We start from the raw sequence: 143336 nt of genomic DNA, 5'->3' as shown, positions 1-143336 counted from the left end.
TAAACTTACTTGTATGCTGATGATTTTTTAAACAGTTTTAAATAAAACTGATTATTATTTACATATTATTATTTTTTATTTTATTAACAGGTTTTATTTTCGGTATGCAATACCGAGGTGGAACCTTTTAGATCTGTGTCATCCGTCACGATTAGTGAAATACCGGGGTGGTTGAAACTTGATTTGATCCATCCGCCCCGTTAAACGATATACCGGGGTGGTTGACACTTGATGTGTTCCAACCACCCCGTTGAACGCTAAGACTATGACTACCGGGGACGTTGAAACACTTTTTCCCATCCACCCCGTTGACGGGGCAGATCCACCGGGGCCGTTGGGACTAACCCGAATAGAGGTAGATGGGTCATTAGCGTACACCTGAGTGAGATAGCAATATATGTACATACCATATCTATAGCTACAACAATAGACTTAGTATTGGCTACGTTAAAAATTACCCTGATTTTAGGGGTAAATAGGTAAGCTGCGGGTGAAACTGAGGCGCAAAATCTAGTAAGTATTACTATAAAGGTGAAGTGAAAGTTTGTGTGTATGTATGTTTACCTTTTTACGCTTAAACAACTGGATGGACTTGATTGATGGCGTGTGCGTGCAAGCTTTTTTCTATATTTAAGAGGTTAAACTGAGTTTTTGAGGATTTAAATAAAAAACCACTTTAATATAATACTTTAATCAGTATCACTGACCCTTAAACAAAATTAATTTGTTTTAAAAATTCCTGACGATATCAGACTTTTCTGAAAGCTTTTTAGCTGCATGATGTATTCGAACTTTCAGATACTTTAGCATCTGGATTCAAAATGTCTGGAACATATTCGAGAATGTTGACTTGGATGCCAATGTACTCGGCCCGTACACTCCGTCCATTTATTTCTTAAACTTGGTTCATTCGGGAATCTAAAAACAAAAATACATGAGGGAATATTGACTAGGCCTGCTGGTATCCCCAGCGGCTTATAACCCGACTAATGACAGATTACATGTATTATCATAATGAATCTTCTGGCACATGATGACTTTCACTCCAGTCGGTTAATACCCAATTTATAGGTTTAGAATAATCAAATTTTTAACATAATTACGAGAAAACTTACATTTCGGTAACATCAAACAATCGTTTTCTTAATGTTTATTACCTTCAGTTACCATATAATAGCGAAAAAATGCTACTTACCGATGAAAGGTTATGTTTGGTTCTTTTCGTTCACTACGGCTTTTACAACCAATTATACAACAATTCACCATTACTGCAAACGAAATCACACAAAATACTGTGTAGAACAATGTTCTGATTGTTTTATTTGACATGAAATCACTATAAATTGATGAAAAACATCAAAACACCACGCAATTGTCTGCCACCAAAGCAAATGGTGGCAAACATAAAAAACCGATACGCAAGCGGAGACAGAAAAAAATGTTTTGTCCTGCTCTCCCATATTTATCTGACATATAAGCTTTCTCACTCTAATTTTTTTTTTTAATTAGTAGCTTATCTATACTCTATCCTCTATCTACGGAACTGTCCCACCAAACTCAATGACAGGGGGGCGCTACCATCGTTCAACTATACAGGGTGTCCCGTAATGTAACGTCAAGCCGGAACTGGGTGTTGAGGCAAGTTGTGCTGGTTATCAGAAAAATATAAAAAAAAATCTATGTGGCATATTTTAAAAATAATAGGCATTTAAAAAAAATCAAAAAATTCTACTCCAGGTGACGGTCCTTTTACTCGTGTTGCCACAAATCTTCACTTTTTCCAAATTTTTTTTTTGTTATGTAACCCTGAATAATGCTTCTCTAAATTGTTATCAAAATTACAAAACCAGCTGCTCCAACTTGGATGAAAAAAATACATTATTCCCAAAAAAAATATCAAAATAAAAATTTTGCCTAGTTTAAACTGACTGTACTGAAAAAAAATTGTACTACGCGAGTGTGGCAAGTGACGTCATAATTTGGCGCATTTAGTAAGGATTCCAAAATGGTATAACACTTTGTAAAATCTTGCTGTAATTGTCGACAATTTTTGTTTATTGGAAATAATCCCGTTTTTAACTTTATCTACCTTGATTAAAAATATTATTCTAATGTGCCCAAAATTTAAGTTTCTGGCTTAAGTGAGGTGGAGAAGCCATTTTAAAAGGTATGAGCGGGACGGAGAGGGCCATCTTACCAAGCAGGGATGTTATGGATATCCGTAACCGTAACCGAAACTATCGGATATCCGAAATAAAAAAACGTCCATAACCGTAACCGAAACTGATTCAAAAGTTACGGATAGTTTCGGATAAAGGCCAAACTGCAAAATTCTATGAAATTTGCAGTATACACGCCGCAGCTGCAATGCCGCGCGCCGCAGCTGCAATGCAGGCAGGGCAGGTAGTAAAGGCGCGCGCGCACGGGTGACTTTTGTCACAGTATGTCAACTACTAATTACTGTCATGGTGACAAAAGTTTCTGTGACTGATTGTACGGTAGTCAGTCACAGAAACTTGAATTTTGGTTTCATTAGAATAATAATTTTTAACCAAGGTAGATAAAGTTAAAAATGGGATTATTTACAAAAAACCAAAAATTGTCGACAATTACAGTTTGTCTATAAAGTCGTGACATAAAATGAGGGCGCTTTTTTTCTTCATGTAGCAACCCTATACAATTTGACCAAATGAGTTTGATACTAGGGCTGATTATCTGCATAATATTTCGTATTAGAAGAGAGCAAATGAAACCATATTTTTCTTCGGTTGACGGAAAAGTGACGTTTTATTCTTTTCTTTTAAAATACTTTTTTCTGTCCTTGACATGCTGCCACCACAGGCATTATTAATATAGAACTACAAAACCTTATCCAGTAAAATCTAGGTCTCTGGTAATAATAAGTTTAATCAATTGAAATAAATTTAAGTTTGTTAATCCATGAAAAAAGGTACCAGACACCCAGGTTTCACACATACCTACTAATCCTAAGTGGGTAATTGAAACAAACAATAGGAAATTATTTAAACGAATACAAACCAAGTCCCACATAGGTACATAGTAACTATTGGTAAGTACACCCTTGACTCTAAATTAATACAAACAATATACATACATATTAACTTAAGATAATATTGAAACTTAGTAGGTAATAAACTTAAATAATTAATCTATTCCATTTATAGGTAGGGGACAAATGTTGTTGAACGCGCGTTTGATGACTCCCCCTGAAGTGTGGATCTCCGCAACCCTCGTGACTCCGTCCTTCCCCTTGCAGCAGTTAACGATGCGTCCTAGTTTCCATTGGTTCGGGGGCAGCCGGTCATCCTTCACGAGTACGATGGTGCCATCACGTAGACTGATGCCCTTTGAGCTCCTCCACTTGGTACGGGTCTGCAGAAGTCCAATATAGTCCCTCGACCAACGCTGCCAAAAGCTTTGGTACAGCTGTTGCAACTGCTGATAGTGTGTCAATCTGCTCATTGGCACGTCTGTATAATTATAGTCAGGTATCGAAATGGGTGTTCTGCCTATCAAGAAGTGGGCTGGCGTCAAACAAAATATTTCATCATTAGCTGAATTAGGCAACGGACACAAGGGCCGAGAATTAAGAATGGATTCTACTTGAGTGAGAACGGTTGCGAACTCCTCAAAAGTCAACAAAGAATTACCTAATACTCGTTTCAGATGGTATTTACAAGACTTTACAGCCCCCTCATGCAACCCCCCCATATGCGGGGTGTAACCAGGCAGATATTTCCAGATAATCCCCTCACTAGCGCATGAGGTTGTAAACTCATCCAAGCTATCTCTTAGAAAATTATACAATTCCTTAAGCTCATTGTTAGCTCCATGAAATGTTGTGCCATTATCACTCAACATTTCTTTTGGTTTTCCCCTACGGGATATGAATCGTTTAAAAGCCGCGAGAAAGTTATTGGTTTCCAAGCTAGATACCAGCTCTATGTGAACAGCCTTGGTTGTTAAGCACACAAATACAGCGACATAGCATTTACTTGCCTTGAATCCTCGTCCTCTCCTGTCCCTAATATGAAATGGGCCCGCGTAATCAACGCTTGTCAATACAAAGGGAAGTGCAGGGTTAACTCGCGATGGGGGTAGGTTACCCATAATCGGTGTAGTTACCTTAGGCTTAGCTCTGAAACACGTCACACATTTATGTACTATTTTATTTACTAGTTGCTTGCCGTGCACAGGCCAATATTGCTCACGTATGGATGACAATAATAATTGCGGGCCTGCATGCAACAATCGCTTATGAAAGTCAACAACTATCAACTCTGTAAGTGGGTGGCGACGTGGTAGTATTATGGGGTGTTTCTTATCGTAGTTGTAGTTAGACTGGCCTAAACGACCCCCCACACGCATAACCCCCTCGTCAATAAAGGGATTCAAGGACAGTAAGTTCGATGACCTCGGTAATTGTTTATTTTTACTAAGTAAATTATATTCGGTAGCATACGACTGAATCTGTGCAAATTGTATTAATTTGATTAAAGCATCGTTCAACTCTAGGGCTGACAATGAAGTAGTTAATTTGTTTTTTGGATCTCTACAATTGTGAATAAATCTTAACACAAATGCAAAGCAACGATTTAACTTCTTGAGGCTCGACCAACGTTCAAACAACCTGTTATCAATTGTATCACTAGAATTGGTAGAAACGTTACAATTGGTTGTGTTTAAAGTCTCATCATAAGAATAGGGTTGTAATAGAATGTTCTCTGGAATCGTAGGCTGGGACAACCATGCGGGGCCCTGCCACCAAAGGGAACACGATGGCAGTTTATCTGCCTCTACCCCCCTCGACAGCAGGTCCGCAGGGTTGTCACTCGAGCAAACCCAGTACCAATCCTTCGCATTGGTTAATTTATTTATTTCAGTTACTCTATGTTTGATGAAGGTTGATAATTTGTCCGATTTGGAATTTATCCAAGCCAACGCCACCCTGGAATCTGACCACAAGAATATGTTAGGTATTTCTTGTTTCAGGGCATCATTAACCTTGTTGTATAATATGGCTAACAATAAACAAGCACGTAATTCTAATTTCGGTATTGTTTCGTTTCGCGCAACCCGCGACTTCGCGCAAAGCAATCGTACAACCACGTTACCATGCCTATCAAGAGAACGTACATAGATAGCCGCGCCATAAGCTGTCAATGAACTGTCACAGAATCCGTGCAGCTCCGCCTTAATGTAATCACTGATAAGGACAAGTCGCGGAATAACTATTGAGTTTACATAATTTAATTTGTTATAAAATGATTCCCATTCATAACAAAACTCGTTAGGTAGATTTTCATCCCAGTTAATTTTAATTTTCCATAAACGTTGTATGAAACATTTCGCAATTATTATTAAGGGTCCTAACAGACCCAAAGGGTCGAAAATGGCAGAGGCTATAGATAAAACCTTTCTTTTGGTTAAGTCGGTTGGTACTGGTTCTACTTGTAACTTATACCGTATGCTATCGTCATCATTTGACCACGCGAGTCCTAATACTTTATGTGTACCTGACCCTAGCGAAGTTAATTCGTTATTATCGGTAGATGCATGAGTAGAGTTTCTAATATGGTCCACTACAGTTTCTGAGTTGGACTTCCATTTTCTTAGGTGAAAGTTTGCGCCTTTCAAAATGTTATCTATTTGAACGGCTGTTTTGGCTAACTCCAGGTCGTCGTCCTGACCATGAATCAAATCATCCATATAAAAGTCTGAAATTATAACAGAAGAAGCTATTGGAAATGACTTTTTGTTCTCGTCTGCGAGTTGTTTCAAACATCGAGTAGCCAAGTATGGCGCACATTTCAAGCCAAAACTAAGCGTAGTTAATTGGTATGTCAGAAGTGGCTTGTTTGGGTTATCACGCCAAAATACACATTGTAAGTGCTGTTGTGTTGGGTCAATAAATATGTTCCTATACATTTTTTTTATATCTGCACTAATAACATATTTGTGTTTTCGAAATCGTATCAAAATATTATCCAAACTATCTTGGTCCATTGTACCCTTGTGTTGTATGTCATTCAAAGACTTTCCACTACTGGTTTTACAGGATGCATCAATAACTACTCGCAAAGGTGTTGTTGTTTTTTGAGGGTTCAAGACTGCGTGGTGAGGTAGGTAATTACAAGGCTCAGAGGTTGTTTTCTCAATCATATGCCCTGCATTTATAAAATCGTCCATGAACTCTACATATTTATCTTTAAACTCTGGATTTTTCTCAAATTTAGATTCTAGTGATCGAAATCGTTTGTATGCAATTGGTAGAGATGACCCGAGACTTGTGACAGGCTCCTGAAGGGGCATTTTGACAGTGAAATTACCATCAGCTGTTCTTGTGTGTGTCGCAAAGACATTTTCACAATATGTGGTATCATCATTTGGAGATTTCAATATCTGGTCACAGTCTCTCAAAAAATTATTTGAATTAAGAGTGAAATTGCATCTTACTTGTAAGGGTTTGTTTACTACAGAGACGCAGCCTGAAACCACCCAACCTAATCGAGTTCTTTGTAAAATTGGTAAACCGTCTCCGAGACAGTGTTGGCCAATGCATAGTAGTTGGTAGAATAGTTCAGCACCGATGATGATATCGATTTCACCCCCTTTATAGAATGAGGCGTCTGCAAGATTAATTCGTTTAGGTATATTTAGACCCTGCGCACTTGGTAAGTACGAAGGCAAACTACAAATGTTAGGTACAATAAAGCAAGACAAATTGGTAGAGAATGTATTGTCCATTGAGTTTACTTTTAGGTTGCACAATTGGTTAATTTTGGTTACATTTTCATTAAACCCAATGACCTCCATATCTAATTTTTGTGCCTTTAAATTTAATTTATTAAATGCACTTTGGGTAATATAGTTTGACTGTGAACCTGAGTCCAACAAGGCTCGCATTGTATGTAATTGGTTATTGATATCTACAACAGTTATTTGCGCAGTAGAAAGCAAAATCGCTTTGTGTTGAATTGGTAAATTGTTATCAACCGTGCCTAAAGTGGTGTTGGTTATTTGTTGGTTTGTAAATAAGTTTACTGATTGAGATTCAGCATTGGTACGAATAGGTTCTGGGTTATACATAGTTGATAACTGTGGCTGTGGTAACGTACTCGGTTGTGGAGTGTCATTTTGAGTAATATGTAATAAAGTGTGGTGCTTTCGTTTACAGGTTCGACAGTTCGAAGATTTGCAATTTGGTAAGATATGGTTTGAACCTAAGCAGTTAAGACAAAGGCCTAATTTCTTAATCAATTGGATGCGTGACGGTACTTTCAGAGCCAAGAACTTTGAGCATTGGTTGATGTAGTGACTCTCTTTGCAATTAGGACATTGATTACGACTGGTATTGTTGTTAGGTGGTACCTTACTCTGAGAGCCAGGAGAGGACGTGGCCAGCATGACCTTCCGCGCCGAGGTGGAAGGCTGTTCACTGGAACCGGTACCTGCCTGGTCCAGTGTCTCTTGAAGGTCAGCTTGAGTACGCAAAAACGACTTAAATTCCTGTAACGTAGGTAAATCACGTGAAACACTTTTTTCCTCCCATTTACGTTGCATGTGCGCTTCAAGCTTAGCAGACAAGAGAAAAATTACTAATAGATCCCAACCATCAGTACAAATGTTGAGTGATTTCAGCGTTCGCATGTGCTTAGATATGTTGTCAGCTAAATCTCTTAAAGAATTGGAATTAGTGGGAACATTGCTAATGTTAATAAGAGCTCTTAGATGGTTATATACTAACACTTTTGGATTATTGTAGCGCTCACACAAAAGCTGCCAAGCTATAGCATAGCTCTCCTCGGAATACTCCAATGAGCTCACAACCTCCAGCGCACTACCCTTCAAGCAACCACGCAGGTATTTAAACTTCTGAATGGATTTCAAACTTGTCTTGTTAACAAGCGCATCAAAGGTGTCTCTGAATTCAATCCATTGCGTGATATTGCCTGAAAAGCTTGGCAAGGAAATATCAGGATATTTAATTGCATTTGAATCTGGAAAAATTTGAGAAGCATTATTGTCCTGGTTTGAATTGGATGAAGCATTATTGGGTTTATTTTGGTTTAGGTAATTCTTTGCCCTAGCCACTGACTCGTAGTAGGAGTTCTCAAAACATGAAGAAAGTTGAGAAATAATAATATTTTATGTTGGGATCATTGATTTTTATACTCTGTAAATTGTAAATGACAGCTAGAAGACTCGATGACATTTGTATGGATATTCTTTCTTCTCTATGGTAACCTGACCTGTGCAAGACGTAATAAAATAAGTTAACTAAATACTCTTTCATTTAAAATAATTATAACAGGTTATGGGCTGATATTAGATTATAAAAGTGATAAAGAGTGTAATTTGCTATTAAGCCAGATGGCACAGGCCGTAGGGAAGCGTTAGTTCTCACATTTTCCAGGAGCGTCTTTTCTTAGTTACTATCAAGTCGAACTTAAAGATGGCTACCGGCTCAACAAATTTATTAATGCCTCAACTGACCGATAAATTGAACTTTTCCCATTGGAAATTTCGTATAAAAACTCTACTCGAAGAGAGAGGTGTAGTCCAAGCAATTAATTTTGACATATTGAACGAAAAGGACGACAAAAAGATCACAGCGTTCCAGATTGAGGACGCCAAGGCGCGGTCAATAATTGTGCAATGCGTATCAGATAAATATATAGATATCATTAAAAAGGCGCAAACTGCATCCGAAATGTTACTAAAATTAGAAGAAATTTTCGAAAGAAAATCTGTATTTAATAAATTATATCTAAAGAAGAAATTATTATCACTAAAATGTACAGATAACCAAAATCTACAAGACCACTTTCTGGCATTTGACACTGTGATTAGTGACATGGAGGCTGCCGGACATAACATGGAGGAAACGGACAGGGTGGCCCATCTTTTATTAACTTTACCGGATGTGTATGAAACAGTAATAACAACGCTGGAAACCATGACTGTGGACAAAGAGTTAAACCTAGACTTTGTGAAATCAAGACTGCTGGATGCGGAATTAAAATTAAAAGGCAAAGAAACTATACATGAAATTAACTTTATGGCATGTTTTAAATGTGGAAAGAAAGGGCACAAAGCCGTTAATTGTTATACAAATTCGAATCAGAACTACAGAAATTCATTTGGAAACTATAGAGGAAGAGGCCGAACCATGACCAGGGGCCAAGGTCCAAGATACAGAGGCAGAACACCACAAAATAATAGACAAAAGTTAGCATTTCTAGCCATGTGTACTGTGGAGAAATTAAATAAATTCATTTTAGATTCAGGAGCCAGTAATCATATGGTAGCTATGGAGAATGAAAAATTTATGACAGACATACAAGAATTAAAACACCCAATTAAAATACAAATAGCAAATGGAGAAACTTTAACAGCGAAGAAAAAAGGCAAATTAAACACAAAATATCAAGACATAGAAATAGAATTGGAAGCATTACTAGTAGAGAACTTGTCCCATAATTTATTATCAATAAACAACATAACAAGAAAAGGATTTCAAGTAATCTTTGATCAAGAAAATGTAACATTAAGAAAAGGTGATATATACTTGAGTGGCACAAAAATGAGTAACATATACACTCTAGATTTGGAAATTGTAATAAATAGTGCTCACATTTCAAAAGAAAATGGAAATGATATTTGGCATAAAAGGTTGGGACACATTAATTATGATGATTTGAGAACATTGAATTTACCTGTACCTAACAAAAAGTGTACAACTTGTATAGAAGGAAAAAGTACTCGAAGAAGTTTTCATAATTCAAAGTCGAGACATAGTAAGCAAATAGGAGATCTTATTCATTCAGACGTCTGTGGTCCAGTAGAACCTACAACTTTACATGGTCATAATTACTTTCAAGTATTAATAGATGATTTTAGTCATTACACTGTGGTTAAACTGTTAAGAAGAAAAAGTGAAGCAGAAAGTAATTTAATAAATTTTATAAAATATATAAAAACACAGTTTGGGAAGAAAACAAAAAGGCTGAGACTAGACAATGGAGGAGAATTCAGTTCGAATATGCTCAAGAATTATTGTATGAATAAAGGAATAGAAATAGAGTATACAACTCCCTACACCCCCCAACAGAATGGTACCTCGGAGAGGATGAATAGAACATTATTAAACAAAGTGAGGACCAAATTAATTGAAACAAAATTACCAAAAGAACTATGGGGTGAAGCTTTATTCAGTTCAGCTTATGAATTAAACCGGAGTCCAACTACTGCACTAAATGGGAAGACACCATCTATGTTATGGTATGGTAAAAATAATTTAGAAAAATTGAGAGTTTTTGGGAGCAAAGCTTGGTGTGTAACTTTACCAAAACCAAAGAAATTGGAACCAAGAGCTAAACAGATGATTATGGTTGGATATTGTGGATCTGGGTATAAACTATGGGATTATGAAGAAAATAAAATAGTTGTTGCTACTGATGTTACATTTGATGAAACAGACATACACTACAGGAAGAATGAAAATGACAGTGAAAATATAAATGAACATAAAATAATAATTACCAGTAATGAAGATGAAAATGTTATGGAAGGAAAAACTGAAAAGAAAAACATGATTATAAATAAGAGTAATGAAGAAGAAAATGATATGAAAATTAATACTAATGAAGAAGTAAATGTTGAAGAAATGAATATGAAAGAACAGGAAGAAAATATTAATGAAGAAAACAATTGTGATGAAGAATCAGAGAGGCCAATAAGACCTAGAGTTACACCAAAACATCTTGACGACTATGAGTTGTATATGGCATATTGCTTAAGTAGTATAGAAAGTCCAAACACATATAAAGAAGCCATTAAAGACAAAGATTGGGAAAATGCAATTAATAAAGAATTTAAGTCTCTACAAGATCTACAAGTATGGACAGAAAGTGACTTACCTGAAGGAAAAAAGGCTATCGAAACCAAATGGGTTTTTCGCACAAAACAGGATGGAACTAAAAAGGCGAGGTTAGTCGCAAAAGGGTTTCAAGCTGATGCAAACACTTCGGAGTTATATTCTCCAGTTGCAAAGACAACAACTATAAGATTAATGCTGTCACAAGCTATGACAAACAATTGGGAAATACGACAGCTTGATATACCATCTGCATTCTTAAATGGAGAGTTGGAATCAACAGCAGAAGTATATATAAAAGTTCCTGAAGGGATGAATATTAAAAATGGAAAAGTACTAAAATTACAAAAAGCCTTATACGGACTTAAAGAAGCACCACGTTGTTGGAATGAAACAATAAACAAATTTTGTGAGTCCATAGAAATGAAGCGATCTAAATATGATGTGTGTTTATATACTGGAAATGGCATATGGCTTGTTATATTTGTAGATGATATTTTAATAATTGGAGACTCAAAGACAATAGAAACAACTGTACAGAAACTAAAATCCCAATTTAAAGCCAAAGACATGGGTTATGTAAAAAGTTTCCTAGCTATTGACATAGAGAGAAATGAAAACACATTAACATTATCACAAGAAAAGTTTATTGACAAATTGTTACAAAATTTTCATATGGCTGATTGTAATGCAGTTTCTACACCAATGACAAGTAACTTCCAACCTGAAACAGAAAACAAGATTATTAATACAGTACCTTATAGAGAATTAATTGGAGGACTTACTTACCTGTCAATGATGACACGGCCCGATATAATCTATGCCACAAGTTATCTCAGTAGATACTTGGATAAACACACTGAAGAACTGTGGAGAGCAGCAAAGAGAGTGCTCAAATACTTAAAAGGCACCAAGGATCTTAAACTGACTTATACCAGAAATGATGCCAATAATATTTCAGCTTTTTCAGATGCAGATTGGGCAGGAGACAAGTCCGATCGAAAGAGCACGAGTGGCATGGCAGTGTTCCATGGGAACAACCTCATCTCGTGGGCATCCAAGAAGCAACCTGCTGTCGCCTTGTCAACTGCCGAGGCGGAGTATGTCGCCGCAGCACTATGCGCTGCTGAGCTCCTGTACATCCGAGGACTCGCCAGTGAATTCAATGAATGCAGTGTTGTGTTGTTTGTGGACAATAGTAGTGCAATTAAAATGATATCGAACTATGAAAACACTAAACGATCGAAACACATTGACATTAAAGTGCATTTTATAAAAGACATCGTAAATAAGAAGTTATTACAAGTGAAATATGTGTCGACAGATGAAAATATCGCGGACATCATGACAAAACCCTTGTGTCGTGAAAAGTTTCAGAAGTTTAGGGAAAATTTGATCAAGTAAGAGGTTTTATTTTTTTAATTTAGGTTATTTTTTGTTTGACAGTTGACAATCACTGACATTTCAACACATGACATTTGACGTTTGTAGTATGACCAGTAATAAAAATGTGTCAATTTCAAGTCCGAATTGTAGATTGAATAAAAATTTGTACTTTAGTTTAAAACTTGCTTAAACGGAAACTTGAAATTGCAGGCGGGTATAAGATATAGTGTAAAATAGACTTAACTAAAATATCCTACATGTTGCTGATATATGTAAATTAATATTATTATCACTTTATACTTACACTTAAAAGAAAAATGTTAATGTTATTTAATTAAGTTGCCAAAGCTGACAAGTGTGAAACAAAACTTAATTATTATTTAACTTTTAATAAATTGTCATAAAAATTGATTTTTGATGTTACTAACTTCTAAGATTTGTAAAAGGATTTTTATCTTGATTTCTTTTTTAAATGTTTATGTTAAAAAACTAATAACATAACTAATGTTGTGTATTAAAGTGTAAAAGTTTTGTTTTTAAATGAGGATTCTAATACTTTATTTGATAAGTTGATTTGTATTATTTAGCGATTTAAACTTAACAATACTTGTATTTTATAAGGTCTAAATCGAGGGGTCGTGAAGAAAGTTGAGAAATAATAATATTTTATGTTGGGATCATTGATTTTTATACTCTGTAAATTGTAAATGACAGCTAGAAGACTCGATGACATTTGTATGGATATTCTTTCTTCTCTATGGTAACCTGACCTGTGCAAGACGTAATAAAATAAGTTATCTAAATACTCTTTCATTTAAAATAATTCTAACAAAACATTCCCTCTCCTCTAACTCTTTATCTATATCTGTACTGAGAGTCTCAATTCTGTCCTGGATTTTTTCGAATTTTGAAAATACTGTTCTAACCTTGTCAGTCCGTAGCTCGAGATCTATGATCTGTTCAGCTGAAATTGCCTGGGGGTTCAATTTGGCTAGGTACTTTTTAAACAACGTTAATTTGCCCTTTTCAGACCCCCTTTTCTTTATCAGATCTCTTAACAAATCATGCTCCATTACTGTGGAAGCGCTGTCAGAGTCTGACGCCATGATTTAATTGAAAACAATACTATGAACCAGGTAAAATTGTAATAAGTAGGTTACGATAACACACCCAAGTAAAAAAATAACACCAGCCACTTACTTGAAGACAATTACCACTCGAATACCTTTATGACTTTCCTTCTATTTGGTTTTCCAATACAGCAAACGTTGGTTTAGCAGAATGTTCGTAGAAGTTGTGAATTCAACAACCGTTGGTACGCCGCGCGTGTCCTCCGCCCTCCTTGATTGGTATTTTCCGAGAATCTTCGGATTTTCGAGCTGGACGCTGGACTACACGGCCAAATAAGACTCCATCATGAGAAAATGCGTCTTCTTAAGGGTCACCAAATGATTCTGCATAATATTTCGTATTAGAAGAGAGCAAATGAAACCATATTTTTCTTCGGTTGACGGAAAAGTGACGTTTTATTCTTTTCTTATAAAATACTTTTTTCTGTCCTTGACAAGGGCAATTTAGTTAAGAGTAGATTTTTCTATCCTTAGATATCTTTTGACTGATAAATAAACTTGTCATTTTGACATATTTTCCATACTAAAACTGTCAATGTGCCAATCTTATTCTTCAGTTAAAAGTTATCCGACGATTGAAAAATCAGCCCTTAACCAATTTAGACGACGATTTTTTTTTCTGTTTTAATACAATAGGTACCTATGCTTATGAAAGGTTTTACCAAGCATTTTTATTGCATCAGCATAATAAAAAACGCATCATACATATTTAATAAGGACATTTATTAATCACTTTCATCATCGGATTCCAAATATTCGATGTTAAGAAAAGTTTCGTTGCCACCTTCATAAGTAACGCTGACATCACTCACATCATCTTCACTGTTGCTATTATCGCCTAAGCAAATAACCAATTGTCTTGGTACAGGTCCATAACTATAATGGAAGGCTCATGAAGATTTGGTATTAGTTTTTCTTTAATCCACTTCGTAAAGTTATGCGCATTCATTTCTGAATGGTAGTCTTCCAAATTATTTCTGTCAGTGAATATGAGGAGGCAGTTTGAAACAAACCCCTTTTCGCTTCCAGCATGGACTATGATGTAACGCTTTCCTTTGAAAATGTCTTTTGTTTGATGTTTAGAGATTGCGAACATTTTGTGACCTGGTGGAAAAATAAATAGATTCTTGTTAGTGAAAATTTTATAAAATTATACATCCATACTAATATTATTAAGAAGAAAGATTTCATTGTTGGTTTGTTTGGATGGGGGTTTAAGGGGGTATAAGAGGGAGGGGGAGGGTGTAATTGGCTTTGAAACTACTGGACCGATTTGAAAAAATATTTCATCATTACAATCTAAAAAAAACTGCTTAACATAGGCTATATTAATATTATATAGGTTACCATATATGAAGAATGAATATAGCTCACATCAAACAAAAAACATGCAAAAGATGAAAAAATTTATTTACCTACCTCTTTTTGTACCGTGTAAAAAAAATTTATTTTTTGGCGCAGAGCACAAATATTAAAATTATCCATTTCTTTCTTTGGTTGGCCTTGCCTGTGTTTCCCAGGAATTCTAAATTTTCCATTATTCTGAAAACCTTCATTAACTATGCGCCTAACCGTACTCTCTGATTTTCCTGAAAAAAAAAGTTCAAATTTTAAAGGGATGGAAAGAATAACTACAAAACCTAACTAATATTATTTATTGTTAAATATTTACCAACAAGATATCATTTCACATGCACTCACATTATAATCTAGAGCTAAATCATAATCATAAAAAAATATTGCAACAAATTATTGTTTTTGTAGACAGACAACTTGATGTGAAAGTGATGTCATACAGTTATCAATGGCCAAAGCGAACGGGTAATATAGATATGAAGCAATTAATTCAAATTCAAAACTCGTAGAAAACTTGACTGAATTGATGTATCAAATGAAATGGTCGTACTACAATATATCCTACTTACAATGAAAATTTAACCTAAAAATGTCCTATGTAAACAATGCCTGTTTTGGTCACCAAATCGCAAAATGCAGTAAATTTGTTACTTTAGGTAGATTATAAACAAGCAGTAACACGATTACGTACCCGTCAAAGATGCTGTTCGCCCTTAAACATCATCCAAATCCCACAAAATTTGACCAGCTTGGTACTCCGCGGAACATTGCTGGAAAACTTTAAAAATCACTTTCCGCGTGGCACTCCAATTTACTTTACTCATTGTTTATACTTTTCTTCGTAGCTGAGTAATAATTTACTGGAGATTAGTCAAACAATAAAAACCACAAAATGAAAATCGTTCCACAACTTGTTCTCGATGACAGCTGATGTACATATGTTTGGTGAACTTTGGTGTTGCCAGACACATGAATAATGTTAGTTCCTCAAACATTCATGTCACGACTTTATAGACAGACTGTACAGCAAGAATTTACCAAGTGTTATACCATTTTGGAATCCTTACTAAATGCGCCAAATTATGACGTCACTTGCCATACTCGCGTAGTACAATTTTTTTTCAGTACAGTCAGTTTAAACTAGGCAAAATTTTTATTTTGAAATTTTTTTTGGGAATAATGTATTTTTTTCGTCCAAGCTGGAGCAGCTGGTTTTGTAATTTTGATAACAATTTAGAGAAGCATTATTCAGGGTTACATAACAAAAAAAAAATTTGGAAAAAGTGAAGATTTGTGGCAACACGAGCAAAAGGACCGTCACCTGGCGTAGAATTTTTAGATTTTTTTTAAATGCCTATTATTTTTAAAATATGCCACATAGAATTTTTTTTATATTTTTCTGATAACCAGCACAACTTGCCTCAACACCCAGTTCCGGCTTGACGTTACATTACGGGACACCCTGTATGGTTTCCAACATGGCAAAAATCGGAACCAGCGATCCGGTATTGACGGTGGCGCCCTACTGTCAATGTCATGCATAGGACAGTTCAGTATTTTGGAACTATATTAGTTCCGATTATGCAAAAATAAGACATTTTATGGGTCTATTCCACTTTGATCACCTGGCTTTGATGACCCAGGTGATCAAAGTCCACTTCCAGCGACAATTTAGTGTCCTTTGATCACCCAAGGCATCATATCCGTGGGTGATCAAAGGACACTAAATTGTGTGTGTAAAAGACACTAAAGTGGACTCCAGTTAAATTATTATTTTAGTGTCATTTGACTTTGATCACCTACATACAAATCACACCTCCTCTGAATAGACACGTGAGGGCTATCGTTTTAGCGCTCACCAGTTAGCGCCACTGTAGAGTAAGGTCCTGTCACTTGCTAGTAGCGAAGACAGTGGCATCAACTGGTGAGCGCTAAAGTGGTAGGAGGATTATCGCAATTGCACTCATCAAGATGGCGCCACTGTACAGTAAGGTCCTGTCAATCGCCAGGGGTGCCAACTGTTAAGTATAAAAACGATAGCCCTCGTTGTAAGTACAAACATTTTCTTAATTATAATTCTTTTTACAGCATGAAATATTTTAAAGCGTTACTTACCTAAACAATGTTTGTCCGTACATTAAGTATAAAAGAGGAGGTGTGATTTTTATGTAGGTGTTCAAAGGACACTAAAATAATAATTTAATTGGAGTCCACTTTGATCACCCAGGGCATCATATCCGTGGGTGATCAAAGGACACTAAATTGTCGCTGGAAGTGGACTTTGATCACCTGGGTCATCAAAGCCAGGTGATCAAAGTGGAATAGACCATTATTTGGTCTTAAGGGCGCTACTTTAAATAAGTAGGTACTGGTAGGCCAGTAGAATTAAACACAAAAATGAATCATATCGGAAATAGGTAATTCCTACAAAAGATTTTATTGCTTTAATGGCTTCATTGGTTGCCCATAAAACTCTCTTAGGTTTTCGACTTCGACAGAGTTGTGCTTATGTGGTGGGGGCCCCCGATAGGGGCGTTTTTTCGGATTTCCGGTTACACCGCGTAAAGGACTTACCCTATCGAAAAGTGGTCTTCATGACGGTAAAGATAAAGATCATGGTTTTCACAAGAATTTTATGTAAAACAAAAAGATTCCAGAAAATAGTATGGTTGCAGAAAGATATTGCAGATAATAGTAGGTTAGGTTAGAACACCGAGCGCTATATAGAATCACCTCTATTTTTAATGAATCATTTGGAAGTTTCGACAAAAAGAATGAAATATGAAAATTAATTTAGAACAAATTTTATATTAACTACTCACTAAACAAAATAATAACCACAAGCTAATTTATATTCCATTCTATTTCTATACACCAATCAAATTATTTTGTAAATTGTTTATCGTGAAATATTTTTGCCAAATGAAACATTTGGTAAAACATACTTTGCCAAACAATAATATGCCAAAAACGACATTAGCGAATTAAAAATTTGCAATAAGTTGTTTTGCCAAATGAAAATTTGCGAAACGTTGTTTGCGATGTGATAATTTGGGAAACGTTTTTTGGCCAAACATTAGTAATCCTTGAAGAGCACTTAATCCTACATTAAATAAGACCAAATTCATATGTTTTAGACAAACCGTTCTCGTGCCAATGTTCGGCAAAGTATAAAATATATGTATAATTAATGACCCTCTCCACGTCCAATGTCTCGTTACCCGCAGGCTTCCAAGTCTTGAAAAGGACCGCCTCAACCAGTGTAACCCTATCAAAGCTTACGAGCTGGATGCGCTGGTTCCTTAACTGCGGTTGCTGCACCTTTTCCTTGCACTCTCCTGAACGACTCTGTGTTAAGTAGGTACCTACTGTGGCTGCCCCTCTTCCTTACATCCTCCTGCACGACTGCGTAGCCTAGTCTTATACTTGGTCCAAAAATCAACAACAACAGATTCATATTAAAACGCTGAAGAGTTTGTTTGTTTGTTTGAACGCGCTAATCTCAGAAAGTACTGGTTTGATTTAAATAATTGTTTTTGTGTGGGATAGCTCGTAAATTGAAGAAGGCTCGATGGCTCCTACGTATACTGGCGTAAGTGAAAAAAGTAAATTTTACAGGAGAGCCATTTTAGTGGCCAGAACCATATTTTTGGGTCATATCTTCTGACCTACTAAAACGAATTTAATGAAATTTCACATTTAGCCTTAACATGTAATGCTTTTGCTACTGCTGTTATCAATTTTTATATTTTTCTTATATATTTTGAGATTTTACGCATTGCCCTTTTACGTCGGCATATTTCTATAATTTTATGTATATTGTTCAACGTAAAGAGACTTAAATGACAACGTAAATATAATATTTTAAGCGATTACTCTCTTTATTTATGCATGTAATTATTTTAATTGTTATCATGTGCTATATCAATAATAAATCAGTTAGAAAAAGTCGTTTAATGTACCGTTTTACGTTTTAACGCAAATACGCCCATATACTGTGCTCGAGATTTAGTTAGGTCTTTTAACATAATGTGTCATATTTTTTAAAAATATAAATAACTAAAATCGAATTGCCTAAGGCGGGAATTGAACCCACGATGCCTTAGGCAGTTCGATTTTTTCAAGTTATTTATAATTTTCAAATTAGTTTGAGATGCGACTCTTAACGCTAAAAATTAAATAACTATATAATGTGTCATAATTTATAAATAAAACAATTTGCTAAATATTTTCATGGCTTTATTTAAGATTTGGATTATAAAAAATATATGTTTATGTAAGCAACTACTCGTATAGATTGACGAATCGTATGATTGGGCTTTATACGTGGCGTAGTTTTGCACATACGCCTATTTGCCTAAAATTTTATTTTGTATCTAATGGAAAAAAAATTTTTTTTTCTTACTGATGTTATAGATTAGAGCAAAGTGAAATCATTGCTTAAATAATTGGAAAAAGGCTTAAGCGGCAGTTTCGCCCTTATACGTAGGAGCCATCGCTATAGGATACATACGATCAAGCTACGACTAATAGGGACGAAGAAGTAAATAAAAATGTTGCAAGCACGGGAAATAGTATTCAAACTATTTTCACGCGTACGAAGTTGATTTTGTGGCGTCGAACCTTGGACCAGGCGTACGGCTAGGTAACGCAGTCGTGCAGTAGGGTGCAAGGAAGAGGGGCAGCCATAGTACTTAGATAACACCGAGTCGTTCAGGAGAGTGCAGAGAACAGGTGCAGCAAACCTAGTTAAGGATCGGCTGGGAGGAACTAGGATAGGCAAATCCAACTCGTGAGGCTTGACAGGGATACGCTGGTTAAGGCGGCCCTTTTCAAGGTTTGGGACCCTGCGGGTGATGAGCCATTGGACGTAGAGAGGGTCATTAATTATACGTATATTTTACAATAAGCACGAGAACGATTTGTCCAAAACATATGAATTTGGTCTTATTCAATGCAGGATTGAATGCCCTTCAACCGTCATGAAGATCAGTTTTCGATACAGTAAGTCCTTTACGCGGTATAACGGTAAAACCGCAATAATGGCCCTTTCGGTGGGCCCCACCACCACTTAAGCACAACTCCGCCGAAGTCGTAAACCTATAGGATAGTATTAATGGGCAACAAATGAAGCCATTAAAACTATAAAATCTTTTGTAGGAATTTTTCTGATTTAAAATCTAATTCTACTGGCCTAATTAGTTCCGTCGTTATTTGAACAAAGTGGCCCCTTCCCAGCGCGGGTTTCATAGCGCGGCTAGTCATGTAGTCACAGAGCACGTAATAGTAGAATAGTAGTCGGATTAGGTTGTGGCGTTTTGTGGGCTTAGATTAATAAAGCGTTGTGGGATTCTTACAGGCAGTGCATTTTCGCTTTTTATGGAGCCGCTGGGAAGGGGTATCTTTGTTCAACAACTAACTAATAGACGTAGACTAATAAAACATTTATGTACTTTAGCGACCTGTGGGTCTAGATAGACAAAATGCACAATATAATCGCAAACCAGTCGAAAAATGGTTGAAAGGCCTTTTTTGTACCTATGGAGTTGTGATTATGACGGATTCGAATTTCGATTCGATGAAAAGTGCAACTTGTCTAGAGGGGCTGGTTTTTCTCGTATTTTAAAATAACTTAAAAAAGCATAACCCTCCTTCTGGCGCAGTCGGATAAGAAGTGAAAAAAGCATAGAAAAGGTGATGTTTTTTTATTTAAATCCATTCTTGCTTTTTTATTTATTTATTATTATTTAATTTTTTAAATGGAGGAAAAGACTTTGTGTCTGTTTTCTACTTCCACCGATAGATAAGTAATTTTATCATCTATCGCATGATATAATATCAAATATTTGCTTGTCGCGGTCGCTTGTTTTAGAAGGAAGAATGTAAAAGAATACTAAATTGGTCAAGCCCCAGTTTGAAATATTTTCATCGATAAAATTGTCCATAACATCTGAATTTTCAGTTAGGATTGTAATTAAAATAACGTTGTTAATTTCTTGGTATTCCACTTTGAGCACTCACCCAAATAGCACCTGCACGAATAGCACCTGGCCTATTCCACTTAGAGCACCTATCGATATAAAAATAATGGTATGGAATCTATTCGTGCAGATGCTATTTGGGCGGGTACTCAATGTGGAATACGTCAATTTCTTGTTAGTTATAGGTAGCATTCTCCTTTTTACAGTAACGCGTATATGGGGTAAAATGATTATAATCAACATCCAATTATTGTTTTTTATTGTCAATAAATTTGTTTTAACCTAAATTATACTTAATGAAACATCAAGTCTACCGTTCTACCTAACTGCAGTAAAAATTGTAAAGGCAGCATGTGGTTGCTATCAACATAATAACGTGTTCCAAACATCAAACTCAAATTATAGCGTTGTTAATTGAATGCTTATTGTTTTAAATGATGCACAGAACAAAAAATATATTAATGTTAAGAATATTTACTAATGTTGATGTCGACCTGCCTATCGATCATATTTGTAATTATTGTTAACATTACTGAGTATTATTTACATTTGTTTACAGTCTTTTAATTTAACTTAAAGAGATCACTTCTTAAAATTGAAACCCTCCCCCGTGGGATCTAGGATCCATGGGTAGTTGTTAGGGCACTCCATGCAGGTGAACAAACGTAGTGTCTCTCCTGGCAGCTCCCGGGTAGTCAATGGGCAGGCATTTGGCAAAGAACAGTAAGGTTGACCTTTCACGTCACATTTGTCTTGTTTCCATTCTTGGAAGTCACGTAGCGATGATAATTCAGTTGGATTTTGCATCCATTGAATAACTTGGAGCAGCGATACGAAATAAACATCGTTCTTTTCCAACATTTCTTCAATAAACTTGATGAGTTCATCCCTGAACTCCTTCTTTGACTTGAGCCACGATGCATGGAAATGCAGACCGAGAGGAGCGCGGTTTGTAGAGTAGTGGCGGTTGAAGTTGTGGCGCAGAAGGCGCGCGAACTGATCACCAGTTTGAATGTTGGAGCAAGAGTCAACCACATGACAACCTGGCAGTGATTCGTCGAAGGTAGGGTCATCTCTTCTGTCTAGCTCGTTCATAACCATTTCCCAAACAGGGTGGCTTCGAGACGGACAGTTGTGGGCATTACCGTTGCATTTGTGTGGCATTCTGAAGTACAGGGTGTAAGGCCAGATTGGTACACGACCTAGAGGAGCAGTGATCGATGCATCGTAGACAAAGTACTGGTCAGCCATCATTTCAAATTGTTTATTGCCACCTACTCTGAGATAAGGAGCACGGACACCAATGATCGAGGCATCTGTCAAATTGGCAAACCGTTCGAGAATGAGCCGAGCACCGGCCATTTCTGCTAACCAGTCATCGTAACTACCACTAGTCCAGTAAAGCGGATCGTCTTTGTGTGTAATTGAGAATACAGCAATTTCGTGTCCTTTACGGTGTAATTCTTGAACGGCAGCATAGTTTGTGTATTTGTGTGAAACGAAGAAGGTTCCTCGTACTTGGCATCCATTAGGATTGTGGCGATTTCCATTGAAAATCTGATCGTACAAATCAATATTGTCAACATTAACGGCACCGTTAAATGTGATGGTGATCATTTGAGGCACCTGGTTAGGTTCTATTCCACCAGGGATACGAGTACCATCAGCAGAACAGAAACAGTCAGGAAGTGCACACTGCTTAGGGTCACAGTCAGGGGCTCTGTTGGGATCTAAGTCAACAGCTGTAAAAGAAAAAAACAATATGTTATTTTTGTACTTCTCACAAAAAGAAACACTTATGAAGAAATTGTAAAAATATGAAAAGAATATGCTAATTAAAGTTAGAACGTAACTAACTAGTATTGAATTGATGTATGTATTTACTTACTGCATGCATTTTCATCGGACTCGTCCTTGCAGTCGGGTTTTCCGTTACAGAACAGCTCCTTTTCGATACAGTCCCCGCTTCCACAAGCTAATTTTCCCTCAGGGCAAATGGGCTCATCAGTTTTCAGGATGGGTAAGATTTTTCTTGGTTCTGAAAATAGTTATTTAGATATTAAGCTTCTTGAAAGCCAATGTTGTTGTGATTAGGTCTTTTTAGGTCGCAGGTGTCTAACTCGAAATTTAGCTTTCGGTGCCTCGTCTGTGTGACTTTTTCCGTATTTAATGTAATTGTGTTATGAGATCCATGAGAATCTGGCGAAGAAGACTCGGCAAAGCATGATAGGATGACAAAGTTAACAATTATGGTAAAAATAAAGAGAAAGGAAAGGTACGAAAAAATATAAGTCAGCAAGAAATTAATTAGATTGAATGTGATAAGTAAGAAATAAATAAATTAGGTATAGGTATGTATATTGATTAACAATGAAAAAGGTCCACGAACGGTAGATTGAATTTAAAATCATGGAATATGGAGTTTAATAGAAATCAGACTGCAATAAAACATGGTATTTCATTTGATATATTCACAAACTAAGCTTTAGTAAAATTAAGTGATGGTAAATAGGTACATGCTTATTTGTGAAAATATCAAACGTATAGGTAATAAAGAATTTACAGTCGAACCAAGTTCTGGTATGTTCTAACTTTATAGGATATCTAACTAAGGGGTAACAAAAGAACTAATTTAAATGCTCTATTGATATTTTTTGCTACTTGCATACCATAGAACTTAAAGCGACTGCAATTAGAAAGAAACAGAATCAAACATAAAGAAGCATTGGACAAAACATGGTACCACATTGAAAAGCATTATTGGTTGTGTTCGAAACAAAAAATTAGTGGCAAGTCAAATAAGTAGTTATTAAATAGGTTAGATAAGTGATTTCCAAGGTGTTAGTAGTATGAGTAAAACTTATTGTTGGGTTAGACAGTTTCAAGAATAAATTAAGCTCAAAAGCAGTTTAGGTTAGTTAGTAAGGTAACAGAAGAAGATAGAGGATTGTGTAGTGTATGGAGTGAGTTATTAGACTTGTGTATATTTACAAAAGTTACATTTACAATCCCTGGCTGTGCTTATTTAAATAGTGAACAGGCAAAGTGTTCCGATTAAATCCCTTGTAGCATTTCCTTGCTACACTAATTCGCTAGTTTAAAATACGTTGGGGGAAGATATTTTTTTGCATCAACATTACTTCAAAAAATTACTCTGTTCTTTAATAAGTATACTGATTAGAAATTTCAAAAATAATTTCTTCTTTACAATTAATTTGACTTCAAAGTAGGTTTAAACAAGTTATGCACTAAGTTATAACTTATTTTTGTTTATTATATCATTAATATTTTAGTTTTAGTTTATCGTTGAAGAATGTTAATGCGTAACCAACGGGTCGGTCCAGCACGGGCCGCTCCCCGATCCGGGGCCTCATGCAACGCCTAAACTACAGTGCGACGCGGCCCCTTCACCCAAGCCCGGTTGCTCGCTACACGCGAATAGCTTCTATTTCGGCACTTACTCTCCAGTTTGTCACAGTTGTTCACTTTACCCTTCCAGTCGCAGGTTTGTTTATCGAGATCGAAAGCCAGTCCAGACGGGCAAGTGATCTGTTTAAGACCTGACCTAGTGCACCTGCGTTGACAAGAAATGTAATTAAATTAAATGTTTTATAACAGGAAGTGAACATCCGGAAGGCTAGCTCGTAGCGACTTTGCTATATCTGGTTATTCCAGCGCTGTAATCGAGCCCTTCGCATGCCCACTTCCTGTGGTACACGGAACTTACTTTCTAATTTATCGCAATTCTTAACGTGTGTTTTCCAGTCACAGGTTTGGCGGTCGATATCGAAGGCGAGACCGCCGGGGCACCTCACTGAGGCGAGCCGGGTGACTCCGTCTTCGCCGCCTTTGTCGCACCTGTACACAGCGATTTTTTCAGCAAAAGCACAACTCACTCTCTCTCATCCAACTCGTGTACAGTTATAATAAAGCTGTGGACACATGAGTGGTTTACATAACTACTACTAAAGTTCCATCTTTGCATATTTTTCTCTCTTTGCATTAAAGAAACTAACTATAAACATATTTTACTTGAAATTACAATCAGAAGGAAAAAATATTAAATAAAAAATAAGCATACAAAAGCTAATATATTTTTTTATATTATATTGGAACTTTTCTTAATATTCTGAAACTTTAAATGAACCTACTGACTGGTAGTGATTTCCCAAGAGGGACTAAACACGTACTAGGTATACTTACTTGGACAAAAATAAAATACTAGGTATTCATGACACGCCGGTGACTGGCCCGTTCACGGACACGAGTGTCACCACCGCATACCAAGTGCTAAATTTAAATGAATAAATATCTCTATTCTAGTCTCTGTTTTAAGCAAAAAGGAGTTCACTTAGTCACAATTTCATGTGAGTAAACTATCACAATAACTTTTTCATCATATCCGATACTTTAATCTGCGATTAATGCTAGAAGAACATTTTTATATTGATTGATATACCCCCTCATCATGAAAGTGACACTCGAATTTTTGACTGATATAATATTTATGTAGAATGCAAATGTTATTTCAACTTTTTATAAGGCAGTAGCAAAGGTAATAGAGTCGGATCAAAGTTATCTTTTAATCGAAATTTTAACATCAATAATGAAAAAGTGTGAAGATGACTGTAGTGCAGTTAGTACCTACTCACTGGAAATGATTTGGAAATAATAAATTATGTAAGTTGTTTCTATTTACAAACAGAGCAAACTACTACTGTATTTGCGTTCTCGTTGCGTCAAAACTAGAATAGTGAGTTTCACTTTCAAGGGTCCAACTCGTGCAGAACATGCGATAGCTACGTCTAGGCGTAGCGCCTCGGTAAACTATTCATCTAGTCTTTCTTGTAGAGGTCTCGTTGCGGCGCCATGTAGGGCTTTACAATCAGCCATGGGGTAATCTGTTCCTAGATAGAGGTACTGACCTGACGACATCGCGGCAATCTCCCTCGGTGGTGAGGCGGAAGTATTCGTCGGCGGGCCGACCCTCGCACAGCTGCTCAGGGTTCACATCGTCGCTTCCAGCATCTTCATCTTGTCTCTTAACTCTCAGGTTCTCGCCGTGTACTGTGCAACAAATATCATGAATATAAAATATCATCCTACCTCAAATAGAAAGTACCTACATAATTTTTATATCAAAATGTATTCAGAGTGTAATAAAAGAGAGTTACTTTTTGTGAATGTACGATAGAGATCCTGTCTTAGAAATGCATGTAGTTAAATAAGATTGTTTAAAAACATTGTTTAATTTTTTTTAGTAATTTTATGCCTTATGTAACGAAAGAAAAAAATTAAAATTTCGCTACAAACAAGGCAACGTTAACATATTTATTAGGTAACGCAACTTAGCGTAAGCAACGATTACAACACCGCCGGTGAAGGAATGTAGTACCGTTTCATTGCGACGCCGAATGCCACGCGACTTGAGTATGCTTGCTTGGTTTTAATTATATCCCTTATTAAACCGAGGAAATTCACAAGGTTTACCCAATATACATTAGTATTTCCACATAGTTTTTAAAAAACTTTAGTAACTTACTAATATCATTAAAGTTAATTACCAACAGAGTTCATGCTAATAATGACATTTGTCACTAGTATAAAACCGGCTTAGCATAATAGATATTCAAGTTAGAACTACATTCTATAAGTAACTTGACTTCGGCATTGAAAGTTGAAATGTTGAGAAGAAATCGAGGTCAGCTCAGTCAGTAAACGAGCCACGTAGAACCGGCGTTCGCTTATTGTTGCCTTTAACCCGCGCCTGAGACACTACCTCAAGCCACTCACGGCATTTTAACATTTGAAAATATTTAAGATTATGACCATCGAGTAATATGCTAGCCATCGTATGAAACTATATTAAAGAAAAAAAAATGGGTTAAATAATTTCATATTGTCACTCCTGTATTTTATTTGCCTTAAAAGCAGAAGATCACCAGTTTATAAGTTAAGATAATAAAGACAAACACGATTATTCAAATATTTAATGATTTAGTTTCTTTGTGCCGGTAGTTTAAAAAAAATATGTAACACAAAATTTACACATAATTTGTGTACCTAAATAAAAGTGTCACCATTAAAACAATATTTTAAGTACATACTTGATATGAATAGGTAGCTTTAAATAGAATGAAAAGCTCTCAAAATAAGCTTAATTAAAAAAATAAAGTACCAATTTAAAAATAATTGTAAAAATCTATTGAGTTTTCCAGTTTTAAAGTTAAAATTAAAATAATGAAGGCCGTTATTGTTATGAAACTTTCGTTTGTAAAATAAAAAAAAATATGGTGGGTTACTCACTGTAACAGGCGAACAGCAACACACCAAGACACAAAAACGCGTGTCGAGCCATGGCGCTCGGCGTTGACTGGTCGTTGCGTCGCGCTCCGCCAAGAAAGTGCAAGAGGTCTCCGCTGCCCCTCTTCACCTATTTATATAAGCTGGCAGGGCGCGCCGAGTACCCAGCGCACTGACACCTTCCAGCCGTCCTATACCAACTGCGCCTCCCGTCGATGTAAACCACCTCACCACCAACCAGCTTATATTAAGCTCTGGATGACATTACTAGGACTCAACGAAATTTAACGATTATTACCTTTTTAGTTAATGACTGCTAGAAAAATAACGTCATGTCATTTATTAGCACCCCCTAATGTTATTACGTAATGATAAATGATAAACTTTCTAAAAATATTTTGCATAATCTACACCTATTTGTAGTTTTTTTAACGATCGTTGTTAAGGTTTTTTTTATTTACCCATTTACTAGTATGTGTTACTGAAACGTTACCTACAAAGAAAAACCATTTTCAAGGACATCTAATAAATTACTTCCTAATTTTACATTTAATAAATAAAAAAATACTTTGATAATTTTGTGTTACATTTTCATAACTCGCGCGCGGAAAAATTGTACGGAGATATAAGCAATTCATTTTTATACATGTTAACTGTATGCAAATACAATGTGCAACTACGAGTTATTTTATACATGTATATTGCTCTTTACTAACTTTTTGAAGTAAGTACCTTTAATATAGAAGTAAATGTTTCAGTTTTGAAACCTGACAAGTGGTAAGAACTTCAGTTCAGGTGTCGAATCTTTAATATTTAATTTTGATGACTACATTTGCTGCACATTTTTATTACCAATATGGAGTGATTTAAAAATCAGAGTTTCATGGGCTAACTCATGGTCTAAACTTAATAAATGAATTTCTTTTCATTAAGGTTTCAAGACGCTATATAACATCTAGAGTCATTCGGGGTAACAGCACGCGGTGGGTAAAAGTACGCGGTGGTCCGATCTCCGACAGGGGTGGGGGAGCCGAGGTCTGTGTTTGTAAAATAGAGTGGCGCTACTGTCGCCGTTTAGGAGCCACGCGCCGCGCCGACGCAATCTAAGTACTGGTCGCGACACGTCGCCGAATACTTGTAGCACGCTTATTTCGTTTAATTTTTATGCCACGGAAAAGTGTGCTGTAGTTAAATGGATAGCTCTGTGCCAGTATGTATACTATATTTCTATTGTTCATTTAATGTAGTTTTGATCTAAGTTTATCATATTCGTAAAAAGTATTTAACGTGTGTGTTGTGACTGATTATTTGGTATATTTACCGATTGGGGTAAGAGTACGAGATTAATAGTACGCACGCGTACGTTTACCCCCGTTGCGTACTTATACCCCAAATGAAATAAAAATATCAAAAATTGTTCAATCTTTCAGAATACCTACACCAAAATGCCGAGAAATTACATAAGGAAGGCCCCTCAGCGGACCCTCATCTCATCTCAGATGACCAAATAATGAAGGCCAATTATTTTGATCTCAAAGTGTGACTATTGCCAATATAAATAATTTAAGACAAGATTCACATTATAATAGATACAGGGTGGAATTTTGTAATGCCACCTGGAGGGAAAGTACTCTTAGTAATGTAGAGGAATCGAACCAACTAAAATTTGTTAAAAATTACACCCTGTATTTTTATTGCATCGATCGTTAGGGTTAAGTTTATGGATGAAATCTCTCTAACAAACTTGCTTAAATTAAATGAAAGGAAAACCATGAAATCTTAAATTATTTTAATTATTTACAAAAAATTGTATGGTATGATAGTGAATTTTCGTAAAATTTTCAAAAATCTTTGAATGGAGTTCTCTTTGTTTTCAAAAATTAAGGAAAGTTTTATTTGAGTAAAATTTTCTATCTACAATATTAAGAGTACTTTCCCTCCAGGTGGCATTACAAAATTCCACCCTGTATAATACAAAGAGTTCTTATTTTTTTTAATGTTAAAGTTCTTAAAATGTTATTTACAAGATTAAATAAATATTGATTATTGCCAATCTTAATTGTATTCTCTTAGAAATCTGAATGCGTACGTTTACCCCGCGTGCGTAACTTTACCCTAAGACTTGCGTAATTTTACCCACATATCGGGTCAAGAGTACGCATCGGAAAAGTTTTCAGTTAAGCCTATGTAGGGCTAAAACTAATTAATCTTGATGGAAATTTTTCTTAAATAGTGAAAATTTATTAAATATTCTACAGATTTAATATCATAACATGCCAATTATACAATTCTTTATAGGTCTGGGAGGCCATCAAAAAAAAAGTGCGTGCTCTTGACCCGAATGACTCTACCAACCACATTATTTGGTATTATACCTGGTCTACATGTATGGAATTTAAGTTATATATTGCATAGATATTTCCAAATCACGTTTATTAACATTTAAGGCTATTATGACACCCATATATTTCTAAAATGAGATATGAGAAAAGTATTTGAAAAAGGGCTCAGGGTTAAAGTGATAAATTATGAGTTCAGGAAATAATAGATTTTGCCTAATTGAATTCTGTGCATCATCTCTGCTCAGTAGGTAATACGTTTTATTGTTTTGTAAAACTTGTAGTTCTTAAGTATTACCTATCTTATTTTACTCGTGATTAAAATTAAATATGGGTCATATAAGCTATACCTACATCGTCCCTATAAGATTATAATTATGAAACTATTCATGACATATTCACTTTCAGGAGTTAATCAAAATTTTTGCCTTAACTAGACAGTTTCCGCATTCACGACGTGATATTGAAGGTTAACTTTTCGTCAAACTATTGAATTAAATTGGCAACCTTGTTAATTTTGACTAAAAGTTGTTTTTGAATCTTTATTTATGGATAGATTTTAAGGGAAATAATTTTATTTTATAGGTATGTTTTAATGTTTTATAGCATACTAGAATCTAATTGATCAATCAATTTACTTTCTCCTTGTGCAAGACAAGGTATTTCATTTCTTTTACCATGTCTACATGAAGCAATAGCCCAAACAGACTTCAATTCGTTAATTGCGATTTTCATCAAAAACATGTCTCGCCCGTGTTGTGTCAGAGTCATACGCATTTTCTCTACCCTCATTTTAAACCTTTTCATTACATAACGTGATTGTTAGAAAAATATTATCATATTAAATTAATCAAGATGAAATCCAGTTAAGGTTTAATATTTTAGATTATGATGGCCTTTTTGCCAATTCCATGAAATCGAGAATACTCTTTTACATACTGGTCCAATGGTAAATAGGTTAGCGTGAACCTGTTTTATTTAAATAATTATGTCAATGTGAAATCAAGGTCGATAGAAAGATTCTATTTTCGAGTATCTCAGACTGCTTCTAATGTCCTGTGGCTAATCAAGTAACATTTACAATTATTACATATAACTTTTAACGAAGTTATTAATGTTTGATAATAAAGTGCGGAAAGTACGAGTACCTACTTCTTAATTACAGTATAGTCCAGTCAATAAAGCATTATACATGGAAATCCGTGGAACACAAATTCTGACTTCGGGACTTTATTTAGACTAGTTAGGAGGTGAACATAGCAAAAGTCCCCGCCCTTAGCCCTTGAGCCGGCGGGGTGAGGGGGGTTTAAAGATATCACTTTTCGGTTTTTCGCTTAATCCTCGGAAACTATGCATCCTAGTGACATGACTACTATGAACCAAAAAAAGGTTATTTAATTTGCTACAGGTGAGACGGTCAAGTTTTTCTATATCTTTTATAGTTTTCACGGCATCTGCTCTAGAAGGTCTGTAATATTGTAAATTTTATTTTTGTCTTACATGTTCCCATCAGGAGAAAATCGACTAAACCAACATTAAGCAAACATTTTAGACATGCGGGAGCATGTTAAGCCTAGTTCCAGGGAGGGGACTGCACTGTGTGTATATTTAGACGACCCAATTGGAGCCACTTTTGACTCCTCATCACTCAAAAACTACTGTGCATTAACACTTCAAATTTGGCTCATGTGTTGAGACTTGCAAGATAAACGTCAGCTTTAAATTTCATAAATATACCTCAAACGGTTCTTTAGGTATTGTACGTCTAAATATCTACATATCTGACCTATAGACCAAATTCTAACAACTTCCAGATGACCTTGAAGGTTCAAATTTGGCATCCAGATAGGTAGATGTATAAATACAAAGGAACAAATAAAAAACCAGTAAATTTTAACATTTCACAGGTGATAGATAGATTTTAGAGCTCTAAATGTCGATTTTTGAACGTCAATACCTAAATAACCATTTGAGGTATATTTATGAAATTTGAAGCTGATGTTTACATTGCAAGTTTCAACACATAAGCCAAATTTGAAGTGTTAATGCACAGTAGTTTTTGAGTGATGAGGAGTCAAAAGTGGCTCCAATTGGGTCGTCTAAATATACGCACGGTGCAGTCCCCTCCCTGGAACTAGGTTTAACATGCTCCCGCATGTCTAAAATGTTGGCTTAATGTTGATTTAGTCAATTTTCTCCTGATGGGAACATGTAAGACAAAAATAAAATTTCCAATATTACAGACCTTCTAGAGCAGATGCCGTGAAAACTATAAAAGACATAGAAAAACTTGAATGTCTCACCTGTAGCAAATTGAATAAGCTTTTTTTGGTTCATAGTAGTCATGTCACTAGGACGCATAGTTTCCGAGGATTAAGCGAAAAACCGAAAAGTAGTACCTTTAAACCCCCCTCTCCCCGCCGGCTCAAGGGCTAAGGGCGGGGACTTTTGCTATGTTCACCTCCTAACTAGTCTAAATAAAGTCCCGAAGTCAGAAATTGTGTTCCACGGATTTCTCTCTACACCGTCGTTAAGGCATTCATTGACTGGACTAGTAGGCCGTATCTACATAAATAGGATGTGACATTGATCTACATGAACTTGAAGTTTCCGGAAAATAATGAGGCGTAGAAAAGTAGTAACTTACTCCGACCTTAATAATTATGTTAACTAGGTACTTCATAAATACCTCACTGAAAGGAGTTAAGTATTTTCATGGAATATGATACGATTTTCAACTACCACCAACAACTATTGTGACCTTCCGACAGCCATATTTATATATTTACTGTGTAGCAAAGATTATTTTATGGAGTACTTAATTGCTCTAAAAAATAAATTAGGATTAATCCTCGAACTGAATCAATGTAATATGCTTGATATTTTTCAAATAATGTCTTTTTTTACGAATTCCCGTTTTGTAACTACCTACTATAATATAAAACAAATAAAATCAATATTATGATTTTAAACAAATCAATGTAGTTAGGTAAGTTTAATTAACACAAATCTACATATTTTTTAACTCATATCAAATGTAGGACTGACAGCTGAATTAATAGAAAAAATATTTGTGTTTAATTAAATATTCGCAAAGTGATTTTGAGAAAATGTTAATAGATTCAGAGGTCACGTGCCTGTTATTTGCGCGAGAAGACCAGCTTAGATGGGGTACAAGTCAAGAAAGAGTCAAGGACGTCAAGGTCTGCTTCTTATTAGTTGAAAAGGTTTCAATCATTTACCATTCTAAAAACTACCTGATTTCGAATCTTGAACGTGCTTACGAACATCTTTACCCGTTGAATAAAAATAGCAATCAGGTTTATTCGCGACGTGACAGTGCAACATCGTAGCAATTGATCAAGCCGGTCCCTTCTCATGTTTGCGTTCCTTGATTTAACAGTTAAATATTGTTTCTGTTTATTTTAAATTAAATTAAAATAACATCCTTCCATATTTTAACACCACTTAGACTCAAACATAGGTCCTATTTATTCTGTATCCAAACTAAGAAACTTGTACAATGAGTAAGTAGTAACTATGTACCAGAAAAATTAACGGCGCTTAAGTCCATACACAAAACAAGGTTAATCCTTATAATCTGTAAGTATACAGAAATCACATAGAACAATACAATAAACTACATAGCCTGTACATACATGGGCACAAATTAATGTCTGTGAGCGGGGATTGAACCTGCGACATCTCGTAGTGCGTCACCCAAACTACCATGCGAGGCCGGCTTTAGCATAGTTATAATGAGCAAGAACAATGCTGCAACGTAGTGATAATTGTTTCCGAAGATGAAAGCATCTGGGAGACGAGTCGTATTGTAATGTCCGGGTGGATCAGGTTATGTAAGACCCGCGGGGTCTCGGCGCGGTGCCGGCGAGCGCGGGGCGGGCGGGTGCTGCGGCCCGCGACGTGCACGCGACGACGCCGACCTCTTGACCGCTGACTGAACCGACATCTTTAGCGATGTCTGCAAAACCAGAATTACAGACATATGGCCACTAAGACGATCTTGTTCGTATTGCAATAACTGTTTGATCGACAGGAACCGGTATAGACGATATACACATTATTACCGTTAATCTGGACTTACAATGCCTGTAAAGTTACATAAAAGTTTATAACATCTCACATGAACTCTTGAAAACATTTGGATTCACTTGTCATGTCCATTGATTACTTAGGTTCTTACATTTGCACTTTCACGAGATGCGTTATTTGTTGCGCAAGATACTGAAGATTTAACATTTAAACTATCGATTGCTTACACCTTGCGGTTGTTACGTGCATATTTGACCTGGATATAGAGTTTTTAGTATTCTTAGTATTATGAATTAACATAATGGTTGATTTTTAATAAGAATTCTGTTACGAGTATTTTTCCTAATGTATACCTACCTAAATCTGAAAACTTTTAACATTAACATTCCTAGACACCGTTTGAAAGATATATTATTAAAATACTTAATTTTTAATATGAGACCCACCAATTTTATTAAACTTAGCTCTTAATTGACTTTATGTTTTTTTTTATGTTAAGTTTTAATAAATTTAATAAATTAGTATATTATTAAATAGGTAAATACAATAATGATTGACTTTTTGCAAAGCGGAGCACGGGCGCAACATCATCTTGCTTTGTAGGTAATCATATTAATTTAAGGAAAAGATTGTAATTACAAGCTTTAAACATTTAATAAAACAGCTTACGAGGATCTTTATTACTTCGTGTATTAATAAAAATAACTTTCATGATGTATCAGTGGTACATCGTAGCCTACCGATGTCGTCGCAAGTAGGCGCGCGCGAGTCAAGGATCCTACCAGATATTTCCTTTCACTTGCGACAATGCATATACATACCTATCCGTATAGATAGTAGCTCTACCAATAGTCGGTATCTCTACGTCCAGCATACAAATACGTCATTGTTATGAAGGCTAATTAAATGCACAAAACAACTATGTACCTACATAGGTACTATAATATCGATGATCGCATGAGTCTCGTATTGTATCTAGGAAATCGTGAAGCTAGATTCCCAAGTAGCAATTGGTATTAATGGCAAAATCTTACTTGTCTTAACTCTATCTAAATTTACACTTAAGCTGAAACCAAATTAACTTAGAATAGATATTTTTTTCTTTAAGACTTTATATTCTTCATCGAGCGCTACTTAAGCAAATTAAGAATACCCAAAACCAAGTTAAGTATTCTTTAGATAATTTGGTCTTAAGTTATTCTAAGCTTAAGTAAAAAAAATCTTATTTTATTAAATTAAGATTTTTTGTATGCTCACTTAATACTAAATAGTATAGATAAAGTATTATTTAAGTGTTGCAAAGTAAAAAAAGTATTAGTAGATTAACTTAGGACTTTTTAAAGACCATTGTCTTAGAAATAGTTTTCTGAAGATTAAGTTAATTACTTTTTTACTAGAATTAGTACATTTTGAGAAAAAATACACTTAACGGGACGATTTCGATAAAACAGGATCACGCCTATTAATTCAAGGTAATGCACGAGCACCTGCGTGCGCAGCTTATTGTATTAATTTTTGATACAAAATGCGTGCGGTCTCCCGCAAACTAAATTATGCTATTATAAGTAAACTCAAAATATGATTTACTAAAATAGGTATTGTCTAAAATATTTTCGAAATTGTATGGTAAAGTTAGGTACAACATGATATTATACAATTTAACTAACTAGGACACAGAAGGCTTACCTTTAAAAAATCTTAACATAATAACTACCGAAAAATGTTTCTAATAATTGTAATCCACACTTATTTACGCTGCTCAATCTTCTCATTATTTAATAAATTAGAAACACTGTGTATTTAATAAATTACTAACAATTTGTGATTTTGTTAAATTTAATCAATTTAACAAAATCACAAATTGTTAAAAGTTCCATAAAAACAATTAAATAAAAACTTTTCACAATCAATACGGCAAAAATCATAATATCCGATATTCAATAAATTTAATTGCTTATCGCTGAGTGTTGCAATTACAGAGTTCAAAGAATACTTTACGAAATATGCGGGTGGTGCAATTTACCCGCCCTATATGTTATAACAAAACTAAAAACGTAAAAACCAATTAAAATCCTATTAGAACCATTTTCGACTTCCACACGGACAATCCGAGGGAGAAATCATGTAATTAATAAATTAGTTAGTAAATGAATTGTTCTTTAATGTATAGCAGCACCAATAATTTAGCAAGACTAAGACAGAATGAAAACTATCTAGTTTTAATTAAATAAAACTAAAGAGCTACTTGATACCATATGCACTTAAGTAATACTTCATCAAGTGAATTTTAAGTGTAAGTTAAATCTAATGTTTCTAAGCTAATACTATGTAAAGTATAACTTGTCTCAACTCTTTCTTAACTTAACTTACAAATTCAAAATCTTCTATACTCTTGCTACATTAAGACAAATTAGAATTACCGCCATTATGAGCTATGTGTAACAAAAAATAAATTAGAAATTAACCTATAATATTATAACAAGAGGACATTTAAATTGAAGTACGTCTTTGTTACACTTTTTCTAGTTGCATAAATGTCTAAGAACGTTTGCATAAAATAAAATATTATTTTATAACCTCAAAGTTTTGTTTATACAATACAATTTCGTAATATTTTATTTATCTTATTAGGTTTTTTTCAAGGCCCTCCTGTTTTATAACATTATCCATTGATTTTACACGAGAAACCACAATGCGTTTTATATTTCCTATGCAAAAATGACATTCACGGTCTATTCTAGACATAATATAAATTAGTTATTAAAATAATTTTTAATCGCCATTTTCATTAACCTTTATCTAAAGTTGATTTAGTGTTAAAGATCACAATGTTTACTAAATTAAAGTTCCTCTTTAATAAAAAGTGTCTTACATAGTTCTTCATGAAGTTAAATAAACCTTAGCTGTAAAAATAATTATTACTCTTAAATAAGTATTCAAGATATCTTCAACTCTATTTCCTTGTCTACAGTCATACTACAAGTTATATTATAGTACTTGTTTAGAAATTCTTAAAACTACACTCTTAATTAGGGTTTAAGTCTGCCTTAAGCGTTGTCTTAACTCTGTCTCAGTGATTTCCAAAGGATTGTGCCCTTTTTTGCTTACCATTGTCTTGGGGCATAACTTTAAGATTTCTTGAGTGCGACTATTGTCTTGGCCAAGACAACGGCCGGAATTAGGCTACTAGTCTTCAAGATATCTTCAATGCCTTATGAAGATAATCTGTTGCTACTTGGGTTTAGAATTAAGATAAGGTCAAATGAAAAAGCTTTGTAACCGCAAAATACCTATCGGCAAAGTTTGTAGACGTTGTTAAGACGTTGTACATTTGAATCGCAAGAGTAATCTGACAAGTTAATATTTGTTGTTTTCAGTATAAGAGCAAAGAGGGCCCTTCAGTTAATGTTAATTATTCGCTGTGGAACCAGTAACAACCAATGCGTAAACAATGACGTGTACATTTCGCAGAAATGGTTACATGTATACAGAACAGCAAATCGTTTACAATGGCATGTATCCTTGACTAAACGAGTTGTAACTTAAATCATACAGGAAAAACGCTTATATACTCTTTGGGGCAAAAAAAAAGTATTTTGTGAGCTCTCAGAACACTAATCGCGTTTGGGTCATGGTTTTAAACCCAAGACATTATATATTCTGGCTAAGCCTTGACATATTCAGCGCATACCATTTATTGAAAACAGACGAAGATACGGAATTACAGACGCGATAACAACTAAGATGGTGTTAACCGAGACTGCCGCAAATACAATTGAATAGTGCGACATAATACTTTCACTGCTTTCACTGTCGTAGACTGCATCGTTATTCTTTGCCACCTTAATATCAACAGAACGAACCTCAAACTCTCTATTTATTTAGATGCTGCTAACAATACATTTTGCTTTTCATTGTCCTTATTCTTTGCTATCATATAAGCGCGTTGCGACACGAAAAGGAAAGTTTGTTGTGGTGCTGGCGATAATATGCAGATATTGGGTGATGATGTGCAACAGCCGCCCACCAGCGCGTCGCATACGCAGGGATAATGGCGTGTTGGCTGCGCTCGCGCCCGCGCGCCCGCTAACCCGCGACCCGCCCATGAGCCATTGTTCGACGAGACAGCCGACGACTCATCAAAAGCCCGACGCTGCTGAATTTCTGAATGTTTTTATGCGTCAACGCATCTATTGCTTCCTTGACCTTATTACATATTATCAATAAACTCGTCTGTGTAACTCTGACTTTAGGTTGCATGCTGTAGACCTTTAACTCGTTTCAACAGGGTTGGCACGACTATATGGCATCATTTATAAAATAAAGGTAGATAATTAATTAGGATACATTTGGTATAGTGCAATAGTGGTTCGCGTGCCGGACTACTAAGACATAGTTCGCGGGTTCGATTCCCGTGCGGGAATCATGTATTGTGTACATGAACATGTCTGTTTGTATTGGTTTATATTTAGTAAGTATATCCGTTGTCTGGTACCCTTAGTACAAAGCTCTACTTAGTTTTGGTCTAGACGGCGCAGTCAGTACTTAGTTTCTGTATTACATCATAATATTTCAGTTATATTCGTACAATATTAAAGGCATAATCTTTCATGCGATTTTTTTTTATTTATGCTCTCTCGGCGAATTATTCATTACTTTTGTTATTAAGTAGGTAATAGCTACTGTTTAATCATAGATGTAGGTAGGTATCATTGAAATCTCTCATACACTGTCGTACGTATCTAAACGAACTCCATACATCATAATAAGTACACACTTAGCTCTGAGTGCTCAAATTAAACACCAAATGTACGAGTATATACAATATGTAACGGAAACACCGTCCGATCCATTAAGGTGTTAATAGGTATCGAGTTAAGATTCCATTTGTGTAATAATTTTCATAAAATATTATAAAAAAAATACCCCATGAAAAATAAATACAAAATTTACAAAAATAAAATAGCTTACATGGCAATCCGAACTGCAGTGTAGAGGGTACGCGGGAGGGGTAGAGATGCGCCGGCACGCGTAGCGACGTCATAAGGTCATGACCCCCAGCGTCTTAAAAAAAGCCGCGCGCCGACAGAGTGTTAACGCTTTTTGAAAATTTCCCCGTTGTAGGGTAAATCATTGCTAAACTTATTGACTTTAAAAATCGATAAAAAAATTGTTTTTATTAATTACGTAATTTTGATACTTGTTTTGGTAATGTTGTTAAAGCTACTTTATGACCCTTTCGGATCGGACGGTGTTTTTGTTACATATTGTATAGACATTACTGTCGTTTGAACATAAATCATTTGGTCAATACCCCTGGATCCTCCTTCAAGAATTTTATTTGTCCATTTTAAACGACGACACATACCTTCGTCTTGGAAGATATAAGCGCGACATGTTGGCATAAGCTTTTAGTATATGTAATGAAGCTTTTGAAAGGCTAATGACTTCGTACAAGCAAACAACTTACAAAAAAGCTTGATGATAGATTTTGTTGTCGTTATATTTTCATTTCAAAACAAGGACTGCCTTGTTTTTTTTTTAACTTATTTATAGGAACACTGGTTCCAATAAATTATACTTTAAGAGTGATTTTTTTATGACTTTTAAAATGTTGTATCGTAAAAATTATTTGACCATTGCATGCTTTAAAATAACAATAGATAAGTCTATTACGAGTACAAAAAATCAATAAATTGGTAAATAATTTGATTGGTGCTTAAATCGTTTTGTTTTTTAGTCATATCATATGAGTATACTTATCTAGCGGAAATAAATTCCACTTAGTTCTTAGCTGCGAAAGTTATATTTCCTGTGACACAACAACACACAACGATGGCCACAGTATGTAATCATTTCAAATATTGTGTTTAGTAGTTCAAGGGCGGGTAGTTCAGTACCTTATTTATTAGACTGTAATGTGCATTTCTAATAAGTAGTAACTTTTGATGCAATCTTCTCCAAGCATCTCATACTACTATCATATCAGACTCGATTCTGAAATATTTTTTTAGCAAAATGTTTGTTGATCTTCTCTACTTTTAGTTTTGTGTTATAAAATATATCAACGAATATTATAGATGTGGTCTACTTATTTATTGAGCGGCTTAAAAGCTTGTTATTATTTAATAACTTGATGATAGATTTTTAGTCTTGTAATGTAACCGTATAAAGATCTTAATTAACTACGTCTTGTGTTAACTCTGACTTATATTTACGTATATTGGAGTCTGAACGTGACCAGAATTGGTAGCTCAAGATTTGACGCTTGCAAGTTGTAGGTATAAAATTCATCAGGTAAATGAATTTACAAGTCATGCGGATTTAGCGTCTCCATGCTGTATCTAAATTGTTATATGAGTGACTAAAGACTTTTTTCTGTCTGTGCACTAAGAGTGATATTTGATTGCCAAATGATTGAAAAACATATCAGTGAAGTATAGTCTCTCAGGCTCGTATGTTCCTACTGGTCATAACTATAAGGTAACACAATTGATGCAATAGGTAATTACTGGGTAATCGGGACAAGGATAAGGTTCAACTACACAATATAAACAACGGTGATATTTTGTGTTTTGTATTTTTAAATTTTTCAAACAGACTTACATTAGAAAATCACATAAAGTATTAAACAGACCTATTAAATATTTATGCGAGTCTATATTACATACAGGTAGGTACTTAGACTACGGACGGGATTATGACCCGGTACACATGAAATTACAGGGAAACACATTCAGACTTATTACGTAATTGTCCAATGTTTTAACGAATACCTCTATATCTTGTAGCGAAAACAAACCCCAAATATGTCACCCATGCAACCTCTCAACCGCAATTTTTATATCAACTAAGTTTAGAGCGCTAAGGCCCGAGATCGTGGCGCTTTAATAGTGGCCGTCGCCCGTGGGGTCGTTGAGCCAGGGGTAGTTGACCGGGCACCTCAGGCACGTCTGCAGGTTGATGGTCTCTCCGGGAACCTCCTTGGAAGTCAGCTTGCACGAGTGTGGTACCCAGCAAGAGGGAATGCCTTCCACAGCGCACTTTTCCCTCCAGGGCTCGAAGTTCTTGGCCTCTGAGACTGTGCGTGGGTTCTGGATCCATTGGATCACTTGGGTCATAGTGACGAAATAAACGTCATTGTGGTTGGACAGAATTTCATCGATCCAGTACAAGAAAGCTTCCAAAAATTCGGGATTGTTCTTCAACCAAGCAGCGTGGAAGTACAAACCAAGAGGTGCACGATTTTGTTCGTAGTGACGGTCAAAGTTGTGATTTAGGAAATTGTAAAATTGATCTCCAGTCAAAATGTTAGAGCAAGAGTCTACCATAGCGCATCCAGGAAGGTATTCGTCGTTGGTAGGGTCTTCACGACGATCGAGCTCATTCATTACCATTTCCCATACAGCGTGGCTTCTAGTAGGACAGCTTTGCAAGTTTCCGTGGCACCGGTGAGGCATTCTGAAGTACATGGTGTATGGCCATAGAGGTGGGTTGGACAATGGTGCCGTGATGGTACTGTCGTATAAGAAAGCCTGTTCTTCCATCATGGTGAATTGGTTGTTTCCACCCACACGCAGGTAAGGAGCACGTACACCTACTACGCTGTTGTCAGTAATGTTGGAGAACTTCTCAATGATGACCCTCATGCCAGCCATTTCCTTACCCCAGTCGTCAACAGTTGCGTTGCTCCAGAAGCGTTCATCATCGTTGTGCCTGTTGAACAAAAATTCATAATTAAGTATTTGAATGACAATAATTAGAAATATAACAACACATTTTATTAAAGAGAAGTAAGTAGCTTACGTGATTGAGTGAACCGCAATTTCGTGTCCCTTACGATGAGTTTCATGAACAGCTGAGTAGTTGGTGTATTTGTGCGAAACGAAGTATGTAGCCTTGATGTCGCAACCGTTGGGATTTTTGCGTTTTCCATTGAAGATCTCTTTGTACAGTTCAATGTTGTTGTTGTTGATGGCGTCGTCGAAGGTGATGGTGATCATTTGGGGGACATCTCTTGCGGGAAGGTCACCAGGAATGACGGTGCCGTCCTCTGAGCAGAAACAGTCAGGCAGCACGCACTGCGAGGGGTCACAAGGCGGAGCCCTGTTCGGGTCGTTGTCGATATCTAAAACAAATATTATTCATTTTAATTTTGAATTACACTGTAACACATTACTACCTATATTATGTGTGTAATTTTAAGAATAATTTCAAAATTATGTAATTTATCGATTAGTTGTTTTAAATCATTTTATATGCAAGCTTAATCCATGATATAATTAATGGGTGGCTGTTAAGTGGTCGAGTGCTGAGACGTGCTACAATCGGGTGGGGCGAGAGTCGGAACCAGTATGGGTACTTTCGCCCGGTCAAACCGTTTGGCACAGCTGACACTCGCTGGATTTCACTTTTGATTCGGTACGATGCTGTAAAAGTTGATATATTTGCAAGTATGTATGTATGCACGTGTTCGATCATTGGTGGGAACGGCGCGTTGCAAGACTAAGCAAGTTGCGTAATGTGAAAGACAAGTCAATGCCTACAGTGAATTGAGGACTTGTGAGAATAAAATTAAATATGTATACTGATATCGATTATTTACATATAAATTATTAAATATACATTTAAATTTAGCTCTTGGCCCAAAGGTTGAGGCAAAAAGAACGTTCCCATAAAGATCTTTTTTCCTCGTTATTGCTGACAAAGATAAAGCATAAGTGGGTTAGGTATAAATATAGAATTTATTTATTACTCATAGCCTAAATGTAGTTTTCAATATGATATGCGCAGCCATTTTCGAAAGACGGTTCGATGGGAGTGAATGTACAAGTTTATGCTTTAGTATGGCCATCATGTACGCAATTAGAATTCAACTAAGGTTTCACTTTAATTTCAAGTCAGTGCGACGAAGAAAAGCGTATTGTGTCGACTGGAGACGTGTTGTTGACCGTGATGTATATAGAATAACTACTAAAGTGCTCACACATCCATGTGGTGGGCAATCATGGCCTATTTTACCGTTAAATTCAAGTAACAAAGGTTTTAAAATATTTAACCCACGCCCACAGCAGAATATCCCTTGCTGTTGAGGTCTTGGTAGTTTGCAGGATTATTGCGTTACTCTGGTCCTATTAACATATTCAATCAAATGTAAATAATATAAGCACCCTATTTGCTTAAGGTGGGTTGCAACATAGCATTGAGATGTTTTTTAGGCCAAGTGATTGGCATTTCAGGCAGGTCGTTCGTCACGCCTCACGAGCCAGTTCTTACTCGTGAAGTTTGTTCAAGTTCAGTTGCGTACATAATTCAATTTTGATTAGGTTTATACATGTGACTACTATGTACTCGTATAGAAGCTTTTACTTACTAACCAGCTTTTTGATTTTCGCAAATAAAAAAAAGCCGCAACCGTAATATTTTGAAATTATTAACGTAAAATTGTATCATTGAAACACTATATTCATTGAGAACACTATGTATCGGCAAACATCTAGAGTAGACATCAATGTTGTTGCACAATATATACCATAAGAATTAATAATTACTAACACAATCGGCCAACTATGTGTAATTTTCCATAAACATGTTCAATCAGATATTCTTAAAATGTGAGTGATTAATGTTTTCTCGTAACTAGAGCCTTATAAGCTTCCTGATAATTATTCTAATAAGTTCCTGCTTCTCGTATATGATACTAATTGACATGAAATGTGAACTTACCACAAGAATTTTCATCAGAGCCGTCAGCACAGTCTTTCTCGCCGTTACAGAACAGTCCACGCTCTATGCAGGTGGAGTCTCCGCAGGCCAGGAAGCCGTCTTGACAGAGGGGCTCCTCGGTGTACAGGAGAGGCTTGACTTTGCGCTCTTTGTTCTTCAGCTTGCAGTTCTTTACGGCGTCCTTCCAGTCACAAGTCTGCTTCTCAATGTCGAAGTACAAACCGGCTGGGCAACGAATAGCTTGAATGCCCTATACAAGGAAAGGATAAAATGTAAGACATAAGTTACTCATCGTATAAAAATCCAATTTAAATACTTGATTTTAAATCAACTGCATAAAGGTTCTTTTTCAAACATATTTTTTATCCAAGTGCAAATGTAAGTCGTCGTCTTATTACGTTTTTTAATCTAAAATTAGACTTTGCAGAGGGATAAATATATTAAGTATTCTCTAAGCACCAAAGATATATTGTATTTTATTAGTATTTAAATTAAATTGTACAGTCTGTGGAAAAACCAGAAACGTAGGTACTAAAAAAAGATGTGAATGGATAAGCAACCGCAAGGACAAGGACAAAGCTTGAGTAGATCTCAGTGCTTCTCTTATGAAAAATATAATCAAATAAGTATTTGTATTGAAATTAGGATACAATCCTTCCGTTAAACATAGTTTCCACAAGGCATGAGTGGAATAGTCAAAAGCCATTCCATAAGAAAAACAATGACTTGCACGGTGGTCTATACCGTACCTCACGGTACTTTATTCGTATACCTTACAAACAGAACCGTTTATATTCTGTGAGTGTCAATCTATGAGTAGTGAGGGTTAACATTGTGCTTTTAATAATAAGATTTATATTGACACGTTAAAGCTAAATGAAATATATGAGTAAGAATGAGGCGGATATAGTAAGATATAGTAAAATACTACATCTATGAACACGCTTTCAATAAGTAATTTGAGTAAGGTCATCATAGGTAGTGCGGATGGGAGTGTAATGCGCATGGCGGCTGTAGTTACCGAGGCGGTGCACTGGATGACGTCGCGACAGTTGTCGCCCTCGCCGGCCACCAGCCGGAACCACTCTCCGGCGTCCTTGTCCTTGCATAGCTCTTGTTCCAGGCTGTCGTCTTTCTTCGGCGACTCGTCCGCTTGCCGCCGCCATCTGTGCCCCTCGGCAACCGCTGCACACAAACATCAAAATTATTCACAATTCAATCTTACTCGACCGTTACGCTGATGCTGGCAATCAAAAACGATAAATCATAATCTCCGGAACTACATTTCGGCTGCAAATTACATGTTTCCTTAAATATAAATCCTCTGATTAATATTCAACTAATGAGATTAAATTACACTTCCTACTATTCAAAGATTTTTCTCATCATCCGAACTAAAATGTCACTTGAAAATACATCTAAATGTCAAAGGTGGGGTGAGCGCGCGTGACATTTGACTCGAGTCGAAATGTCAGCGCTTGGGCAAGCGACAAGGACGACTCTTTCTAAGTTCTTCTGTCTATACTAACTACTAAATCGTACATTATGCATGCCATTTGATGCTTTTGTGTGCAGGTGAGCTGTCGAAATTATTATAATTCAAAAAGGTTATGGAATAGTTGATTTCCTTGAATAACGATTCAGGAAAATTTACGGTATGCCTATTAACAAATCAAATTACAGTTAAACTAGTTTTAAAATATACAATTTCTATGATCCTAGTTTGTAAGTTGCTATATGAATACCATTAATAGATTATGTAAGCATTTACGTGTATTTTCAATGAAGACATATTGTCTGTCAAATAAATATATCATGTCCCAAATTCATGGTCTGTCATATAATTACGTGATGAGATAATATTTGCTAATAGATAATAAGAAATAGAGGCAGGCGGTGTGTATGAGCGTCGCGGCGCGAGTACGTAACACGAGGAAGCCGAGATTTTGCAACATTATCTAACGGCTGCAGCGCCCGCGTGCAGCATGCACCGCGCCGCCGCCTCGACGCTGTGGACTCATGTTCAGACGGCGGCATGTCAACGTTAACACTGTGGCGTCTTAATCACTTGTAATAGGTACGATTTTACAACAAAAATGTATATCCTGATGTGCGGTTGACTGTACGTCACACTTGGCATACGATCCACGCTCGTTTGCTTAAAAGCAAACGATTTGTTAAATCGCGTCTGTTTTTATCTTCTAACCATAAATCTTAATTCGCAAGCGTATGACAGCAGAAATTTATTTATCGCGAACGTAACTAAATAAAAATTTAAATGCAAATTTTGAAATTAGTATCAAACATTGGTTGCATGAGTAATAAAATTCACTAATTTCAAAATTACGACGAACGTGACCGCTTGCTGCAACATCAAGCTCAAATAACTAGAAAAACAGCCGAAGTGGGTTAGACGCAGCAATCGGTCGCGCCCGATTAGCACACGCCACGCTCACATGTAAACACTATCTCATTGTTCTTCTACATATTCGGCTTGCGAAATATTTCACTCATTACAATCAATCATTCACATGGTTGATTTTGTGCAACAGATTCCTTAAAACTAAATTATTTTCCCGAAATTTATTTTTAAATTGGTATTAAAATTAATAAAATGATTTAGAAAAAGAACAACTTAAAAAAATAATGATGTTATTTAGTGTGATTACTATCCTGTTTAGAAATGATAACCGTTTTATATACGATTTTAGATACACGTTAATAAAGAACTTGAAATTAGATAATACATATTCACAACGAAAAATATAATAAACAATTACAAACTATAGGTGGTAACAACAAAGGCATTGTTCAAAATGTAGTCCAATCTTCAACATTGCCTACTGCCTATGCCAAAAAATATGATAGTCCTATCACCAGCCGGAATCGTAAACAAGAACTGGTTCTCTTTGACCCGGATCTACCACGTGTGGTTAGATGAATATGTTACGATTTGATTTCTTATATTAACCTTTCAACTTAAGTGAAGGTAATACGATAGTTTTATTAGTACTCAGTCGGTTCGGAATCGGATGCCTACGAGAATATTTCGTAGTCGGCGTATTTTCGTAGCACGAGCGCGTTGATGTCTTTTCAATAAAAGCTATCTGACCTACAATTTCGTAACTTCAGGTATACTTAAAAAGAGGGCTTACGTAAGAAATAAAATCTATTAAGTATGCGACATGTAAGCCAGTTAATTATACAATGATCGAGCCGACATCACAATGGGAACGGGCGGAGTTCGCACGCCGCGCGCGAGTTTTTTGCGGAGCGGCCGAGACGCGCCGCGTTACCATTACCGTGTGTGCGTGCGCTCCATCATGTTCACACAATCTAAATTATCACTTTTTTTTATCGAATTAATGGATTGTTGTATGTTTTTCATATTCGATAATATCTTTAAACGCATTGAGATTGCCAGCTGATATTAAATCTTATTAGCTCAATCACAAATAATAAACGAACGAGTAAAATATCAGTTATGAATGATAATTACAACAAGGATGTACAATATTGTCTAGAAAAACTATAAAGTTTTAAATGAAATTTATTTATAGTACATCAAATAACACATATTGGAGTCGCAACTATTAAAATAAATCTAACATTTCTTCAACACGTGTCAGGAAAACGAGAAGCGTTCTAAAATAACCGGCTGTGGCGGCTGTTTGATGTGTTTTTGATGGTGTTTATCGACATTGAAAGTGAGTTTTCACGATCGTTAGGTGATATCTCATATGCAAATGAATGGCGAGGCGCGGCAGAGCATAGGTATGCCGCGCGGGGCTTTGGGCCGCCACCGCGCATTCCATCCGCGGACGACCTTATGAATATTTAGCGCCACCTCTCGACTTTCCTTCTTTAGCAGCACTCCCTTCAACTACTAGCCGTTTATCGGTAGGTAACGGAAAACTTCCGCATGCGGAAATTGAAACCTGCTCTTGGTGAATGCGTACTGTAATCCAAAATCAACAAGTTTCAAGGGTAAAAATAATTGCATTCCACAATTGGTGGTGAACTGAAATGATTCGATACTGTCAAAACAAACAGGTAGGTACCTAGTTACAATTAAAGTAGCAAATACGTATATTTCCCTGAAGTTAAACTGTCTTTATGGTAAGAAATTTTTGTTATGTATCTGACCATATATTCAGCGATTTGATGAAAATGTCAATTTTAGTAAATTCTTTTAAATGCAGATATAGTACTATAAAAATTTCATCTTTAGCATCTGCCTATCACTTAAAACTCCCAAAGCATACTAGGCATTTGAGTCGAATATTCAGGAACATAACGAATCAGCAAACAATAAGTAGTTATCTGCGATTGCTGCTAACCGCAATCACTGCAATCCACACCGCCTGGCTGCAGCTACATGAATGCAAATGTTATAAGCAATACTTAAGAGCATAACCTAATTTGCGGTTACGTTTGTTGTACTTTTAAGAATCTTTGTAATTATATTAACTTGTAACAACTTTAAACACTAACTCGATATTGTAATAAGTCAAATCTAAAACTGTACGACCGAATATGGGATTAGTTAATTGATTTTAAACAACTTCAGTCTTTTTTTAATTTCACACACTATATTAAAAATTAATGGAAAAGACTAGGTGGTTAATATGGACATACATTAAAATGTGCCCAATTCTATTTAATAAGCAGCTATGTTAATTTGCAATTAAATGCTGTTGCTCAATAAATTATCGGGGTCAAGGTTACTAAAGGTCGGGTTTGCAAATATATAAAAAAATTAACAAGTTCTTTATGTTGATTATGCATTTATGTCTTCTTCACTAAAATAAATACCGTTTATATATTTAATATTAGATACCTACGTTTTATATTTTTACATATGTACTTATAGAGTTTTTTATGTGATAGGAGGCAAACAAGCAGACGGATCTCTTGATTAAGTTTGTATTAAATACTTATGACACACGAATCTTATCATTTATGAGGAAGTTGCAACAACTGTTGACAGAATTACTAATTTCATAACGCTGATAGACTTCACCGAAACATTCAAGTTATTCATGAAAAATATAAGGAAAAATAAAAGTTAGTAATCGTAACGAAAATTGTAAACGTTAATCATGATGCGATTTCCATATGATGCTTATTTACTTAGTTAGTTTGAGTATCATACTAAGTTACCATTTACATTGAAAGCACGTGAGCTTTTAATGTCTCAATTGGTTCATACCGAAACATTAATTGGTTTGTCGGCTTACACGGGTAATCAGACACTAAAATCAGTTGAAAAGTTCCCTAGTACCCAATTTAGGAGATAATAGTGTACTGCGCGAGATATTTATTGATAAGTGTCTCAATGAATGCGGAATGCGGTTTGCAAACTTTCCGTTACGTAAAGGGCGTAGGTTGATTCATAGAAAATATGTAAGGGTATATTCTAACAAGAGTGATTGTTGGTGTTAGTAACTCATTCTACTTGATTTTCTAGACTAAGATGTTTCATGCAATCGTGCAAAATGAAACATACAGGGTTACCGACTACCTAACAATCACGAAATGGCATGTAATGCATTATTATGTACGATCTCGTTACTGTAACGAAGTTCCGACCAACAAACTAGATTGAGAACTAATTACTTGAATTACCGATCACTTTGGTTGTTACTGGTATTATTTCACTAAATTTACACGCATTAATTTGATTTTAATAGCGTTTAAAATTCCACAGTTTCACAAAGTAAAAACGAACATTGTGAAATATCTAATTAAAAATTTGCCAATGGATTTACCACCCAAGGTTAATTCATAATCTAGGCACAAAGTGGATATAGTTTATACGATTACGTATTATGATTTATGAATGAAATATTGTTTTGTTAAATAGTTTTCATATAGATATAAATATTACGTATAATCGAAGCTAATCAATCAAGTCCATCATGTGAATCATGAACTGGATGATTGTCTGTAGTAGTCTTTGATTGTATGTGATAAACAATGTTATTATGAGTAACAAAATTATCATTTTGTTCATTATACAACTTTCTATGTTTGTTGATTTGAAACTCGGCTTTATTGTCTATTAAATCAGACAGACAATATTTAATTAGTTTTCAATTCATTGTTGCAAGTTCCTTATTTGTAGTGATCGCAGTTATGACTGTAATCGACGTTATGTAACCACCGAAATAAATAAAATTGGATATGTGGGACAGCAAGTTATCGGGTTATTTTGAGGGCAAAATGCCGGGCCAAGCCGTGCGGGGATCGCGCGGCCCTGCGCCGACGACGTGACGTCACCGCGCGCGCACGCTGCTGCAACGCGCAACGCAGAGCGAATGTGAAAGTTCTCTCCGAGACACTCAGCTCAGACACAACAAGTGCTACAAACTCCTAAACACTAGTTGTTCCACTTGATAAATACAAAACTTTTATATTAAATCCTGGATAGTGTTTTTCATCCTTCAGAAAATAGAAATCTATTTAAACTTAAATGGCGAAAACGGTACTGAACGTTTGTTATGAAATCTTTCTTTGCCAGACATCAACGCAACTTTAATTTCACTGCTATTGACAAACCGTGCCTTTAACAAATATGCTATGCTGTGTTGCAGAACATGTATAGTTACAGTATACCCTATTTCGTAACTTCTACTGATTTCCCTTACTGATCCAGTCAGACAAGAGGTTTCAAATATTTTCACTTCACAGGCACATCATATTTCGAGGCACGATTCCTCCCAGTGCGACGTCTGGTAGTATCCTTGAAGTGTTTGAGCCGCGACACGCAGATATCCTTAGGCCGTTCGATGCAAGGCAATCGTGCTTGGCTGCATTCATTTGTAAACTTTGCGGAGACTCGGTCTATCTCGCGACGGTCGAGCTTCGGGCAACTTCACTGTTCACTTTGAGCTACACTCGGCATTGACGCAATCACTAAATTTTTGCAGATGACTTGTGACGTCTCGTCGCCCGTGACGTCGCGAGATGGACGGCCTCTGGAGGCGTAAAATAAGGTTAGGACTCACCGCAGGCGAACAAGAGACACGCGGCCAAAGTAGCGACACGGGCGTAGCGCGCCATGACGGGATCACAACAGGTCGTTGCGCGGCCGTCGTGCGGTTAAATAGTGGCCTCAATATGCGCCCCGCCCGCCCCGCTCGCCCACAGCGCTTACACCTCTGCCGACACCCTTCGAACTCATCAGCTGTGAATCACCTGCATCACCCGAGCGGCCCGACTGCGCAGCGCACCCTGGGCGCGGGCCACTTCGCGGCTCGCGCACCCCCCACGCAGCGAGGCAAGCTAAGCCCCTACAGAATGCCAATCTTACTTTTCTGAAAGCTCTACTGAAAGCTCTGAAAAATATCTCATTTATCCTACTTCCTATCCTACTAATATTACAAACGCAAAAGTTTGTATGGATGTCTGGATGTTTGTTATTGTTTCACGCAAACACTACTGAACGGATTTTGATGAAACTTTACACTATTATTGTTTACCCAGAATAACATATAGGCTATAATTTATGACGATCTGTGACAAACTATATTTCACGGGGGTTGTGTACAGGTATAAATAGACATTGGCTTCTTGATTTTATAAAAATGTCGATTTTGAGAGATGTAGGTAGTATCTTACTACGAGCCCGCTACTCGTCTGACCGATACAGATGTGATAATGAAAGCAAAGATACCTTCTAGAAGTTAAATTATAGCATTAATATTGTACATTTTTCTTCAGTGCTCAGAATGCAGGATTTAATCTCGTATTTTATTTCTTTTGGCACTGCATTATTATTGATTTATTTAGTCTGCAATTACACTATTCAAACAAGTAACAAGGTTCAGGATAATATTTAAATACTCAAATAAATAAATCAATTCAATTGATTATTAAACTTAATAATTACTTATTTATTTAAATTATTATTATAAATAGCTGTATAATGATATATTTTTTTAATAATTAAACTTACATCAAAGTTTTTGTTTCACTCGGTGCTATGTTGTTTTATAACAAATCACAGGAACTCCCCTACTACTCGTAAAGCGCTTTTTAAAAGCTTATTTGCACAAAATATATTAATTTTGCAAAATTAGAATGTAAACTTCGTTTCACTGAAAAAAAAGCTTGTGAAACTGAAAATAACACAAGAATAAAACATCTGAATGCTTGCCATTAGTTGCTACAATACGAGCTTTTAAAATATATAAATTATAGTCATATTTAGACACCCCGCAGGCTACAGAATTTTATTCGGCCGATAGTTTTATCTGCATCCAATTTGTACCAGGAATAATAAATATGCGCACTTACATACATGTTTATAATGATTAACAACCCGACCAAACTATCGGCCGATATAAAGTTGTTTTTATTTTATTTTTGTGTCTTATAGATGAGAAAATGACTCTTCTGAATCCCTGTTACTTTTAAGAATTTCACAGTTTTTGGATAAATGGCACCATTTCTAAGAAAATATACTTTCCATAAATAAATAGACCTTTGTTACTAACACATTTTTATGGGCTATGCCTGAATTAACCTACCTTTTATTTTATTTATTTATTTTATAAATCAAGGTTCTATCGAACTCAAAGATAGTAAATATTTGTAGAAACTTAGAAATTTTTTTTTATCCACAATTTTTTTTACTGATTTCAATCGTAATTAAATAACCATTTCAAAATGTAAATTTTTTATGTAAATAATATTTAAAGCTTTATTGCTTTTTAAACATTGCCGAAAGTTTTACTAGCTTTTGCCCGCGGCTTCAACATCCATCCAGACATCCAAACTTTCGCATTTATAATATTAGTAGGAAGTAGGACTGTACGTACAATTTTATACGAATGTTGAATGTTTTAAAGGGTAAGCCAAGAAAAATGTATATTTTTGAAAGATACTTTTCTGCTATTATAGCATCTATGGTTAGGCTGAGTCCGCACTACGGTTTTTTCCTGCAAGCGGTAAACCGCCAAAGCACTAGACCGCCTGAAACGTATGTAAAAATCAGCCGCGGGAAAAAACCGCAATGCGGACGCTTGCATTAGTTTAACATCGTTATAAAATCACGCGGTTAAAAACCGCAGCGGTTTAGCCGTAGTGCGGAGTCGGCCTTATGCAAATTCGAGTCTTCTGGCACAAATCTTAGTTAGGTACTTTTACGAAATACGCTGGAGATCCTGAGCTGTCTGAGGACCTCTAGTCATGATCAGAGAGCCTTTAGATCAGTTCAGTCATACCACATTTTTGCCAAGGTTTATTTATGCATGAGCATTAAATAAAGTTATTCTCTTTAGAGAAGCTTACCTACTCCAATATTTTTGTTACGACTACCCGCGCTACTCAATTAAAACCGGTAAGTTTAATAAAGTATCATAAGAGTGTAACAAATAAAATTAAAGTAACATTTTGCCTTTAATTTGGTTCATAATCAAATCTATGGATATAAGCATGAGTATTATAATAAAGTGCTTGTCTTAAGAGAATCTTACTTCAATATATTTTTGTTACGACTACCCGCGTTACCAGCTAAAACCAATAAGTTTAACAAAGTATCATAAGAAAATAAGAAAACTCGAAACCTAGCAAGTTTAATATTTTGCCTTTAACTTGTTAATACAACCATCTCATTTTATTTGTTCAAAATGTAATTACACATTTTAATAATAGTTATTTCGAATTAAACACTCGTCAACATAATAACAACATTAAAAATACCAATTAAGCTAGTTTCGCAATTTTTTAACAAATATCATGGTCGAAGTAGGTGATTTTATAATAACACAATCAACAAATGTTATATCAATTAGTCTGGCTTTGTCGTCATACTATCCTATACTAATTTCTAAATGTCAAAGCTTGTTCCTTTTCCCTAACTTAATAATGTTATTTAATATCCTTGGATATTTAGCACTGCGCCAAATAATTCCAAAACTGAGAAAAGCTGTGTGCACTTGCTGCTGTGGTAACTTCTCGTACCTATAAAACATGTGCTTAAAAATAACTTTTTTGTTCATTCATATTGTATTAAATAACAATTTGCCAAGTGCGTGTCGTGGCACGCGCAGTGTAGGGTTCCGTAGTTGTCCGTTGTTACCACAATATATATTTTAGAAGCAAGCAATTACTTCATCTAAAGTCACTTTTAATATTTTCTTCTAAGGATTTTTTATTTTAGGTATGATTTTTTATAATACCTGAGATTTAACGACTATTTACTCTCAAACTAACTGATCTATCTTAACCGTTATAATAGTTTTCCTTGAAAGTTCATAAAAAGCACTATAATTGTGATTTTTTCCAGATTTTTCAAGCCAACAGTTTAGTTTTTACAACACTTTTGGCACTTTAAACTTTAATAATTTTCGAAGGAATTTCTAAATCGAAACATAAACTTAGAAACCCCTAAGCCATTTTAAGACACCTATCCAACGATCCCTCACGATGGGGTGGTAGAAGATGAAAAAGAAATTCATCCCCACTTTTCATCATCCTTTCAACTTACAACATCCTTGTCAGGACTACGAAACTCTAAACATTTTTCTAACGTGCAATATTTTAACTGTATGAAAATAAAACGAATTATACTTACTACCACAGATAATATAATACTACTACTACTTACTGGGATTCTGGGCAATGATTTACAGCTTGATGATTTTACTGTTAATGTTATGTTTCCTTTGAACCGCGTGTTACAATAACATACAATGTCAGATGCTAACTAACTACCTACGCAACCGCACAATTTATAAACGCAGTAAGTAACACGTGAACAGTTTCGAGAAAAACGCGATCAAAGTTGAAATTTTATTTTGGGGTGTCTACAATTAGTTACGCAAATATTTGTAAAAAAAAATATATGGGCTTATAGAGCTAAACTCAAAGTTTATTTTGATATGAGGTTTTTGTATTTTAATTAATATTTTGTATTTAAAATTATTAAAAAACTGTTTATGTTATGGATTAACTAAGTTTTCGTTCGATACTTACTACCCATGAATGCAGTATGATTGTTCCTTACTGCGTTTATCAGTAGTTTTCGTTACTTACGGTACATGTGTTAAATGATTGATTTACATTTTAGTTCTTACAACGTAATATATGCGCCGTATCTTTACAACTTACTGCATTTATGAGTGGGAGTGTGAATCAAAATAATTTATCAAAACTTTAAATGTGCAGTAACAATACAATTATACTGCGCTTATCATAAGCCAATAACGCTTTCATGTTGAACTTTCCCAAATGACCAAGGGGTAAACGAAACAAGTATTACAAAATAATTGCTGAGATCGCTTGTTATTCAATCAAAAATTAAGATATAGCACCCATTTTTAGATCTTAATATACCAATCTAATAAAATAAAGACTCGGTCGTTCGTTTCGTCCACTGCTGGACAATGGCCTCCCCCAAGGATTTCCACAAAGACCGGTCCTGTGCCGCTCGCATACAGGCACCTGCCGCGACCTTCACCAGATCATCGGTCCACCTAGTGGGAGGCTTGCCCACGCTGCGTCTTCCAGCTCGTGGTCGCCACTCAAGAACTTTCCTGCCCCGGCTATCAGACAACTTATAGTGTCTCCAATCTTCAGAGGAGTGGGTACAACACAGCATTTGACATGATTTTTGTCTTGTCCATTAAAGACCCATTTGTTGAGAGGCTCTATTGAGGCAATCGAGGATTGAGCTTAGATCCTCCACGGTCTCAGCCATGATTACGATATCGTCCGCGAATCAAAGATGGGTGATGTACTCGCCGATGATATTTATTCCCAATCCGCTCCAGTCCAGAAGCTTGAAAACATCTTCCAGGGTGGTAGTGAACAGTTTTAGAAATATAACATCTCCCTGTCTGACCCCTCGCTGCAACTGGAGTCCTGATCCCGGAGACGGACTGACATTGTGGCGTTTTCGTACAAGCCCTTCAACGATTATATCTATAGTAAATTTGGCACCGTTGGAGAGACTGTAGCTTGAAGAGAGAAGTCTTTCTCATAGACCACAAATGCCAGACAAAGTTGCTGATTATTCTCCTCAGTTTTCTGCCATAGATAAGTATGTGGTCTATCGTACTTAACTAAAGCCTTATCGGAAACCGGTTTGTTCGGGAGGCTAGATGTCGCGTGAAACCATTTGTGATGACTCTCAAAAACAGAATCAGAAGTGAGATGGGTAAAAAATAAATTCTCCAACAAGGTTTTCTTGCCTTTTTTGAAGAAGAGTATCACCACACTTCTGTGCCATGCCGTTGGCGTTTTTCCCTCAAGGATGACAGAATCGAATAGCTTCTAAAGAGCCTTTAGTACCGGCGTTCCGCCTGCTTTCAGAAGCTCAGCCGTGATTCCATCATCACCCGGTGCCTTGTTGTTTTTCAGCTGTTTGAGAGCCATTCTAATCTCGTACAGACACGTCCGGGATATCTTCGGTAGGATAGTGTCGGGTCAATCTAGCTCTTGGGTCTTCGGCTAGATTTGTGACAGGTTTTCAACTTCTTCCAATAACGTAAGAGTCAGTCACTGCGTTCATAACATGTTAACACTTAGGCAGCACTCTGACAATCCTTAGTATGTACGCAGTATAATTGTAATGTAGATTATGGCAAAACCCTCCACTATAGTGGAGGAGGCTCATAGTCCAGCAGTGGACTGTAAAGGGCTGTTGATGATGATGATGATGATAATTGTAATTACTGCATTAATATTAAGTACGAGTTATCTGTTTTTCCTATGGAAACATAATATCAGTGTGTGTTTAAGTGGAATTACTGCACATATACTATGTGCAAGGTGAACTTAACAATTGTAGAAACATAATAAGAATGATGTAATTGGCACATACTGCACTATTACTGTGTAGCAAATTAAGTAAGCGCGAGTATTCACGTAATATTAAGTTATTATGTGCTCTTACTGCTAACATAGTATGTGAAGAAACCTAAAATCTGCTCTTTACTGCGTTTATGATAACATGTATCTTCCGTTCTAAGATAGATAGAAAAAAACGGGTCTTTGATTCTTATAGATCGCGATGTCAGGATTCAGAATATTCAAAACAATCATAAATACAGTAAGTGGTACTTACTGCGTTTATAAATTGTGCGGCAGTACGAGTATGTTGTTTTTGGATAATGATTTAACAAGATAAATTGTGAAGTTGACATATAAAAACCAAAATTAAAAAAAACTCAAGTACCTATTATACTCTTAGCTATGGAAGGTGGATGCGAAGCAGCCGTTCACGCTCTCCGTACCTTCCTGTCACTTGACGCCGCGGAGGTGGTGCTGAAGGTGGATGTCAAGAACGCCTTCAACTCGGTAGATAGAGGTGCCTTGCTTTCAGCCATTCATCAAAAAGTTCCTCATATTTACAATTATCTTTGGCAATGCTATAGCAAACCCACAAAATTAATTTTCAAAAACAACCTATTATATTCATCTGTCGGCTGTCAGCAAGGCGATCCTCTCGGGCCCGCTATTTTTAGTTTGGCAATACAACCCATTATTGATTCACTAAATTCAAAATTTAATGTGTGGTACCTAGATGACGGAACTATCGCTGGCGATATTTCATCCGTTCTCTCAGACTTCCACACCATCATTGATAAATTCAAAAGTATCGGACTTGATCTCAATTATTCAAAATGCGAGCTATTTATCCCAGAATCAAAATTTTCACATGTTCAGTTACAAGACATTATTACAAAATTTTCGGCTTTAGCTCCCAATATCAAAATTCTCAATAATACGTCACTCCGTCTTCTAGGTTCCCTTATTTTTGACGAGGCTATTCCGATTTTTATTAATGAACAAATTTCCAAATTTCAGCAGTCCTCCGAAAAGATGCTAAAGATAAACCCTCACATGGCTTTGTATTTAATCCGTTTTTGCGCATACGCCCCAAAATTTATATATTTTTTACGTAGTACCCATTTTTGGCTTTTTCCAGGACTACTGTCAACCATTGATAGTTCGCTCAGGGAGACACTCTCCAAAATTCTAAATTGTGCATTTAGCGATAACGCCTGGAAACAGGCCTCTCTCCCTGTGCGTTTCGGAGGACTAGGCACACGTCAGATATCGCATATTGCCCTTCCAGCTTTTCTGTCTTCTGCGTATGGTACAGCCGAACTCTTTAATAAATTACTAGCCCCTTCTTTAGGGGTAGTGGAGTTGGCTCACCTCGCAGAGGCCAGAAACGCTTGGACTAGGGCATGCCCGGGAGCCGATCCACCTACCTCTCTGTCGTCTCAGAGGCAGTGGGACGAGCCGCTCTGTTTGCGTTTTCAGAGTGATCTATTGGCTTCCTCCGAAAATGCTGCAGAGCGTGCTCGCCTACTAGCGGTCTTTCAGGCAGAGTCCGGTTATTGGCTACATGCTCTTCCTTCGGCCAATATCGGGACTCTGCTTGACAGGAGTACACTGTCCCTTGCCATTTCCCTTAGACTTGGCGTCAAGACAAACCATCCCCATCGCTGTCGTTGCGGTACTCGCGTCGGTGAGTTAGGACACCATGGCCTCTCATGCCAAATGAGCGCTGGTCGAGTCTCCCGACACGCCTGCATCAATGACGTCATCCGCAGAGCTCTTGTCGCCGTCAATGTGCCAGCAGTTTTAGAGCCTAACGGCATATTCCGTGACGACGGCAAGAGACCTGACGGCATGACGCTCATTCCCTGGAAGCAGGGACGTCCTCTTGTGTGGGACGCAACATGCGCGGATACGCTTGCTCCGTCTCATACGGGAGGTACCTCCCTTGCCGCAGGCGCGGCGGCGGCCTCGGCTGAGTGCTCCAAGCGGCGCAAATATGCAGCTCTCAATGAGAGTTATATATTTGTGCCGTTTGGGGTTGAGACTATGGGACCATGGGGTCCAAGCGCTCGTTCCTTTTATAAGGAACTGGCAAAGAGGCTCACCGAGGTGACCGGTGATCAAAAGGCTGGCAGCTATTTTGGTCAGAGAATTAGCCTGGCCATTCAACGTGGCAATGCTGCCAGCCTTTTGGGCACCATTCCTGACTGCGGCGCTGGGGGTGAAGTATTTTTTATTTTGTAAATAGTTTTTATAATTAGTAATTTTTAAATTTTAGTTTTTAAGTCATTTTAAGTTAATGTATTATTATAAAATTTATTCTAAGCTATAAAATATTATGATGTTATTTTTTTGCATAATGCCTTATTATAATAAACACACAGAAGGAATAATTTATCCTAGAATATCAATTAATATAATAAAATATGGATTGAAACCAATTACAACACATTTCCTGGTATTTAAGCATGTTTATAAAAACAGATCTTATAACTTTTAAAAATTTAGTGAGATAGGTTACGTACCTATAGTGAAAATTTTAATCAAGTATATTAATTATGCTTATGTATTAATTTAATTTAATTTAAATGTATTTTTTAATAAAGCTTTTTGTGGTTTTCCTTACGTATGAGCGTTAACAGGATTATCAAACGTCTAAGTTGAGAGATAACCCTCCTTCTGGCGCAGTCGGGTAAAAAATAGAATGAAACATCCACATTTACAAGCTTTTACTGTAGTAGGTATTAAATTCGCAATGTACTCATACGAGTACGTTCAGGCACAGAATAATTAAGTACCTACCGTTTAAGTGTTCAGACCACATCTTGGAAGCTATGTATATCTATTTCTTGGCAACCGATTGAGCTGACATTTTGCATAGTACATATGTATAATTCGGATGACGATGTAATAATGCCATGGAGCTAGACTGATGATGGAGCCGGAAGGTATTATGACAAAACGATGAAACCCTATCGAGGGGCTCGTTTGATTCTTTAAAAGTACTTTTTAAAGTTTTGAGGTCTGTTTTTTAAATATTATTTTTTTTAAATATTAATTTATTTAAATTCTAATTTATTGCGAAATTAGCCGAAGGTGGGTAAGGTAGGATAAATCAGGGACTTTAATAAAATAAATGACTAGACTTAATAAAGATATTGCTTTTTATTAATAAAATTATAGCCGAGAGAGTTTCAACCTTCAGATTATTGAGCTAAACATGTACAAAATTATTTAATAGTCACAAATCACAGGAAGATATTTTTCTAAGATATTCTAAAATATTCACTAGAGAAAAAATAAAGTCATCTTTCTATATTAGACCTAAATCATGCTATAGATATAATATCACCACCGAAGATCTACATCATAACATTTAGTACGTACATATAGATACAGATAAAACTTGAAACTAAATGTATGGTAATTCTAAATAGAGTAGCAAAGTTTATACTATGCCCTAATCTAAGTATTTTTCTAATACAAAAGTACACATTCGTGATAATTTCTTAGGCTAAATATTAATACTAGGCGACGTTATGAAAGCACAGTTTCCAAATAATTTTATGAACCTACACTAATCATTAAAATGTATTAATCATCACCTAGTTAATTCAGACACAAAATATCAACTCACGCTACCTGGACTATGCGACATTGATGCTAACCAATCTATACACTAGTAATAAATATCACAATATAGCTACTTGTAGACATGAGACTGTAAAGGGCTACGTATCTCTGAATGCCGAAGTTAGGTCGCGTATTTGTAATATCGATGAGCGTTTTGCGTCTAAACAATCGAATGAATCGATGCTGTATACATATTTAAGGAGATCTTGCGATCTAGCACACTAACCAAAAGAGTTCTCTCTAATAAACCCCATGAAAAATCTTTTATATGGGACCACCAACTAACTGTTAAGATGAGATATTTATATGGAAAGAACAACGTATGTGAAAGTTTTTGCATGTGGATAGTGAAATTATAATGTCGGGTAGTTAAAAGCTTTAAGTTCCGTTTTCAATAGATAGTCCAGTCAATAAAGCATTATACATGGAAATCCGTGGAACACAAATTCTGACTTCGGGACTTTATTTAGACTAGTTAGGAGGTGAACATAGCAAAAGTCCCCGCCCTTAGCCCTTGAGCCGGCGGGGTGAGGGGGGTTTAAAGATATCACTTTTCGGTTTTTCGCTTAATCCTCGGAAACTATGCATCCTAGTGACATGACTACTATGAACCAAAAAAAGGTTATTTAATTTGCTACAGGTGAGACGGTCAAGTTTTTCTATATCTTTTATAGTTTTCACGGCATCTGCTCTAGAAGGTCTGTAATATTGTAAATTTTATTTTTGTCTTACATGTTCCCATCAGGAGAAAATCGACTAAACCAACATTAAGCAAACATTTTAGACATGCGGGAGCATGTTAAGCCTAGTTCCAGGGAGGGGACTGCACTGTGTGTATATTTAGACGACCCAATTGGAGCCACTTTTGACTCCTCATCACTCAAAAACTACTGTGCATTAACACTTCAAATTTGGCTCATGTGTTGAGACTTGCAAGATAAACGTCAGCTTTAAATTTCATAAATATACCTCAAACGGTTCTTTAGGTATTGTACGTCTAAATATCTACATATCTGACCTATAGACCAAATTCTAACAACTTCCAGATGACCTTGAAGGTTCAAATTTGGCATCCAGATAGGTAGATGTATAAATACAAAGGAACAAATAAAAAACCAGTAAATTTTAACATTTCACAGGTGATAGATAGATTTTAGAGCTCTAAATGTCGATTTTTGAACGTCAATACCTAAATAACCATTTGAGGTATATTTATGAAATTTGAAGCTGATGTTTACATTGCAAGTTTCAACACATAAGCCAAATTTGAAGTGTTAATGCACAGTAGTTTTTGAGTGATGAGGAGTCAAAAGTGGCTCCAATTGGGTCGTCTAAATATACGCACGGTGCAGTCCCCTCCCTGGAACTAGGTTTAACATGCTCCCGCATGTCTAAAATGTTGGCTTAATGTTGATTTAGTCAATTTTCTCCTGATGGGAACATGTAAGACAAAAATAAAATTTCCAATATTACAGACCTTCTAGAGCAGATGCCGTGAAAACTATAAAAGACATAGAAAAACTTGAATGTCTCACCTGTAGCAAATTGAATAAGCTTTTTTTGGTTCATAGTAGTCATGTCACTAGGACGCATAGTTTCCGAGGATTAAGCGAAAAACCGAAAAGTAGTACCTTTAAACCCCCCTCTCCCCGCCGGCTCAAGGGCTAAGGGCGGGGACTTTTGCTATGTTCACCTCCTAACTAGTCTAAATAAAGTCCCGAAGTCAGAAATTGTGTTCCACGGATTTCTCTCTACACCGTCGTTAAGGCATTCATTGACTGGACTAAGAGATTATTTGTTCCAGAACCCCCTTGTAGGTACTAACATAATTATAGCATGTATCTCTTAGGCTAGTGCGCAACATGTAGATGTGCAAGTATCTCTATATTTATTAATTAATTATTTTAGAACAACCAAACGACAGAAATATGCGTTACTAATTTCCGCACGTGCGCTAACATTAACTGGTAATTAATTATTGTCTAACAATTGAGAGAACAAATGGTGGTTTTTCTTTAAACATTTTGTCTCTGGTTTAAACTCAACAGGCTAATTATTTGTTTGTTTAATAACAATCACCCATCGTTAATATGCCGCTCGGTCAAAGGATCAAGAGCGTGCACATTTCGTCTGCCGACATTTAGAGACACAGCCGATGTAGAGATGAAGAAATACCGACTGCAGATGACTACCCGTAGATCCTACTTTTGTTAGATATTGTAGCAGTAATTTGTACGTGGTTTTTGATCTAATTACAGCGTTTGTATCACTATTCATATTAAATGCTATAAAACAACTTTAAATAGGTACACCATCTTTTTAAGGTCTACGAGGATAAATGATGGGTCTATCCTGGAACCAGGGATACCAAGTAATACCAACTCAGTAATCATGAAGTGTATGCATTTTAATCTAAAAAGCAAATCTTCTCCTCATCCTTGATATAAATCAATGGATTTAACAAAACAAGTTGAGTCACATTATTCGGTCTAACATTCTTATGATTAAACCTTTCTATTGTCTAACTATTCTGCTTGCGTCTTGCCGCTTCATTGATACACACGTGACGCGTGAGAAATAGCACCGAATGGAATAAACAGTTCGCTGATAAGTGGAAAATAATAAATAATAGATAGAGCGTCTGTTTTAGGAGGAAGAAAAAAGCTGTTTCCTCCTACTTTGCGCAGATATCGCAAGGGCCAATTTGATGGGCTGGCTTTATGGATTCTAGGATTCATAATGAGTGGCGGTAACGCGTTATCTGCTGACACGTTTTATATTGAGTGGAGTTACTTTTTTGGCCCTTTTTCCTCTAGTAATCTTAACGCAGCAGATGACCTCATGACACCTCATCACAGGCTTCAGCATAAGTCGGAATCTTACGTAATGACCATTAGGCAACATTCACTTTCTCATTATTATCCGCAAGTTAATTCAAGGCGGTAATTTTAATTACCACGATAGATACGTTCACACATTCTTATCGGAAACGAGATTTTTTAAAGTCTCCTTGTTTAAACAAAAACTCAAATTTTGTTACATAAATTCATGATTATGAGTTAAAATTTCAGTTTGATTAATATTTCTGTACCTATGTTAGGGTGTCCCTTATATGGCCGAAAAAAAAATTTTTTTAGATATTGAAATGCATACCCCCTATTTCTTTTCGTACTACTCAGACATACTTAAATATAAAATTTCATCTTCCTACGTCAACATTAACCCGTGCCGACCGAGCTCTGAAGATTTTGAAAAATGCTGGTTTTACCCCTTTTATTAAGTAGCTAAATCAATTAAAATATTTAATTTTTATAAAATATTTATAAAAAGAAGATAACATTACAGATCAGACAATATATTTTACTTTTGAGGGACCCTTTTTTACATTCTGGATACAGATTTCCATGCTCCTGAATATTGGCCTGATTTTTGCTACACTGTGCGAAGCAAAAAAAGCTTTTGCTCTTCCTTTGCAGTGATCAAACCATGAAAATCTTGCATAAGCTTTATAGCTCTTTCAGCTGTATCATTAACTACCCTTAAAGAAAGCACTTTTTTGCCTTTAAATAGGCAACATCTTTATCTCATATAGAAATGTGTCTTAGGGGGAAATTCTTATCAATTTTCAATCGAGAAAATTTTATACTCTTGACAGACACAAAACCACTCAATGGTTTTCCAGCAACAATAAATAAGGCAGTATTATTATCAATTCATTAAAAACAGGATAAAAAATTAGTACAAAGTCCTATTTACCATAGAAATAATCATACCTTCTTCAGATGGAATGTATCTCTTCCCAGAATCATACATACTCTCTCTTTGTACTTTTACTACAATATTGACGGTGTTTGTTCATTACCTTCATCATCAAAGAGTTATAAAACGGCAATTTCTTCTGATATGAAGTACCAAAGATGTTGACTAAACTTGCTCAGGGCTGCCTTGGAAATCAATTTGTCAACACTCTCATATACCTTTTGGAAAGTGGATGTCAAGAGTTCCTTAAGGCTTTCCTCAGAGCTGGTAAGCTGGTCGTGATGTCCTTGCGTTTGTATAGAATCTTGCGTAGTAAGAGATGACGATAAACCTCCGAAACATATTTGCTCTATTTTTTATTTATTTATTTATTTAATTTTCTTTGTCTTGCACTTTCTACTTTCTTAACTAACTTTTTGTCTACACCTTAACACTCTGGACGTCTTGGTTTTATTTGTTTTTGTTAAAATATTTTATTTGTTTTTAAATCCTCCTCACCGCGGCGCTTATAAATCTTGATTTTTTTAAATAATTTTTCTTGCAACTCCCTCCAAGCATGGTGAAGATACACAAGTTTTTTTACACAGTTAAGCTCTGGTAGGATTTATAGCTTTTTCCAAAATATAATACACTCCCGAATGATGAGATTAGAGCTTCCAATAACATTTAATTAACTTCGCCAAATATGTTAAAAAATACTGCAAAAACTTGACGATTAACGGTAACTTTGTGCTTATTATTTGATAAATTTACGTTCCCGACTAAGAAAATACTTTTTTTATTGCTTCTTAATTCCACAGCCATCTTCAAAATGTCAAACAATAGGAGTTATTCACGATATTACTTGAGAACAAATGACAAATACCGCGAATACGCACCGCTACTGCTCCGCAACATGTTTCGATGCAAGTCGGCACGGGTTATCGTACTCCAAAGAAGGTAAAAATTTATTTCCGAGTGTTTTAGAGGCAAACAAACAAAACTAAGACCTATGCGTTACAAAGGACAGTGCCAATCCATGTATGGAAGTTGGACCAAGTGCTGCCCAGAATGAAACTATAGTGCATTTTGTTCCTCAGGCCAATACTAATTTGTAAACCGGAGCGCACTGAAATCTATCCCTGGAGTTAAGAGAAAAAAAGAGTTTTGTTTGGAATTATTTACATACAAAATATCATCGATGTATACCTACTACGCATAAGATTTCGCGATTTTGGCATTAAATAACACTCGTTATGTTGAACTTAACCATACTACATCCGTACACCTTACTTAAGTACGACTTCTACATTATTTATAAGTGATCAAGGGCTGTTGCAGTAGTTTGGTTAGTTGACCGAAATTAATTATTTCCAAAATAGAGCAAGAAGTTTTAGCTTACAATAACTTCAATAATCGATTGTAATACACCAATAAATTGATTTTTCGCAAGGATAGAGAACTAAAACTTCTTGATTCATTTTGGAAATAATGATTTCTGTCAAGTAACCAAACTATTGCAACAGCGCTAGATCGCTTATAAAGAATGTCTAAGTCGCACTAAAGTAAGGTGTACGGATGCAGTATGGTTAAGTTCAACATAGCGAGTGTTATTTAATGCCAAAATCACGAAATCTTATGCGTAGTACGTATACATCGATGATATTTTGTATGAAAATATTTCAAAACAAAACTCTTTTTTTCTCTTAACTCCAGGGATAGATTGCAGTGCGCTTCGGTTCACACGTTAGTATTGGTCTGAGGAACAAAATGCACAATGGGTTGATTCTGGGCAGCACTTGGTCCAGACCCTGGCACTATCCTTTAAAACTTTGAAAAATAAGGGACACCCTAACCTATGTATATTGTCTGCTCTATCTAAACCAGCGCTTGGTCATCCCATGTAACTATATTTTAATTTTTGTTAATGGGTAGGTATCTATAGACCATCAGGATTGCATTTAGTGTCCGATTTTCATTCTTTTCATTATTCAAGGAATTTCAAAACTTGACAAAATCACATCTCTATGAGATATGCAAAACATAGTATGTAAAATTACACATCAATAAAGTAATTGTGTCTTACACTACATCTCTACAGCTAAATACTTTATTATTAGATATATTAGTGGTGTTTTATTAATACTCAAGCTTACTTGATAAATTAAGGCATAATAACAAATATCAAGTTTTTTTTGCAGTAAGCGTAATCCGTTTCAAATATTTTATTGGAATATCAGTATTTCACCTTTTTATGAATTTCGAAACGTACCGTTATTTTATACAGTCAGAGAAATAGTACTCATAGGAATGACCATTTTGTTCAACAAAGCCATCGTAAAATTACGTGACGCGGTCAAGGTCAATGGCTTCAAACAAAAGGTTAACGATCTTAGGATGAGAAAAGAGGCGTTTAAGATAATTTAAGATTTACGATTTTGAAATGAAAATAACCGATTTCTAAACATATTATTAGAATTTTCCGAAGATTCGTTTTTACTACGAGTACAATTTTGGTAACTGAAAACTTTTGTTTGTGAGACATCTACCAATTGTACTTTGAAAATCAAAATGATTATTGCCAAAGGAGAGCGAGTACGCTCTAAGCTCTCAATAACTATGCACTAATAGACTTTGGCGTTATGAAACTTTTCAGTGACTTGTAAAGATTGCGTTTTACGTGGTTGGTACGCTTTAGATCGCTCCTTTATAGAACTACTCGGTTGGTGGTGGTTGAGATTGTAAGAGGGGTTTGTCGTCTTCGGACGCTGCGTGGCGCGGTGAAGGGCGATTGGGCGCGGGCGTGCCGCCGTTGGCTAAGAGCGCGTCGCCTGCGCCGCCCTCGTCTAGGGCGGAAACGTCGTCCTGAAATTTTCACCATTCCATTTTTAGTGTTGAATTTTATAAAGTACCCAAACTATAAGTATTCACAATACATTCAAATTCACAGAAGTGTTGTAATATAATTATTAAGTGTAATATTTAACAAGTAAGCTAAGATAACATATACTCGTATGTCAAATGTTTATGATACAATATCAGATTATACGTGTAATAATAATAAATGGAATTAAATACATTTATTAAGCAGGTACAGTAAATTACTTTCGTTTCAAATCGTATAGACGTATGTGTTACATTTTTCTCAGTAGAGCTATTTGTACAATAAAATGAAGAATTGCGAATTTAGAAATAAATTGTAGCGACTTTATGGTTTTTTTTTCAAACAAGTTCTACTAGTATTTAGGCTCGCAATTTAGGTAAGTAGGAATACTTAATTATTGTATATTAGCTAAATGTTTAGGTGACAAGACAATTTTATAAAAGTTAATCCACACTGCAGCTACTTTTTGTGAAGCAATATTTTGCAACATTACAACATTAGTTAGATAATTCTAAAACATTTTGGAAATGCTTTATGAAAAGTAAATGTAGTGAGGATGCACAATGTTAATTAATACTTGTATTATAAAAACGCTATATTAAATCATGAACAATCGCTTTTCAGAACATAGAAAGAGAATACATACATAACTACGTAATTTAACGTAGAGATCAATCAGAAACTAGGTACTTCTGTTAAATCGAAGAAATCTAGATTAATTTAATACATCACAATGCTTAAAATGCGGATGCGGACAGAACAGGACAAGCCTTTGTGGAAATCCTTGTAGAAAACTTCAGCAGCACAGTCTTTTAGTTTAAACGAATGTTTAACATGAGTTACAGTCTTACATATGTATAATGCATGACATATTTAAGTGCTTACTATATTATACTTAGTATCGAAAAATAAACACATTCTGGTGTGAAATAAGAGTCACAATGTTATTATTTTCATTATGTAATTATTTTTGATATACCTAGTACATTATTAAAAGGAAATGAAGTTGTTCCATCCAACAGCTCCGTAGATCTTGTCAGAAGATCCTTCGCAACGGTGCATCGTCTGTGGCGCTGATTTGTGAACGCAATCCGCGCGGCCTGACCGTGCAGGGCGACTCTATGAGGTCGGCCTGTCCGGGTAGACTGTGCGGAGCACGCCACTATGCTTCGCAGGGCTTTCCAACTTCTCAGTCTTCATCATCATCATCATCATCATCATTTCAGCCACATGACGTCCACTGCTGAACATAGGCCTCCCCCAACGACTTCCTTTATCAGATCGTCGGTCCACCTTGTGGGTGGACGTCACACGTCTCAGTCTTGCTTTTCAGAAAAACAAATAACAAAAACTGGACAGTGTCACAACAAACAATATCAACTAACTTACATTACTCATACTAGTTACTATATCTTTCGTAACATAATATTCTAGTTAAAAAATATTAATAATACCTACCCATTAAGTTAATGACAAAAAAAAATATTTTGCATTTCAATTATTTACGCATTTAGTTATTATTAGTATTAACAACCTTACTATTGTTTGGCAACGAAGTCAATTAGTCATTAGTCAATGTACTAATTAAATTATTTGGTGAAAACTATGACCAGTTTTATAGACCTTCGAAACGAGTTTGTTATAAGCATTTTTGTTAGTGAAAGCGGTTCTAACGAAATAATTCAAAACACATTATTCGCTTCAAATGCTTTAAGCAGTACGACCAGTCTTGGAAAATAATGACAAAACAACCTTTACATTAACATTATTCAGATATGAGTTGATTAACAAACCTAAAGTTGCTCAATGTTTAAAAAATGCTCTACATGAGAGTGCAACGTCCCAAATCCATTCACCGTTTGCCACACTTTTAACTTCATCGTACAAAATATTGCTTGTTACAGATTATTAAAAAAATGATGATGCCATAAAATATGAGGATACATAGCATCCTCCCAATTTATGTCTTTAATCAGACTTCACCAGAATCGCTCTCATATCACCTTATTTATTTCAGCCTGATAGTCTACGAGTAAGGAAGGCGCTGAAAAACTCGTATACCTAAAGAATAAAATAAAAACTCTACGAACTCACGGGTTGTTTGATCGGTTGTGGTGTACCGCTGGCGTGCTTCCCCTGCAGATAGTAGGTCATGAGCTGGCCCTTCCCTTTGACTGCGACTAGGCCCCGTTGTTCGAAGTAATAACCAAAGTTTTCCAGAATGTGACAAGTCTCTTCCGTGACCTGTGGTATTAAACAAGAGTCGATAAGTTATTTTTATTTTATTATTTATACTATCCCGATACCTAATCAAAAATAACGTAGAAAAGGCAGGCTTTCCAGCAGAACAAATACCTAGTAAACTAGAGAGAAAATATAAACATTTTATTTAAGCTAACTACCTAGTTGTTTATGGTGACGTCCTTAAAGTGAAATTTAAAAATAAAAAGACCGAACACGAACCTGTATGCAGCCAGCTTTCCCCGTGCTCTCCATTCTCGAGGCGACGTTGACGGTATTTCCCCATATGTCGTAGTGGGGCTTCCTGGCGCCTATGACGCCGGCCGTGATGGGGCCGTGGTTGACGCCGAGTCTCAATACGAAGTGGTTAAACGACTGCTCGTTGATCCCAGTCAACACGTGCTGGAGCTCCAGCGCGAACTCTACCAGGCAGGCCAGATGCTTCCACCGGACTAATACGCCATCTGAAGGCTTTACACAAAATGCAGGCTGAATACTCCTTATTGTATCATACCAATACTATAGTCAGTAATATATTGTCGGAGGGCAGTGATATAAACTAGCAACATAGAAATTACTATAAATATCGACCCAGGTCTCCCCAACCCTTTTTGTCAGTGTGGGGATGCTTCTTCTACTAAATTAGAGAGGGATAAGTACGAGTGACCACTTCAGAAGCACTGAAGCACTCAAAATCAAAAAATATTTATTCAGTTTAGACCACAGGTGGCACTATAATGAAATGACCTGCAGTTGCTATGCATTGGCAGCTGACTGAGTGGCAATGTAGGTAAATCGGCTTTATTTATTTCTATCGTCGTGGAGTAGGTATACAATCATCACAAGTTATTTACTATGAAATATACAGAATAGAAAAATACGGAAAAGAGAATTATCCTTGAAAAAATGCGTGTACTGAGATTTATAACTAATATATGCATACGTATTATTTTTTATGTAAGAGATTTGAAAGAATGTTTATAAGTAAAATCTCAAGTTCTTGCGGACGATTATTAACGGTGATAAATTATCATGATGTGCTGTTTATGCTTAACGCTGACTTTGCTTAATAAAAAAATCCATACACAAACCATTAAATTCCACACAACATCAGGCAAAGGTTATATTGCATAATAATTTACAACGCTTATTATATGCCATCATATTAAAGACTTCACTGAATCATCCGATTTCACTGAAATCCTTGACAACTTTGTTTATGGTTTGTACGTAGGATTCAGAGAAATTATATTTTGTTGAGTTTTAGTTTTATTAATAAGCTTCAAACAAGCTAATTAATAACATTTGTGGTTGAATACATTCTTAATTTGCATATCTATTGAGAAATTAATATAAAATGTAGGTACGAGTAGGTACTTACCTGCATTTGTCGAGTTGGGTTTAGGCCTGATGCAGCCATATACGTAGAGCTGATAGTCTTGATTTTTATAATATCTTTGAATCTAGCATCTTCTAGGAGCTGAAAAGAGAAAACAGACTATCAAAAATGAAAAATATAAAATAACCCAATATAATATTAAAAAAAATATCTACTTATAAGAAAGCGAAACTGAAAATTACAAGCTTGACTATTTTGCATTTAGTAATACTTAAGCTTTACAATCTTGTATTCTTACTCTGAAGTACAATAAGCTGTAAAATAAACTTGTTATACTCGTAGTAATATAATGCGTCTACGCTTCATATGATAATTCAAGAATGTTCAAGGTTTGAGCTGTTCGTTTGTCATGCATGTTACGTAGAGCATTGTCTACGTATAAACAAAATTAATGAAAGTTTATATAAAATTACCAGATCGAAGTCCGATATAACCTCGTTGAGAAATCGCAAACATTCCAGGCCTTGGTTGTTAACCGTTTCTTCCGAGTAGAACTCTGTAACGGTTCATAAAATCCACGAATTAGAGGTATAGTAGGTAGCTAGGTGTAATAGTAAAGTCGTATTCAGCATGAAAGAAGTTCTTATTTATGTTTAAAACAAATAGTAGTAATTTAAATTCACACGTTAGTTATAACACACTTTTATTAACTATAAATTATACAAGCAAGATCTGTTGAAACATAACATTTGTTTTTATTCCTTTGCAAAAGGCGCCTTAAAATGGAACATGAACTATTTTAGGCGGAATTGTTGGGCCAGATGCTCACAGCAGTAAATTACTGCGTGCGCGCTCAATCTCAAAAGGCGTATCTAACATTGATTAAGTTTAATGTTTGAAAGAATAATTTACTTTAGTTTTAATCTATACTTATAATAAATCTGTAGAGAGGTCAATTCTGTACATGAAATATATTTTCAAAATGACTATCAGGGGGTGATTAGTTATCGATACTGATGCCAAAAATGCAATCAGTAAAATTTTTGTCTGTCTGTCTGTCTGTCTGTATGTTCCTTATAGAAACAAAAACTACTCGACGGATTTTAACGAAACTTGGTACAATTATTCTTCATACTCCTGGGCAGGTTATAGTATACTTAGGAATTCCCACGGGAACGGGAATTAGAGGGAAAATCCTTTTGTATGAAAAATCTAAACCGCTGAAGTTCGACGCTTGAGGCATGCAGGTATCTTAGTAAACTTAAAGCTTAGTTACAACAGGATATTGCAAAATTCCCACGGGAACGGGAGTTAGCGGGAAAAAACATTTGTATGGAAAAATCTAAACCGCGTAAGATAGATGAAGGGGGTAAAACGGGAACCACGCGTACGACGAAGTCGCGAGCGGCCGCTAGTTTCTTAATAAATGTTTAGCAAAAATAAGTATAACAAAAATAAAAACATAATTCTACTTATATTCACCATGGGAAAAAATCTTGCCTCAAATAAATAATACACTCGACATCAAATAAATCGCACCTCCCGCGACAAGCATTCTCAAACGTATGCATCCCCACTTCTCACCAATATTGGCACCATTTAAAAGCCGAGTTCTAACCTTCATTTCATTAAAGGAAAGGTTTTTACCCCAAAAATGTGTCTAGGGAAGGATCCAGAGTCACTTTTTCAAAAAATAGGTAGGGTAAACCAGAGAGTGATTGCCCACTGGTAGTGATTGCCCGCTTTAAGAATAATATTGTCAGGAGCTGACTTTGAATCACTCTAGTTAGATTTGAATTTAGTAAGTAGATGGCTCCGAGATCAATGTACAGTAGATTTAAAATTTACAATAGGAAACACTAAAAAAAACAGTTATGGCGGATTTTGTCAAGACGGGTGAAAATGTTACTCAAACAGGTAAAGACTTTAACAATTTTACTAAGGAATTACTTCCTTAGAGGTTAATTTTTTTTGCAAGTTATTTAATATTCAACTAATGGTGTATAGTCATGATGAAATTATAAGTGTTTTTTCCATTATCAATGAAAATAACTGATAAAATTTGATTTCTAACGGTCATTTTAACGGTGGGTAATCACTGCACGTAAATCTGTATATTTTTAGTTATTGCCCACCATCATTTCAGTTATTGCCATATGTTAATGTATAGTTATTGCCCAGGGCAATTATTATTAGAGTGTTGCCACCATGCAGTAGCAGTGTTTAAGTTGCTTATTGCTAGACTTGTTTTGCAATTTACTGGCATAAATATTGAAATGGCTTTTAACGTTTCATTTTCAGTATGCCAAAGACTCCAAAAGTTCAATATAGCATAAAAAATTTGCAAAAAGCGATCGAAGCTGTACAAGATGTATCCAACAATTTATCTACAAGATAAATTGCTGAAAAATATGGTTTGGCGTGAAAAAATTGATAAAAATTCAAACCAAATACAAAAAATGAAAATCCTACGTTAAATCTACTTGTGAAAATGTTAATTGTAAGGAAATAGATACAACTTTAGGGAAGAATAACCAACAGCTAATTGAACATTCTGAGCACCACTTGAACTGATATCAAAGAAGATAAAAAAAAATAAATACATATAAAATTTTACATATAAAATTCATATTTTTGCGTCATCTATGTTTTGAAGTAGATGATTCTGTCTCTACCGATTCTGACTCATCAACATCAGCTCAAGAAATATTTGATAATATTTATGTTAATAAGGCCAAACGCAATTTATTTTGAAATTTTGAAGACTGTACGTAATAATAATGTGTAAGAATTTAAGTTTAATGTTTTGTTTTGTTTATTTAAAGCCTATTTTGTCATTTTAAAATTGATTATTTTGTTTTAAGATACTGGGCAATTACTGTGCTTTGATGTGGGCAATTAGTGTAAGTAATGGGCAATGACTGTACTTTTTGGAGGATTTTAAATTTATTTCAATATTTTCTAAGTTACGTAAGTTTTAACTAAAAACTGTTATTATTCTGTTTTACAGTTTATTGAGTTATAAGAAAAAAGTCATAAATGGTCGATAATTAAAATACTTTCTTTAATTTTTCATCTCAATGTGTTTGAAATCTTTAAGTGGGCAATAGCTATACGGTTTACCCTAGTTACGCTAAAGCCAACTTTTATGGCTATAAAACTGTTAAGTTGGGATTAATCGCTATCCATCTGTTAAAGAGGACACGTGAGATCATTATTTGGTTTTATAACCATAAAAATTGGTCTAATTGATCCCATAGGTGGGCCCAAAGTGAGGTATTTTTTCAAGTCACATTTATGGTATATGTTAATCATTTATTTAGAAATGAAATGTATTTTTCTTTAAGGATATTTATTGGGCTTTCAAATAACACCAATATTGTTGGGGCACCACGATTGTGTCAGAAGAAAATCGTTAAAGTTCGCGTCGCGGAAGGTGCGGTTTATTTGATGTTGAGTATAGTTTCGTCAAGTAAAATTTCATCTGCACGCGTGGAAAATCTTACTCGTAATGACTTTTGACCTGAAAATAGGCATAGAGGCGAAGAGCATTCCAACCTCAGCGTAGCTCTTGCTGAATAAGTCATGGTGGTGGTAGCACTCACCTACATACGAGCATACCTAGTGCCAGGAGAGAACATAGCGGACCTACTCACTGTAGGTAAAGTAGATGTATCATTAACCTGAGAAATTGGGTCTCCAATCTCTATCCAATTCCAGCTTATACCTACCTCTGTTACCATTATGGATGCCAGCTAGTCGTATCTTTACCTGAGAAGTTGGGCATAGAGGCGAAGAGCACGCGGACCTCTGCATAGCTCTGGCTGTAGAGGTCGTGATGGTGGTGGCACTCGCTAATGCAACATTGTGGACCAGCTCTAGGAAAACATTAAGGTGGCATCTAGACGATTGATTTTAGCATGTTAGATACCAGCTAGTCGTATCTTTACCTGAGAAGTTGGGCATAGAGGCGAAGAGCACGCCGACCTCTGCATAGCTCTGACTGTAGAGGTCGCGGTGGTGGTGGCGCTTGCTCATAATAATAAGTATAATCTAGCTAGACCAATGATTTTAAAGTGGATATGCAGCTAGTCCTATATTTACCTGAGAAGTTGGGCATAGAGGCGAAGAGCACGCCGACTTCTGCGTAGCTCTGACTTTAGAGGTCGTGATGGTGGTGGCGCTTGCTCATAATAATAAGTATAATCTAGCTAGACCAATGATTTTAAAGTGGATATGCAGCTAGTCCTATATTTGCCTGAGAAGTTGGGCATAGAGGCGAAGAGCACGCCGACCTCTGCGTAGCTCTGACTTTAGAGGTCGTGATGGTGGTGGCGCTTGCTCATAATAATAAGTATAATCTAGCTTGACCAATGATTTTAAAGTGGATATGCAGCTAGTCCTATATTTACCTGAGAAGTTGGGCATAGAGGCGAAGAGCACGCCGACCTCTGCGTAGCTCTGGCTGTAGAGGTCGCGGTGGTGGCTCTCGCGCATAATACGAGTATAGTGCCGAGGCCAACATTGTGAACCAGCTCTTATAGTGGCATCTAGAAGAATGATTTTACCATTGTGGATAACAGCTAGTCGTTCAGGTAAGTTCTTACCTGAGAAGTTGGGCATAGAGGCGAAGAGCACGCCGACCTCTGCATAGCTCTGGCTGTAGAGGTCGTGATGGTGGTGGGGCGGTGGCGCTTGCTCATAACAATAAGTATAATCTAGACCAATTATTTTAAAGTGGATATGCAGCTAATCCTATATTTACCTGAGAAGTTGGGCATAGAGGCGAAGAGCACGCCGACCTCTGCGTAGCTCTGGCTGTAGAGGTCGTGATGGTGGTGGGGCGGTGGCGCTTGCTCATAACAATAAGTATAATCTAGATCAATTATTTTAAAGTAGATATGCAGCTAGTCGTATCTTTACCTGAGAAGTTGGGCATAGAGGCGAAGAGCACGCCGACCTCTGCATAGCTCTGGCTGTAGAGGTCGCGGTGGTGGTGGCGCGCGCCCATGAAGTGGCGCGCCACATGCGGCGGCAGCACGTTGTGCACGAGCGCCTGGTTGCGCTGGCGCAGGTCGGCGGCTTGCTCGGCCTGCGCGTAATGATAATAAGCCTAGGCGCAGACCACCAACTTTTAGTTGGCCGATAGTTGGGCCCGATTATAAGCCTAGGCGCAGACAACCTACTTTTAATGAGGGTTTTCGCGATTGAAAAATCCGCCAGATGGCAATACGTAGACGCGAGGTCCAAATGCTGCATGATTGGTTATTTTTGACATGACATTGACAGATATGTCAAAATCCACCAATCATGCAGCATTTGGACCTTGCGTCTACGTATTGCCATCTGGCGGATTTTTCAATCGCGAAAACCCTCATTGGCCGATAGTTGAGCCGGCTGTTATCAGCATGGACATGTATGATAGTGAGTACATTACACCGATTTGGTATAGGCCGATTCTTCATACAAATTAAAATCGGGCCCAACTTTCGGCCAACTAAAAGTTGGTGGTACATGCGCCTAGGCGGGCCCAACATGTATGAAGAATCAGCCGATACCAAATCGGTGTAATATGCGCACTTTTATACATACCCATACTGATAAACAGCCCGACACCCAACTATCGGCCAACTAAAAGTCACTGGTCTGCGCCTAGGCTTTTAAGCCAGTTATTCCATACTTCTACTTTACATTTCAAACGTTGTTATACTTTGTTAGTAAGTTTGCTTAAATTAAGTTAGTAGTATTAGTGATATTAGTATCTGTGATTGAAACATGGACTCCTGTAAGGATCTCCTCCATCTTATAAAGCTCTGTGTCTTTACCAGAGGTTATCCAATCGTCTCCTACTACATGAATAATATCATCAGCTCACGGTCTCAATGGTCTTCCAACATTTATTTTCTCTGATGGGCCTTTCTATCGTGTGGTTTCAGTGGTCCGTCTCTTGTATGCACTCACACTTAAATGCATGTGGGCCGGACACATCTCAAGATATTATACAGACAGCCTGCGCTTACCACAGACAAATAGGCCACCTTGACTCCACCAGTTAATTGAAATTCTGTTTAGCCCGAAGGTTAACTGGCAGAATGCATTGTGGCATTTAGTTCGGCTTCCTACAGACGACAGCACATCAAGCTTAACACTATGCAGTCTTTTATAAGTGTAATAGGAGCGATTTTGCAACAAAAATTTATAACTTTCATATATGTTGTCGTCTACGATGCCAGCTCGATGTGTCGTCGTCTGAACATTATTTTGAACATTTCACAGCATACAAACATTACTTAGAACTACATTTTACCGTAGACTGACTAGATAAAAGATCTAAATGTTATTATAACTGCAAAAAAACTACATTCGCATAGATAGGTATTACAAGATCATTATCTAATACATAGTATTAAAGAAGTGTGACATACCTGTACACGCATGCGTTCCCCTCGCGAATGCCGCGCGCGCTCCAGCGATTCGATCTGCGGAGTAAACAACGCCACTTATAAATAGCGCCATAAACTATCGCGAGATTATCGGCCTATTCCAAACAATGTTTTGATAGAGTAGGTAACAAAATTAACTTACATATCTATTGAATATGAGTACGATGATTGTTATGAAAAACAACATCACGATGTGTCTGGCTTTGTGGATTTGTGACCTGTAAACAATTAATAAAAACCATTCAAATTGAATATTGAGTTATTCCTTGGAGATACAAAATTCGGAATCGGAATCAAAAGAGGGTCTTTTGCTGGAAAGCGATTTCTTCTAGAAAACCCAGAGATAGAGAATAATTAAAATGCCATCATAAGCTTCTTTTAAATCTTCGATTGAAATATATAATTTAAATTATGTCCAAATCACAATACCTACTTACATAAATAAAAGGATGTCATACCCGGTTTTTTAAGTTTCAAAACATTAACTTTTATATAACCGGATAATGTAATATTCTGTTACTAATAATGTGACATCTTAGGAATGTTGACAAAGGTTAGGCGGTTATGCATCGCCTAGAGATCATTGTCGTAACGTAATCGAGGTTTCAGTGAATGTCACCAGTTTGTAATAAGCTCACGTAAAATAAAGCAGCACAAAACTATATTAGTAAGATTGTGAACAAGTTTGTTTAGATATTTACGACTTTATCGGCGTTGCTCTCAATCACCCTGACTTTGAGAGCAGTGGGAGAAATGGATAGATTTACATTATGTTGAAATCGTTTTGTAGAGCAAAGATGCAAGCAAGCGTCTCTGCTATTTTCCTATATGATAACACTGCTATACAAATCCATGGTTGATCTTTTTAAACTCCTTTAGAAGTCTATATGGCTAGAAATGTAGGTAACGAATTCGTTTATTATGCTACTTATGTGACATTTGATTACATGATAATATTTTATATGCAGTTTTACGATGCTGATGTCATATTATGATTCAAATTATAAAATAACGGAATATTACTAGTAGTAACTAATAGATACCAACATGAAGCAATATAAAATTTAAATTTGATATTCTGTAACCTTGTTAATATTTTAGTTGTTCCTGCTTTGAAATCTATTATTATTAATACAACTAACTACAATGCCTATATTAGATAGATGAAGTAACATTTTAGCAACCTACATAAAACTCACAGTATTTCTAATACGTTTTCGTCATAATCCATCGTTGCGTTGTAGCTTTCCCTGAAGGGGTCGCGGTCGAGGGTCGGCCGTGGCGCCAGTAGCGCGGGGTGTAGCGCGGAAGGTAGCGCGAACGCCGCCGCCAGTAGCGTCAGTAGCGCCGTCCGCGCGCAACCGCCCATCGGCGTTACCCAAAGCACGCCGCATAAAAGGCCCCCGCCCACCTGACAAATACAAATAAAATAGTTTATTCAGTACATAGGCCCTTTGCAGGGCACTCATACACGTCCCAAACATAACTTGCCCTACCACCACTTCGGGACAACCTTATGGGCTGGTGCTGAGAAGAGGTGGCGAAAGAAACTCAGTCACCTTTGTCATACAATACAATCATACAATAAATAATTCAATTGAATGTAGTCTCGAAAACACTTAAGTAGTCTCCTGCCAAAAAAGTGCTCCCTAAGCTCGGAGCATGTAAGTAGGTACTCATTTTTCAGAAGCTCTTTTCAGGAACTTTTCAGGGCAACTAAGGCAATTTTCCTGGTTCGATTTGAATAATGAAACTCTACTAGTGTATCCAGGATGTAAAGAGAACTTTATACTTGTAAAAAAATAAAATACAAACAAACGAGCTTTTAAGCTTTTTGTTTGAGGTATTGTTTGAGGTTCAATTAAATTAGCATTGAGTTTAATTTGCCTACCCGGTCGTTAGCTGGCTAATAGATCAAAGAAGCTGTTTGTTGAATAAATTACTTGGATAAATTATAAATTGTAGAGATCCTCGTAATATAATCAGACTAAATATCAATATAAATAGTTAACCATCAATCTGCCGCCCAACGAGTAAGTTTTCCAGAGGTAGCAGCACAGAATTATTGTATAAATTATAAAAGACTTTATTAAAAAGTGAAAAGTGTAGTTTTACATGGTCATAAATATTTGAATGTAACTAGAAATCGGAGTAAGGTCTTCCTAACAGTTGCATAATTTATCTAGAAATAGCTGTGAAAAATACGGTATACAAACTCGAGTCACATTCACACGTGTCCGTTAATTTTTGGTAAATAATAGATTGTCACTTGCGTCGCATTGTCTGCTCGGCCTACAGCGTACAATAGATTGTGAAAGTAGCGCCTTACGTGGTAGAAGTAGGAAGGATGTAGGCAGCGGCGGGCACCGCTGTGCGCGGGCGCATCAGCGCGCAGCCCATCCTGCAGAGCGGTCTCGAAGCCGCCGCAAATTATCTAAATAAATAAAATTATACTCAATACTGTATAATGATGTGTTCAAAATATATTTGTTACTATTTATTGAACACTTTACACACGTACCAAAGGAACGACATTGGCTGCTACGTACATCCCTATGTTGAACATACTGCAAGTCAATTTCCAGTATGGACTTACTGAAATTTTCTGTAAAGGGAAAGAAAATCAACGGCTTCAGTTTCAATCTATTTTAGAAATATACAAAAGTAAAGTTCAATTTGTAAGTTTTATTGCTCATAGCAATCATGAATGTAAAAAAGAGATAAGATTATGAAAATACTCTCGTAGCTAATAATCGCTTTTTCAGGGAAAATGCGAGTCTAATTTTCCTTTCTTACATTGAAGATTTTCCAAAATATTACCTTATATTGCGCATATCTACAGCCAGCGTAGTAAATGACATTGATCACGCCAGTCTCCAGGATGAGCGCGAGGTAGACCGCGCTTACAGGCCAGGTGGGCGGCACGGCGAATGTGGCCAGGATCAACGTAGCCGGTAGGAAGAACAACGGCGGTCCAGCCGCCGTCAAAGGGTAAGGGTCCCTCCTCTCCATAAAAGCCTTTTCTGTCTCCGCCGCCTTGAACGTGAGGCACAGAGTCGTGCCATCCGCGAGTTCCCTGAACGCGGAAACCACCAATACAACTGAAACTATTTCACTAAATATGCAGCCATCGCTGCGGCTCGGCAAGCGTAGTGTACAAAACAAAACAGTGTACGCATTAGGCCGCTATGCCTACTGAAATTTAAATAGGTAGATTCGTAACACAGTGTGCATTTTTGAGACGGGCAAGAAAGGCAAGTACTTTAGAAGTTTACGGAACGTTATACCCACCTACTTGTTTTGTTTTAAGGCTAAAACTACTAGAAAGTAAGAGATATATTGAAGTATGAATACAGATCAGAATGTTACTCTAAGTTTGCACCAGACTAGTTCTTGTTAAAATTTTGTAGTAGCAGCGGGCAAGTATGTGCTTTTAATGCCCAGTCTCAAAACTTTACTCTACAAAGTAGGTACCTGTTATCATAGGTACAATAAGACAAGAAGATTTCAACGAATTAAAACAGAGTTAATGCTTTGTTACGAACTAGGTACGCCAGAGTCCTATACTTAGTAAATACTAATAAATAATCGAGATATGGAACAGTAGGTATGTCCGCGACCATGCAATTTGATCGAAACGTTGTCGGCATAACGTAAATGCGCCTATTACCGCCAGTTTAAGCTGACTTCGGATAAACGTTACAAAATTAGATATAAGACGTGGTGATAGAAAAGACATTTTAATTTATTTATAACAATGATGAAGTAATCTTTGAATTCAAGTAGTAACAATGAGTATTCAATCACACAATAATTAATAAATAGCAATTTAATCTGAAAAAGCGGTTGTTTCTATTACCGACCTATAGACGAGGTGTGTTTCTATTAACGTTTTTTCTGTTTCTATTACCGACCGCTAAGAATATTGCTCTTCAATTGGGTATATTCCAAGAGGCACGGGTTCGATTCCTACTATACCCACTTGATTTTTTCAAGTTAAATTTGTTTTGCTTTTAGTTTTAGTTATTTGTTTTTTTTTTTCAAGTTATTATTTTTAAAAGAGAAAAGGCACGCTTCTCGAAAATAAATAAATAATCAAGCAAAAATAGTAGAATAATAAATTCCTCTATTATACTTGATTACGCGGAACCCGGTATTCTTGTGAGTAGTGAGTAGTGGGGGCATTATTTAAACTATGTTTGAGTTTTAATAAAAAATAATTTTCATTTAATATTTTATTGTTATTTTTAATTTGACTATAATTTTAAATTAGTTTTTGACCTATGTTTTTTGATTTTAATTGTGTGCAATTGTGTATTTTAATTTAAACTATGGACAATTGGAAACTGTCTGTATAATTATTTTAAATATTTTTTTTTATTATTCAAAAGATCTGAAAAAGTTACATAGTAGTTGTGATAATGCATGATTGGTTTGGTGTCATGTCATAAATGTTATTTATACACAAAAATACAGGCTTATAAGTCTTCGTAGGTGGCGTTATAGTTATGAGGCGGTAATAGAGTTAAGTATGAATATTACTTTATTCTATTAGCGACCGTAAAAAAAAACAGTAACCAGCTAAAACATCTACTTTAAAGAAGACGTGATCAGTGAAGTATCATTTTTATTGGGTTTATTTTATATCAAATAGGTACTAATTAGAATTTAACAGGTTTTTATAAAATCTATTGTCATACATTATTAGAGATATTCCTTAATGTTCATTGCAGTTTTATGCCAAAACTATGACAATTAACGTATGGCGTTAATTGATTTAATTATGTGAAATATTCTTATGAATCGATCAAGACAACAAAATGGATGTTAAATGCGTAATTAAAGATATAAATACTAAAACAAAAAACTTTATCAAAATTCTAACAACGCCATGGGTCGTTATTAGGAACAAAATTATGAAAAGTGTTTCTATTGCCGCCCTTATTTAAAATTGTATTTAAGCCACAAAAATACAGCGAGAGGGCTATATTGAGGGTTTATTAAGGAAACTAAAGTACGAATTAATATTGTTATGCAAAAACATGTTGGTATACTAATTTTGAATGTGTTAAAATCGCTAATTAATAACAAGGTGCACCTTAAGTAGCTGGGAGCGCGTCAGTATGAAAAGTGCGCCCGTTGCGGGCGCGTCCCATTTAATGTCAAATAACTCCGTTTACTGGTTATTTACGAATACAAACTTTAATCGTTTTGATAGTCAATAAACATATCTAGATATTTTTTAGGTAACGTGTTTTCTGGAACCTGTTATTATGTCTTTTATGAAAGAAAGAAAAACAGGGCGGTAATAGGATACAAATTTTGGGGGGTCGTTAATAGGCGCACTTACGTTAGTAAAATATTTATTCATTTTATGCTTTCTAGTAGAACAAAAGGTGTCCGAAACATAAAGTAATATGGGAAAGTATTGATCGAATTCAAATATAAATATAGTATGTTTCTATATTCGTAAATCTGTGTTATTAATCTACACCAATATTGATCAATTTTACTACGACCCATAAAGATGGGGTGCGGTATTACGTCAGGCGTATCCCACAATACTTATCGTTAGGTTTCGTCTTCGTATAAGATTAAAGTAGGTTATTAAGCTTTTATAGCCTCAATTACTAAATCAATTCGTACACCGAAGGCGATGTAAATGTGTATGAATATTCTAATAGCTCATGATAATATTGAAATAGCTTTGAATATCGCCAAATTTTTAATAACTGCTCTACGCCATTACCAAAGCTGATGACGTAAGCCGCGGGCTATTCAACATGCTACACATTAAAGTATGTAAACTGAAACCTTACAAAAATTCGCGGCCAGCTAATTAACTTAATTGTCGTGACAAACAATGTTAACAATTAAATATGTAATGAGAACTTACTTGTCGTCATCTCTATTCACGAGTTCTTCTTGCAACATAGAGAGTATTTTCTGTTGTTCGCTGTCCTTGCTCTCGTCTTGCGGGGATAGAACCTACGAATAATTTACGAAGCGTCTCTATGTATGTAATATAAAAGCAAGATCGAGATGGCCGCTCATGGCACAGTAGCATGGTAAAGTCGGTGCTCGAATCTAATGAGCAATTAAATCGGATGAAACTTTCAAAGCTGTCTTACGTAGCTACACTAGAACTATGTAGGCTAGTGCATATCACGAGCCTAGTGCCCCAGTGTCCTAGATTTATTTAGGCTCGTGGACAGGAAGGGGGTCGGGGGCGGGCGGGTATCTAGTAGTGCACTCACCGAGTCCTCGTCGTCGTCTTTGAGATCGGAGAGCGTGTCGGCGGCGTCGCCACCCTCCGCCTCGCCCTCCAGCGTTATTCTCTCTTCGCCTCCCTGGTACTTGGAAATAAAAACATATTCCACTGCAGCGAAGCTGGGAAAGATTGCTACATATAATATTGATAACTCGAATAACGGCATTTATACTAGAACTTGCTCGAGCGTAAAATTATTTATTTACTCAATTATTCAAAATAAATCCGATATAATTTTAAATCGTTTGTAATGCGAAACTCTCTTTAAACTAAAAATCAAGAAAATATATTAATTTCTGCTCTCCTGGAGTAATTTAGGATTGCTCTTTTATAAACAAATAAACTATTATCGTGTAGGAGGTGCCTTTTCATGCCATGAATGACTCGATTAAACACGATTTATTATAATTAAACTCAACCTGCTAATTAATTAATTTTTAATACAATTTATTTGTAATTTATTTTTCCGCTGGAATACAAATAGAATTCTGTAAAAATACAGCCTGCTGAAAGACAGTGAGAGTTGAGGTAGGCCTTCGACTTCGAGTACATCGATTGGAACTTAATCCTTAAAGGTAAGTACCAGCATAAAACTTACTGGTTTAAGCACGCGGACGATGAAGTAAGTCTTGATACCAGCTTGCCGCAGCATCTCCTCGCGGCGCTCGCCGTGTGCCGGCTCCACTTCGAACTCGTCGTTCAAGAACCCCAGGGTCACCTCGGAGATGTGAACACGACTGCAGTGGAACAATATACTCAAACTTCACTCTTCCATATACTCGTAAGGCTATTTTCACGTATCTAGCTAATTTCTTCATTTGTTTTGAAGCTCACAAGATGAAAATGAGTCAGAATCGTTACTGAAAAGTTAGGGTGCATTTGTACTTAAACCGATTAAAAATAAGTTAGATAAGATTTATAAATGCCGTAGAAATTACGTATTTAGTAGTCTATCGAAAATGTGAAGACAGAATTTCAAAGATCTCTACAAACCCAGCCATCCCGCTGCTTTCCATCTTGTTGGCGAGCTCAACGTCTCTGGAATAGACGTCGAACTGCCATTGGCGCTGACCCAGTACTCCAGCCAGGACTGCGCCAGTGTGGATGCCCACGCGCATGTCCACTGGCGAGTTTGTGGTCTGTTGTACGTACCTACGATATAAAAGATGTATGAAGCACAACGACACTTGTGTAATGTGTAGTACGCAGTGTATGAAAGGACACTGGTGAATTTACAGCTAAACTTTTTTTTTCATTAAATAATCTTTTTTTTAAGGTTTTACCTATCTTTTAGTTGTTACACGTTTTGACCCAAATGCTTTAACATGCCCAAACAAATGTTTTCAGTTTGAACTAGGCCTTGTTGAAATTGGATCAATAGCGTTTATTTATAGCTTTCAAAGGTAGTAATTTGAAGTAACTATCAAGGAATTCGAATAGCTCTATAAAATGGGCTCTCACTATAGTCCAGAGTAGTCGTGCTGAATTGAATAAAGAATCAATAAAAGTAATTGAAAAGGATGCTTACTTAATAGCTTTGACCATAGATAATCCCATGTGCACACATAAAACGGCATGATCCGGCCGCTCTACCGGCGCGCCGCTTATGCAGTAGTAGCAGTCGCCAAGGATTTTTATACGCAACTGCTGGTATTTCTGTCCAAATAATTATATCATTTAATATGCTGAAGATGTTTTCAGGCCCATAAATGGATTTTTGTATATAAAAAAGCTTTATACCTCGGCCAGTCTATCGAAACGTGCGAATAACTCGTTGAGAATTGCCACTAGATCTTGAGCAGAATAAGTAGAAGAGATAGCCGTGAATCCTACGATATCTGCGTACAGGATGCTGGCGAACAATAATATGGCATTAGCTTTTATATGGCATAGTTAATGTTACTAATGTATAATTGATGAAATTGCAAATTACATACCTCACGTTTTCGTGCCGTGACATATAAATCTTTTTGAACTGTGTGTCGATCAAACCCAAGTCTTTGCGCATCTGAACCGCGACATGCTCTGGTAGCACCGAGAGCAACAAACGCTCCTAAAACATAATAGCACGTATGTGATACATGTAGGTAAGTACGACGTTGGCGTAGAAAGCAATTATCAATGCACGGCGCGTTTCGTACTCAGTTTTACACGATAATTGCGAGAAAAAATGACTTCTTCTTTCTTAAATGTGTAGTGCTTCGCAATAAAATACTGTATACGCAATTTGTTATCGATTTTCAGTGCGAATCGATCGTATTGGTGATAATATTTCAAAATAAAATGTTCAGCCACACCACGATGAAGTGTGTTGCAATTGCAAATATGTTATAAGTTACATTGTTCATCAGCCACATTACCACTGCACTTAGATAGATCGGTGCTTGTAAATAGAATATACGTGTCACACACCTGTTCTTTACTTTGTTGTTCTATGGTAAGTTTGTCGTGAAGACTTCTCTTTGTCACAAGAAACGACAAACGTTGTAGTTTATCGCTTATTAAATACTCTGCTCCTCCCAACACCGAAGCCGAGATTAGTAAACACCCATTAGCCACTAGCTGTCAATGAAAAAGTTACTTCAATTAATCAAGTCGCTTTTGAATCTATACATAGTATTAGTATTTCAATACATCAATTGTAACAAATATTGATTTATTTTAGTTCAGAATCAGATTAGATTCAGGGTAGAGAAAAGAAAAACGTTTAGGTAGTACCTGATTTGGAAAATCCTCAGCGAATCTGCTCTCCGCAGTCGAAGCATTGTAGTATTGCACCATTAGATAAGCAGTGAGAGATAGACAAGTGTACACCATCAATATGAAGTGATGAAATGGCATAGTTGTAATAGTGAAGTATTGGATAACGAAGGCCCATCCCAGTAATTCATTGTAGGAATCTCCAAGTCGACGAGATGCGCTTATCAAAAGTTGCATCCAAACCACGAGCCAGGCGATATGCGTGAGTGCGGACCGAGCAGGTCGGATGCAAGCGTATGCTGTAGCCAGAACCAGGTTTATCAGTAATGATATAACTACCGATGAGTAGGCGAACAGTAAATCCCTCTCTCCTGGCACGATTATTGCAAATATTTGTAGCAGCGCACCGATCGCGAGCAGTCTTAGCACTGCTCGCTGTCTCTGGCGGTGCGTGTACGCCGAGTACAGCTGTTCTTCTTCTACGTCTTCGAATGCCCATGCTGGAACCAGACATCCACAACCGGTGTATATCTTGTTCAGTACTCGCGCCCGAGCGGACTTCTCCATTGCTCTCAATGCCTTGCCATGTTAAAACTGACACACGACATCTTCACTGCTTTTTATCGTAGTTTGTTTTCGTAGCACTTTTGTTTTGGTTACGGTTATTTTTACACTACAAGGTAAAAGATGATCGATATTTAGCGAACACGGATACAATTTCGAAGACACTAAACTACTTGTTCTAGTTGGTTTCTATTATGAAACGGCAATTTAATGAAAAGAAATAAAAGTATAAACACACAATAAAGAAGCGTAGGCAAAGGTCTAAATAAGATAACTAAAAAGAAAAAAGGCGTACAAACGTTTCACTGAAAATTATTTTTTCGTAAAGCGATGTGAGTCAAGAACGTGTGCGATGCACCGATAATATGACGATTGATCTTCGATAGCGTGCACTACTCGCGAGGACGTCAGAGTTCATCAGGCGGAGACTTTCCGTTAGTGACGACCTAATCGAGGACGCCTGTGTAATGAATAAATTACACGCTGAAACATTGTTCCGATACCCATTCATTAACTGGGCCGTCTCTACATCGCTAACTCGTTTGTCTCCAGAAACATACTCGTACATACTAATTTCAATATTGACAATCGTAAAGACGACTTAACTATGCATGACCATGAAACGTAACTCGCATAATGACCGCGTATTTGTTTCACTTATTTTACTGATTGCCAGTTCTTGTATTGCCAAAAATATTGTCAGAGAATAGTGAATAACCATTACTCTTATTACTAGCCCTAAGTTCTCTCTCTCAGTACATTTTATTGACGAGAATGTTTGTTTATTAATTATGGAGGAACGTCTCACTGTTCAAGGAGCCCTTTCAAAGTACATAACTAATCTCGAAGTAGGTAGGTAGGTTTCTTTCATTATGCAGGTTTCATTTTAAAAGCAAAGTTTTTCTCATTATAAAATAATCATTACCACTTGCTTACATACTCGTAGGTACCTACTTGGTTGAATTGATTCATATCTAATCTAATGAACCTTTATATTGTTTGTCATTTTTCAGAACCAAACCTATGATAAATAACCACCACTCTTCCCATGGGTATCGTAAAAGACGGCAAAGGGACAAATATGCGAACATCAAGCCTCCCCAATCCGTCTGGCCATCGCGGGGAGTCGAGGCCAAATCATCCATTTGCCTCTGGTAAAGAGGGTCGCGCTTCTTCAGAGGAGATTAAATAATAATGGCCTGATAATAAATACAATGAACAAACAAATTTTTCGCTTTTCTTAAGATTTGGATAAATAAAATTACCTTTTAGAACAAATGACAATTAAAATTTTCTTTTATAAAAGAATAATAGTAAATAACAGAAAATTTTCATTTTCAAGTTCAAATACATCTAACATGCGCGTATTTAAATTTATTTGTGACACCTAATTGCACTCTGTAAGACCATAGCAAATATTATGTAAATACAATACATATAGATTGTAGATGTATAGATTTAAACACGATGAATACATTATTTAAAAAGGTTGAATGTTAATTTCATATGAATTCTTGTATTCCAGATTCTAATCCCATTATTGCCCTCCGTAATGAAATTCCACATAACGTTATTACCCTAAGGCTTATTGCTTTAGATTAGGTTTTCATGATAATATGGATTTTGTTTTGAAAGTTGTATCTTAATCGAAAATATTTTACGTTCGAATTTTTATAAAACATAAGCCACTTTAGCTTTAGCTGACTTTAGCAAATATTTCATGTCCTACGGCAAATACGGCAATATTATGGATATAATATACAGATTTTAATAGATATTTTGTGTCTTCAATTGATCATTATTGTATTAAATGTACAAAATTACACCAAGTGTCCAAATAAAATAGTCTCTACATTTACCTATTGCAAGTCTAAAAAAACGATTCGCATAATCAGTAGTGTTTTGTTTTCTCAATTTAATCACACTTCACCATTGCACAGTTACGCCGACTCTACTCTATATCATTAGGTACTCGTATGGACGAATGACTTAATCCAATCATACATTGACTAAATCGCGATAAAAGACACAAAAGAAATAAGGATACAACATAATGTAAATAAATCACCATTGAATAATCTTACAAAGCTGTTACATTTCCCGCCGAAATTGCGATAACGATGATGTAAGCAATCTACGCGAAAGACTTACTATTGACCCATAAATGCTTAAGCCACTACAGCGGCGGTGAGGAGGTTTGGCTTATTGAGACACGTCGTGTGATGACCGAATTAATAAAGGGAATTTCTGGAGCGTTGAATATTGAAGTGTAATGTGGGCGAATATTGACCGAGGCGGGTTGTTAGGGCGCGGGTGGCGCTGCGGGCGGAGGCGCGAGGGCGAGGGCGGTGCACGCACGTGCTCGCGCGTGACTGCCGCGGCCGGGCCGCCGCCGCCGCCCAGCGCGCCGCCGCGACTCGCCCCGACCCGACCCGAGCTCCGCCGCCCGCCCGACCGGCTGGCTCACTACATCGATTCTACTCCTATTCCGCATCTGTAAGCGCAGACATCAAAATATCAAAAAAGACACCCACTAAATCAGCCTTAAACATGTACGAGTAGGTCTGGTTTTAGTGTGAATAGCTTCTCTCCTACATTTTCTTTGTTGCGAATTCTCAATTGCTTTACACACTTGTTATGCTTACCTACCTAAATCATTGATAGAAGAGATTGAACGCTTTAGGGCTTTTCGATGTGTAGCTAGCTATCCATTCTGTTACCAACGTTTTACTAAGCATGACCTAGAATCCTAGATTAGTACGAGTTAAAAGTAGGTCTCGCTTATAGTTTCATGAAGTAAGAAGCACCTACTTAAGTACGGGGGTGATGATAAATGGAAAATTAATACTTAACTTTTATTAATATTAAAACTCACAGCTTGTAAACGTATTAGTTAGCTATGATTAAGTACCTACTACGATTAAGTACAAACGCGTCTTTAAATTTTAATTCAATACTTATGTATTTTTTTACCTACACAAACATCACAAGGCTTTTTTATTTTTTCATCAAAAACATTTTTTTTTTCATTAACAACTCATTTTGGATTCAGTTATTAGTAGCAACCCTAAATAATACATTCATTTATCTCGTTTAAATTTTCAACCGACTTCAAAAAAGGAGGAGGTTCTCAATTCGACCCGTATGTTTTTTTTTTTTTCTATGTTTGTTACGCGATAACTCCGCCAATTATGAACCGATTTGAACAAATCTTTTTTCGGCGTATAGGTAATACCTCAAGGGTGGTCCCATTTAAATTTAATAATAGAAAAAACAACCCCCAAGGGTGGAAAATTGGGGATGAACTTTTTTATACGCAATATCTCCGCCGATTATAAATCAATTTGACTGATTATTTTTTTGTTGAATAGGTATTATCAAAAGGGTGGTTTCATGCGAATTTGAAGAAAATATTTCACCCCCAAGGGTGGAAAATTGGGGATGAACTTTTTTATACGCAATATTTTTAATTTTTAGTTTTTTTTTGTGTTCACGCATTTGAAGTCGGTTTTATTTTTTTTAAAAGTTAATTATTATTTTCAGTGCAATATTTTTTCTAAATTACGTATTTGAAGATGGGTTTAAATTTTGTTTAAGTAATTTAAACTATTATTGGTACCGTTTGATAGAGCTCGTCAAGCACTTTTAGGATCAGTAACCAGTTTTTGAATATCTTGTATAGTTTTTAATATTATGTGGTTTTACTAAATGTATGGGAGCTGGAAACATTGAATTTTCGGATAGATTCAGTTTATTTTGTAACCTATTATTGGTACCGTTTGAGAGCTCGTGAAGCATTTTCAGGATCAGTAACCAGTTTTTGGGTATCTTGTATAGTTTAGAAATAATCGATTGAGATCACTTATCGTTTCCACCCTGTATACTTTCAGTTAGACCAGGGGTCTCCAAACTACGGGCCGCGGGTCATATCCGGCCCCACTGCCATCAATCCGGCCCGCGACAGCCTAAGACAAAGCCTATGTTTACATAGGTGGGCAGACAAATTAAAATTATAATGGTCCTTGTAACATACCGAAAAAAATATTATGGCATCTAAGTTTGGAGACCCCTGAGTAAGACCATCTAAATTGGTTAACATCTCTTGAATTTAAGTACAGATATGGATTCGAATCTAAATTTGAGAAAATAAATATGGCAAGTGCGTAATTTCAGGATACTGAAAAAACTACTGAATGAGCAGACCGTAGAGTAATCAGGGAGGAAACATACTCGTACATAAAATGAAACCGACTTGAAAACCTCCTCCTTGTTTTGAAGTTAATTAATTTTTTATTTTATTTGGAGATTCGATTTGTAACGGTGGTACTTGTCCGCAGCCTCGGAGGTGTACTATACAGTGTGAGTCACGTTAAAGTGTACATATGAAAATAGATGAAACTAGACCTATTTTTATCGACAAAAAAGAGGTCACAAATTTTTTAAGACTTTATTTTTTATTTTTTAAAGAATTTTTTTCTTCCAATTACTTATTGTAAAGAAAACGTAATAACTTTTAAACTAAGCGGTATATCCTAATAAAATAAAATAGTAATAATGCTAAATAACAGGCGATACTAAAAAAATACATAAAATACACAAAAATGGCCAACAAATAATAAAAAATTATACTTTTTGAAAAAAATCTGCTTTTAAATTCATGTTTTTTTGTTATTTGATAAATTTCTCCAAAAAATGCCCCTATAACCGGTGGCTTTTATTACTTTGTATTATTCTCTATCGTATTACCTTCGTAAAACCAAAAATTTCATGTCTCTATCCCTATCACAACGTTTGCAATGATCGTTTGAACTAAGCCTCTCCGGGCGCGCCATTCAACGCTTCGTTAACAACGAAACTGAAAATGGCTCTAGATTTGTAATTTTGATAAAGACAAGTTAGATTACATATAAAAACAAAAGATTTCGAAGTAAAATAAGCATTTTAGTTAAAATTAAAATTGTCTCTACCTGTAGCGGAGAATAATGTTGTGGCAGGCCTTTGTTCAAACGATCATAGCAAATGTTGTGATAGGGATAGAGACATGCGATTTTTGGTTTTACAAAGATAATATAGAGAATAATACAAAGTAATAAAAACCACCTGTTATAAGGGCATTTTTTGGAGAAATCTATCAAATAACCAAAAAAACACGAATTTAAAAGCAGATTTTTTTTCAAAAAGTATCAAGTTTTATTATTTGTTTACATTTTTTGTGTATTTTATGTATTTTTTTAGTATCGCCTGTTATTTAGCATTATTACTGTTTTTATTTTATGAGGATATACCGCTTAGTTTAAAAGTTATTAAGTTTTTTTTACAATAAGTAATTGTAAGAAAAAAAATCTCAAAAAAATTTTGACCTCTTTTTTGTCGATAAAAATAGGTCTAGTTTCATCTATTTTCATATGTAGGTACATATACTTTAACGTGACTCACACTGTATATGTTTCTTAAATACTAAATAAATTATTCTTGATTTCCCAATAAAATTATTTATTGGAAATCTCGTCTGAAAAAAATTTACTTACCATTTTATTTAACACTAGCGGCCGCCCACCACTTCGTACGCGTGGATCCCGTTTTACCCCCTTCATCTATCTTACGCAGTTTAGATTTTTTCATACAAATGTTTTTCCCGCTAACTCCCGTTCCCGTGGGAATTTTGCAATATCCTGTTGTAACTGTAGGAATTAAATGAATTCTTAATTCTAAATAATTTAAGTTTAGAATTAATTTGCCTCCGAATTCAATGATTATTGAACAGAAAAAATACTTAATGCAGTGCGCAGTAGTATCAAAACAGAAAACATGGATATTGTCCTAGTCTGTCTCTGAATTCTAATTACTCTTAATAAAATAATAATACTACTCTGTAATTTAGAATTTAACCCATTATGAGGGGCCTAAATCCAATAAATATCCAGTAATCATTGTAATATATTCAATTAAAAATAATAGACTAAGAGCTGGTGAACGCCAGAAGACCTACGTCATTTTATAAAAGCTGGAAGTTTGTCAGCGTATGCTCCCAATATGTTAGAATGCTGGTGAATCATGAAGTTTGGGTCAACGTGGCTTTGGCAGCTATCCTAAAAAGAACGGATGGAGTTGTAACTGTCAAAACTATCTGGCTGATGTGGAAACAACTTCTAATCATTGCCCAAATATTATGCATAAAATTCAGATTTTTTGGTATAACGTAAGAAGAATTACAGTCTAGAATATACAGAAAAAGCCACCGTAAAAGTTAGGCTTACGTTATACCATAAAAGCTGATTGTTATTTATTATATTTGGGCAATAATTAATAAATAAGTAGTTTCCTCATCAGTTTTGACAGTTCCAACTCTTTGCCAGACAGTTTTTTTAGGGTAGCTGCCAAAACCACGATGACCCAAACTTCGTGATTCACCAACATTCTAACATTAAGAGCATACGCTGACAAACTTTCAGCTTTTTTAACTGTGTATTAATTTCTAAATGCTTTACGCCATCTGGTAGCATGTAGGGTGAGACTGCGACGGCGGGAACATTTTTTTAAGCAATCCGCGCTCTTTTTATCCATTGCAGAGTGAAGAGAAGGTAAAAAATCATGTAATGAAGAATGTTAGATGATATCGCTTCACACCTCTTGAGTTTGTGGATGTGGTGCTTTACTGAGACTTCATAATTAAACTACTTGAAAGAATTTGAAAACTTATGTTGCACTGTTTTGTTTCATTTGCTTACACTTATGCACGTTCACGAACACATAATAGTTAATAATCCACCAATAATACCCAATAATAGTCGACTAAACACAATTTTTTTAGAAAATAAAACTAAACTGCAGAACTTGACGCTTCACTTTCCCGCCAAGAGGAAATGATAGAGAAAGACAGAGACAAAATAGAATTAAGGTGCGGTTTCATGGAACAATTTCATTTCATTTACATTGATAATCTGTGACTGTCAGTGTCACTACTGCCAGCTGTTGATGCAAACGGTAAAATAAAAGGCGTCGGCTGTCGTCAAAATCAGGGTGTGGAAACTTCCATACAACGGTCATCGAAGTGAAACTTGCTTCCAAACAGCGACATCGGTGAACAAATTCAAATACTTTTTAACTACCCTAAAACGCTCTAGATGTCGCTGCTCCTGTTTCCTTCATATTTTCATTTTTTTCTTAATTAAAATATATTTGAGAATATTGTTAATTACAATGTGAAAACTTTTTTTAAATGAAATTAATTTGTTTTAATTTAAAACTGAACATTGACATTTTTGTTATAATTTACATAATAGAGTAGTAGAAATTACTATTTAACATATGGCAACTTTGTTTTTCCTCCAAAATGGCCGGTGTTGTTTTTGTTATAAGTTAAATGCATTCTTGTTTTCTTAGCCATCATTTAAGTTTTCTGTGGCCCTATTAAAGTATTGAAGAGTCGTCGAGTCAAATTCAAGTTCATTCCTTCGTACCTGCTGCTGTTCTGGTTCATCGGAGTTTTGTTCGTTCCTTCGTGAATCGCGAAGAAACTTTCTGTTATGTTCACAAGTGATCTGAGTTTTCTCAATGTGCAAATGCTTTTTTAGTGTTGAAAACTTTGCGAAAAGATGCTTTTGGTGTATAATATTATGTGTGTTCATAAATAAAGTAAAATTATTAAATTCAAAAGTTTTTGTTTACTTATTTGCATTTCCATGTGCAATGTAGAATTTTTCCAAATCCATTGTTTTGAAAATAATACAATACGTACACCATAAAGATAAATATTTTCAAAATAATGGATTTGAAAAAATTCTACATTGTACATCATAAAAACAATAATTCTTTGAAGGTTATGAGGGCCTATGTGTGCGTGAACTGTGTGACTGTGTGTATGTGTGCGTGGACTTTATGTATGTATGTGTGCGTGTACTATGTATGTATGTGAGCGTTACGTACGTAGGTTAAGTACAGGGAATTTAACACCAGGCTGTCAATTAGTAGGCTCAAAAATTTGACAGAGAGGGTTCTCTATTTCCTATGTATTACTTTTCTCTATGGTCAAAATACTATTTCTCAGAGGTGTTCAATGCTATTATTAATTTTTTGTTTTAAAGAGTTATTGTTACAAAATGATAATGCGTGTTGAGCACGGTATAACGGGTGCAATGTAATCGTGAAAATATCTTTGTTTCCTTCTATTTAACAAAACGTAGAACATAACCCATAAACATGGATTTAACATTTATGCGACCTGTGCAACCTCACGTATTCAAAGCCATAAAAGATATTGATATAGAAACACTTATGTCATGTCCTCCTGAAGAAATAAGACCTGTTATACCATGTCTAGTTCGAATGGCATTGATAACTCCATTGGATACAACCAATTACTGTGCTGAAAACAAGAAAGATGTCCTAACATTACTAGCTGGAATCGACCTGGTCAACTTTATAGTGTCGCTTTTATCAATAGAGTTTCATGCTTTGGAAGTAGATCTGAAGAAAGAGCAACAAATGAGGTAAGCTATTATTGTACCTTGCAATACAAAATTCATATTATTTGTTTTATTTGTTGTAAAGAATTAATTCTAAATCATTATTTAAATTGCAGACAAAAAAGCGGCTCGCAATGCACTGAATCCTTTTTGGTCCAGAGTATAGTCAATGGTATTGCAAGTGACTTCGAACAATCAGATTCAACTCGACGTGTGAGGCTGGTACTCTCTGAAATCTTGCAGATGCAAGCACAACTGTCAGAATTTAATCAAAACAGGAGTTCCAATTCTGATAGTGGCATCAAACCGTCAGAGCTGTTTGATAATGATATCTATTTGGAAGAAATTACAGATGTGATTTGTATAAGTCTTGCAGAACTTTCGAATTTACTGAATATTTGTGATGTTGTTGAAGTACTTCTTCATGTCAATAAAGGACCAACTATAATATCTTGGGTGGTGGCCAACATGCCAGACATGTTACAAGAAGGTAAGCAATGGATTCTATAATCTTTGATATTTATATGATTGCAATTTTTTTGTATTAAAATATTACCTTTTTATTTTTTTACAGTGGCAGAATCATTGGTTTTGAATTCTGAGAGGGGTGAAGAAGGAGGAGTGAGAGCTAAAGCTCTTATGGCTCTATGTGATGCTTGTCCATACATAGCAGCTTATGTGCGATCAAAAGCTGCATTTGCTTCCCGCTTGCCATCCTTGATCATCACTCTTACTCTGACTCATCACCAGGATGACTTGGTATGTCATGTATAAATGTTACAGATAAAATTTTAGATGAAATGTATGTACAGCTCCTATTTATTTATCTTTATTTTGTAAATTTTATTTTAATGTTTACAGGTGTCATTCATGTCTGGTCTTTTACTGGGTTCTGATCAGACAACCAGAGCCTGGTTTGCAACTTTCTTGAGAAATTCACATAAAAGAGGAAAAGGAGATGGTCATTTGGCTTTAACAAAATTACGCCAAGATCTGCTGAACAGACTGAAAAATGCCACAGCAGGAGTAGAGGCCTCTGCATTATTGCGACTTTACTGTGCTCTCAGAGGCATTGCTGGTATAAAATTCCAAGATGATGAAGTAGCAGGACTATTGAGACTAGTGACACAAAAACCTCCACCAACTCCAGCTGGTGTCCGTTTTGTGTCATTGAGTTTGTGTATGCTTTTAGCCTGTCCATCCCTAATGTGTAAGTTTATCATAGCAAATGAACTTTAACATCCATCATTAGTTTGAGGATTTAATGAACAAAGTATTTATTTGTATATGCTTTTTATCTTTACAGCTGCTCCTGAACATGAGAAGAAGGCAATAGAATGGGTGCAGTGGTTGGTTAAAGAGGAAGCTTATTTTGAAAGGTATGTTTTCCTTGTAGAAGTTAACGTATAAGCGACAGTAACCCGACAGTGACAGTGTCGGACTGCCGTTTCGAGGATCGGTAGTTCGAAATTCGAATCTCGTCGTTTGTTGGACTATGGTGGTGAACCCACTCTTAAAACAAGTTATTGGGACTATCAGTATTACCACAAATCACAGAAACTAAAGGGAGACGTGACAAGGGGGCGGGGCCGGTGCCGCAGCAATATGCCCAAAAACAGAACACATTGCTCATAACAGCAATGATGACAGCAGCGACGTCATAATTTAAACATTGAATACTGATACCGCAGTAGATAATGAGCACATATATTGATTACTTTGTGTGTGAATTTCTAATGCGACACTGAGTTTCGAACTTAGCGCAAATTGGCATCTCTATGAGTATAACAATTTGTTATTTTCCAGTAATTCGGAAGTGACAGCGTCGTTCGGGGAGATGCTGCTGCTGATAGCGATCCACTTCCACTCGGGGCAGCTGCCGGCGGTGGGCGAGCTGGTGTGCGCCACGCTCGGCATGCGCGTGCCCGTGCGCCCCAACGGGCTCACCAGGATCAAGCAGGCCTTCACGCAGGAGATCTTCACGGAACAGGTTAGTACACTTTAGACTAAGTCCTTTCGGGCTATCCTGCTATGAATTGAACGATCTTCTTGCTATGTAATTACACTTACCAAGCGTTTCTGAAACGTCAAGTGGCAAATATCGGAACTATTATAGATCGTTCCATTCACGAAAACGCGCCCCACTATTTTTCCGCTAACGTTTGAGTGTTAGCGATACACGCAAAATTATCCATGAGTGCACACTCACTCTACAATAATGACGCTTGGATTGCTCGGATCAAATTCCCAGCAACCCGCGCTTCCCTCGAACAAACGCGGGACGCGTCGCGATGGTGGGACGCGTATAGAGCTCCTGTCGATGTCATATCTGGCATTCCAGTGTTGGTCAACTATATGAAGACCTGTTTTGTCTTTATGCTTGTTTAAATATCGTTGCTAATATATACCAATGCTATTTTCAGGTGGTAACAGCTCATGCAGTAAAGGTCCCAGTCACAGCAAATCTCAACAGCAACATACCTGGATACCTTCCAGTGCACTGTATCCACCAGTTGCTCAAGTCAAGAGCATTCTCGAAACATAAAGTCCCCATAAAAACATGGATTTATCGACAGATCTGCAACTGTATAGCACCTCTGCATCCTGTTATGCCTGCTCTTGTTGAAGTCTATGTGAACTCCATTCTTATTATCAATAACAAAGGCACCAACGAATATGTTAACAAACCAATAACTGAAGAAGAAATCAGGAAAGTCTTCAGGAATTCTATATTTGGTGCCAATTTCGATGATCAGAATAAACCTGTAAACCCAATGGAAATTGAAAATGGTGAAACACCGATTGATATTGACATAGAGAAACCCACATTAGCCTCTCAACTTTTGCTCATCTATTACCTCCTCTTATACGAAGATGTCAGACTAGCGAATGCCGCAACCCTTATCGCTAATGGAAGAAAAGTTAAAAGTTACTCTGCTGCGTTTTTATCTGAACTTCCAATAAAATATCTGTTACATCAAGCCCAAAAAGATCAGTTGAGTTATGGGTGCCTTTTCAGTCCTCTGCTCCGTCTGTTAGCGACACATTTCCCTCAGCTATCTCTCGTAGACGATTGGATGGATGACCAAGTATTCGGATCCTGCCGCCTTCAAGTTGATATCAATCTGACAGAAACCGCTATCAACGAAGCTTTCAACAGCATCGATGAAAACCCGTATAAGACTGGTAAAATTTTGAAGGCTATGCTTAGTAAAAATCCAACCGACATATGGCCGTTTGCCGAAGTATTCGTGAAATATTTCAAAAGTGTATTGGGAGACAAAGTACCGCGACATATCCAGGAGCTTTATCGTGAAGTTTGGTTACGCCTCAATACAGTATTGCCGCGATGTCTTTGGATAATGACAATAAATGCTCTATTGGACCTTAACGGCAATGTTATAGTAACCCAAGAAAATGTACTTTTGGATCCTTTACAAGTACTTCGCTGTGACATACGAGTGTTTAGATGTGGTCCAATTCTGAAAATAATATTGAGAATCTTAGAAGCAAGCTTGGCGGCTTCAAGGAGTCAACTCAGCCGGCATCTATTAGACAAACCCTTGTTGGAAAAAAGTGGACAGCTGACGTCGGATGCCGAGAGAGAAGAGTTGAAGAATGCTCTTGTGGCCGCCCAAGAGAGTGCCGCTTTACAAATTTTATTGGAAGCTTGTTTAGAGACATCAGAGGACAAATCAAAACCAGAATTGATGTGGTCTTTGCGAGAGGTGCGAAGCATTATTTGTTCATTTCTTCATCAAATATTCATTTCTGAGCCCTCATTGGCAAAATTGGTACATTTTCAAGGATACCCTCGTGAATTGCTACCAGTCACCGTCCAGGGAATCCCATCTATGCATATTTGTTTGGATTTTATACCTGAACTTCTAAGTCAAGCTTCATTAGAAAAGCAAATCTTCGCCGTCGACCTTGTGTCTCACTTGTCAATACAGTATGCGTTACCTAAAGCAATGTCAATTGCTCGACTATGCGTGAACACTCTTTCAACGCTTTTATCAGTGTTGCCATGTGACTTGCGTTTAGAGTTATTCCAGCCGGTTTTAAAATCACTTGTTCGAATTTGTGTTGCTTTCCCATCTTTGTTAGATGACATCACTTCTTTGCTGCTGCAACTTGGAAGAATATGCGAATCGCAAGCCTCTCTCGGCCATTGTTGGAACGACACTCCAATATTAGGAGAAGGAGCGTACGTGAGTGCGGAAAAGGAAAGTGATTCAAAAGTTTTAGTTGCCGAGGTTTTATGCAGAGATATAAAGTTAACCATGTCTGAAATTATAGATAAAGCTCTTTTGAACGATAAATTGTATTAAATATCAGAGCTCCATGAATACATAATCATAAGTTTTCATCAATAAAGTATTAAATAAGGCCAATTCCCTTTTTATTTAGCAAACCCTGTATGATAAGTTGGTATTTACTTTAAAAATTTAAAAGACGAAATGTGCTTCTTACAACTATTTATTGATATCAATACATTATTAATAAGGTATTCGATGGTTCTACTGGGTTCTGTGTTTCTAGTTGTCTATACATCCAAGCACACTGGTTTCTTGCAGCATGGTTGCCGATGTCGTTGTACAGTTGCGCCTGAAAAATTCGACATAATTCATTTTAGTTCTATGCGTATCGCATCGCCTATGCTGCCTAGAAAATTATTAGCGTAAATAGTGAAAAATTGGTAATATAATAGCCGTTTTGAAGGTAGGTACAGTCGACAGCACATCAGTTATACATTTTTGTTTAGCCTAATATTTTCAGCGTGCCTCTGAACTGTCAAATAGTTGCAAAAAATGGTTCTGTTTGACGTGACGGTGACGGCATCACGCATCTCTTTTTATCACACAGTGTTGCTGCTGTGACATCTCGCTCGCTCAGTTCTTTGTTGCTCTATTCCGCTAGGTATATTAACTTTATGGTCTGAACCAGTCCTAATAGTTCAGAAACTTAGTTCTCGCACACTTGCATCAAACCGTAACCACACGGTTACTCTGTGGTGCGGTGGACTTAGAAAAGATTCTGAACGCCTTACAAAATCGGCATTATCAACATGAGCCTTCTCGTTATTTAATTTTGAGCGTTGAGAGTTGCATTTCAAACTAATTTGAAAAAATAAAGCTCAGTTAGAAGAGCAGTCGCCCGGCAAGCGAAAGGTCGTGGGTTCAATTCCCGCCTTAGGCAGTTCGATTTTTCAAGTTATTTATTATTTTCAAAATGCGCTATCTCACCTGCAAGTACCAGGTCTGCAGCAGACGGGAGTGGGCGCCGACCTTGGCGAAGTTCTTCTTGACGGTGTCGAGCGCGTCGCAGCACGACTGCAGCACCAGCGCGCGCGCCTCGCCCGCCACCGGCGCCGACGCGATCCGGCACTTGGTGTATAGCAGGAGCGCTGGACGTTAATTTTTTTTTTTAATAGTCTGACTGTATAGATTCCATAAGCCTAAGGGCCTTCACCCACTGCAACTTTTTTTATAGCGATGCAGTCGCGCTGCTGTAGCGAGTTGGCATCACTTCTGTGGTGCGTTGCAAATTCGACTAACGCGTGTTAGTAGCGAGGCTGTCGCTCGTTTACGAAACGCGCGACAATAAGTCGGCGTGGGCGAAGGCCTTAATCTCTAAAAAAAATAAGTATAATATAAAAGTCATAACTAATAAATGACCAAGTCTGCAGCACCAACGCACGCGCCTCGCCCGCCACCGGAGCAGATGCGATCCGGCACTTGGTGTACAGCAGGAGCGCTGAACGTTACATGAGTTTTAAAATAGTCTGACCATGATATAGCTTCCGTAAGGGTGCTTAATATTTTATAAATAAAATGCCGAGTAAAAAACTACAATTTAAAAGTCTTAACAAATAAATGACCACGTCTACAGCGCCAGATCGTGCGGCTCGCCCGCCACCGTTGCCAACGTGATAACGGGAGCGCTAGACATCACATGAGATCAGTTTTCATTATAGTCTGAACGATCATTTAATAGCTTCTCTGCCTGCCACTTAGAAATATTTCGTAATCGGTAGCAAGGGATTAGATAAATCGGTAGCAAGGGGGCTCTAGCCCTGGGCGGCAGGTTAAAAGGGGGCACCAAATGGAAAGAAGCGGTGTTTTGTGAAAAAAAATGCTTCACAAATCGCCTCGTATACAAAGCGCATGTTTTATTCTATCGATAATTTGAGTTAGTTTTTCGAACACATCGACAACTCAAACGCGTGGAGGCGCTACAATGAGGATCAGTACTGTTGTACAAAATGCAATAAAACTAGTATCTACGTTAATCTTTAAGACATAAGAAAGATATATCTTTTTGAATTATCCAAATCGGACCATTACTTACGAAGATATTAAGTAATAAACATAGGCCGTTTTTGCCGCTCAAAGTCAACGTACGCAGGGCCGCGTGACGTCATTATATCCGAATCGAGCGCAGCCGGCGTACTATTGGGATGGAAAATATTTTTTTCCAGCTAAAATATCAGTTTTAGAAAAAAACTTTTAATAACATTTATTCATTAAAATAAAGTAACCCATCGACCAGTAATTTTTAAAAGTAAAAATTTTGAAAAATAAGTATCGCTATGTCCAAAGACCACATTTTCATAAGATTCGATGGAATGCGGAGACGCGGTTGGGGTGAGTGTAACTTTATGATTGTTTGTATTGTACATAATAATACATAATATGAGTGCTAATAACCAGTTTCTGGCCTAGAGGGGGGGGGGGGGGGATAAGTAATACCCAGCTTTTAGCCTGGGGGAGGGGCAAGCCTTACCCAGATTCTGGCCTTGGTGGGAGGGGGGAGAGGCAAGTCATACCCAGTTTCTGGCCTGGGGGGGGGGGGGGGGTAAGTCATACCCAGCTTCTGGCCGAGGGGGAGTCATACCTAGCTTATGCTTATGGACTGGGGGAAGGGCTAGCCTCACCCAGCTTTTGGCCTGAGGGGAGGGGGGGATCAAGTCATAACCAGTTTCTGGTTCTGGCCTAGGGGGGGGGGGGGGGGGGGTAAGTCATACCCAGCTTATGCTTATGGGCTGGGGGGAGGGGCTAACCTTACCCAGCTTCTGGCCTGTGGGAGGGGGGGGGGGGGTCAAGTCATACCCAGTTTCTGGCCTGGGAGGGGGGGTAAATCATACCCAATTTCTGGCCGAGGGGGAAGTCATGCCCAGTTTATGACCTGGGGAGAGGAGGGGGGCGGGGGAGTCATACCCAGCTTCTAGGCTAAGATTAAATAATTTCCAGGAGGGAGCAGCTGTCCTTTCCTGCAGCAGCTGGCGTAACGTAGGTTAAACTCAGAAAAACTAAATAACAGGTAGGTATTGCGTGTACATCGAAATGATCTTCATAGCAATGTCTTGCTTGTAGCCTAGGCAGAGTGTATCTGCCTCAGCTATACCTTATTGTTAGAAGTAAATAAATTAATACTTATACATTTTTATATTTTACTTGGAAGAAGATATGACAACACTTATGAACACTTTATTTGAATAAATCGCCAAATATACCACCGCGGAGACCCCAATCGCGTCTCCGCGTTCCATTGAATCGTATGAGCGTATGGATTTTTTGCGATATTTTTCACAATTTCTGTTTTTAAAAATTACCTGTCGATAGCTTACTTTATTCTGATGAATTAATGTCATTACAAGTTTTTCTCTAAAACTGATAGTTTGGCTAGAAAAAAATATTTTCTATCCACGCAGTACGCCGGCAGCGTTCGGATCGGATATAGTGACGTCATCGTTCCCGCGCCGGGCGGTCAGAGAACTTTTTTAGTAATTTGGCCATAACTTCGTCAATTTTTGTCGTAGAACAAAAATTTTTGGTCTGTATATTAAGGATTTCTTAGCCCTATAAATCTGCATTCACAGCTAAAAATCGAAATGATCCTCATTTTGCCCCGGTTAGAAAAAATCGTAGATCCGTAGCTGCCGCAACGTCAAGTAAAATAAAGCTACATAAATAAATAAAAACAATTACCTCTAGCACAGTCATAAGCGCTCCCATGCGCCATAATCCCCGGCAGCACCTTTCTGATCAGCAGCAACGCATTCTTGGCGCAACCCATGTTTAGCTGAACGTTGGCTATGTGCATTTCTGCTGTCGCACCCAAATAGTGCAAATGATATTTCTTAGCCAAAGACACGGCCTCGTTCAATAACATGATATTAGTTGACTGAATATTGCTAAAAGAATGCTGTACTTGTGACATAAGAATCATAGCCTTCAGTTTTAAAGACATGTAGTGTAAGCTGTCGTCTTCTGTCTTGCAGAAATCTAAAATGTCGTGAAGAGATTCAAGCGCCTCAGTCGAGTCTCCTTTTAGGAAATACATTTCGGCTTTCAGTAATTGACTTTCCCATCTGTCGGATGATGCCAACTGTCTGATGCTTTGTTCTGCTTCTTCCCATTTTCCTGAAAAATTGAAAATATTTATTGTGAAAATTACATTCGGATCGGAGAACGGTTGATTATGCAAAGAAAATTTAGAGCAATTTACAACCTTTCTATCATAATTCAATACTCAATAGTTTATTGCTTCCATAATGTTTACAAAAGGTGTTGGTAAGGTAAGATACAATTATGGACCCTGTCGGGCACGTGCGAGGCGAGCGCGGGTCACTGACCTGCCATGAGCGCGGCGGCGGCGTGGTTGCGCGCGGCGACGGCCAGCAGGCGCGGGTGCTGCAGGTGCGAGCGAGCGCGGGTCACTGACCTGCCATGAGCGCGGCGGCGGCGTGGTTGCGCGCGGCGACGGCCAGCAGGCGCGGGTGCTGCAGGTGCGAGCGAGCGCGGGTCACTGACCTGCCATGAGCGCGGCGGCGGCGTGGTTGCGCGCGGCGACGGCCAGCAGGCGCGGGTGCTGCAGGTGCGAGGCGAGCGCGGGTCACTGACCTGCCATGAGCGCGGCGGCGGCGTGGTTGCGCGCGGCGACGGCCAGCAGGCGCGGGTGCTGCAGGTGCGAGGCGAGCGCGGGTCACTGACCTGCCATGAGCGCGGCGGCGGCGTGGTTGCGCGCGGCGACGGCCAGCAGGCGCGGGTGCTGCAGGTGCGAGGCGAGCGCGGGTCACTGACCTGCCATGAGCGCGGCGGCGGCGTGGTTGCGCGCGGCGACGGCCAGCAGGCGCGGGTGCTGCAGGTGCGAGCGAGCGCGGGTCACTGACCTGCCATGAGCGCGGCGGCGGCGTGGTTGCGCGCGGCGACGGCCAGCAGGCGCGGGTGCTGCAGGTGCGAGCGAGCGCGGGTCACTGACCTGCCATGAGCGCGGCGGCGGCGTGGTTGCGCGCGGCGACGGCCAGCAGGCGCGGGTGCTGCAGGTGCGAGCGAGCGCGGGTCACTGACCTGCCATGAGCGCGGCGGCGGCGTGGTTGCGCGCGGCGACGGCCAGCAGGCGCGGGTGCTGCAGGTGCGAGCGAGCGCGGGTCACTGACCTGCCATGAGCGCGGCGGCGGCGTGGTTGCGCGCGGCGACGGCCAGCAGGCGCGGGTGCTGCAGGTGCGAGCGAGCGCGGGTCACTGACCTGCCATGAGCGCGGCGGCGGCGTGGTTGCGCGCGGCGACGGCCAGCAGGCGCGGGTGCTGCAGGTGCGAGCGAGCGCGGGTCACTGACCTGCCATGAGCGCGGCGGCGGCGTGGTTGCGCGCGGCGACGGCCAGCAGGCGCGGGTGCTGCAGGTGCGAGCGAGCGCGGGTCACTGACCTGCCATGAGCGCGGCGGCGGCGTGGTTGCGCGCGGCGACGGCCAGCAGGCGCGGGTGCTGCAGGTGCGAGCGAGCGCGGGTCACTGACCTGCCATGAGCGCGGCGGCGGCGTGGTTGCGCGCGGCGACGGCCAGCAGGCGCGGGTGCTGCAGGTGCGAGGCGAGCGCGGCGGCCAGCGCGGGCTCCCCCCGCCACGCCGCCGTCACCACGAGCCCGGCGCACGCGGTCGCCATCGACTCCGTCCAGTGCCACACGCTGCTGCTGCCCACGTTGCACTCTGTAATTGACATAAAAAACTAAGAACACAACTAGCATTACGAATAGTCAATCACACATAATGGAAAAAATATTCATAAAATTAATCTTACATAATCAAAACCGAATGTTCTTTGCAAAGAACTATTATTTTCAATCGATAATTTTTGTTCCTCCTTAGGCACATCGTAAATTTTAGCGAAGGCCTCCAGATACGAACTTTAAATTAGAATAAATACTCACTAGTATTCAAATTGAGAAGCAGCTGGCAGCTCACAGACGCCATCTCCGTTTTCCCATACAGAGCCCACAGTGCCGCCGTGTTAGCCAAGCCCGCCAAAGTTAAGTCAGTCATGGAATGCAAGTAGTTCAACGAATCCCCCTTAGTGATGATCTGCGAATGACGAGCAATCTAAACACGGCTGATATATCTGACAGTTCACAAGAAAGAACTAGAAGGCAGTGCTGGGCGAATGTAATTTTTTTGTCTTCACAAAGCAAAAAATTATATTCGCCGAAAGCCCCACAGAAACTAGCTCTAAACTAAGCTGTAAAAAACTTCGCATTTGCTTTATACAAGGTGACACATTTTTGTTTCCATCCACATTGTACTGTGCCACATTTTCACATTAACTTCCATCAAGTGAACCCGGCCGAGACCTTATTCCGAAATACGTGCGCACTGGATCTTTCCACTCGCTTACTTACGTTTTGAGAAATAAGTTTTAAAGGAGCTTATAGATTAAGTAACAACCAAGACTACCAAAAATGGGAATTGTGAACTCCATGGTACCTTTTAAGGAGAATCCAGCGGTGACTCCACATCCTGGTCTTTCAGTTTATTATTAGAAGTAGTTGATGTAAATATATTTAAAAAAAAATATATATAATGAAATTAATAGTAAATTAACTAATTTAACTATAAATTTAAATAATGGAGTTCAGATGCTTTGAGCTAAGAAATAAAATGGCTAATTTATTACAATAAATGTCATGTATAAATGCAATAAAAAAACCGTAGAAATGTAGAAAGACTACGAGTGTCCGATTTTTATAGCGCTAAATAGAATTGCTGTAAATGATGTGGATGATGCCACAACTAGTGTTTTTGAAAAAGGTAAAAATGAATTTAAATGCTAAAAAGCTTATTATGGATGTCGTACTAGATGACTAAAGGAGAAATATGCAAACGTCAGGCTTCCCCCACCAGCCTGGTAATGTATTGTTCAATTTTCTGAGTAAATAATCATCATCATCATCAACAGCTCTTTACAGTCCACTGCTGGACTATGAGCCTCCTCCATTATGGTGGAGGGTTTTGCCATAATCCCCACGCTTGGCAGGTGGGTTGGAGATCGCAGTTTAAAAGATTGATGTTTTTCAGAGAGCGTTGCTGCCCGTTCTCTGTTTGATGTGTAGTCCCTAAGTCTCCTCTTACGACCCCGTGGTAAGAGTAGGGGTTGGTGACAAATGTATTCTACTCTGCCGTCACCACACGGCTTAAGTATTATTAAGAGTAAATAATAAGTGTCTCCTTCTAATCATTAACTACAAAGCAGTTTTTTTTTAATTTGACTGTCCTTCCTATTTACAAGGCGTAACGTCTCATCACGTTTGTTTGTTTTTGCTAGGGGAAAAATATGTCAATGTAGATGGTGACAAAAAAATTCACGAATGACATGAACACGAGTTAATACTTCGACAATCGAAAGTCTTGTTAGAAAAAATATTATACGAGCAGCTTGCGATCGTCAAGGTATTAACACTGATCTTCTACACAATCTAGGCATACAGAAACCTTATAAAATCTGTGATCGACACTGAATTAATATTTTAGATGTCGTCTGTACATTGAGCACGAATAAATATCGTTCTCGTTATGATATGGTAATCGTATTAATTTGTATGATAACCAGAACAGCGCCGCTTCGTCTAAGGACTACGATTACGAGAGTTACTCGCGCTCGAGGTACTGCGATCACAGATTAAAAAACAGTTTCAGTATACCCTCGTAAAGCCCGGTCTCCGAGCACGTAGAATTTTGTCCAATGATCCCACTCGCACACTTACTGCGGGCGCCCGTCGCACAGTCGCGACAGCAATATAATTACGCGCGAGCGATAAGGATGGGTAGCTTAGGATCATTGGACAAAATTATACGTGCTCGGCGACCTGACTATAGCACACAGAAGGCACAAGCCGTGCGGAAAAAAAACTGCAAAAAAAACAAAAATGTACCACAAATAAGCTGCTACGTACATTCGCGCCAGCACTGCCGCTGGGCGGCTGTGGAACCGACCTGGAAGACCTCGGAGGGCCTGGCGCCGTTGACGGCCGCGTGTTGGGCCATCAGTTGCGCGGCGGCGGCGGCCACTCGCGGCGCGCGCGGCACTCGGGCCAGCAGCGCCGCCCGCCGCGCGCGCCCGCCCGCTAAGGCGCCCCACGCCGCCGCATGCGCTAAGCACGCGCCGTCGCCCGCCTCTTGCGCAGCAGCCAGCGCCTCGCGAACTCCCTCCATTGCTACCGACCTAATGAGGGCTATCGTTTTAGCGCTCACCAGTTGGCGCCACTGTAGAGTAAGGTCCTGTCACTTGCTAGTAGCGAAGACAGTGGCACCAACTGGTGAGCGCTAAAGTGGTAGGAGGACTATCGCATTTGCACTCATCAAGATGGCGCCACTGTAGAGTAAGGTCCTGTCAATCGCCAGGGGTGCCAACTGTTAAGTATAAAAACGATAGCCCTCATTTGTACAACACAATGGGTGCGTTTCCCAGAAAAAAGCTCTCGCAAAATCCCAATCGCTACGGCAGTTTTCGGCAAGGACACTTCAATAGTGTTTGCTAACTGTGACAGCGCTTGCCGCTTGGCGATCGCCATTTTGCTTCCAAGCGCTTTTTTCCGCGAAACGCCCCCAATAATTTATTGCTACTATCATGTGGTTTGTTGGTAGTAACAGCTCAAGATTACAATCCTGATTTTGAACTTTAATTTATCACTTCAAATTGTATCATCACAGCAGTGATTTGTGATGGTGTGATTTTGGGAAGGAAAACTGTTATTATTATAAACAAGACTCGCGTGGCGACAACTGCATTATCATAATCCAGTTCTCGCCAGCGTTACAACACTTACATATGCCCAAATTGAGTGTGCATGGCGGCGCGGTTCAAAGCAGCATATCGAAAATTCTTGTTCCTGTCGTTACAGTTACTACCGCCATACACGCTTAGTACCGAGCGATCGAAACAGTTGTACAGAGAAGCTTGAGCCCCACAGAATTCCTTCATTCTTATACAGTTTAGAAAACTAAGGAAGTGCTGAAAAGTTATAAAATATTTTTACAAATAAAATCAATCATTACTGAAAAAACTAGTTTTAAATAATGCACTTTCAAGTTTAATACTGTTGGAATTAAAGACTTACAATGTCTGGATATTCTGGTATATCATTTATGATCTGCAAAATAGTTTTCTGTAACTGGCGAGGTGGCATTGCTTTTCTTTCGTTGATTTGGAGCAAATTGGCCTGTTGCGCCGTAAATAATTCAGCTTGCTTTCTTGACCATTGACACTCTTCAAAACTGCTGAAATATTTCAACATAAATTGCCATTAATCTTTTGGTACATATCACCACTTAAACCACTTAAAATAATATGATTACTTATAATACACTAGCTTTTCCCCGCGGCTTCACACGCGTGAAATTGAGTCTGTGACAGATCGTCATAAATTATAGCCTATATGTTATTCTGGGTTATAAACAATAATACTGTAAAGTTTCATCAAAATCCGTTCAGTAGTTTTTGCGTGAATGAATAACAAACATTCAGACATCCAGACATCCAAACTTTCGCATTTATAATATTAGTAAGATTAGTAGGCTGAGATGAATATAGGTGAGGTCATATAAATTAAAAACTTACTTGTCTCTGTCAATAATATTCATTTTCATAGACAGTTCAGTAGGTTTAGCTTCTTCAGACAATGCTGGTGATGTTGAAGTGGGACCTTGGGGTTCCATGTTGTTGAGTTTCTGAAAATTACTTACATAATGAATAATAATAAAAAATACATACCTAATACACATAGAAAATACCTAGCCCAATACAGTTGTATTCATGTGCACAAATTAATTAATTACTTAATTCAGTATAGGTACCTTATGATATTTTTAAAGTGAATATTATTACCTCTTTACTCAAGGATCTCATCATTAAACCAGGTCTACCTCTTTGGTAATACAAGCAAAATGATTTGTACAGTGATACCACTTGTGTAAAACTGAGTTTGTCCAAGTGCAATAGTATTCTTCTCAAGTAAAATCCTGAAAGTAAAAAAAAAGTAACAATAATGTGTTATGGGTATTACAACTATACAGTGTGAGTCACGTTAAAGTGTACATATGAAAATAGATGAAACTAGACCTATTTTTATCGACAAAAAAGAGGTCAAAATTTTTTTGAGATTTTTTTTTTAATTTTTTATCGAATTTTTTTTCTTCCAATTACTTATTGTAAAGAAAACGTAATAACTTTTAAACTAAGCGGTATATCCTGATAAAATAAAAACAGTAATAATGCTAAATAACAGGCGATACTGAAAAAATACATAAACTACCCAGAAAATGCCAACAAATAATAAAAAATGAGACTTTTTGAAAAAAATCTGCTTAAAAATTCGTATTTTTTTGGTTATTTGATAAATTTCTCAAAAAAATGTCCCTATAACAGGTGGTTTTTATTACTTTGTATTATTCTCTATCGTATTATCTTTGTAAAACCAAAAATCGCATGTCTCAATCCCTATCACAACATTTGCTATGATCGTTTGAACAAAGGCTTGCCACAACATTATTCTCCGCTACAGGTAGAGACAATTTTAATTTTAACTAAAATGCTTATTTTACTTCGAAATCTTTTGTTTTTATTTGAAATCTAACTTGTCTTTATCAAAATTACAAATTTAGAGCCATTTTCAGTTTCGTTGTTAACGAAGCGTTGAATGGCGCGCCCGGAGAGGCATAGTTCAAACAATAATTGCAAACGTTCTGATAGGGATAGAGACATGCGATTTTTGGTTTTACGAAGGTAATACGATAGAGAATAATACAAAGTAATAAAAAGCACCGGTTATAGGGACATTTTTTTGAGAAATTTATCAAATAACCAAAAAAATACGAATTTTTAAGCAGATTTTTTTCAAAAAGTCTCATTTTTTATTATTTGTTGGCATTTTTTGTGTATTTTATGTATTTTTTTAGTATTGCCTGTTATTTAGCATTATTACTGTTTTTATTTTATCATGATATACCGCTTAGTTTAAAAGTTATTACGTTTTCTTTACAATAAGTAATTGGAAGAAAAAAAATTCGATAAAAAATTAAAAAAAAATATCAAACAAATTTTGACCTCTTTTTTGTCGATAAAAATAGGTCTAGTTTCATCTATTTTCATATGTACACTTTAACGTGACTCACACTGTATAATGTTAAAGTAAGTTACTGCACTAGTTTTGGTTGTCAATTAAATATGTAACTTAAAATGGTTTTAAAGGAATTAACCTCAACAATTTCTAATATCATATCTACTTACCTAAAACACTGTATCTGGTTATAACACATGGATTAGTTTCATTCTGTTCAATCATCAATTTGTCAATTGTGGACGTAACACAATCCATAAGTGCGCTAATGCCATTAACATAAATATTTTGTAGTCGAACACAAAAATTCTGCAGGTGAACGCTCAACAAATTGTACCTGCCATCAGTTAGAAGAGTTTCTAATTCTTTAAATTCCATATCAGGACACTGTAAACATTATTTTCATACAAGAACAAGAATAACAAATAGTTTGTGAGTGAAACTTTTCATGAAAAAAATAACTGTTTATCTTTAATTGTGTGCAGTCATGAGTATAATAATAATCCAATTGTATTTCATATAATTTTACAGGGCAATCAATACATATAGTCATAGCATACCACAATAAATTCATAAAATAATTTTACATACCTGAATTAATTTCAATGCCAAAATACAGAAATCTTTTCTATATTTAGGAGCAACAATACAATCAATTTTTTGTTTCTCTAAAACAGAAATTCACAAATTAGTTAGACCACAATTTTATTTAGTGACTATGCCTAAGATTATGCCTTACAGAAGAGGATCTTAGATTTTTTTTTTAAATTAAACAAGACAGGCCTGAAACCATTGAGGATAAAATGATTGGTGGGCATGTGTTCTTCGTAAAGGCTTCTAGATGCAGAAATATATAAACTCTTAGGTATTTTAGCATCAAAGAAAGACATAAATTGCGCTTCTGAAGCCGGCTAAATACTTATTCCGACAAATGCATTGTTACGTATTTATGCAACTTGGAAGCACAATACGGACAGCGTAAGATCGGTCATTGTGGAAGCTGGAAAGCCTTGGGGGAGGCCTCTGTCCAGCATTGGATGTTATAGGGCTGAAACTATATAACAGTAACGCATGTTACGGAATCAATGTTTTATTTTTACCTTCGACTTTTAGAAGCCCATACTCCCGTATAAATGCCACGACTGCTATTTTGTGAGGCGTTATATTTTCATCGTGTCCTTTGATGATTAACTTTACAAAATCTAAATTATCGTTTACTAAATCCATTATAGGAAATTTAAATTACAATACCCGGCCATACAAACAAACATCAGAAACAATTTTTTGACATGACAATGACATTGAAGTTTGACTGTTGACAGCTGATTTAGAGCTGTGCCTTTTATTAGGGAATCAGGGGGAATCAGAGTATCAGACTCAAAAACGAGTAATCGTATACACCCACTCAAGTACTTCAAATATTGTTATTTTATTTATTTAATAATTTTCACAAGCAAAGATCTTATCGCGCTGACATGACAAAAGTGTAAGTATGAAGTGCTCCCCCTCAGTCCCTCATCATAAAATCGTTCAATCATCAAGAAGGAAGAGCTTTGGAATTTGGAAGCTCTATCTACGTTTTTGAGATTTATCATGTCTGTGGATTTAGCCCTACACTATGAGCCATTGACAAGTGGGCATAGAGCCCAATCAAATGCTTGTTCTTGTCTCTTGTGTTATTTTTTTCTGTCAATGGTTCATTCATTACAATTTTCTTGTTGTTTGGTGTTTCTCCGTATTTTAAAGTTTATAGCAAATTAAAAATTATGTATTTTCTACACGATCTGAATCGTGAAAAAACAACAACAAGTCAGTGAAATAATGTAAAGCACAACACAAAACATATTTTGTTTTTTTAGCAACATTTTTTGTAGACTTCAAGAATGGGAAGATTGTGGATATCGCTTTTAAAAGTGCTTTATTTATTTGTATACACTGAAACATCACGCGTGACTGTCTATCAAGGAGATACTTTGCCTCACCATGGACGATGCGAGCCAATTACCATTCAGTTTTGCCAGCAACTGAGATACAATGAAACCATATTTCCCAACATTCTTAATCATGCTAAACAAGAAGATGCTGGACCTGAAGTACATCAATTCACACCATTAATCAAAATAAATTGTTCTCCAGACCTCAAATTCTTCTTGTGTTCAGTGTATGCACCTGTTTGCACAATTTTGGATACTCCTATACTGCCATGCCGTCATTTATGTGAATCCGCGAAACACAATTGCGACCAACTGATGATAGACTACGGCTTCCCATGGCCAGAGCATCTGGAATGTTCAAGGTTCCCGGTTGCTACAGATGAAAATGTCATATGTGTTGGTGATAATAATGTTACACATAAATCAAAGAAACCTACAGAAACCAAGCTACCTAAAGTAGATTTCAAATCGAATATTGAAAGGGATCCTACTAAACTGCATAGTGCAAAAGATTATGGATTTGTTTGTCCTGTACATTTTAAAGTACCCAAGAGTTTGGATTTGGAATATTCTCTGAAGGTTGGAGATAAGATTGAACATGATTGTGGTGCACCATGTAATGGCATGTTTTTCAGTCAGGATGAAAAAAACTTTTCAAGATTGTGGATTGGTATTTGGGCAACACTATGCACTGTGAGCTGTTTATTTACTGTTCTAACTTTTTTAATTGACACAGATAGATTTAGATATCCAGAAAGACCTATTATATTCCTATCCGTATGTTACTTGATGGTAGCTGCAGCATATATCATGGGATGGAGTGCTGGAGACAGTGTTAGTTGTCAAGGGCCTTTTCCCTCGACAATAAGTGGGACAAGATTACCAAACATATCAATCATATCACAAGGCACAAAACATGAACCATGTACAATACTTTTTATGGTGGTATATTTCTTCAGCATGGCATCAAGTATTTGGTGGGTTGTCTTGACACTCACATGGTTTTTGGCAGCTGGACTTAAATGGGGCCATGAAGCTATAGAAGCAAACTCACAATATTTTCATTTAGCAGCTTGGGCAGTGCCCGCCATCAAGACAATATCGATACTAGCAATGGGAAAAGTTGATGGTAAGAATAAGTGCAAATATTTTTTTAATATTTAACTAGAATATAGTCCTGCTATTCCATTCCATGCCCAAATTCTTGTTGTAATTACATTTTGCAACTAAATATGGTACAAAATAAGTCATTGTGAATTGAAAAACAATTTTGAAATAAATAAATCACTGTTATGTGTACCTACTGTCTCTTTGGCAATGAAACCTAAAAGAAAAATAAGTTCAGAAATATTTTAATTGCTAATTTAAATCTTGTATTTTGTTGCAGGTGATATTCTATCTGGTGTGTGTTACGTTGGAATATGGGATGCTGAGGCTTTACGTGGATTTGTACTAGCACCGCTCTGTGTATATCTTGTCCTAGGAACAGTATTTCTTTTGGCTGGATTTGTATCATTGTTTCGTATAAGAACTGTAATGAAACATGACGGCACAAAAACAGATAAATTGGAAAAACTAATGATTAGAATTGGTGTATTTGGAGTCTTGTATACAGTGCCAGCCTTGATAGTTATTGCTTGTCTTTTTTATGAGCAAGCTCATTTTGATAATTGGATGGTGACATGGCATAGGGATATGTGCTCTACACCTCTTTACTCTATCCCCTGTCCATTTACACGTCATGAGATTGAGAGACCTAAGTTTGAAATGTTCATGATTAAGTACTTAATGACAATGATAGTTGGTATAACATCCAGTTTTTGGATTTGGTCAGGAAAAACTTTAGTTTCCTGGCGTCAATTCTTTGATAGAATAAAAGGTAGAAGAGTTGAAGTGTATGTTTAATTTTCGCAGCTGTCATTTTATTTTTAATATTTTTACTTTTAGCTACAATATAAGGCTGATAATGTAAATAGGAGTCTCGTAATTTGATAAGTTTTTTATACAAATAAGTATTTTTAATGTGAGTATTAAGAATCAATGTATTAATAAATATTTTCATTTTCAATTACCTTTTCTTTAGTGATTCCATTACCATCATAATATAATGATTCAGGGGCCATGAACCTCTACAGAAAGATCTGTCTGCAAACTGTATATGTTTCTGAGTGCTTAAGACAATTTAAAGACTAGGAACAATCAAATAGATTTGCCTTGCTTGCAGAATATGCCTGTAATTTTCATGTACCACTAAGGCAGAAACTGCCCTCCTTCAGAGATACACCTTACTGGTGTAGTATGTATGCCATGAGTGGATGTTAATAGGTTTTAGAGCATGTAGTGGGTAGCCTTGAATGGAAAAAAATATTAAACTTGCTACTTATTACATTACATAAAGGTAAAAAAATTTCAGATGGCAAAGATTTACTTAAAAAAAGAAAGGTCAAGAATTTGTTAAAAACTAATTTCAAGATTATTATACAGTGGAATCTCTATAACTCGAACCTCGTTAAGTCAAAATCCTCAGTAAGTCGAAAAAAATTGCCATTCCCTTCCGCTGAGCACCTAAATACGCGGTATCTCGAATTATTTAGACTTTGTAACTCGAACAAAATGTTATTTCCCTACGAAGTATTGATGATACATATTTATACCCTATATCTCGAAAAAAAAGGGGACTCCGTAAGTCGTAGTTAGTAAAATATAATAACGTCTTACTTGGAATTCCCCGAAATAATAGCAATAAAATCCAAAATGAATGTTCGGGTTCGGGGCTTCTAATCTATTGTTTTTGTCTTGTACACGTGCAATGAAAGAATACATCAATGAAACTTTCTAAGTAACACAGCTGTGAACGTGATGTTTGTCCTTGTCGCCACAGGACACGATTACTTATAGCGGAGCTTGTCCGTCCTCTACAAGTCGAAATTTCAGCAGTTAAGTCCTTGTATCTCGAAGTTCTTGTTAAGTCGAAAACTCGTTAACTCGATTTTTTTTGCATTTCCCTTGAGATTCGAGTTATAGAGATTCCACTGTAGTATGGAGGTAGGCCTACATTGAATGATCAAATGTGTATTTGTAGGAGCTTTTGACTTTGCTAAGTAAAAATCACATCTAAAATACATAATCAATATATTATGTTAAATAATGGGATGGGGAGTCAATAAATAATTTCATAATGTCTTTGCTACTATAAATAATAAAAAATATGTTAATTAACTTAATTTAATTCAGAATAACATTAATAGTACATAATTTATTTAGCCTATATAAAGTACAAAACATACCATCATACTTTCTCATTCATTTACACAATAATGTTTTATTCATCATAAAGTATCCCATTATGCCCGAGTGTATTTTCCCCAAATGTGCAGCATAAACACTGATGCAATGAACAAAAGTGACATAACTAATACTGGAACTGGGCCCCTGAAACAAAATAATAACAATAAATTAATTAATACAAAAAAATATTACTATTAAAGTTTAATTTAAAATCAAGGCAATAGGTTTATGTGGTATTTGAGTATTGTCATATCATTCATTCGTTTGTTTCAGCCAAATGACGTCCACTGCTGGACAAAGGCCTCCTCCAAGGTTTTCCACAACGCAATTGTTATTTAAATGTCTTTTATTTATTTAAAATAATAATAATTTGGTAAAGAAACCAAAATTAAAAATAATGTTTAAAAGAAGAGATTTAGATTTAGAAAATCAATTGTTTTGCTTGAGTCATGAGATTCAAACTTATTTATTTAAAAAATTATAACAGAATCAATTGGGCTTTTACAATCAATGGGTTTCTAAACTTAACAAAGAAGGGTGAATAAAATTTTACTTCAACTTACACTTTCACTCCTGGAGAATCATCAGTATAGAAACGCCACATTCCTCCTGATCCTGCTCCTGTGCTTCGGTTTCTGGCTGCAGTAGTTGTGGTAGTAGTTTTGCGTTGCCGAACTGTACTTCCACTAGCTGACCGAGGAGCAGCTGTTGCCTTGCTTGGCGAACGACCACCAGATCCAACCGCAGTAGAGCTAGGTGATGGTGGCTAGAATTACAATTAATTTAGTAAGATTATTTTATTCGTCAACCTTCGTAAAACTAATCAGTTTATGTGTAGAAAGCACAACTTACCATTTTGTTATTTATTAAAATAACAAATCGTTTAAATTAATTCGAACAACGTTAATTCAGGATTTTCTCAAGCGTTCTGTGAGCAGCAAAATAGGAACACCAAAGAAATCGTGGAGTTGGCTTACAACGCGTACAATCAAAATGACACGTCTTCAGTAAATGTTGCATGTGAAGAAAAACACAAAGTGCCACATCAGAGTTGCCATACCAACTAATTTAGATAGTTTTTTTCTTCGGATTGCGAGTTTCGATTTCGAAATTATAATACGGTTGTTGTTTTGCAGCTTGTCTAGGGAAACTAATGAATTGAATTTTCATTTAAACATACGAGTACTGTATATGTTACCGGCAATTTGTATAATTTAGGAATTCTATACAATCCCTAGTAAATGTGAAAAATGCCTGGGGCGCGTAGGCAATGTATGAAATGTTATAAATATTATTGTCCAATAAATACGTTACCTGCCTAGGCAGTGTACATGTAATTCCTAGGCATTGTATAGAATACCAGCTGGCCCATCGCCAATATGTAAATATTTTGACTTGTATTGATCAATACTATTAAATGTACGGTTAGGGTGCCCGGGTGTAGCACAGTAATTTGTATGGAGCTGACACGATTTAGTTTGAACTTTTTCAACATTTTTCTATCTAGAGTAGTAAAGGGGGTGGGGGTCATTTAAAAAAACTAGCTGGATTATAAAATACTAGGTTAGGTTAATATTACCCAGCGTGAAGGCGAGTGAGCGAGCGAGCGCAGCCTCATCTGTGGGTGCTGCATGCGGCAGACAGTGGCCGCCGAGTACGAATTCTAGATTTTTTCTTAAAATTTCACGTATTTCGTAATCAGCCCACCCCGCTCGTCCCTCCTTTCCCTGATATCATCTTTTACACACATTGCCGGCTGCGCGTTTGGTATTGTATAGAATACCTAGTAAGAGCATAAAATTAACAATATTATTATTTCATACAGTACAAACTGAACGTTATGGGCATTATGGCAAAGTAATGTTATATACGCAAGAAACAGTCCAAAGTCATTATGCCAAATTATATTAATACAGGGTGTTAGGTAAATGGGTATATGAGCCGACACTAGCCCATGTTAACATGGTCATATAAATGGTATGGTGAAGTCAGAAAATTGATATCTTCATTTTAATTATTTTAATTTTCATACAAATCGGATTTTATAAAATTTATTATGTATGAAAATTAAAAAAATTAAAAATATGATGATATCAAATTTCTGACTTCACCATACCATTTATATGACCATGTTAACATGGGCTAATGTCGGCTCATATACCCATTTACCTAACACCCTGTATATGCTAACAAAACGTTAAAAATGTGTGGCTGTACACCGGCGCTGTACACGAGCCGGTGTGTTCTCTTTTATGATATTTGTTAGTATTAAGGTTGCATTATTAAATAATCACTGATGAATGTGATTAATTTATCACTTTTACCTCGACTGTTGGTAATTATTCATAATAACCGGCGATTATTCATAATTTTCAATTTATCACATTAACCGTAACATATACATACACCACTAAATTTTTATCACCGAAAAAAGAGAGAGAGAGACGAGAGAGTCAGATCGGCTGAAAAAAATAATATTATAGATGACCTAAACTCATTGACAGGGGGGCGCCACCATCGTTCAACTATACATATATTTTTTGATACGATCCGAGCGTAGCTATTTCGAAATTACAACTGTCACATTTTACCAGGTAAAAAAACACAGATATGGATTAGAGTAGATACAGCAAGTTGCTAGTCTCAAAGCGTGCCATTCCGATATGTCCAAATGGACATACATGGTCGAGTGATGTTCATGTAATCCGATTACAACAATCGGATTCGATGATTTTACGAGGACTGTAGTACGAACACGGTAGAGAGAAGAAATTATTTACGGATTGAGAATTGTAATTAACAGCAACGAGTAACAAATATGTAATTAATTAGAATAAAGTAGCAGTAGAAAAATTATAAAACAAGTTAGATCAGTGATCGCGGAAGACAGAGTGCACTGTATAACGTCGAAATATACAAATCAAGAAGTTAGGTCAGTGATCGCAGTATACACTGTCTATGTATACGACGCCCGAGATTTTGTCGTTTAGAAATATCTTCAAAACTAGGTACCTGACTTAGCTTTATGAAAGAAAACGTATTGGCAAAACTACGCATTTTTACATTTATTAAAAATAAAAAGCTTGAGTAAAATAGTCTTTATTTTATGAAACTAGGTCATTTACTTACTACGATATTTAAAAGTATGGAATTAAGTATGAATTACTAGTAGTACTATTTAACATAATGGAATAACGATCATTACTTTCATAAACAAAAATATTATTTGCAAATTAATAATGTAGAATTGTAGAATAACGTCTACCGCTACAAAATTATTTTAATCCACAGTCAGACTAGCTATAAATTTAACAAAATATCAGTTTTATCGGAATTAATTAATTTTTGAATCGAGTCACACGATATCATTCGATGACTTTGCAAATGCAGCCCCCCTAGACAAAACGCACTTTTTGATCGAATCGAAAATCGAATCCGTCAAAACTCCATACAAAAAAGGGCCTTTTCGACCACTTATCGACTGGTTTGCGATTATAATTTGCACTTTGTCTAGACCCACAGTACGATGATACGATTACTTTTACGTTGCTGCAATCACTAAAATTCGCTAAAATGACACTAATGACGTTTAAAATGTGGCACGCTCGGCTTCATACACAGATATGGATAGATGCAGCATGTGTCAAAAATTGTATGAAGCCGAGCGTGCCACTTTTTAAACGTCATTAGTGTCATTTTAGAAGAGAATGTCTCCAACTTCCTCATTGGCCCTAGAGCAATTCCAAGTATACCATCAATAAAAGCCTAATTAGAGTCATCAAACCTCTCAGTCATTCAATTAGAGCCATTAGAACTTCATAACTATGAGTTGTTTTCTATGTGTAAGCTGAGGACACGTGTCTCCAGCTGACACATCTGTATCTTCGTAAATATTTATGCTACGATAATGTATTATACCTCAAAAATTACAGTCGAATCCAAATAGTAGGCTTTCCACTTTTCAAGACTTTAGCTCAAATACTGTTAAAACCACGATCAAAAAACTATGTGCGAGCTGGAGTACCGTGTCTCCAGCTTACACATCTGTATCTTCGTAAATATTTAAGCTACATCAATGTTTTATATCTCATAAATTAAAGTCGAATAAAAAAACCCGACTTCAATTCTTTCAAAGCTTTATTTCGAACCGTTTTCGAACTACGAACCGATACGTATGTGTAAGCTGGTGACACGTAACACACGGTGGATTATTAAAACCGTATAAGTTAGAGTTGCGTTTTAAATATCAAATAATTCGTTATAATTGAAGTACACACGAGACATAATTTCAAATCTCTAGGCCTCTTAGTTTCAGAATTAAAAGCCAAAAACTATTTTCCCGCCAAATAATTCAAATAATATGGGTCGACTGCGACGTTGCCGTTCCGTGCGTCCACTAGAGCAGTCGAATTTGAACCTAAAAACTAGTACTGTTTGAATCATTTTTATTTGTAGTTTAAATCATTTAATTTCGATTATAAGAATTTTAGACTAGGAGCCGGCTGATTTGTGTATTGAGTACCTAATAACCTATAAAATATTTTGATAATAAGTTTTTATTTTGATCACAATGTTTTATTTAATCGAAGCAAAAACATTGCATCTATACTAATATTATAAATGTGAAAGTAACTTTGTCTTGCTTTCACGCCTAAACCACTGAACCGATTTTGATGAAATTTGGCATAGAAATGGTTGAGTCCCGGGAAAGGACGTAGGATAGATTTTATCCCAGTTTTTGAAATATGATAAAGATTTTCATCATTATCATATCATCTGAAAATTATAAATAACTTGAAAAAATCGAGTATTCGGGTAGCCCTAGTGATACTCTACCTCTGGGCTTCGGCTTGACAGTACTTTTTGGGAAACCTTGTACAGGTGAACAATGGTGGCGCCCCCTATCAATGTGTTTGGTGGGACAGTTCAGTTTAGTGGGTCTTTTATAGCTGAGACGGTTCATTGTTCAATACAATCAATTCTTTCCTCTCTATTATTTTAGGTGCCTTATGTACGTATAGATTACGCACATTCTTTTTATATGAACGTAAGGGTGGGATTTAGGGGGTCACAAAACCGGTTTTACCGAAACCGAAAAAAAAACTGTATTCAGACATGGCAAAACCAGGTTATTCTTGGAAATATAATAGCTAGAATGAAATACTAAAATAACAATCAAAAACGTTTTTATTCAGCTCGATTATTATCACAGATCAATTAACATTTTTAATAATTAAGGTAGATACACTTTACTAGAAATCCGATGATCTACGTTCTTGTCGGGTATCACTAATGAAATAAAATTCCTACTTCATAAAACTAATTAATCAGGTAAATTATTTATCACAGATCGATCAACTTTTAATAACCTAGGTAGGGTAAGGTGGGGCACAATGTTACACGGGGTACAATGTTACAATGCATATTTCTCCGTCCCTTTCTATTAGTTGTATGATGTTGGTATACACGTTTGTCAAGCTCATAAGAGCTGCTGAACTGAGCCGCTGAACATCATACAACTAATAGAAAGGGACGGAGAAATATGCATTGTAACATTGTGCCCCACCTTACCCTATACTTTACTGTGTAGTAGAATACTGGTGATCCACGGTCGGGTCGGGGAGGTTTCCGGCTTTTTTTTTTTTTTTTTGAAGGGACGCGCGCTGGTAGCTGGAGGAGCTTTTCCAGCTTCACCGGGCAGAGTGGCGAGTACAGAAGGTACTCTAGCCGTTTGGCGATCGTCGGTGCGCGTGCCGACGAGGCCGAGTGTGGGCTTCGCGAAGCGAAAGCGAAGACGTTCGCGATCGGGCCGTAGAACTAAACTATGCTGTCAGTAAACTTTTTACTGACAGCATATTTTTGATTGCGGTTTGGTTATAATGAATCAGTATTTAGTAGACTATTTTACTACATAGGTGGTGGTTGACATTTGGACCACACTCCATACATTTTTGATCATTGTCCTTTATGAATGGTCCCAGAAAAGTATTTAATTTTTACTGATCTGGCGATTGGGACCGCGGTCCTAGTTGATTGCGGTCCCAGTTGGCGGAAACCTCGGGTCGGGTATCACTCATCCATCAGAGATTCGTAAATCTAATTAATCTATTTAATTACCACAGATAAATCATATTTTACTAACTAAACTTAAACTGTTTCCAGTGTTGCCAGTAGGGTCTTGTCAGAAATTACCAGAAATAGAAAAAAAAGTAACCCTCACACGTGCGATTGATATTATTATCATATTGATTCATAAAGCTGATTCGTACTAACAACTTTCATCTTCGACTCTTATCTTACCAATCAGCCAAAATTCATACAAAGTGTTAAAATTAATTGGAAATCATCAACATTTTGAGTGTCACGTTTCAATTTAAATAATTTGTAAATTGACACTATTAATATTTTTTTACTGAATAACCTGTAAAAGTTAATTCTACAAATTCCGAAAAATCACCTAAAAGTAACCTTTTCATTAGTGTAACCTAAAAGTAACCAAAGCAGTTCAAAAATCAGCTAAAAGGTTACAAAAGTAACCTTCTGGCAACACTGACTGTTTCTCAATATTGCAGTCAACTGTCATCTTTTTTTTTAATACAAGTTTTACGGCTATGGATATAGATCCTTACGGCCAATTCTGTGCAAAATGCTGTGTTTCGTCTATTTTGTGATGTCTTAGTAGTGATTGTGATTTGTGATGTTAATATTGTTAATTTTTTTTTTTTTCAACAAAAGAAGAAGAATTCAATGAGGGCTTTCGCGATTGGAAAATCCTGAAAGTGCTTCATGAGCTCTATCAAACGGTTCAATCGGTATTAATAATAGGTTACAGAATAAACTGGATCTATCCGAAACTTCAATGTTTCCAGCTTCCATACATTTGGTAAAGTCACATTATTTTAAAAACTACATATGATATCGTAAAACTGATTACTGATTCTAAAAGTGCTTCACAAGCTCTATCCAATGGTATGGTATCAATAATAGGTTACAGAATAAACTGGATCTAACCAAAAATTCAATGTTTCCTTCTTCCATACATTTAGTACTACCACAGTCATGACACTCATCTCTTGACAATATTATAGCAAGTAAAGCCTAAAACCAATGTTTTTCATTAATAATTTAAAATAAGAATACAATTTACGAGTTTATTTTAAGTATTTATTATTAAATTAAAAAAATTACACTTCTAATATTGTGTGTCTGGCATACATTTAGTATGGAAGCTGGAAACATTGAATTTTCAGATAGATCCAGTTTATTCTGTAACTTATTATTGGTACCGTTTGAAAGAGCTCATTAAGCACTTTCAGGATCAGTAACCAGTTTTTTAATATCTTGTATAGTTAAGAAATAATCGAGTGAGATCACTTAACGTTTCCACCCTGTATAGTTGTTGCCCATTTTTGCCACTTGACGTGGCAGAATCGTGGGACTTCACGGTATTTAAATAAAAATTAAAGTGGTTGCGTTTAGAAACGCCACAAATATTTGAGTCTTTGGAAACAAGTTCGTTATTATACTTGTATATTAAAATATAATTTTGTTTTACCTAGCTTTTTCTTATTAATAAAATATAGGTTATTAAGTACTCAATACAGAAATCAGCCGGCTCCTAGTCTAAAATTCTTATAATCGAAATTAAATGATTTAAACTACAAATAAAAATGATTCAAACAGTACTAGTTTTTAGGTTCAAATTCGACTGCTCTAGTGGACGCACGGAACGGCAACGTCGCAGTCGACCCATATTATTTGAATTATTTGGCGGGAAAATAGTTTTTGGCTTTCAATTCTGAAACTAAGAGGCCTAGAGATTTGAAATTATGTCTCGTGTGTACTTCAATTATAACGAATTATTTGATATTTAAAACGCAACTCTAACTTATACGGTTTTAATAATCCACCGTGTGTTACGTGTCACCAGCTTACACATACGTATCGGTTCGTAGTTCGAAAACGGTTCGAAATAAAGCTTTGAAAGAATTGAAGTCGGGTTTTTTTATTCGACTTTAATTTATGAGATATAAAACATTGATGTAGCTTAAATATTTACGAAGATACAGATGTGTAAGCTGGAGACACGGTACTCCAGCTCGCACATAGTTTTTTGATCGTGGTTTTAACAGTATTTGAGCTAAAGTCTTGAAAAGTGGAAAGCCTACTATTTGGATTCGACTGTAATTTTTGAGGTATAATACATTATCGTAGCATAAATATTTACGAAGATACAGATGTGTCAGCTGGAGACACGTGTCCTCAGCTTACACATAGAAAACAACTCATAGTTATGAAGTTCTAATGGCTCTAATTGAATGACTGAGAGGTTTGATGACTCTAATTAGGCTTTTATTGATGGTATACTTGGAATTGCTCTAGGGCCAATGAGGAAGTTGGAGACATTCTCTTCATTTTAGCGAATTTTAGTGATTGCCGCAACGTAAAAGTAATCGTATCATCGTACTGCATTTGCAAAGTCATCGAATGATATCGTGTGACTCGATTCGAAAATTAATTAATTCCAATAAAACTGATAACTTGTTAAATACAAAACCAAAAACATCTTTATTTACCTTTTTAAAATAAATTAATTCTTACAAATCGTCAAATCTCGTTATTTTTTTTACCCTACCAGCGTTTCAAGACATAAATTTGTCAAGTGCATGAATACATGCATCAGTGTGTGTCTTATTGTTATGAGTAAGTACGGTTCCTTGGGATCGGTATGAGTGCACCACATATAGGGACCATGGTTTTAACTCTTAAGAGTACATCGCAGGATATGTATTAAAAACAATGCTACTTTATACTTCTTCTACTGCTACTTTATTCTAATTAATTATTTGTTACTTGTACTGTTAATTACAATTCTCAATCCGTAAATAATTTCTTCTTTCTACCGTGTTCGTACTACTGTCCTCGTAAAATCATCGTAACCGATTGTTGTAATCGGATTACATGAACATCACTCGACCATGTATGTCCATTTGGACATATCGGAATGGCACGCTTTCACGATCAACTTGCTGTATCTACTCTAATCCATATCTGTGGCTTCATACAATTTTTGACACATGCTGCATCTATCTATATCTGTGTAAAAAAAGGTTTTTTTGTCTGTGGTAAGTGTCATTAGTGTCAATGTCATTTTTGCGTTATCGTACTATGATTTTGAGGTTACAATTTAAAGTAATGAGATTACGATTACTTTTACGTAGATTTTCTAGTTTAAATATTTCTAAAACTAAAGCTATGAATTCCGAAAAATGTTACTTCAGATATATACAAAAGGAAGAAACGGTAGATATTACATTCCTATACAAAATTAAGGATTCTGTAAGGCAATTTAATTTTAGTCGTAAACCAACTGAAACCCTGCAAAATGTGTTTGTTCGTATCGCTACGAATATACAAAAAGCTATAAAAAAAGCAGATAAAAAGAAGGCAAAAGAAGGCCTTAACGATATCGAGATAAAGTTGGTAAATGTTCATAATGACATCAGTGAACAGTCGAGTTGTTTAGATTTGTTTAATACTAAAGAGCCTATACATCTTAAGTTTGGAGACCAGATGTTTAGAGCTGTTTTTAATGCTCCTTGGGTAGTAAACATAAATTTGCCTCAAAGTATTTTAATGGGCTTTCCTGTTTACCCAGATCATTTGGCACTGCAATATGCCAGTAAAGAAACAAGCCTTTTCAAATGGTACACAGGTTTTGACAAAAATGAAAAAGGAAATGAAATGAGTCCCTTTCACATTAAATGGGAATTAGTTGGTGAAAGTTATACATATACACCAACAGCTCAAGATGTTGGGAAGAAATTGAAAATAGAATGTATTCCAGGTAACAGTAGTCTTGTCCTATATTAGACCTTCTAAGACAAAATTAATTTGTTCAAATTGATGATAAATTAGTTGTTTTAGGTAATGGAGAAACTACTGGACCTACAGTAGAAGCCATTTCCAAAAATGTGGTTGAAGCTGGTCCTGGGAAATGTCCTTTCGAAACAAGGCATATGTTCACTGCATCAAAACTAACAAATAACAGGTGATAATACTTGACTGATTTCATTACATATATCCTTGAATTTATCATTCACCGGGTGGATCAAATTAAACTGGGTCTAACTGTTTCTCTGTATTAAATTAATCATAATGGCATACTATTATACCAATAGAGATTGAGTCAACATCTTAAATAGTTGGACTGTGGGTAGATTATACATAGATCCATACCTACTTCCAAGAACCCTAACTATAAATAAATGATATAATAATATATTTGGATTGAATTGATTTTGGAATTGACTAAGGGCGGATTCGACCAAACAAGAGTAAATATTAATCGCAGAATAAATCATCAGTTTGTGACATATTTCCCATACTAAAACTGAATGTGCCAGTTTCTCGGATGAAAGTTTGGTTGAATCGGGCTTAAATGATCTAAATTTATATAGCTTTTCAGATTTCGTTGTGTGACATATAATATCCTGGCTGATTTGTATTGCGATTCAGATCATACAAGAGAAGTTCTATATCCATATTGCCCACCATATGCTTTGAGCATTGATTACAGAAAACAACTTATATTAAAGGAATTGACAGGTTTGTGAAATATTTAAAAAATATTTTTAAGTGTTAACAATAAGTAAAGTAGGTATAATTAATATATTATATGTATGAGTATAAAAATAATATTATTATTTTTTACTTAGGTTACAATGCTGACATTCTTTGCCTACAAGAAGTTGATGCCAAAATCTTCAATCATTATTTGCAGCCTCTCTTACAAGAAAATGGACTTCATGGTGTGTTTTATAAGAAAGGAAAAGAAGTTGCAGAGGGATTGGCTTTGTTCTACAGAATGGACAGATTTAGGTATGATTTCTGGCATTTTAGCACAATGATTGCAAGTATGTGTTACGTTGTAATGTATTATGCTGTCATGAACATGATGGGTAACCTTTAATTTAACGAGACTCAAATGTTATGCTGTAATTGTTATACATTTAAGAACTACTTGTTTTTATAAGATTTACATGTATACCAAGAAACTACTAATGAAAAACCAAAAATACTATCTACAAATTTTTAATAGTCACTTAAAAATAACATTTTGTTTTATTTGTACATTTCAGAATTTTAGGTGAGGAAAAAGCACTGATTGCAGAAGTTATACAGACTAAACCTTATCTACAAGAAGTTTGGAATAATGTTAAAGAAAATAATAAGCTTACAGAAAGATTGTTGGACAGATCAACAGTGGCAAGTGCAACATTTTTACAACCAATTGAAAATCCAAATGAGATACTTTTAGTTGGCAACACCCACTTATATTTTCACCCAGATGCAGATCATATAAGACTCATTCAAGGAGGAATTTTAATTTATTGGTTAAATGACGTAAGAAACACATTGAAAAATAAGGTAGGATTAAAATTTGAATTTTTAACAATATTATCTTTCTAAATAAGGTCAATTAATTATACTGGACTCATAAACAAAATATTGAAAGAGTGCGAAATATTATTGACTAGCTTTCCGCCCGCGGCTTCGCCCGCGTGGAATTTTGTCTGGCACAGAAAAACTTTATCGCGCGCGTCCCTGTTTCAAAAACCGGGATAAAAACTATCCTATGTTCTTTCCCGGGACTCAAACTATCTCTATGCCAAATTTCATCAAAATCGGTTGCGAGGTTTAAGCGGGAAAGCGTAACAGACAGACAGACAGACAGACAGAGTTACTTTCGCATTTATAATATTAGTTGGGATTAGTTGGGATTAAAATAACATGCTGGCTGATGGTTTGGTTATTCCCAGTTGCCCCCACCAGTGGAAATGGCTTCTACTGTAGGTCCAGTATTTACAAAAATGACCCAGCATTAACCTCTTGTGAAAAACGGTATTATAAAACCACTGTAAATCACTACAATTATTGAACAAAGTATCGTCAGTCTATCTGAACGCGATAATCAATGATTACCGGAAATTGATAATATTATTATGGTCATCACAATTTGATAATTTATTTGAAAGTGTTATTTTTCGTCCCATTACTGTCATATGTTATTGTTTCATTATTTATACATTTACCGTTATTTGTTTTATTTTTCACTAGCTTTTGCCCGCGGCTTCACCCGCGTGAAATTTAGTTTGTCACATATCCTCATAAATTATAGCCTAAGTTATTATTCTGGGTAAACAATAATACTGTAAAATTTCATCAAAATCCGTTCAGAAGTTTTTACGTCAAAGAGTAACAAACATCCAGAGAAACTTTCGTATATTATTATAATATTCGTAGGAAGTAGGATTTTACCCCTAAAATGTATTTTTATAGTTTCCAGGAAAAAGAATATCTGTGATAGTTTGCGGAGACTTTAATAGCGATCCATTAGCCGGCATTTATAAATTATTCACCACAGGCTCAGCTCCTAATTCCTTGCCAGATTGGAAGTCAAGTAAGCTTTTTTATTTAACTTTTTATCGCTTCTTATCTTTTTTCGATTACATAACAGTTATTTATCCTGAATTCATGTTTTTAGATCTAGATGAAGCTATTTCTCATCTTAGCTTGAATCAGGAAACTATTCTTGCAAGTGCTTGTGGCACTCCACCTTGCACAAACTATACAGCTGGTTTTGCAGGCTGTTTGGATTACATATATTATGAGAAGGCTTGTTTCCAAGTCGTACAGGTAAATAATTATTTACTTTTAAAGATTTCTTTAGATTTGCGAAACCAGGTTTTCAAACACAATATAAACACTAGAAGAAAAGTTACTTTAAACTACTTTAAAGTATAAAGTTTTTACAGTGAAAAATCAGAGTTAATAATTTATCTACACGCAAGAAAATGTTTTAATTACATAAATAGAAATATATTTTTGACTGAATTTCTCAACTAATAGGTATTTTTGAATATTTTATTTCTTCTTACAGGTGGTTCCATTACCCAGCCTTGAAGAAATCCAAGCATACACTGCTTTACCAAGCATTGTATTCCCTTCTGATCATATAGCCTTAGTTGCAGATTTAGAATTTAGCCATCACTAAATAGATAATAATCCCATTTTTACCCTCATAAGAAATAAAACAAAGCTACTTTTTACAAAAGCTTTGTTTTATTACTTTCTTAAACAAATTACTTAGGGTTAGGTTTAACGGACAGAATTTAGGTATTTTGTTATATTTTGGTCAATAAAAATAAGTTATGATTTATGGGGATCCCCACTGTGAATTTGTCCCGCCAGGTGGCGCATCGGGTAGTGTCGGGATTTTTCATAATCACTGCTACTGTGCTTAAAACTGTGTTAAAAGAATGGGGAATATTGAGTTCCACATATCGTGCTAGCAAAAAAACTCAACAATACTCTTGTCTCTCACTCAACAGTCTCAACACAGTAACACAGCACAAAAAACAGCGAACCGACCGACGTCGCTATCTGACAAAGCTAATCTGCACAAGTATTTGCGTGTGGATTCCTGTGTCAATTTAATAAATAATATTTATATACTTACATAATGAGAACTGTATTAAAATTGTTAAGAAATAAATGTTGTTAATTAAATAAAGTATTTTAGTTTTAGAAAAGTATAAATTTTCATCAACATCAGCATAACAAGCTTAAAATACAGATACGTCTTTGCTTGTGTTTATCGCTTATTTAATATTTATTCGCCTCAACGCTTGCTGCGCGATCTCTGTTAAATTCATAATAACCAAAAAAATTAAATCTGATGACTTGTTACCTATTGCCTTTGCCTTTTCTGCAAAAGGAAAGAATCACACTGACAGTGACTGTGACATTGACAATTCAACTGGTCACACACACACATGCAAGCAAATATACAACAAAAGTTGTAGAACTTGTATAGCAAACAGGAAAATTACTATGAGAAACAAATACTAAACTGCGATAACTTTATACGTTCGACAGCAATAAAATAGTTCCTCAAAATGTACAAAATTTATTCCAGATCAAACATTTATCACCATGGAAAAAATTGCGTGTCGAACCAAGTATTTGGTGAGTACATTTTATTGTGACTAAACATAGAATTTACATAAATTATGTGTACGTGCACATTCACAGCTAAACTCTATTTTCAAGGTGGAGAAGCAAGAGTTATCGAAAAGACTATCCATGTCTCATTGCCCTACAAATACCCTCAAACTGCGCTAAAGTTGCCGACTAATGTTGTTGATATAAATGCATCTGAAATGGGAAGGTTTTCTCCTCTTCGTACAAGAGACATATCTGGACCCGTTATGAATTCATGCTATAAAAGACAAATTGAAGATTTTTCAAAAATTGATATCACAGCACAAGTTGATCCTCATGTAAACAAGTATGATTGTCGTGGGGCAGTGAGTCTCTCAGCGTCTATGCAGAGTAACGTCCCAAGTCCATTCAGTGGCAATCACACTCATTTAAATATGCCAGGCTCCCAGTGGGGACAAGGATACAAATATCTTTCTGATCACTTGCACAGCGCTCATTATTTGACCCTGAGGAATGAATACCGCAACAAAAAGCCCAATTCCGGTATGTAAACTTAATTGTGGATAAATAATATGTCATGACATTAACCTCATTATAATTCATGTTATTTTAACACATTCATTATTTCCATTGCATTTATTATATTTGTTTATAAACCAGCTTTATTATTTGTAAAATACAACAGGATTGTTAACACCATTTTTGGTTTATTATATTTTTTACTGTTTAAGATGAGGCTATCTACTGTTATTGTCTTATTTGGCTTAAAATGTTATGACTGCTGAAATGCTGATAAATGTTGTGTAATTTATGATAAGATAATAACAAGTAGTATCATCTATCATATCAACTATCCTATTGTATTAGAATCTGGTGGTGTTCACTACAATGTAATATTTTTTTCAAAGCACAGCTGTTACATTTGGAACAAGAAATATGAGTACAAATACAAATCCCCCGTTGACTTCCAAAGAAAAATTGAAGAAGGCTGTGAAAGATTATGGTTCAACAGTGATTATATTCCATGTTGCCATTTCATTAATGTCTTTGGGGGGGTGCTATCTTCTTATATCTAGGTATGTCTGGCTAATTTGAACCATATACATCATGCCCCTTCTACTATTTTATGGCTTAGCATTAAATTCGACACTAACACATAATTATGTTGCTTTAAGTATTTTCATGGATAGCTCATCATTAATCATTTAATAAATGTCATAAATATGTAAAAAAATTTTTTAATAGCTAATTAGAACATACATTCAATTCACCTAGTCCTATAATTTTAATGAAATCAAATAGGTAATGCAATACATCTTACCTATTTTTACCTATTTGCTCAAACATATTTTCTAGACTTAATATTATTGTGATAGGATTTAAAAAATTTGACCCAGTGAAATATGTCCAAAGATATTATTATTAATTAACCTTAATTTGGTCTATGTATTGTAAATTTAATGAGAATTATTATGTTTTCAGCGGCGTCGATTTAGTGGAGATATTAAAACGATTCAATGTTGGTGAAGGCACATTATCTAAATTAGCAACATCAAATGCTGGAACTTTTGTAATAGCATATGCAGTGCACAAGTGTTTTGCTCCAATAAGGATGGCCATAACATTGACAGCAACACCTTTTATTGTACGTTATTTGAGAAATATTGGATTCATAAAACGAGGCATTAATGCCAGTGGTGGTGGGAAATAAAATATTTTATCAGTAATTTTTGTTTTATTTTAACAATAACTTTTTCTCAATTAAAAGGCTTGAATTTATTTTTAGGTTATTCTTAGACGAAATGCGAGTAGTGGGCGTGGTTACTCTTTACTTCGAGTCGCTCAAATGACACAAAGCCCCAAAATATCGATAGCAGGGTTTTTGGGGTGTGGCTTCGATTAATATTAATCTAAGGGGTGTGGTGGAAAGAGTACGGTGTGTTGCGATATAATAGGTACCTACTTGTATTTTCGGTACTGAACACAGTACCGAATTTGTTTTATTATCATCTAGGAAGCATTTAGGTAGGTACATCGGTAACTTCTTTATAAGGTAAGCAGGTTCATCATTACAGATTCATTAGATTGGTTATGTTTTATTTAACCTTGAAATCTACGTTCTTAGTTACAAACGTAGCTAGTAGGTAGATGTAGGCATTGCTCTTATGAAAGACGTCTAAAAATAAGTACGTAAATATGTTGGTACCTACCTACCTACTACATAATTATAGTATGCATGCATTCATTGTGTAACATACCTACTATTTAAGCGGGTATACAGAATGCCGACTCTTGTTCTTTGTGTTGCGACGCAGTGCAGTGCGCTGCATTCGTTTGCTTGCTCGCGCAATTTGAGTCTTAAGTCAAAGAGAATAATAATAAATATCCTTAGACATTTTACACTGCGCTTCTAGTCCCAAACTAAGCAAAGCTTGTACTATGGGTACTAGACAACGGATATAAACGTACATAAATACTTTTTTTTTTAAATACATACTTATTATACATAGAAAACACCCAGTCCAATACAAACAAATATGTTCATGCACACAAATGTTTGTACTGTGCGGGAATCGAACCCGCTACCTCCGGAATAGTAGGGTAATTGCGCCGGTTTTCCGTCCAGCTCCTGTTTTCGTCCATTTGACCGACTTGCCACAAACAAATACGGAAAATTAGAATACAAACCTAACTTTCCGTGCAAGTTTGGACTTGTTACAATCTATAATATCTAAGTAACAGTCTGCCTGCATTAAAATGTAATTTGACAAGTAATAAGTCCAAAAAAATCTACGGAAGTTGCTGCTGCACACAGGTGAATAGAAAACGTCATCAAGTTAGAAAAAAAACGTGCCGGTAGGGAACTTTCATGGTATGTTTAATTACTGTTTTAGCTACTTTACGTAATGTTTTTGGCACGTATGACTAATTATTAGCATAATAAACACTATTTTAAGGATTTATTAAAGTTTTTGTATAGAAATCTTAGATAATTAAGTGGACTAATACTAGCATAACAATTTTGCAAGATTTTGGTTTTCGTCCACGTGGACGGAAACCCTGACACCTAGTTAATATTTTTAATAATCATTTTACTTCAATGGACCTACAAAATACAATGCTTTTTCTTCCAATATGATCTTTATTGCGATTACATTAAACATTTTAGTTTACGTCCACTTTTTAACAGTGATATACCTACCCATAAAAACCGTTAAAAAGATGTGGACGAAAACAAAAAACAGCTTTAAACGTTGTTGTGTTTTCGACCATGACGTCATGAGCAAGTACTGGGGTGGACGAAAACCAAAATTAGCTATTCCTGTAGATTAGTTTTCGTCCATTTGTCCTTCGACCTATTGCAATATTTTCCTAAATTTAGTTAAGAAACTTATTTAAATCTTTTTGATATCATTTGAAAGCTAACAAAATTACCTTTCAAATGATATACCACAATCCATAGTTACTGTATTGTAGAATTGGTTTTAAGTTAATAATTCAACTGCACCCTTTTTTCTACACAGTGGTCGAAAACTAGCGTACACTAGGACGAAAACTGATTTTTTTGGACGAAAACTAGTGAAATCGCCTCTTTTGCATAAAATATTTTTTATAAAAAAAACCTGTGGTATTTACCTATTGTCATATAATATTAACGTAAAGTAGACTATATAAGGACTAAAATGACATATGATACATATGAGTAAGGGTATTTTAAGATGTTCATTTCGCATCACAAAGTTGGCAACTCCGATAATTGGACGAAAACTAGCGCACTTACCCTAGTTCGTTTCGAACCACTACACCAAACGGCCGGCTTGAATAGAACATTTAAATGCACTACGTGAGTATCTGATCAGAGACAAAGGCCTTGCTTGTAAAATAGTTAGGGTTACCCACACAGGGTTACCATTCGTCCGAATTTGTCCGGACTTTTCGGTTTAGATGGAAGCAACCTTGCTTGTAAGTACTTCAAGTATAGGTAGGCTTTATCAAGATCATTTCAACCATAGGACGTCCACTGCTGAACATAGGCCTCCCGCAATGATTTCCACAATTGCATCCAGCTCCTTCCTGCTACCTTAAACGACCTTTATGAAGTCGTCGGTCCACCTTGTGGGTGAACGTCCTACGCTGCGCTTACCGGTACGAGGCCACTCCAGAATCTTGCTGCCCCATCGGCCGCCAGTTCTGCGTAGGTAGGTAGGTATATACCTTGATCTGAGGTAGGAACCTTCCTACTATATGCCCTGCCCATTTTCACTTCAGCTTGCTAATCCGTTGGGCTATGTCAGTGTCAGTAACTTTAGTTCGTTTACGGATCTCCTCATTATTGATAGGTAGGCTTACTTATAAAGAATTCTATTCGGTTATTCAGTTTTAGTAATTGTATATCACCAAACATTAATTTAAGTAAATAAGTAGGATTAGAAGAAATGCTGTAGCTTTACTAAGTACAATAAAGTAAGGTAGATGGATATAGGTACAAGTGGTGGACAGTGGTTAGCATACTTAAGTAGTAGGTAATAGCAGCAAAGGAAAATACAATTCCTTTACTTAAGTACATCACACATGTGATGACCACGCGCATTTTATTAGCACAGTGATATTAATGATGAAAAGTAGGTATTGAATAAGTATATCTGAATCGTGAATGTTATTATTTAGCGAGACGTCAAAATTAAGTCAGGCTAGCAAAATACACAATCCTTTGAGATCGACAAAGTAGAATGAAAAACTTAACTCGATTTTTCCTTTTTGTAATTTGATGTAAGTTTCGTTCGTTCGTTTCAGCCGAAAGACGTCCACTGCTGGACAAAGGCCTCCCCCAAGGATTTCCACAAAGACCGTTCCTGCGCCGCTCGCATCCAGGCACGGAAGACGTAGCGTGGGCAGGCCAGGCCTCTCACTAGGTGGACCGATGTAAGTTTAATAAGTCCTAATTCAGAAGCGCGATAACCACACGGTTTCTTCTGGGTAGTTCTCATTGGCAATGCACAGAGGCGATAACCGCGGGGAGGTTACGGTTTGATGTAACATGTACGAGAAGCCAACGAGAACTTAAGCTCAGCAACCTCGCGACTATCGCTGTGGCTGTACCAGACCTAAGAGAAATAGTTAGGTGGGTACTTACCTACTTACTTACAGAAACGCTTTTGGATGCGTACTTACTTACCCGAATAAAGTCACCCGTGCCCTCAAGCCAGATTCAATTTAACGTCTGGTGGGTGTGTTGGGCTGGGAGTCCCAGCCTGGGATACCCCGGGGAAAAATAATATTGACCGGTGCTTTCGAGTAGTATTGTTCTCATTGACATCATCAGCGGGGTGTTGTCTGCCGATTAGATTCCTATTTCTTGTAGTGAGTGAAGTAGGTATTCTAGTTATTTTTTCAGTACTATTACTTTGATTTTTGTTCAAATGCACAAAACCGTTTATTCCCGATGTCCCCCACTATTTGTCCACCACTGGTGGACATCGAGAAAAAAAGTTGCAATATCCACCAGTGGGGGACAGCGCTACTGAAATCTTCCCGTTGGGCCCTACTGGTGGACACTAAGAAGAAATGAGTTGCTCTGTCCCTCAGTGGTGGACATCGAAATGTATAAGTAACGATGTAGGTAACCTACTTAACTTACGTAGGGACTCGGTCCGTGGGTCTTGGTTTTTATTTCCAGTAGGACGCACAGTCATTTGTAGGGTAGGTACGGATTTAGTGGCAACTTAGCTGGCCCTGCGAATGTTAATTGCGGAGTAGTAAATAACGTCCGGGCCCCCCTGAAAAATATAACTTTTCAATTATATTTTTCAGGGGGGCCCGGAATGCCCGGATCCTCACATGAAGCAGTGCAAGCATGATTTTCGGAGCCTATTTAATGCCAATATCTAATTTTTCCTCTTACTTAGTTCATAACTTAGTAATCTGAGCTTAGAAGTTAGGTAGGCGGCCTCTGACTGTTTATATGAATGTTTCTGGATCTTTCTTTCTCTGTATCTCAATTTATCTAATAAAACCCCCAGAGGTGGTAGCTAGAATTTGCCTAAGTAAGTACCTACTTGTTAAGCAGATACTAGTTGACTAAAGCCCGGTCCGTGAGCACGTAGAATTTTGTCCAATGACCCCTAGCTACCCATCCAGACTAGTTAAGTAGGTACACGATTTCTATTCTGTTCACGTTTTCTTAACGGTAGATTGCATCAATAGTTGCAATTAAACCGTTACACAGAAATAAACGTAGCGCTAGTTTAGTGTCCGTGTTGCATTGCATTTCTCTTGCACCTGTTGAAGAAAGTTGTGTGAAGCGCTGTACTGTGATGTCATTTACTCGTAAAATAAATAAGGCCATGTATACGTATCCACATACCGCGTAATAATTTAACCCACTATCGAATATTTTTACAACGATAAGACTTTAGGTTCAAGTAGTCTAACTATAAAACAAGATACTAGGACGTCATTAACATCATTAATATAGATAACAGTGTCAAATGTTCATTATTTTCATCGTGTTTACAATATTAGTCGTGGTGCTCGAGTGTAATATTAATTCAAAATTAATTATACATTGGAAGCGTTATTTTTTAGCCTATTACACTTATTAAAAATGTTTTACTATATTAGAATTACGGTTTGTGTGGTTTTTTTAATATTGTATCTTGTTCCCGAAAATAGGTAAGTGCTTTGCTTTTATCTCAGATCATAGATGATCTGAGGCTTTTATATTGACTAAGGGCCGGTTTCTGAATTGAGATTTCCTACTTGAAAACCGATATTAAAGTCAAGTCAAAAAAACATTTGATTTGTTAATCTTTGAATTTTATTTATGTGTAGCTAGGTAGCTAAGTACGTAACTGTCATCGTAATAAAGGAGTATTTTTAAACAGGTAAATGGGTATATGAGCCGACACTAGCCCATGTTAACATGGGCATATAAATGGTATGGTGAAGTCAGAAAATTGATAATCTTCATTTTAATAATTTTAATTTTCATACAAATCCGATTTTATAAAATTTATTTTGTATGAAAATATAAAAAATTGAAATGATGATATCAAATTTCTGACTTCACCATACCATTTATATGCCCATGTTAACATGGGCGAGTGTCGGCTCATATACCCATTTACCTAACACCCTGTATACGTATTTTGTATGAAAGAAAATAATTTCAGTCTTAATTAATTTCGGGCATAAGCCCGCTTAAAGACTGAATTTGCATATTGTGTTTATATGGAAGACGTTTATTTCCGTGGTTTCAATCAACTTTCATTTCACAAAATATATATAATTTTATGATTATTGTGCTACAAGAGCATCTCCTCGGCGACCCTAGATCTACTGAATAGAGTACGTTTGGACTCCATCATGCATCTCTAACATTATCTTTCTTTGATTTATAGTGGAACAGGAGCAATGAACTCCGAGCAATATCTGTACGACTTCACGAAGACAGATGGGGTCGACATGTGGGTAGAGCAGTCAGATACAGTACGAGACGTAGGGATGTCTAAGGCGGTGTTGGTGATACACCAAAATATAGGATTCCGGAGAGCTATATTCTTCGCTTTACTTAATCCTCAACCGAACGGAGCTGGATTTGCTGGAATTCGGGTTCTTCGGAGATATGATCTTACGGGTCACACGATGCTTCAGATACAATGCAGAAGTCAAGGACAGTATAACGGCTTCAAAATTGTTATGAGACACAGAGGATTAAATGATGAGCCAAACTACTCATTTGAACAAATATTCCAGGTAGGTAATTAGTTGTTTTTTTTAAATAGTTATTCAAAGAATGCACTTTGGCACATTGGATGTAACTATTCCAGTTGCGAGTTTTGTAACTTACCTATTACGATATTGTTAATAGCTGTCATTATGACCATTTGTGTAAAAAATGGACTTTAATACCTGTATTACCTGCTGTGAACGGAACATTCCCGAGAACTAGTCACGTCTGTTAATATCCAATTATCGTCTATTAATTTGAACGTCTTGTTTGCTTACAGGCACCCAAAGATGAATTTGCTGTGCGCGAACTGCTTTTCTCGGATTTCAAAGCTTACTACAGAGGGAAAAGAGTAGGAAATGAAACTTTGGACATATCGCAAGTGTCTAGTATTGGTTTTCAAGTTTATGGCGGAGTTTATCAACCAGTGAAACAAAAAGGACCAGCCACATTGGAAATAGATTGGATAAAAGCAGTTTAAAAATTATATTAATTGATAACATCATGTTTTCTATAGCTATTGTTGATATGATTGTATACCTACGTATTACGGCTGAATGGAGGGTATGTAAAGGATTTGTTTTGTCCAACTCAAAGACAATTGGGCAAAGAGTAAAGAGTGTGTGTTGTAGAGGTATCTAAGGAAAACAAATGAATTTTTATCAACGTTTTATTATCTAGAATAGTTATTGCTAGATAACCTAAAAAAACAGTATACACACAAATCCCTTAAAATAAAATGTTTTCCAGTACTTAAATGCTTTTTATTGCGACCCGTGTAACCTATCGCTGTCTAGTTGGCAGTAGCAGAGTGAGTGCGGTCATTGCATCCGGGAATAGGGAATGGTAATTGACGAGCGGTACATACGCGGCGGTGATCACCCGCCCGGCGAACCACCGGCCGTGGAGCGTGTTGACTGACGCTACAGCGGTGGCTATAGTCGGGCACTTGCAATACACGTTGCCCTGGGGCGACGCCTTATCTACGTAGACATGCAGCACGCCACCATGCTTGTTACATTCGCTAATGACGTCATCCCGAATTTCAATGTCCCAACTTGGATTTGTCTCACTGAAACAATATTAGTCATCATTAGTTTTACTTTCATTATAGGCTACTCTCGCACAATCGGTTTTTATTTAGTTGATTTTAATCTTATTTAAGTAATGAACTTGGTATTCGTAGGCGAGCGGAAAAAAGCACTTGGAAGCTCTTGTAAGCAAAATGTCGATCGCTATCACTGCTGAAAAATGAATGAAACACGTTACTATTAATTAAGTTAGCAAACGTGTCTTCGCCGAACTGCTGTAGCGATGCCGTTGCTTACAAGCGTTTCCAAGCGCTTTTTTCCGCCAAACACCCCCAATACCTTTCTCATATATGAAGCTAACCATAGACAACTCTAACTCATAAAATATGACTTAAAAATACTTACGTTGCTGGATCAAACATATTGTTTAACATGAAGCATTGTGTTGCGATTGGTGGAGCCACTTGGGGTTGAGGGTTGACCAGTGCTGAGCCTGCGCCCATTAATACCGATGCAGCAGCCGGCGGTATCTGGAAACGGTGTTAAATATAATTTACAAAACCTTCATAATACACTCACTTAATAAAATATGGGACAAAAGAACCATTGGTTAGGTGTAAACAAAATAACATACCTGAAGTCCTGTACCCTCAGCAAGTTTGAACATAAGTTGTAGTCTCCCGGTGGCCCCAAGATCAACACCAGCTCTATCCAGTTCGTCTGCATCAAAACGGGTACTAGATCCACCATCTGTGCGCTCTGTAACATTGCCTACTTTCATGGGACGGCCTGCTAACTCAAAACCATTCAATTGTTCCATAGCTTTCTTGGCATCAGGTGCATGGTGAAACTGAAAGAAAATACAAATATAATTTAATAATCACAATACAAAATGAGGCAGTTTAAAAAAACAACAGCAACTCACCGTTAGAAACCCATATCCTTTACTTTTGCCTGTTTCTGGATCTGTCATAAGTTGTATGTGATCTATCTTTCCAAATGGTTCAAAAATACCCCGTAACATATCTTCAGTTATATTAAAGTGCAAGGAGCCAACATAAAGCCTGGTTGGCCCATTACTAGTCTTTGGAGCTAAGTTAGGCAGTGTGTTCCCAACTCTGTTTTTCTCAGCTTGTGTGTGTTGCACTATTATTGGTACACCTAATAACTTTTGTCCTGTCAACCCCAGGGCCTGAAATTAAAAAAATAAACATTAATCTATTTGACTAGATATGTATAACATGAAATTATAAATAATTGTAAATCTAGCTTACCAGAGGCACGGATTCAGCATCTTTGAATTCAATATAAGCTATCCCTTTGAATCTTCTGGTCTTATTACATGTAATAAGCCTTACATCTCTAACTTTACCAACAGAAGAGAAAAATTCTTCTAAGTCCTTAGCTCTAATTCGTTGAGATAATTGCATGCAAAAAACTGTGCGCAAGTCTCTCTCTTCTGGGGGCAGGTCTTCTAATTTAGGTTCAAGGCCTCTAGATGTGGAGCGATATTCTTTATCTTTTTCTTTACTTTTTTCTCTTTTATGGGAGTGTCTGTCACGACTACGCTCTCTATCTTTACTACGATCTCTATCTTTGCTGCGCCGCTTATCCCTATCCTTTTCTCGTTCCTTCTCCTTATCTTTATGGCTACGGTCTCTATCCCGGTCCCTACGATCCCTGTCCCTCTCGCGTTCTCTATCCTTTTTGTCATCCTTGTCTCTTGAGCGACGTGAGTCTCTGTCACGTGATCTTCTTTTTTCTCTTGATCTGCTGCGTCTGAGTACATAATGAACAAAAAACATCAATGTAGATTAAGTTAAGATATTGAAAGGTTAAAATAATTATATGAAAACTACACTTAGTTAAAAGATGACTTTTAAATTAAAATATTACCTTCGACTTCCATCTCTGTCCCTTTCTTTGTGCTTATCAGAATACTTGTCCGATCGATGCTTTGAAGAGGAAGTGTTATCCTGTCACACAAAGCACAAGGTAGAAGCAGCGCCAACAGCAACACACGCCGAGTGAATAAATAAACATTGCATTAGTTACATAATAAAGATTTTATGATCATCTGCGATATTTCATCATTGACTTGATGAATGTCACTGATGAAGTAACACAAATGTCCAGGAATTACTTTTCTTATGCTACTGAAGGTGGCCGTTATATTTTAACAGCTATCGTCTGAGTCATCGATGTCAGTCGCGTTGCCCTGTTCTACACTTACCAGTCATTAAATCACTGACAAAGGAGGCACACAGCGCTAACATCACACACGGATACTTCTGCAAAAGATTTACGACCCATCAGCGCATGGTCTTGTTTCTCAAATAGGACTAGGTATAATATATTTTCATCAGATTTCAGCTATGTTTTTAACTCATGATAAAGATACATCAACAAAGTTTTGAACATTGAAAGAAAATAAAAAAATAGGTAAGTAGTATAGTAGTGGATACCTCTCTGTCTGTTCAGGTTGGTGAAGTATGCTGGACTATTACCACAAAGTTCTATAAATACAAGAAATGATTCTCAAATGTAATTTTGTTCTAGAATTCTTACTAAGAACTGTTCAAAGATGAAATAAAAAGATGTGCTAAGTATGTAAGTTACAATAAATAAATCAATATTTTATAACATCTTTGAGCAGTCTTTCCTAATGAAATGTTCATCAAATATAATAATGCCTAAGAATTTCAAACTAGTGTAAAGATTTTAGTGTGATTTGACAGTGAATGTTTTGATACATTCTTACATGATTTTTTCATACAGAATAAAACAATTACTATTGTACTGACATTACTAACATGATGAAAAAGTGATGACATAAATTTTATTTCAGATAATGATTTCAATTGTTAGAAAATAAATAATAATTATGCCCATTTTAGTTTGTTAAAAATAGGCTAAATTTACTACCAGTTAATGTATGTAAGATTTTTTATAATTACTTTGTACAAATTTAAATTATCTTTTGAAATTTATGAAATATTGATATGACATTCATAATAGCTAAGATACTTATGTAAAAAATACTCACCGATTTATTGTAAGGGGCTTCTAACATAGCCTCTACATCCAAGTCTTCTGCCATTCTGTAATTAAAGAGACAAGAACTGAATGGTTAAGTTAGGACAGTTTGCATGATGCCATTATGATGCACCAGTATCTGGTTAAGTAGTAGGTAATATTTTACAAGGGTGTTTCAATTTTACTAATAATAAACCTAGCTAAAGGGGTTAGTTTTGTGCTGGATACAAACAATGAATGTTTTACTGATAGGCTTGCCTACCTAGGATTCGAACCCGCAACCTCAGCTAACGTAGTTCTCGACGCCTATTCAAACCACTAGGCCAGACGTGGAATTTGATTACAAACCAATAAACATTAAAATGTAGGTCAGGTACTCATCGATTAATCACATAAATATTTCGATTTTGAAAGAGTATTATAGAAAGAAATTAAAGATTATTATCTCGAAGAGGCAATGTTGAAATTGGGATACAGAAAATACTTTATCTGAAATATGAACATAAACATGTAAATATCAATTTCTTGTTTGAATTGACGGTTTACAATTTGTAACCATTTTCGATTTAGTTCTGAACTTCTGATTGAGACCATTCTATTTTAACATTAACAAGATGGCGTGCGTTTCAACAATCGAACTGCTAGGGTGAACGTGAGTCATAACCAAAAGAATTAGGTTACTTGCTTACCTTATGTTCTATAATTTCCAACAACTATATTAAATAACAGCAGTTGTCGAACAAGTGTTATTATCACTAAAATAATTTGTTCGTTTGGTACAAAAATATGTGTAATTATTGCAAAATGCGAAGGAGCCCACCCCCACGGCAACAGAATCACAGACAATAGAAGCGATAATAAACAATATAGAGGTTAGTAGCAGAGAGAAACGAAAGCATAAACTATAATGGTGCAAGTACACTATGTGGCAAATTGACCGAGACGAAGTGCGAGCCCGCACACCGAAGTACGGGCGATACACGGCGAAACTAACCGAAGTTTGTGTTTACACTACGTACGTCTTGATTAATTTGTCACATAGTGTACTTGTGCCTAAGAAATAAGGCTAGACACACACGAGTGACTTTTCATCGCCGTGGCAGTATGTCTGTCTCTTTTGCACAAACAGCATTGTCGTACTCTGTTACTCATGTGACACTTTCTATCTCCTCATCTCTTTTATCTCTCCATGTCAGTGTCTAATAAAGTGTCAAAAGTCTATGTTTGTTTATGGTTAATGTTGTGTGTGTGATGGAAAATGTGCTACAAACAAGATACGTGAAAAAAAGCGCGGGAAACGTTAAACTTGGCGGGTGTCTTTTTTAACTTTCCGATTTTATTTATAAATTTTCGCGTAATTGTGATCAGGAAAGTAGTGGTAGTGTAAATATTTATTATTGTGTACGTATATTTTGTGTAGATAGTGTTATTTGAGCTGATATTCGGTAAGTTTTTTTTCATTTTCGTCTCTCACCATGAACGATCCTCCTGACCCAGGGGGATCAGTTCCCCCTGTTTTTGATGAGCCTATCAGCTCTCCTGGACACTCTTCTCCTTCAGTAGGGTTTTATGTGACGGTAACTAATGATACAGATTCCGAAAATTCATTTACTACTCCCCCCGCTCTCAAACGTAGCCACAAGAAAAGAAAACTTCATGGACAGGAAAAGAAAAAGGTTGATGGTCGTACGAGTAACGCTGATGATAAAACTCCTTCAGTAGATCCTCCTACTCCCACTCCAATTGACCAGGATTTGCCAAATTCGGGCTCTGCTCCCGCCACTATTGGACGGAAATTCTACAATGACTCTGATACGGCTCCATACATTGTCCATGTCCAACGCAATCAATCGTCTCCCAGTGACAGCGTTTATTTGCATCCGGTGACTTTTGGGAACTTTCTAAAGAGACATAACTTTCACAACATTATTGATGGAAGTGTAAAGAGAATTGGACGAAACAAATGTTCAGTCTCATTTTCAGATTTCTCTCAAGCTAATTCATTTATGAGTCATCCTAAACTGGACTCCAATGATTATAAGGCTTTTATCCCCACATTTAACGTTACTAGGATGGGACTAGTTCGAGGAGTTCCAGCAGAATGGTCCCCTGAGGAAGTCGTAGAAAACATGACAGTTCCATTAGGTGGTGGCAAAATAATAAAAGTTCGTAGATTGAATTTTAAGACTTATATTAATGGTACAGTTTCTTGGAAACCCTCCCAATCAGTCGTAGTAACATTTGACGGACAATCTTTACCTAAACGAGTTTTTGTATGCTATAATGCTTTGTCAGTGGAATTGTACATTTTCCCTACAATTCAATGTTTTAATTGTTGCCGATTTGGTCATACTAAGGCCCAATGTAGGTCCCAGCCCCGCTGTTTTAAATGTGGGCAAGCCCACATTGGTGATTCTTGCTCCATCCATGAAGACCAAGCCTCCTGCTGTCTTTGTTCTGGTTTCCACTATGCAACTAGTAAGTCATGCCCAGAATTTGTCCGCCAAAAGAAAATCAAGGCTTATATGGCTGAAAATTCCATCTCGTATGCAGAGGCATCCAAGCTCCACCCTCCAGTCTCCAAGTCCTACGCAGACGCTCTGTCCTCTAGTCCTGTAAAACAAAGTACACCTATTAAAAATATGCCTTACTATAATACTAATTCTGGTTCC

The 143336-nt window shown here is 36.6% G+C and overlaps 11 protein-coding genes and 3 long non-coding RNA genes across 18 annotated transcripts; 6 read left to right on the top strand and 8 right to left on the bottom strand.

The window, feature by feature from the left end:
• Positions 1–675: 675 nt before the first annotated feature.
• LOC135088324 (uncharacterized) lies at positions 676–1535 on the bottom strand. Its single transcript, XR_010261013.1, has 2 exons — positions 1196–1535; positions 676–918 (listed from the first exon to the last, which is right to left on the bottom strand). It is a non-coding gene; the product is annotated as an uncharacterized LOC135088324 (long non-coding RNA).
• Positions 1536–14118: 12583 nt separating this feature from the next.
• Positions 14119–15800, bottom strand: LOC135088323 (uncharacterized). Its single transcript, XR_010261012.1, has 3 exons — positions 15464–15800; positions 14836–15005; positions 14119–14520 (listed from the first exon to the last, which is right to left on the bottom strand). It is a non-coding gene; the product is annotated as an uncharacterized LOC135088323 (long non-coding RNA).
• A 5195-nt stretch (positions 15801–20995) lies between these two features.
• Positions 20996–27262, bottom strand: LOC135087913 (chitin deacetylase 1). Of its 2 annotated transcripts, none has more exons than XM_063982767.1 (5): positions 27060–27262; positions 25679–25820; positions 24481–24611; positions 22642–22791; positions 20996–22495 (listed from the first exon to the last, which is right to left on the bottom strand). In XM_063982767.1, the coding sequence occupies exons 1-5, from the start codon at positions 27109–27111 to the stop codon at positions 21336–21338; spliced, it is 1635 nt and encodes a 544-aa protein (XP_063838837.1). In that variant the 5' UTR covers positions 27112–27262; the 3' UTR covers positions 20996–21335. The 2 variants fall into 2 exon arrangements, with proteins under 2 accessions (XP_063838837.1, XP_063838838.1); XM_063982768.1 differs by lacking the exon at positions 24481–24611 and adding an exon at positions 24215–24327.
• A 757-nt stretch (positions 27263–28019) lies between these two features.
• LOC135088322 (uncharacterized) lies at positions 28020–29115 on the top strand. The gene is made up of 2 exons (XR_010261011.1): positions 28020–28266; positions 28487–29115. It is a non-coding gene; the product is annotated as an uncharacterized LOC135088322 (long non-coding RNA).
• A 10894-nt stretch (positions 29116–40009) lies between these two features.
• LOC135087912 (chitin deacetylase 1) lies at positions 40010–50289 on the bottom strand. The gene is made up of 5 exons (XM_063982766.1): positions 50185–50289; positions 44196–44359; positions 43175–43424; positions 41255–41576; positions 40010–41164 (listed from the first exon to the last, which is right to left on the bottom strand). The coding sequence occupies exons 1-5, from the start codon at positions 50237–50239 to the stop codon at positions 40336–40338; spliced, it is 1620 nt and encodes a 539-aa protein (XP_063838836.1). The 5' UTR covers positions 50240–50289; the 3' UTR covers positions 40010–40335.
• An 11111-nt stretch (positions 50290–61400) lies between these two features.
• LOC135087911 (adenylate cyclase type 3) lies at positions 61401–88130 on the bottom strand. The gene is made up of 23 exons (XM_063982765.1): positions 87940–88130; positions 85243–85977; positions 84937–85086; positions 84462–84577; positions 84265–84376; positions 84053–84180; positions 83518–83676; positions 83123–83261; positions 82511–82609; positions 82150–82241; positions 79074–79329; positions 78775–78858; positions 78583–78687; positions 77453–77664; positions 76396–76471; positions 76236–76289; positions 74734–74902; positions 70284–70366; positions 69853–69951; positions 68694–68942; positions 68325–68474; positions 65203–66211; positions 61401–62699 (listed from the first exon to the last, which is right to left on the bottom strand). The coding sequence occupies exons 2-22, from the start codon at positions 85789–85791 to the stop codon at positions 66062–66064; spliced, it is 3231 nt and encodes a 1076-aa protein (XP_063838835.1). The 5' UTR covers positions 85792–85977; positions 87940–88130; the 3' UTR covers positions 61401–62699; positions 65203–66061.
• A 5657-nt stretch (positions 88131–93787) lies between these two features.
• LOC135087910 (integrator complex subunit 2) lies at positions 93788–98647 on the top strand. The gene is made up of 7 exons (XM_063982764.1): positions 93788–94277; positions 94370–94743; positions 94828–95012; positions 95115–95463; positions 95560–95632; positions 96060–96243; positions 96677–98647. Exons 1-7 carry the CDS (start codon positions 93988–93990, stop codon positions 98582–98584), a joined length of 3363 nt encoding a protein of 1120 aa, XP_063838834.1. The 5' UTR covers positions 93788–93987; the 3' UTR covers positions 98585–98647.
• A 69-nt stretch (positions 98648–98716) lies between these two features.
• LOC135088164 (anaphase-promoting complex subunit 5) lies at positions 98717–110962 on the bottom strand. The gene is made up of 16 exons (XM_063983052.1): positions 110740–110962; positions 110231–110307; positions 109810–110026; positions 108409–108542; positions 108142–108251; positions 107642–107801; positions 107351–107535; positions 106518–106746; positions 104462–104612; positions 104052–104240; positions 103785–103931; positions 103514–103664; positions 102892–103397; positions 102245–102679; positions 99500–99660; positions 98717–98861 (listed from the first exon to the last, which is right to left on the bottom strand). Exons 1-16 carry the CDS (start codon positions 110864–110866, stop codon positions 98742–98744), a joined length of 3099 nt encoding a protein of 1032 aa, XP_063839122.1. The 5' UTR covers positions 110867–110962; the 3' UTR covers positions 98717–98741.
• A 302-nt stretch (positions 110963–111264) lies between these two features.
• On the top strand, positions 111265–113641 carry LOC135087914 (frizzled-7-B). The gene is made up of 2 exons (XM_063982769.1): positions 111265–112702; positions 112961–113641. Exons 1-2 carry the CDS (start codon positions 111523–111525, stop codon positions 113476–113478), a joined length of 1698 nt encoding a protein of 565 aa, XP_063838839.1. The 5' UTR covers positions 111265–111522; the 3' UTR covers positions 113479–113641.
• A 1143-nt stretch (positions 113642–114784) lies between these two features.
• Positions 114785–115862, bottom strand: LOC135087915 (protein transport protein Sec61 subunit beta). Its single transcript, XM_063982770.1, has 3 exons — positions 115714–115862; positions 115425–115627; positions 114785–115005 (listed from the first exon to the last, which is right to left on the bottom strand). The coding sequence occupies exons 1-3, from the start codon at positions 115714–115716 to the stop codon at positions 114918–114920; spliced, it is 294 nt and encodes a 97-aa protein (XP_063838840.1). The 5' UTR covers positions 115717–115862; the 3' UTR covers positions 114785–114917.
• Positions 115863–124005: 8143 nt separating this feature from the next.
• On the top strand, positions 124006–128423 carry LOC135087909 (2',5'-phosphodiesterase 12). 2 transcript variants are annotated; one of them, XM_063982762.1, is made up of 9 exons: positions 124006–124164; positions 124520–124708; positions 124789–124912; positions 125330–125469; positions 125580–125742; positions 126003–126291; positions 127204–127324; positions 127409–127560; positions 127805–128423. In XM_063982762.1, the coding sequence occupies exons 1-9, from the start codon at positions 124131–124133 to the stop codon at positions 127916–127918; spliced, it is 1326 nt and encodes a 441-aa protein (XP_063838832.1). In that variant the 5' UTR covers positions 124006–124130; the 3' UTR covers positions 127919–128423. The 2 variants fall into 2 exon arrangements, with proteins under 2 accessions (XP_063838832.1, XP_063838831.1); XM_063982761.1 differs by having other exon boundaries at positions 124007–124708.
• Positions 128424–128675: 252 nt separating this feature from the next.
• On the top strand, positions 128676–130595 carry LOC135087906 (uncharacterized). Of its 2 annotated transcripts, XM_063982758.1 has the most exons (4): positions 128676–128892; positions 128977–129411; positions 129782–129944; positions 130351–130595. In XM_063982758.1, the coding sequence occupies exons 1-4, from the start codon at positions 128823–128825 to the stop codon at positions 130577–130579; spliced, it is 897 nt and encodes a 298-aa protein (XP_063838828.1). In that variant the 5' UTR covers positions 128676–128822; the 3' UTR covers positions 130580–130595. The 2 variants fall into 2 exon arrangements, with proteins under 2 accessions (XP_063838828.1, XP_063838829.1); XM_063982759.1 differs by lacking the exon at positions 129782–129944 and having other exon boundaries at positions 128678–128892; positions 130351–130450.
• Positions 130596–130834: 239 nt separating this feature from the next.
• On the top strand, positions 130835–137349 carry LOC135087908 (uncharacterized). Its single transcript, XM_063982760.1, has 4 exons — positions 130835–130921; positions 133663–133791; positions 136269–136623; positions 136878–137349. Exons 3-4 carry the CDS (start codon positions 136282–136284, stop codon positions 137076–137078), a joined length of 543 nt encoding a protein of 180 aa, XP_063838830.1. The 5' UTR covers positions 130835–130921; positions 133663–133791; positions 136269–136281; the 3' UTR covers positions 137079–137349.
• Positions 137254–141525, bottom strand: LOC135087905 (RNA-binding protein 39). Of its 2 annotated transcripts, none has more exons than XM_063982756.1 (8): positions 141354–141525; positions 140675–140729; positions 139525–139604; positions 138903–139407; positions 138554–138820; positions 138263–138478; positions 138034–138158; positions 137254–137669 (listed from the first exon to the last, which is right to left on the bottom strand). In XM_063982756.1, exons 2-8 carry the CDS (start codon positions 140726–140728, stop codon positions 137381–137383), a joined length of 1536 nt encoding a protein of 511 aa, XP_063838826.1. In that variant the 5' UTR covers position 140729; positions 141354–141525; the 3' UTR covers positions 137254–137380. The 2 variants fall into 2 exon arrangements, with proteins under 2 accessions (XP_063838826.1, XP_063838827.1); XM_063982757.1 differs by lacking the exon at positions 141354–141525 and adding an exon at positions 140927–141238.
• Positions 141526–143336: the final 1811 nt, after the last annotated feature.

This window comes from Ostrinia nubilalis, chromosome 3 (genome assembly GCF_963855985.1).
Source record: "Ostrinia nubilalis chromosome 3, ilOstNubi1.1, whole genome shotgun sequence".
NCBI classification, from domain to species: domain Eukaryota; kingdom Metazoa; phylum Arthropoda; class Insecta; order Lepidoptera; family Crambidae; genus Ostrinia; species Ostrinia nubilalis.
The sequence above is the reverse complement of the archived record's forward strand: the minus strand, read 5'-3'. Positions and strand labels throughout refer to the sequence as shown.

Coding starts and splice junctions, on each gene's coding strand:
- LOC135087906 (XM_063982758.1), top strand. CDS start 128,823: ATGTACAAAATTTATTCCAGATCAAACATTTATCACCATGGAAAAAAT. Junction 129,412..129,781: donor CAACAAAAAGCCCAATTCCG/GTATGTAAACTT, acceptor TTCAAAGCACAG/CTGTTACATTTGGAACAAGA. Junction 129,945..130,350: donor TGCTATCTTCTTATATCTAG/GTATGTCTGGCT, acceptor TTATGTTTTCAG/CGGCGTCGATTTAGTGGAGA.
- LOC135087905 (XM_063982756.1), bottom strand. CDS start 140,728: ATGGCAGAAGACTTGGATGTAGAGGCTATGTTAGAAGCCCCTTACAAT. Junction 139,605..140,674: donor AAGCCCCTTACAATAAATCG/GTGAGTATTTTT, acceptor TTTGTGTGACAG/GATAACACTTCCTCTTCAAA. Junction 138,159..138,262: donor CTGAGGGTACAGGACTTCAG/GTATGTTATTTT, acceptor CACCGTTTCCAG/ATACCGCCGGCTGCTGCATC.
- LOC135087908 (XM_063982760.1), top strand. CDS start 136,282: ATGAACTCCGAGCAATATCTGTACGACTTCACGAAGACAGATGGGGTC. Junction 136,624..136,877: donor CATTTGAACAAATATTCCAG/GTAGGTAATTAG, acceptor GTTTGCTTACAG/GCACCCAAAGATGAATTTGC.
- LOC135087913 (XM_063982767.1), bottom strand. CDS start 27,111: ATGGCTCGACACGCGTTTTTGTGTCTTGGTGTGTTGCTGTTCGCCTGT. Junction 22,792..24,480: donor GAATTGCGATAAATTAGAAA/GTAAGTTCCGTG, acceptor AACTATTTTCAG/AACCAAGAAAAATCTTACCC. Junction 22,496..22,641: donor GTCCGATGAAAATGCATGCA/GTAAGTAAATAC, acceptor TTTCTTTTACAG/CTGTTGACTTAGATCCCAAC.
- LOC135088164 (XM_063983052.1), bottom strand. CDS start 110,866: ATGGATTTAGTAAACGATAATTTAGATTTTGTAAAGTTAATCATCAAA. Junction 110,027..110,230: donor TGGCATTGAAATTAATTCAG/GTATGTAAAATT, acceptor TAATGTTTACAG/TGTCCTGATATGGAATTTAA. Junction 104,241..104,461: donor GCTTCTCAATTTGAATACTA/GTGAGTATTTAT, acceptor TGTCAATTACAG/AGTGCAACGTGGGCAGCAGC.
- LOC135087911 (XM_063982765.1), bottom strand. CDS start 85,791: ATGGAGAAGTCCGCTCGGGCGCGAGTACTGAACAAGATATACACCGGT. Junction 76,472..77,452: donor GAAAACGTATTAGAAATACT/GTGAGTTTTATG, acceptor AATTGTTTACAG/GTCACAAATCCACAAAGCCA. Junction 68,475..68,693: donor GGAAAGCTGGCTGCATACAG/GTTCGTGTTCGG, acceptor TTAATACCACAG/GTCACGGAAGAGACTTGTCA.
- LOC135087915 (XM_063982770.1), bottom strand. Junction 115,006..115,424: donor GATTCTCCAGGAGTGAAAGT/GTAAGTTGAAGT, acceptor ATTTTGTTTCAG/GGGCCCAGTTCCAGTATTAG.
- LOC135087910 (XM_063982764.1), top strand. CDS start 93,988: ATGGATTTAACATTTATGCGACCTGTGCAACCTCACGTATTCAAAGCC. Junction 95,013..95,114: donor CTCATCACCAGGATGACTTG/GTATGTCATGTA, acceptor TAATGTTTACAG/GTGTCATTCATGTCTGGTCT. Junction 95,633..96,059: donor GAGGAAGCTTATTTTGAAAG/GTATGTTTTCCT, acceptor GTTATTTTCCAG/TAATTCGGAAGTGACAGCGT.
- LOC135087912 (XM_063982766.1), bottom strand. CDS start 50,239: ATGGCGCGCTACGCCCGTGTCGCTACTTTGGCCGCGTGTCTCTTGTTC. Junction 44,360..50,184: donor GTGTCTCTTGTTCGCCTGCG/GTGAGTCCTAAC, acceptor GTTTGTGTGCAG/CGGTTGCCGAGGGGCACAGA. Junction 43,425..44,195: donor TCATCCAGTGCACCGCCTCG/GTAACTACAGCC, acceptor TTCCTTGTATAG/GGCATTCAAGCTATTCGTTG.
- LOC135087909 (XM_063982761.1), top strand. CDS start 124,030: ATGATTTTGAGGTTACAATTTAAAGTAATGAGATTACGATTACTTTTA. Junction 124,709..124,788: donor GAAAATAGAATGTATTCCAG/GTAACAGTAGTC, acceptor TAGTTGTTTTAG/GTAATGGAGAAACTACTGGA. Junction 127,561..127,804: donor CTTGTTTCCAAGTCGTACAG/GTAAATAATTAT, acceptor TTCTTCTTACAG/GTGGTTCCATTACCCAGCCT.
- LOC135087914 (XM_063982769.1), top strand. CDS start 111,523: ATGGGAAGATTGTGGATATCGCTTTTAAAAGTGCTTTATTTATTTGTA. Junction 112,703..112,960: donor AGCAATGGGAAAAGTTGATG/GTAAGAATAAGT, acceptor ATTTTGTTGCAG/GTGATATTCTATCTGGTGTG.